A 101,711-nucleotide genomic window follows, 5' to 3' on the forward strand; every position below is an offset into this window, starting at 1 on the left:
TTCCCTTTTTTCTTTTTTTTGGGTAAGTAACCTTTGTTCCTACTTGGTCTAATAAGCACTCGAAAGTCTTGAGGCTTTTGATGTCTGAGACGAAGTAACCGAATCCTCAGTCTTAAATCCAACGGCTGCTATTGAAAAGATAGTGGATGGCCGATACATGTGGCATCGATCACCTGCTCTCCGTACAAAAAGATTGTGCTCTTACCTATATTCAGACTTCCCAACCTGCCCTTTTCGGTCACTATTTCATTTGCCGCTGTTCTCTGCAGCAAGTACGTGCTGTACCTTTCCCCAAATTCTTTCTCATTTTTCAAATATTGAAAGAAAGAGAGCTAGAGCTTGGGAAATTTATCTTCTTCTTTTTTCTTTTTGTTTTTTTTTGAGACTCAAGGATAATCGTTGCCCTCACGCACTGATAGAGAGCGTGAAAGTTGAAGGGTGCATATAAAATTTGTATTCTCTCTGAGGACACTGAAATCTGCGGCGTGGATGTGAATTCTAGAATAGACAGAAAAGAACAGATTTTCCCAGTCACGAGGAGGGGTTGGGACTCGGCGATTACTTGGTTAGAGAATGGCGATTACTTGATGGGGGGATTAGGATGTTATAATTCGATTCTCCTCTGCACCGGGGCGTGGCAGATGGAGTCACGTTTGCTGCGTGAGTCTTGTACTTCCTTTTTAAAGGCAAGTAAACATTAAATTACCAAAATAGCCCTCGTCTTCCTTACTAGCATTGCGCCAGCCGCCACCGATTCGACGGGGACTGCAGAAGGCAATAACTATATATATGGCGCGCTTACAGTGTCTAGTCTGTTTTCAACGCTATCCATTTCTTTTTTTTTTCTTTTTTTTTTCCTCTTTATGTGTGCTGTAGTAATTATTCCAGTAAAATTTACTTCATAAATTTAAATATATACATCAAGAGAGATTTTTAAATTCATGCAAATGTTCCATCCGATTTTATGAATATAATTTATCAGATCTTTTGTGACTTTCAATGTAGAATGTATATATCCTTAAAACTTGCAAGATTAATCAATTAAAATTGTTTGGTTATACTAGAAAGTTGCACGTTAATAACTGATAAAATTACTGATTTCTTTTTTCCATTAATTAATCCATATTGGCGGACCTTTTGGAAATTTTAAATGTGTTAGATCAGGTAAAAACTATAAAGAATTTGCATGCATGCTAATATCTTTTCGCCATTGGGACACGTTAATGGGCTATCTCGTATCCCTTTCCATCTCCAACCACTGTAACTATGATTTTACATTGTCTTTATGCCAACTTTTCCTTGTCCTTTTTTATCAATGTTCGCTGTCCCTTCAAAGTTCCATAATTTCATCGACATTTTCATTTCTGTTCTGCCTCTTTTGTGACTAGCCCTTGTAAATTATTTAAAATTACGACATAACAAACTCGCTGCTGGCGTCATGAACAATTTCAGACCTCATTAGTTTTACTGATTTATAAGTTTGCAAGAGAATTCATGCTGCTAGATAAATAAAAAATAAAAAAATAAAAAAAGACGTGTGTGATGTGGGATTTTGTCTCTATTGAATGGAAATGGGCCAAAGGGGAGGAGGAATTCAAATTGGGTGGGTCTTTTGAACGTAAGATCAAAATCAAATGGGCCACAGTAGCATATCATATCCAAAATCCAAAACAGTAACCAAATGGGCAAGTCTTATCATTCAAAAATTTGCAAATCTCCAATCCGATCAAAGGCATACGATACGAGTCAACAAAATCTCTATATCATCAATTTTTTGCGTCCAATCCAAGAAGCACCTTATGACTTTAGAATCAGCACTAATTATTATTCTGTAAATAATGTCAATTTTAAAGTTGTGAATATAATGTTTATCCAATTTTTGCTGGTAGGAGATATATATGATATGGCCCATCAAAATCAGACTATAATTGGCTGCGCGCTCCGTCTTCATGTCCATCTATTTGCCTTTCCGTTGAAGTATAAGCTCAGAAATGTTACATGAAGGCCATCTTTTTTGATAAAATCCAGCTTTTTTACACAAAAATTGAGGGTGCCGAATAGAATGCCTATTGATTGTTTGTTGGTCCCGCTATCACCCCTCCATTATTACATTCTTAGAAATAAGACTCCCTTTCTTATCACTATCCATCATGATAGCCAATTGACACCTAAAAAAATAATAATAATAATAATAATAAAAAAAATCCATCATGATTGCCAAAAGAAAACGTTATAATGCAATAGCTTTGCATATTTAATAGGATAATTTATAGGGACTCGGTACACTCTGTCTTTTGCACTTGCTCTGTTAGGATTTATATCATATATATATATATATTTGGTGAAAACGAATCATGTCATATTGCTCTGAGAATTACGGAAGGCAACGAAATCAAACTCAAGTTTCACATTTCCAATAAATTGAAGTTATGGTTTTTTTTTTTTTTCCGTGTGTGTTTAATAATCACTGGTTGTATAGGATTTGGCATGTGAGCTAACATAGGTGCAAAAATCAGCGAGGAACAATCCAGCGAAGTATCTGGCAGGGCAGGCGTGCACTTGAACCACAAGTCATATCATTTTGTTCCTGATTAAGACACCGAGTTGATCTTCATTTTTTATCTTTCTCTCCCTTGGTTGGACCCACGTAACCGTGCCTATTAATTGACGTTTCCTGCAATCCACTTTTTTCTTTCCGGTTTAAGCAATTCATAACAACTACTGCTGAAGATGTTAATTCATTGCCAAAACTTCCTCTCTCCCCGATTTCGCTATTTGAATAGAAATACTAGAAACTTATATAGCTACACAAAGTTAGACGATACTACCTCAGTATTATTATTATTGTTTTTGTTGTTGTTTATGGATCTGATATATGTGATCGATTCGGTTTATCTTTACCTCTCAAAGTCTAAAGAGAAAAAAACAAAAACAAAAACAAAAAAACTTTATATTCTTTATCTTTAGTTAAATATCTGTACATTGAGCGAAGGGTCACCTTTTGTTATCGGATATATCCATCACTCTTCCAAATTATCCACATAGGATCACAAGTTGTAAAAATTAATAAAAGTTGCAATATATAGCAAATTAGTAATTGTAGTCAATTGCTAGCCAGCTTAATATTAATTGATTAATATAATTCCATTAAATATCTTATAATATAGATTAATCTCATTTTTTTTCTCTTGGATTGATACAGTAGCTGATATGCTTGATATATAATTAAAACATATAGTATTGCATAAGATGATGATGATGATGATGATGATGAGAGGCCAAAGCAGCAGGCAGAGCAATGTGGAGGCAATTGAGAAGGATGGAAAATGGAAGTTATAATTATTTCAACTTTCAAGGGCACTTGCGCCGACCACCGTGGGTGATCATGTTGGCATAGCAAGGACAGGTATCATAGTTACCGGCAGTGCCCGGTGGAACGCAACCGCAACGATCGCAGCAAGTTCCACATGCCCGTTTGCATAAACGTTGCCTCGATGACAATTTGCATCTCTCTTCACACCTTCCATCACAATCTGCAGTACACAAAGCACGTGCATATATATAACGTACATATTTTTCCTAGTTATTTAGAAATTAGAATAAAAAAAGGCTTTCAAAATTAACAAAGGACTAATTAATTAGTAAAGAGTCATTGAATATACCTATGGGCTGTGGTGGTGGTGGTGGTGCGCCTCCAATGCCGGTTTCAGGAGGAGGGCTGTCAATGTTGGTTCTGCTCACCTGCTAATTAAATGGCAATGTACCCCCAAAAAATAAATAAATAAATAAATAAGGTATATATTTTGAGTTAGTAGTACTCACTTGGAGGGGTTAGATTAAAAGATTATGAAGTTGGTGAGAATTAATTACTTTACCATTTCATCAGCATCAGCAGCTAGGTAGATGAGGATAAAAGAAAGGAGAAGAGAAACAAATGGAGTTTTGGAGATATTGGGCATGGTGATTATGTTTAAGAGATTGTAGCCACAGAAAGGAAGAGTTGAGATTGGTGTTTGTAACTTTTGTATCCCAAAAGTTTGGTTCTAGACTCCAGAGATGATATATTGCTAGCTGGCTGTGTATGAAGAACAAAAATGCGTTATTTATAGGGAAAGAATATTGGAGAGCATTAGAAGAGAATATTTATTAATTGAGGGTTTGGTCGGTGTGAAGGTGGGTGTAGAGAAGTGAAAGCACCAATTATATATACGACAGAGAATTACCACATCATCATTTTCTCTTAGCATTAAATGAAAAAATGTTAAACTTTGAGTTGTAAAATAGATAATAAATTCTAATATATATATATATATATATATCACTTTCAAGTTTCAATATCAAAGTGAGAAACATCCAAACGCAAATTAATTGAGCAAGAAGTCATCAATCAATTAATATTCAATATGTGGGTAAATCTTCTAATTTTCATCCCAATTCGATCTAATTAGTAATTTATAATCTGAATATTGAAATAATACAGCTCATATATGTATATGCATTATGATTGGGAATTTGCGAATGTGATTATAATTATGTTCATCAAAATGATAAAAGTATTTAATATATATTAATGAAGATTTTTTTTTTTTGGTGGCTAGTGGTTGAATTAAGGATTGCTCTTCTTTTTGTTTTGTGTGGCATCTTTGGAAGGGGGAAAAGTATTTATCTTTTTGAAGCTGCCGAGCCAGTCAGCCAGAAAATGAAGAATTAATGAGCGTATAGCTTGTCGAGGACCTGAAGTGGATGAGCAAAATCAGTAAAAGCAAACAGCTGTGCATTTTCGCTGGATTCCTACGATTAATTGAATCCAATGGTGGAGGTGAAATCATCATGTCCACGTGACTTCTATGTTGAGGCACTTTTGACGATGGTCTTAGTTGGCGGAACAGAATCCCTTTGGTCAATTTCATGGCTCCTTAAAGCATTTAAATTGAATATATTTTCCACTTTTTAATCCCCAAAGTAACCTTTTATTACTAGAATATATATATATATATATATGTACAATATATATAGTATATGTTTCGGTTGTAGTTCTATATTCTTTGGTATATTGGCTTGACTGCATTAATTATCGCTGCAAGAAGTTTAATCTTCTATTCATATTAATTTAAATTAAAAATCTTAAGTTTAAATTCCCACGATCCTTCAGCAAGATTGATTAAATGTACGAGTTAATTTGTGGATCTTTTTAGAAGGACAATATTTATAAGGATGAGGCTTGAGATAAGCTGAAAATCGCAACCTCAAATTATTAAGGATGTGACCCGCCCTCTAGCTTCTTGTATCCTTGAAAACAAAAATCTTGGACAACAACTCGCAATCGGTTTATTAATTAAGATTCTCCTTTCACCAACACGTACAAAAACTCTTCTCTCAAGTCTTAGCTGTACACTATACATACATATATATATATATATATATGCAAATTTTTAATTTTTAATTTTCTTATTTGCGGCCTGGCCCCTAATCTTAATTAGTATGTTGATCAATAAGCGTTCTCTCAGATGTAAATAGTTCCCTCACCTTTAATATCATGAAAAGAAACAAAATAAATTTTCTTGTGTAATAAGTTAAAAGGAAAATTCATTGAGGATATTTTAATGTCCATCAACTTAATCGACATATATTTATATATATATATATATATATATATAATGCAAGTTTTAAAAATCTATATAAGAAGTGTATCCAACTGTTAATTAATGATTTGCACTAGAAGGTAATTAAGCACATGATGGTCAGTGATTAAGCTAGCTTGTAAAAGGAAATCTGCATCTTCATTAATTTTATTTGTGTAGAGACGGGATGGAAATTAGGTACGCATATACACTGCCTGCTTCTTTCTGAACCTCTCCTTATATAATTCCCTATAACCAAAAGGAAAGCTCCCAATACACGGTCGGCCCCACCAAAAATAAGTTAAACAAGAGTTCATTGAAAAAGAAAAGAAACGATTCTTTTTTGAAAAGTTCTTTTTGCAAGTCCAAACAATCTTATATACAATCTCATAAGTTTCAAACTTACCAAAGTATCCATTCATATATTTTTTTCTTCCGCCCTTTTCATTAGGATTTTGGGTTTCTTAAAAAACTGTAATTATATATATGGAGAAGCCGCCAGACCTGGTCCAAGAGTTTGTCTACCATTGCAACAGGGCACCGATGCTTCCTCCCAAAGGTGGCGGCTCCTTTTTTTCATTTTTATTTCTAACAATTTTTTAAACGTTTTTCTGGCTGCTTCGTGGTGGCAAGGTCATATTTTTTTTAATGTTTTCTTGAAGAAGGAATTTGCAAGTGACTGAACTCTAGTTCTCATCGGTTCGTTTATACAGTGTAGACTTTTTTAATGGTTTGTTCGAAACTCCATCACGGATGCAAATAAGATATTTAAGTAAAAAGAAAATTTAAAAAAAATGAATAAAAATAAATAGAAGGGTAATCTAGGAAATTTAAGATAGAGGTATAAAGTTCTTCTGTACTACAACCACAACTTCTCTTCTTTTCTATTATTTAGGTTTATATGACGATCAAAATAAATAATTACAAAGACTTTATATATATATATATATATATATACAGCGCAGTCCCCAGTAGCCAAAAGAAAAAAGAAAAAACAGGCATGCATATATTAATTTAATTAATTAGCTTTATTCGATGCGAAATTTAATCAACACAAATTTATTTTACACAACGCCTTCTTATATATATATATATATATATATATATATATAAGAGAAATTATTCGACCGACTAATTTTTCTTCATCCATGCAAAATATCCAGTGTCGCAACTATTAGCAGTTGGCCTGTATTGAAATTGATTAAGGGCACTTGCGCCTCCCACCGTGAGTGGTCAAGGCGGCATAGCAAGGACAGACCTCCTGGTTACCAGCAGTGCCCGGTGGAACACAGTTACAACGTTGACAGCAAGTCCCACATGCCCTCTTGCACAGCCGAGGCCTTGACGATTTTTGGCACCTCGCAGCGCATGCTCCACCACAATCTATAAACCACACAAAACTTATGCGAATTAATGTCCATTTTTTTGCCTTGAAATGTTTAAATCAAACGCTAATTTTATATATATAGTTTTTCTCTCATCCAGGAAATCCTAAACAAAATTTGTTCAAGTAATAGGATGCCTTTCAAAGCCTTATTACCAGTACTAGAATGTACCGTGAACAAATTTTGTATAGGACCGCGTAAGAGAGGATTATGTTTTTCATTATATACCTATTTTCCCGTCTAAAGAACTCTTCTCTATATTTCCATCATACTTCTGCATCATTCAAAAATTGAGTGCATGTTAGTAGAGTGGGGGTAAACTAATATTTTTATATGCTCTGAAAATTCTGACACGGAAAACGATGAAAATCCAAAAATTAAAATATAGATAATTATGTTGCCTTTGGTACCTTAGAAGGTGTAGAAGCTTCCACAAGATAGATAGCAAGAAGGGAAATGAGAAGTGAAAGGATCACAAGCTTGGAGATGGCCATGAGAGAAGACCGAGTACAAAAATGTAAGGTTTTCGATGGTTTCAGACCTAATTGAAACCTTGCATATTGTAAGAGAGACATAGTGTCTATTTATAGGAAGAGTCAATGAGACAGAGGTCCATGCAGGGCCGAGACATCTCAAGGTAACAAAGCCAAAATAGAGAATAAAAAATTATAAACCAATTGTATACTAACACATTAAAAAATAAAAAAGAAGAATGAGGAGGAGAAGAAAATTTTAAAATAGTGGAGTAGTGACTTGTCAAGGAATATCTGGTAGTGAAAGGCATTAAGAATAATCAATCATCTGTGAGAAGAAATGATCTGCTTCTTTTTCATTGGGCCAGTGGATTGCGTTTTTCCAGTGGGCTTCATGGTTTTTAATCATTTATTTTCATTTTTGCTTAATAATTAACAATAAAATCTGTCCAATTTTTAGTACTTTTGTAATGAAAAATTTTTTTGTAAATTTCATGAGGGTTAAAAGCGAGACACAAATTACCAGTAGAGAAGAAAAGATCTAGAAGGAAAAGATAATGTTGAGAGAGATAAAGTCAGAACTAGCCATAGACAGCTATAACGCAAACAATGGAATCGAGTGGGTGAAGTTAACCTTTTCATATGAATTGATGAAACTGATAATCAATAGTTCGCATACGACAATTTATTTCATTTTCTGGCCAGCAAGATGACTATTTGGATGATAAAACGTTTTATATGATTAAGTCATTGCATGCAGTTCTAGGATGGATCTTATTTTTGTCAATAGCTCACAACCTAATCTTTTCTTTTCGGGCCCTTGGGTCCTCCCTTTAACCGAAAAAAAAAAAAAAAAAAAAAAGTCCTCACAACCTAATATTCTAACTCTTACATTATATATACAGATATATATATATATATATGATTCGATTCCTTGGTCTACAAAACTAGTAGAAGTTCAGGGCCAATAATTATGTGGAGTTGTTAGGCATGCATTATTGGTGGCGTGGGACGAAAATGCTACGTATAATGTGAGTAGTACTATTTTAGGCCTTTTAATTTAGATTGCAAATTCTTTTCTCTTTACATTATATTTGAATTTCTTTATGATAATATGCATAGAAAGAAAGGGAAAAAAATCGTTGTCATTACATAATATAATTAGACGAAAGGAAGTTTTTTTCCTTCTTATTTTTCTCATAAAATAATGGACAAAAACTGTAAATTGGATTGTTCTTTAATCAAAGCGACAAATTCTTGATTACTATTAAACTTATATATATATATATATATATATATATATATAAATTTAATATAAAGTCACGATAATATATATGGCTAATCATATCAACCTACTAATACTACATCATTTACATATATTATGATTATTTTAAATAAAAATCAAATAAAGAAGCACCAACCTCTTAAGACCAATCAAAATTTATTATAAAAAAAATCAAATATTTTTAAAATTTTATTGATAATTATATTATTTGTCATATAAAATATTATTATTATTTGTAATTATTAGAGTAGGGAAGTAGACTAGTTAACTCGCTGACTCCGTGACTGTCCCACACGTGCATTTAGTGCAACTGTGTCGTTTTAGCAAGCAATTAGAAGTTTACAAATAACGGTGGCAGTGTCGTGGTTTGTCGGTAAGTCTTGAAACTACAAATGAGACTGAGATAAGATATTATTAGCCCACTGGCTGAAGTGTCGTTGATGCTTGAAAGCAACTTGACAGCTGGAATAATGCCACATAAAGTTGCTTCACAGCTGTACTCTGATTATTTGCGCACTTTCCTTCAATTCGTTCGCATACTTAAATCCCGTGTCCTCTTTTGATCAATTTGGAGGACTACGTGGCAAACTTTAAAAAAAATATATATATATATATATTATAAAATAATAAAAAATAAAAAAATTATGCCTGCCCCGTATGACATATAGCAGTGTATCATCATGAAGCCAAGTTCTTCTGAGAATGAGGACGTCTTGGGATCGACTTTATTTTTCTTTGCGGAACCCAAAAAAAAATAATAAAAAAATAATAAAAAAAATTCAAATCCTCAATGCTATATGACCAAATAGCTAGAAAAATAGTTTCTCTATTAGAAAATTCTTGTTCAAACTTAGATTAAAAAATAATGATTCCAACTGACTAACATCTATTAAATACTAGGATGATGCTAAAACTAGATAACGCGGACTATTCTCTCATATTTACCCAAAATTAATGCATCACAAGTTCTCGGTTCGCCTCCTTCAGCATCGTTCGCAGGCCACAACAGTAAACATGGCCCAGATACAACCTGAGAGAGCAGCTAAGTCTAGGTTTCAAATTATCTGTGAATGCAATGGGCTGATCCTGCATGTTGTTAAACTTAAACCACTCCAGAGGGTAAGCGTAGGACAAGCTGTCCGCCGACGAGGCTGCGTGACACGAGTATATATATTGTCAAGAGCTTTGTCAAAAAAACATGTAAATAGAGATGGTATATTGTGAAGCAGGAACCTAATACCCACCTTTTGACATAATAATAGCAAAAATCTGCAAGAATGAAAGTCTGGACAATTTCTGAGAGTAGTACCATAGAAGGCCACAATCCATAACCTAGAGCTGTCAGTAGGCGTCCTCGAGTATCCAAAACCTAGCCAAAATAAGCAAAACATACTATTAGTTGAACTACTCTAGTCAATCTATAGTCACTACCTAATAGCAGCAATGAGCAATTTCAATAGAGAATTGCATCTGTGAACAGTAACTGAATGAGAAATATATTATTTCCGGAATTAGTGATAACAGAATAAAAAAGCATGCAGATATGGTCAAGTGAGAAGACAGAATACCTCCAAACAAGGAAATTTTTCATAAGGTGAAATTTAAGAAAATGAAGCTCAATAGAATTGTGTATTTTATCAAACAAAATTGACTATTTGCTTCCACCAAAATTTCAAGACTGATGAATGAAAATGAAGGACAATGAAAACATACCACAAATCAACCAGAAAACTTGATTATCAGAGTATACTTGTCAATTCTATCATTATACACTATCTATATTTCAACAAGACTCTCAGACTAGCATTCCCCATCTAGGAGATAACTAGTGCATGTGTGCGTGTGAATAGTCATGCACAATTCAGACTACAGTCGACAAACCTCTCATTCTAGACTCTGAATATAATATAAATTCTTTTATGAACACTAATTCGGTTAAATTCTCCACTAGTGTGTGAATATGTGAAATACCAGTCTCAACAATTCTTAAACTTATAAATCAACCAGTGTTATAAACTTATCATTAAAAAATATAGATCACATATCCACGCAAAACAAAGGGAACGTTTCCCCTGCAAACACAAGCATCAATCCAATAATTATTAATGAAACGAACACATTGTAAGAGTAGCATTGGTTGTATCTCAGTTATGAGCTAAAGCTGATTGTCAAACCTGGAGAACCCAATGTGCACAACTCAAGAACCTTGCAACTCCAAGTGCAAATACATAATGAGCAGTGAATGGTTCAACAATCTGGAATATTAAGGGGAAAAAAATTTTAAAAATAAAATAAAATTAGGCGAAAATATGTGTATGAAGATCGCAATTTTCATTCTTATTCATAAAAGAAATAATTTTATAAAAAAAAAAAAAAAGATGGATAAGGTACTATTGATTCACTGCTATGACGATGCCATTGATAATCAATAACGCATCATTAAAATAAAATTACATATTATTACCTTTGTATTCTGCATGACCCGAAGCTGAGGTAACACTGAAACAGCTTCTAGATAAACACAGAAAGCCCAGAAAATTCTGTTCAAAATATTATGTTGTGTTGTGGGATGGACAGCCAGAGATAGAACAGCACAAGGCACAAGCTACATTAAGGTCAGAAAATAACATAAGTATGAAAACCAAGAGATAGTAAACTGTTATTAAAAAATTAAAAAATTAAAAATCTGGTAACAAGCTACATCTGCGATCTATATCAAAACATAATAATAACCATAGAAATGAAAATCTCATCTTTTAATTGACTCTCTCCCTCTCTCTTTCTATCTGGCGACATAACAAAAAGAAAGATTCCAAAATGCCTATGAGGCCTTACCACATAATAAATTGGGAAGTTGTCTTTGTCGTCCATATAACTGGACTTGAGCTGAAAACGAATCATATAAATAACCCAAAGGGTTGTCCCAAAAGTAGCCGAATCAAGTACCGTGTGTATATCATATTCCATTACAAAACTGCAATACAATCTAACCGCTAGAAAAATAGCTGTCAGTTCCTGCGATTTGAGTGAAAGTCCTGCAAATAAATAAAACACATAACCAATTTTCAAGGCGCAGAACCTGGTGTAGAGAATGGATTCTGCATGGAAAATGATTCAATGCAGGAAAATCAGAGGGTAATGAATGAGGGGGTTGAAAATGCCCTAAATCTCCCCAAATACGTTCCCTTCCCGCCCATAAACGAACTAGAGACAGTGGATAACGCAATGAAAATGTGCAATTTGCAGTGAGCGGTGCGTGCGATCCCTAGAAAAGATATCCTCCGAAAATCCAAATCTACCAGCCCTTAAATGTATTAACCCAACCCAACCCAACCCTGCCCAGCATTTTTAATTCCGAATACAACAACGTAATAGAGAATGCCAGAGAAAACTAAGGAGAAAAAATAAAAATGCAGAAAAGGCGCTTAAGGAAAAGGAGAGGAGGAATTGGGTGAAATAGTACCAGCACAAGTCTTCTCCTTCATGAGCTTGTAAATGAGGACAGAGATTCCGAGGGCGTGAATGGCCTCGGCGGCCACAAAGAGATTATCGTGGTCGTTGACAACGAGCCGGAGGAACACCAAAGCCGTCATGCCTGAAACCACGGCTAGGAAGGCCTTGATCTTCGGGGGTTGCCGACGAAGCCATGTGGACACTGCGTGGATCGGCTTCCTGGGTGCCTTCATTGCCTTCCTTCCTTTCTCTTCAAACTCTCTTGGCTGTTTGTGTTCGTGTCTGGGATAATATATATTCAATTTCAGTAGTCTTTAGTACCGAGAGACCGTTTGAAGGCCCCCCAAAAAAAACGAAACAACGACAATACGTGTGCGCATTGCGGTTAGTTTGCGTTCGTATTATTAAATATATTCTAATTTCCACATATTCTGATTAGATTGATGCCTCATGGGTTCCATTTGGGCTTGGGTTTGGGTTTGGGTTTTGAGTGGGGTTGTTGGGGTAGGTTAATATAGGTTTACGTGTTGGCGTTTGAGTGGTCCACCTAACAACTATCAGAGAGAGTGGGCTAACGAACTATCTTCCGTACAGTTCTATCCTGCTCCTGCCGATTGGCTAACACCTACCACCACCGAGATTAGACCATTAACTAAAGTCTTTTTAGTTTTTATTGTTATTATTTTTTTGGTTGGATAGGTTTGGATAGTAAATTTTTTTTTTGAAAATTAAAAGGTTGGATATTTAATCAGTAATGCTGTATTTGATTTCAAAAGTTATAGTTCAAATAATTATTGTTACCCTTTAATAAAAAAGGGACTGATTAGGATTTTCCTTTTTTGAAAAAACTAATTTGGATTTTCAAAAAAAAAGGGGATGGGGATTCACACCAGAATTGTTTCTTGATCTGCTGCTTGGTAGATGACCAAACAAAAGGAAATAAAAGCTTTTGTATTTCATTTTCATTTCAGTACCTTAGATGGATCTTGTACAATATAACCTAATTACGTCAATTCCCAAAATTCTGATGGCAATTGGCAAGGTAAGAAAAAAATGGTAATCATCGATTATAGAAATTTAAGTTTTGACTAATTGATTGGCAACTGAAACTGTTCTCTCGTGGCACAAGGAATGAAATAAAATAACAAAAAATGCACCATATTCCGATATGGCACATGAACAAGATGTAATCATCTAATATATATCTACTTCTCTACAAATCGCAGACGGCCAGACGCTACATTATGTTTGTCCACTCCTATTTTCTAAACCAACGCCGAGAGTCCAATTAAATTACAAAATCAACTACTATACTTTGACCAAAAAAGAGATTAATTACAAGATAATTTATATTAGGTGCGTTTAAAAGTCATGCTCATACTTGGAGTTTGCAGCAGCCAATAGAGCAGCTCCTATACCTGATCCATCTTTTGAATGCTCTATAACCACGTTCTTTGAGATATCTGATCCTAGAAGCTCTGTTACCGCATCTTGTAAGTATCCTCTGTACTGAGGGTAATTTTCATACAACCCTCCATCCATAGCCACCACTGTCCTCTTTCCAAAGATGAGTCCTTTTGAATCCTCTTCCATCTTTTGCAGAATCCCCACAATTCCAGCACCTGCTAGCCGCCCACCTCGTTTCACAATGGTGTCGCATACCTCCACGACAATCTTCCTTGCCCTTAAGTTTGCCTCCACCTGATGTCATGATAGGGAAATAAATTAAATTGAAGAGTAAGAAAACCATTGAGAAAGCTATAATTTATCCACATTATTCATAAAAATGTCTTAACAAAAAGTTTCTAAAAATGGTATCATTTGCATATGTAAAAAATATAATTTCATCTTTCAAGGTACATAAATTTGACTGCTAAAATTTCAAAAGAGTGGTGCAATGTTAGAAGTTCACCCCAGCTACATCATAAAGGATTGATCCAACTGCTTGAAGATCACTGGAGTTATCCTGCTGCATGGCACAAATATCCGGGGTGCTACAAAATTAAAATCCAATATGAGACTCACAAAGTAAAGATAGGCACTTTCAAGGTGAATTTCTGAATTGCTAGCACAGCCAGATTACGGCAAACAAGATGGTAATATTTGAGCTACCTGAGTACAAATGGTGTTGCCAATTTCTCTGGGAAAGATGAACCAAACAAATCACCGTCTTTGGCCATCTTCAGCAGCACTCTTCGTACAATTTCACCGAGATACATTCCTGATATTGTTTTCTCAAAAATCTGCATGATAATATCAACAGTCATTAGTTACCGACACACTTGGGGAAGGACTGAAAAGGATAATCCAAGTCTCAAATTTGTACCTGCTCACCAGGGTTGATACTGGCGTCATCCATTTCTCTATCATACACGGTTAGAGGAAGACCAGTTGAGAATGCTCCCCACTCAGTATTTATAATCTAAATCCAGGGAAATTGATTAAATGAAGAACAACATTTTAGCTCTCATCAATTGAGCATGTTTTAGGGAGAAAAGAGAACAGTAAAGGGCTTCTCACACACACCGTTTTTCCATTGGAGGAAATCTGACCCTGTAGCTTTGGAATAGCATCCAAACGTTCCACATAGCAAGCATTGGTTCCGGTACCCAAAATGACAGCAACCATGATATCATTGTCCCAATATCTTGCCCCAGCTAGTGTTCCCACAGCATCATTAACCTAAACAGCATCATTTATAGTTAATCTGCCATTCAATCTAAAAACCATTTTCAACCAGTGAGCTGGCACGGGAATCATACCAGGGCAGACACTCGCATATTTACTCCTTGCCTTTTCATAGCTTCGTTCAGACAAGCGACAACATCTCTTCCTGCCTGTGAAGAATTTAGAACGTCTCAATTTATGCTTATGCCATTTGTCAGGTTAAGCAACAAATCATTTTTAACCAAAATCCCTATGAAAAACAGATTACTATTATCCAAGCTACTTAAATATTTTTATACAATGCAGCAAAACACAAACCGTTCCAGAGACTGCAAAACCTTTGGTCCACTTTATCAGGATTCCAGAGTCGATGGAAGTCTGTTTCACAGGAAATGAAAATGTGAATCCAATCTCCCTTAATCTACCAGGTGGCAGGTGAAATTTCCCACCCTCCTTTAGAGCAAATTCGGCCAGTCCAGAAGCAATGAAATCGAAAAGTTTCTGCGAGTGGGAAGAGTACAACAAAATTAGCCAAACAAATCTGATGAGCAAACTGTTAAGAGCACGTACTCATAAATAACCAATGAAAACATCTTTTTTTTTTTTTTTTTTTTTTTTTTTGAACCAATACTTGAACCAACACACCTCAGAGGTGCCAAACATGAGATCTTGAGGGATAGATACTTGCTCGAATTCAGTGGCGATGACGCGCTCTTCTTTCCCACCTAATTGCACTCTCAGCACCCTGAAGTTTGTGCCTCCGAGATCCAATGCATAAAACAAACCTTTCTCGTTCCTTTCAAATAATTTTTTAATCAATTAATTACTAGCTCAAAGCTAAACTTGCAGAAATACTGCTTTCTTAATACAATCGTCCAACAATCATTACAAGAGAATAATAATATTGGAAAATTAATAATTTCTTTCACCGCCTAAAATAAGGTAATGATCTCTAAATAAAAAAGTTACTTAATTTGTTGCGTAGAAACTAGAAACAAACATTTTTTTTTTTAAAGAAAAATAAGTGATTAAACAATTAAAAATTTTGATTCAAGCACACACCCAAGAAGCTGTAGTCAAAATTCAGGGAAACCTAAGCTATATACAGTTAAAAAAAATAAAAAAATAAAAAAAGAGTAAGAAAAAAGTCAGCAAGAAAGGCTTAGATAGAAAAAAGTCAGCAAGAAAGGGTTAGATATAAACATACCCGCTAGGGAGACTATCAACATAGCTGAGGATCATCTTGAGGTCGCTTCCACCGTCGACGGCTAGCCCAGCTAGCATATCAGCCTCCATGGCATCGGCCACGTGGCGGAGCACTGGCAAAGGAGTGGCGCAGTCCTTCTGTAAGTTGGTCAAGATCGGAGCCACGGAAAGGGCACCAGATCGGACGGCCATTTTGAAGCGAGGCGTGCCCCTGGGGGATCGCGACAGGTAAAATGATCCAACGGCTGGACATGTGGCAGCAAGTGACATTGTTAGCAGACGGTAAGATCTATAACGAGCAAAAGCAAACAACAAGTAGAAGAAGAAGAGGAAAGAGATCGTTGAATTAAAGTAAGGTGTTGTTGACAACGAGAGCAGAGTATAGTAATCTGTAATCGTAGTTTTCTCTCTCTTTTAGTTTCAATTTTATTTTATTTTATTTTTTAAAAATTATTGAAAGAATAAGTAGAAATATATAACAAGGAAGTAAGTAAAAGGTTTTTCTGTTGACGGGTTTTTGGTTAGCTAACGACCTAACTGGTGGCCGTTACCATCCAGCTCTTGGTGTTTAATTATTATTATTATTTTTATATTATATTATTAATATATATTTTTTTGGTTGGAAATTTATTTAATTTGGGGAACAAAGCTGCTGTTGGACAGAGAAAAAGAGAGGGTGGGGACTTTGGAGTTGGAAATGGGCGGACAAGACGATAGGGACATAACGCAATAACATCGATCTCTGCTTTGTTGTTGTGCGCCCTATTTGATTCTGATGTTTTTAACTGATTTGAACATTCTAATATGCGCCATTCTTCATTTGTATTTTAAGGATTTTCACCAACACCTTGCAAATTCCTCTACTATTCGAAATGATAACACCAAAAATAAATAAATAAATGAAAGATAATTTCAAAGATGGAATATGGATAATGGATAATGGCTGTTATGTTATCTGTAATCTTTTTCATGCTGTTGAGTACTCTGGGTCCCATTGAGAATAGTTTTAACTGCAATTTTTCTCTATTAGTATGATCTTGCTGTCACATTTTTATATATTACTGATCCAATCAAGAGTACTACTACTGAGCACATCAAAGATTTGATATCATAATTACTGTCTTTATTCTTGCTGAATAAAACATTGTAACAAGTTTTTTTTTTCGTTTTTTTTTTTTTTGGGGCGCAATAAAACATTGTCATTAAAAAATACAAAGAATAAATCATCAAGAATGATGCTAGAGAAAAAAAAAAAAAAAAAAAAAAGACTTACCAGATATTGGTAGCTTGTTAATATCGATGACTATAGAGACGTTACGAGCATATTATTCGATAAATAAATATTAATATTAGTAGAGTTTTAATTGATGATTCAAAATAATAAAAAAGGGGAAAAAAGAAATATTGTAAAAAACATTTGTGACTAGTGAGTTGGGCAGTAGGCAAATAGTCCCTCTCTTATGCGGGATGGGAATGGAAGTATGGGCCACGCGGATCCAGAATACAAGTAGCCCAAAAGCAAAACCACCCACCGCCTTGATTTAGATATTAGGGAAGAAATAACAGAATTCTAGTGAAGTGGACGCGAAGAAACGAAGCTCCCTTGTCCTCCTCGTTCCACAATCCACATCATACAGCACTCTCTCTCTCTCTCTCTCTCTCTCTGTGTTCCAAACACCAACCCCACCTCTCTCTCTCTCATTCACATAGACTCATCCCCCCATCCCCCCAACTCCAAATAAGAAGGACATCATTGTTGTCTACTTTCCATAATATCTGAAATTACAAATCCCACATTTTGTCGTGTATCTGTCTGTCTCTTATAATGGACAATGGAGGAGTCCAAGTCATGGTGAAGAGGGCAGAGATCGATACAAGGGCTCCTTTCCGATCCGTCAAAGAGGCTGTCACCTTGTTTGGAGAGAAGGTTTTAGCTGGGGAGCTCTATGCCACCAAGCTCAAAGAGGTTGTTACTCCTCCATCCCTTCCTCTTCATTTGATCACCCATTGTTTTCTTTGTTTCCTAAATTTCTTTCCCTTCTGTTACATGTATGTCTATTGGTTCCAAATTTGAGTATTCTCATCTATTTACCGCTAGCTATATATAGATTTGCTATATTTATGTCAAAAGTTTTTTTTTTTTTTTTTTACTTTTTAATTGTTTTTTGGTCTCTGCCTAAATGCTTATAATTTCTTAATTTCACTTACTACTGCCATTTAGATTAGGATAATCAGAGTAAGGAGATTATAGAAACTTTTATATATGAATAACAAATTCAGTACCAAATATTGTTGAATATATAGTAACTTTTTTCTGGATTCTAGAAATTATGAAACGTTTTTGGTTGTGACTTATTACACAGTAATTAGCTAGATATTCCAGTGATTGTGAGGTGTGAGAGAATGTTGCTAGTGCTGCTGCTCTTGGTTTGCGTAATCATGAGTAAATGGAATAAAGTTACTTAATTTTGTACTATAATAGTATATTAACCATAATAAGTAACCGTTAAATATAGAACCTACATACAGTAGCTACCTTTACAAGGGAATCAATCTTCTTCCTTGGCTTTCAAATGAAGAAACTCCTCTTAATTAAAATATTTTATGTGTTTACATCCAGCATGTACGTGTATATAGAATACTTCTATATATTATAGTGAATTATTCCATATTCACTTAAAACTTATTTTCTTATCGCCGGCTGTTTTACCAATCAAATTAACGTCTTCATCACAAATGATGAGCACATATTACAGATGGGAGAAAATGAAAATGGAAATGGGCCTTCCAAATTTGGAAACGTGACAGCTGAGCTAGAAGAGACAAAACAAAGCCTCTTAAAGGCCAAAGAAGAGAGTGAGCATATGGCCAATTCTCTTTCATCTCTTAAACGAGAACTGGAAAGGACAAAGCAAGAGCTCCAACAATTGAAGGAACGCGAGTCCGAGAAACACCTAATGGAATCTGAGATTAATGAGGACCTCAAGTTTGTTGAAGATTCGGCGAGGTTTGTGATAAAAGCACAGGATACATCTGATAATGATATTAATGAAGAGGGAGGAGAAATTGAATTCCAAAAGAAAAGATATGTGACATTTGCTAATCCTCCTTCACTGGCTCAAGTTATTATCCCACAGGGTGTTGAAATCTTGGACAGACATCCTTCTCTCAAGAAGAAGAAAAAGAAGCCTTTAATCCCTCTAATTGGAGGCATCTTTTCTAAGAAGAAAACAACCTCACAAGTAGCATATCCATGACTCCAATTCCCTCTTCCAAATTACAACTTCAGTGTTTTGGATAATATATATATATATATATATATATATATATAACAACAAACTCTTTTTTTTCCTACTTAAAAATTTTCGTTTTTTTTTTTTTTTATATGTTTCTTTTCAGTTTTATGATTACGATGTAAATTTAGCCAATAAGATTTGGCTTAGGTTGAGAGGAGAGGAAGAAGTTGTAAGCACGGTTTAAGTACCCAATAAATGAGTTATCTATTAATAAATATACCTCCTAGTTTGGAATTAATGTACTTCACCATTAATCAGTCAGATTTATTTCTCTTTTGGTTTTCAAGCGTCAATCTAAAATTTTTGTCTGTTCAGCAGAATGAAATAAGAGATCGGACTAATATATTGGGTGACAGCATTTCATTTATAAAAGTAAAATTCCAAAAAAAATTGACTTATCGTTTATAAGAAACGTATATAGATGGAAAGTAGATTTTATTTTGTAAGTGCATGTATGTAAGAGATAATCCAGCAAATGGTGAAAGCTTTCTATTGACCCCTCCTAATTTCAAAATAATGGGCTAATAAATCAGTAGAACCCCACCTAGGCAACAGGGGAGGAGGCTCTTTTGTTCTCTGCATTGGAGGTGATGCCTACTCTTAAAGAGTTTGGACTTTGGAGGGACCTCTATCAGATTTTGTTAGGATTCCTGTTGGACCACTTCGTTTATAACCACAGATACAGATACATTAACCAACCAAGTATCACCATCATCATCATCATAAACAAAACAAATCAAGTCTATAGCCCCCCCTAACGAGTCACTCTAATTGACCCACCTTTAACAACTTTTACCAATTATTCTTATTTTTTTATTTTTTTTTTATTTTTTTTCATTTTTTGTATGACGATATTAAAATGGGGTTTTTCATGGGTTGGAAGCTGGAGGATTCCCACCCCGACCCGACTAAGGCCCACTATAGCCCAACAAACCGCATTTAAAACAATTCAAATTGCATGTCAATTATCGAGGTTAGTTTTTCAATTTTGGATGTGAAAAAACAAGAACAAAAAATTAATTTTTTCTCAATGTACAACAAAATGCCAACATTCAGGAGATCTTCTCTTACTTGCAAGTTGATATCATCCCTACAAAGCAAGAGAAACAATAAGAGGTAGCCAAATAACCAAAAAAAAAAAAAAAAAAAGGAAAAAGAAAATGAAGCACCAAAAAGGATCCAACTCATTAATATATAGTGCATGCGTTGCGTGGTGATAGACAAGAGATCGACAAAGAAAACCCGGAAACATTAATTTGATTGATCATACAAAACGAAAGGAATTAATATTAATATTCAATGATATCATCAAACCATAATATCCGATGACTTCCGACCATCCAAACCTCCCTCTTGGGACGACTTGTTGAAGAACTCGATGCAGTCGGCAATGGCTTCATTATAATGCGAATGAGACGAGTAATATGAACTGCATGAAGTCTTCGGTGGGTCGAAAGATCGATCGCAGTTTCTTTGCCTTGGGGTCATTCCGGGTGTCGCTGATGACGATGAAGAAGAGCAAGAACCTCGAGGTGGGAGCGAAAATATAAGGCGCATCAGAATCTTACGGAACCGGTTGAAAAGCTTCATGGCTGACAAGTTCAACTTAGTAGTAGTAGTAGTAGAGGTACCGGTGGTGGTGGGTTCAAAAGTTTGGTCGCTATAATTCGCTACTTGTATGACAAAGCTGTGGTGGTGGGTTTGAACTTGAAGGTTATAGCTGTGCATTGTATTCTCTGATTCGAGTCCTCCGGGAAGTGCAATGCTATCATGGATGTCGTTTGTTTTAGAGGTTAGATATATATTAAAAATGGGGTGGGTTTGTGAGGTTTTCCAAGCATGACTTTATTCTATTTTGGAAAACTATCAAGAGGGCTGCACATTCACAAGCCAATCTCCATGTGACCAAATCATTTGCATGGGGCTTCACTTGTCCTCTTAACCTCCTTTCTTTATTCACTCCTAATCCAAGATTCATCCAACACTAATCCAAATTTTCATTATAATTGAAAATTTGTCCACCTTTTTCAAACCGATTTAACTAGTCCACAAGAGATTAGAAATAATTAAGCAAGAGTACTAATTAAGCTTTATGATGTTTTTGTATACATATAAATTTATGGTTCGAAGAAAGTTGGATTAGAAGCGAGAGTAAATAATTAGCTAGGGGTCCCCTTTATCAAAATTAAAATCAGATCAAACTTAATGAGAAACATAATTAATAATGGGGTCTATATTTATCCGAAGCCCGAAGAAATGCCAAAGATTTACCATTCATATATATTATGGCAGGCTTGATTGATAATTAATCTACTAATTAATAAGATACAAAAGTAAAGCTGAGCTTATGATTAGCCAATTCTTAAAGACCAAAATTGAAGCAGCAGTTGAAATTTCATGGCTAAGTGGTCCAGACTTCAAATGAAGTCTATGGGCTGGCTCTCTTGGTCTGTAATTAACACAGCGTTCAAGAATAAGAAGACAAATCAATTAACGTGGAGTTTGGAAAAGAATTGAAAGAATTAATTAAATTAAACAAAGGGGCTTTGGATGGTGAACAAGAAGATCAATAGCGAATATCACCTTTAGAAGATATATATTATAGTATATTAACAAGAAAGAGGTGGAGTTCTTGATATGATGAGTATTTGCAGGACATTATAATTGTGTCGTCGTACTTTCTTCCTTAATCTAAATAAATCTGTACAATGATGAGATCACCACCTGAGTCATGAAAACCTTTTAAAACCTACTGCATTAGCTCATTACGTGTATTACAAGATTAATTTGCTTATTCTTTTATCATAATTGCGCTATTTACCATTCATGAAGTTGCTTTGTATTTTAGGCAGAATTTTTTGAAAGCCTGAACTATTTTTTGAATTTTCTTTTGTTTCTTTTTTAAGCTAAAAAATGTATATATAATATAAATACATTAAAAAAAATAATGAAATTTATAAGATTGATTGAGAAAAAAATAGTGAGGTGTATTTATTTTTGAATAACTTTGAAAGGTTCTTTGAAAAATGCAGACCAAACATGCTCACAGGGAGATTACAAAACAACAAAAACAACAACAAAAAATTAAAAGAGCACGCTCACAGGGACGCGCCATATTTATTGTGCGCATGATCATTCAACCAAACAAAAAAATAAATAAATAACTCTTAACAGTAGCAATAAAATTGGCTATTCTTGTAGTTGGGTCAGGCGGGCTTAACAACAATTTGCGGAATCGTGTCCAGACAAAAAGTTTCCCGGTTAATTTGGGCTGTGTTAAATGAATTAGATTAAATTAGACTATACTATTTGATAAATGAAAAATGGGGATTAAAAATTTCATTAAAATTTTAAACTAAATGATATATAATCTAATATAATTATTTATTACTTAATGTAAATTAACAGTTTTTTGCTATTATAGAAAGTAAAAATTAATGAAACAATGATAAATTATTAGCGATCAAAATTTTTAACGAAAATTTAACAATTAAGATTTAACAAATTATCTACTTTCTACGACTTATTTTAATATAGTTTTTAAAAGATTCATTTCAATTAACCCAGTTACAAGAAGATGAAGAAAATATAACAGCATCAAGTTTTTTTTTTTTTTTTTCCTCATAAGGGATAATTATATAAACTTATCCTTTAAGTTTGAAAGTTTTGCACAATTGTCCTTGTGTTCTCATATTTTTCAGATATTTGTCTTCTAGTTTGAAATTATTTTCAATTTATATTTTTTATCATCAAAAAAAATAATTAAACATAAATCTGATTAATGAAAAGACAAAAATACCATTCTAGAATAAATATATTGTTTCATTCAAAGATCTCAAAAGAGATTAAAAAACATGTTACCAAACACAAACCGTCTTTTATTTATTTATTTTTTTGGTACTTAATTATCTTTTAATTTATCTCTGTTTTTCAAGCCAATATTGGGACTCCAATTCCCACGCCCCTAAGAACTCAATGATTTCTATATATTATGCAAAATGTTTGATAAGAAAAATACAAAAAATAAATATATTTTGATTAAAAAAAAAAATCATACCCATAAGCAAAAATGATTTTGATTTTGAAAAAATTGTGTTAGAATTCAGAGGTTTCGTAAAGACCCATGTGAAGCCATTGAAGGAAGCTTTTGCTTTTTTGATATATAATTTAATTTTTGGGATTTTTGTAAAGATTGAGTTTGAAGGTGTCAGTGGTACCTTGTGATATCTGTAAAACTGTTTTGTTAATTGGTAATTGAAATTTTGTTAAACCACCCATTGAGATTTTAATGAGAACATGGACCTAGAATTGCTGGAGAAGGTGTGGTAGCCGTGGGATTGAATGAAACATTTGCAATATTGTTGAAAGGATCCTTGAAATTGATTCTTATGTTTAAGACATATGTATATATATATATATATATACACACACACCGACACATATACATATATATAAAAGAAGGAAAATTAGGATAATGGAGGCTGTTTGGTTTTAAGTTTGTAAATTTGAAAAGATCTTTAAAATGGTTTTTTGGCTTTTTTTTCTCTTAATTTTAGATTTTATGATCTTTTATAATAAAAATAATAATTTGAAAGAAGGAAAATTAGGATAATGGAGGCTGTTTGGCTTTAGGTTCGTAAATTTGCAAAAGATCTTTAAGATGGTGTTCTTGGTTTTTTTTTTTTTCCCTCTTAATTTTAGATTTTATGATCATTTATAATAAAAAAATAATTTGAAAAGAATATCAAATCAGAAAGTAAGCATCTGAAAAATGTAAAAGTACAAGAATAATTGTGCTAAACTTTCAAAGTTGGAGGCAATTTTGCGTAATTATCTCTTTTCTTAAATATTAGTCCCCAACTTAAAAATGTACTCTCAACTCTGTTCTTTAGAAAAAATAAAAATAAAAATAAATAGTAAAGAGGATAAGTTTCGGAGACCAACAGGCATATGCAATTTTTTCCTTTTTCTAACAAATAATAATAATAATAATCTAGCACTATCCTCTTCTCCAAGGCACGTTTCTAGTTTTTGCTTTATTCCATGGTCTCTATTATTTTGGCTTGAGGGAGGGCATCAGACTAGTTTTAGAAAATCTACAAGTTCGACAGTTTTTTTTTTTTTTTTTTTTTTTTTGTCTGCGGTATTATAAACTTTTAAATGACTAGAATCTATTCCGAATTGAAATTGGATCCGTGAACGAAACCCCAATAATTAGCGCCCTGTTTAGAGCCCATTGTACCTGTGCTCATGGACCTCACCAACTCCAACGGGCATAATCCAACAAAAACAAGGTCCACTTTCCATTATTTGCACCCGAACCTTGTATGCGTTATGGTCCTTAAGGAATAGATAATGCCTCCAAATCTCATGAATAATCAATTCCAATACCCAACGACTTATTCAAGAAAGTTGTAAAATATAAAAATTAAAAAATAAAAATAAAAGCAACTTTTTCAAGTATTTACCAAACATTTAACAAAAAAGAACAATTTAATTAACCAAAAAATTAAGAACAAATTTGTCGATGATCTTTGTACTGTCTACACCGCGGACACGAAACATCACCATAGCACTTGCGTTCCTTCTATGCATAGAAATAACTAATTAATTAACAAAAATTCAAGTTTCTAGATGTCAAAAATGAATTAGACCACTCAGTGAGAAATTCACAATAGTACCCTATGCTGCCTATCAGCCGGTACCATCTGGTTAGTTCCTGCGTTAGGCTTTAGCCAAGAATCTCAGTTATTAGCAAATGCAAACAACATATCATTATTAGTTAAGCTGTCAGAGGAAGTTTCTCCCTATGGAGTATGGACCCCCAGTAAATTATTAAATAAAATAATTAGGCGCAAGATTTTTGGTAATCTCAATGACGATTGCGTTAATTAATTATATGATTTTGTCTCGTTTAATTACTCCGTTCATAGCTCTTACTTTGTGTATTATAATGACTTTGTTTTTTTTTTTTTTTTTTTTTTTTGGGTAAAATTATAATGACTTTGTTAGTATTACTATTATATATAAACGACGTTCCCATGGCCCAAACACTATAAAGTAAAAAAGTGATACTTCGTGTATTATAATGACTTTGTTTTTTGGGTAAAATTATAATGACTTTATTAGAATTATACATAAACGACTCTCCCATGGTCCAAACACTAGAAAGTGAAAAAGCGAAAAAAAAAAAAGAAAAAAGAAAAAAAAAGCACTAGAAAGTAAAAAACAATGAATGCTCTCGTATGCAAATATTACTTGCGCATGTGTAAGCAATTATCAATCATCTGTCAAGCGCTATACCCTGTTTGCGTGCTGCGTTTATTCACAGTCAAACAAAACAAATCTCCTCACTCCAACTCTTTAATATCGCGTTGTTTCCAAGAGTTTCTCACATGGCCCTCATTGTTTTGGCTTAGAGGCTTCGATTTTTTCTTCTTCTTTTTTTTTTTTTTTTTTTTAATTTTCTCCAAGGAAACTTGTTTACAGTGAGTTAACCAAATAAGGGTTATAAATTAATAGTGATACAAGCATTTGACGCTGAGCCTCAACTGATATTCTTATTGCTTGTTTTTCTTCCTAATAATAAGAAGACAAAATTTATTGCTGGTTCTGATTTGTTGGTTTACAAATGCGTGAGGGTGAACTCTGGAGTGGTATTAATAAAAGAGTTTAGGTGGGCGATTTAGACAGTGAAGAGCGTGGAGCGTGTGAGGTGTCCAATATTTGAAGATGACAGGTCCATCAATGCAAGGCTTTTTTTTGGATTTTCTGATTAATTTGTCTGTTTATCACATGAAAAATAAAATGTTTTCAGAGTTTTCTCTTCTATTAAAATTATGGACGCTCTGATATTTTAATTAGATCTCATAGATTAATAAATAAGAAAAGGTTAACAAACACGCATGCAGCTGGGAAGTTGAGCAGTTGAGCAAAAAAACACCATTAAATAAACAAGAAAGGGATTGGCTACCATGTGAAAATAATAATAATAATAAAAAAAGAAATAAAAATCTATATACAATGAGAAACTACCACAAATGTTGATTAAGCCATCCATTCGATTCAGTGATGTTGTGAATTTGATGAGATATCAAAGCGAAAATAGACAAAATTCAAGCTCGAAACGATGACGTTTTGTATGTTCAAGACTCTAGAGCTTCGTAAATGACTACAAAACAAGGAAGGATAGCCTTTGGATTGAAAAGGATTAACTCTTCGAGATTGGAGTAGATCCCGGTGTAGCCGGCTACAGAATCGTATGAGCCAGCCGACAGGCCATCCTCCTCCGGCGGCGCGTCGTCCGCATTACGTTTAACCCTGCCAGCGATCACACGGCACACCAGCATGGCCCTGCGCCCGTCCGTACAACGCAAGGAGTCGTGGGCCCTACCGCTGCTGGCAGTGGTCCGCACTCCCTTGCTCTCACCACCTGCCTTGCCTTGGAACCCGTGCCTGACGATCGTGCACACCCCGCAGCCCGGTACGGAGCCGCACAAGCTGGACGCGCCACGTGCTCCCAGCGCGCATGATATGGTGGTGCAGTGGAACCGCAATAGCTCGTTTCCGTCGGCTGCGCATCTGGGGTTCTTTCTGGTGCTGTTGAGTGCGCGTGTTTTCACTGCGTCTCGGCAGTCCTCGAACCGTTGGATGGTCCGCTGCGTGTTGTGGACCTTTAGGATCCGTTCGATCTTGAAGATCGGGTTGTCTTTCTTGAGCCAGCTTGATTTGAAGATTATCTCCACGATGTTTCGACCCGAATCTTCAGGACCTAGCTCCGATACTGTAGGGATTCAAATAATTAATTACAATTTTACTGTTAACATTAAATTTTGTCAATGCTTAGAAATAATCATCAATAAGAACATGTAAATGTCGGTGACATCCTAATAAGGTTGGAGTAAAGGCACAAGTACATGTTTTTCCGATTTAGCGAAAAAAAAAAAAAAAAGTACATGTTTTTCCGATCAACATATTTCAACTCAATGCTGTAGTATTAATGTCATTTATTTTGGTCAGCAGCAGCCAGCTCTTGCTTTGTAGTACTTGTCCCTGTGGCCTTTACTTTTTTATTATGACTGATAAAATTGCCTTCAAGGAAACAGAAAATAAAGCTCACAGTGGGTACCATATACTGCTGCTGTTGACGCAAAGAGTCACGGCAAATCATGCAAAGTGAATCATTATCATGCAAGATTTACAGGGAAACAATTCTCATCCCAAAAAAAAAAATAAAAGAAATAAATATTTACATGGGAAACAGTTACTTATAGCTAACTAAAGAAAAGCGACTCAGTGCGCAATATCTTTCTTGTCTCTTTAATTCTTCACTTCCTTTTCCTTTTAATCTTCTGGGGCCATATATGGTTTCAAAATTCGAAAATGTTTCACCTTTAAAGGAAGAATAACTTTGAAGTTCATTAAATATAAGAACACCAAGCTAACCTTTTATTTATTTTCGTTCTAAGAAAATGTTTCTCCATGGCAAAATGAATTCAACAAAAGAAGTTGGACGTGTAAAAGGAAATAGATAAATACCAGCATGGCGAACTGCTTGGTGAAGCTCCAAACTTTCAATCTTGGGGAAGACCTCTCCGCACTGAGAACATGCACAGATGGTACTCCTTGCAACTGGGTACCTGAGTATTCATTTTGATCATTTCTCATGTAACGAGTCTCTAATAAATTTGACTTTCTTTTCATTGTTTTTCTCTTCTAGCTAATGTATAATTAATTTCTTGAAAAATATATATATGACAATTAATCCGATGATATATATATATATATATATATATATAAATATATATACCTGCTTGGGTCAACGATCATGTGACATTCATAACAGCCAGACAGCTTTCTGAATTGCATTCCTCTAGAAGACGACGTGTACGCAGTGCCACCATTAGATCTCGACAAAGATCGAGTACTCGAAGACTTGCTGGCTTCGGCTTTCCGATTAAGAAGCCTAGTTTCCTGTCCTACACTGCTACTCTCGGGCGAGTTGTCTGCTCTGTGAACCACCCTGCTGTTGCCATGAACCACGTCTCTGAAGCTACATATGGAGCTACATGAAGATCCCAGTTTAGAGTACGCGGTGGGGTTCTTTGATGGATCATGTACCCTTGACCCCTCGATCTGTTTACAGGTGAGAAGGTTCTTGATTTGGTCCCATGAAGACTGTGGTTTTCGCTGTTGCTTCGATTGCTTTCGCTGGCGTTTTGATGGTGGTGATTTCTTGGACTCTGTGGTCGCCTCTGGTACAAAAGTGAGCAGAGCCATGAAAAGAAGCAAAAACAAAGTTACAAACGAATGGAAATGAAATAGAGCAAGCTCTCTCTTTTATGTGACTAAAAGAGCTAGAGAGAGAGGTGTTAGACCGAATGCTTTTGAAAGTTTGACAATTTTTTTTTTCTTCTCAAATGTAGGGATCCAAGATGGGTAATAAGGAGGCAAAGCGGAAGGTGAATTGTGGTGGTGGGGTCGTCCCTAGTTTAATATTCGATTTATTATTTCTTTATTTCTTATAATTATCTTGTGTGGTTGTCTCATAAACGGAGCAGGTTTTCCTGTGCGCCAAAAGATGATTAACCTTTTGGTTGACTGGGTCAATCAAAAAGATGGTTTATCAAATGGTTCAGGTTCAGTATTTTTTATGATATCACTAAAAAGTGAATAGCGAGGGAAGCAGCAGCTGTACTGTATGGCTATATATACATTTCAATATCCGGATTCTAATGGAGTGCTCTGGGCCTCTCAGTCTCTCACCCAGAGTATAAGAAAGTGAAGTTGGAATATATAAATATATAATATCTTGTTACGTGTTTAGAAGGCAGATTGATGTCACACTACATATAATACTTTATATGTTTGTATGCTGTCTGAAAGAAGCTGCTAAACCCCTTCAACTTGTTTTTTAATTTGACTCTAAAACAACGGAGAAAGTTGAGTTATATGAATTGAATTTTTATCATATATATTTAAGCTACCGTAGAGAAGTTTTCTGCTATGTATCTTTTTATTATTTTTTTTTATGAGATCTAGAAGTTTCTTTTTCGTATAATTAATGGCAGTAAGATTGATTATAAATATTAGCTTGTTGTAAACGTAATTGGCAAATTTGGAATTTTGATTGTATCCAATAAGAGGGCGTCAACAAAAATAATTTCTTAAAGCTTTTAATTTTTAATTAGAAACACTAAGGCTATAACGAAAACACGTTTTTCAGCAAAGCTATGAGGGGTATTGTAGTATTTTGGATAGAACATCATACGGGGATGGGGTCCAGATTCTAAAACGAAGCAAAAGTGAAAGTGGAAGCTCCAAGGACACATCATATAAGACACGGAGATAGAATAGCACCTACTGTTCCGAAATCTGTCTTCCAATGTCTCCCACTATTTTTTTCGGTGAATGAAATTATTGATCTGTCCCTGTTTTCTTCTCCAACTTGCCCATAATACCCCAATATCAACATCCTAACCCTTTTAGTCGTGGACAGTGGGGCCGAACACGCCACAGGTTGACTGATACACATCCACTCCACTTTATATACAATCCAAGCTAAATGTAACACCATCTACAACGTCTTTTGCCACTGCTTCAGATTCCCACGAATATTAACGCCGGCCCATCGAAAACAACTTGGAATTTTCCATGCTTTTAGATAATCAAAACTAAAACTAAAATTTTCAGATTTCTATTACTTTTTTTCTTTGGTCGTAAGCAAGTACTAGAAACAGGCAGACATGATTCGTGATAGTGCTGTTAATTTGTTTATGCCCGTATATAGAATAAAATCCAATTCCCAAATAAAACGAAAAAAATAAATTAAGAAAAATTGTATAAAAGAAAAGTGGCAATGGCAGAGAGAAAAAGAAAATCCAAAAGCTTACACAAGGAAGAGACGAGACAAGGGAGACAACCATGGTGCTGAGTACAGTTAACTTGCACTGTTTCTTTTGTCTCTGCGCATGTGTTTGAGCTTGTCAAATAATTAGATGTTTAAAAAAAAAATGGGTTATTTTTTGCGAGTAGTTAGAGAAGTCAGATACAGATTTGGCCAACCATTCGTTTAAGCAAATAACATAAACGGTGTCCCAGTGTCGTCCCCAACTTAAGGGACCAGATGAATCGGACGACTCTGTATCCGATCCATCATGGAACTCCTAACTTACCAACTACCATGCAATTCTCCCTCCACATATATATAATTGTTATCCCTCCGAGTACAGTTCCAGTTATTGTATTTATTATTATAATTATTATTATGTAATTTTTTCTTTCAAAACCTAATCATTAACTTATAATTTTATCATCACCTTCCAAACCTCAATAATTTTTATTTTTTTTAATTCATTTCATTATTGCATTTTGCAAAATGTGTGATTGCAAATCATCAAGTACAGTGGCATAAGAGATACTTGAGAAATTCGATTCAAAGAAATATCATTAATTTTTATGACTTTCTATTTTCAACGAACGTATTTTCCATTGATTATCACGTTATTTTGAATTATTATTTCGAAGTGCAATAACTTGGAAGGAATTGATAGAAATTGGTGATGTGTTTTTAAGTTAAGGTAGTTTTATTTAAGCACCAAAAACCAAAAAAAAAAAAAAAAAAAAAAGTTAAGATAGTTTTATCACTTCCTATTGACCAGGCAATTATTAAAAACCAAAGGCACGTGCATTCCTTTTTTTTTTTTTTTCTTTTTAAATAAAAATTAATTATTATAATTTAGGCCTGCTGATGCTTGGCCATTCTCTTAAGCTCTGGAAGATAGGTGACAACTTTTGTTATCTAAAGTCCATGTGCCTTGATTCTTTTTTTACGGCTGTTATCTTTGGCCGACCCCATCCTAAGCCTATTCTATTCATGTTTTTCCTTTTTTTATTTTTTTAATTGTACTTTTACTCTATTTTGTTTTGGTCTATTGTAAATGGAAATGTGAATGTTATTTTCTACAATATTAGTAAAAAAATATAAAAATAATTTTGGGCCCCTTGCTAAAATAAGCCCAGCTTAATTTGTAAAAGTCACCCACTGCTTTGTCCTGACTCAAAACTGGCATCTGTACAGCTGTAAAGATCATAGGCCCAGACTTGTCAATATTTCACAGGCCCTCAAGACAACGGAATCTGTCAGATATGGGGCTATGATGGAGCCCAAAAGCGTTGGATAGACGATCGGGCTCTCCAACGTTAAACCCTGGGGAAGTTAGGGTTTTATGGCTGCAGTTTACAGTTCCCGCTGGAGTCTTGAATCATACCGGTTATCTTTGTACTTTGTTTCCAAACCCTAATTCATTCCGCCAACGCATACCGTTTTTGATTTCCTTTTTTGTTATATGTGGATATGTTTCCCCTCAATAAAGGAAATTTTGATTTTGATTTTGATTTGACTTCAGTTACAATGTTGCTTTTCTGATTTCTAATTTCCAATAAGAGCAATAAATACTGGGTAGCAAAAGAGAGAGAAATCTTTCTTCTTGCTCAGTAGTAAAGGAGAGGAAGAGAAATCTTTCCTTGCCCCAGTAATTAATTTAAAAAAAAAAGGTAGAGATATTATGTTGTAAAAAACATCGGAGATGTCAGAGAATATCCATCAAATTCAAAGCGATTGTATTCAAAATTCTAGAGTGACATGGGAAGGTTGCAGTGTCTTGCTCGATATAAACGATGGAGACCGTCTGGTGTTTGCTCGTCTCTCCGCCGGCGCGTAGGTGTTATTTTTTTGGGTCACCAAGTTGGGATTTCGTGTTTAAATTTTCAAATTCGTGAATGGGTTTTGAATGGCAGCTTGATGTAACTTACTTCCCAATTGGATTTGCAGGAAACTGAAAATTGGGAATAAGAATTGCTCTCTGCAGCCCTTGATTGGTTGCGCATTCGGCTCCGTGTTCCGTGTTGAAACTGGAACAGGAGGAGAGCCATATTTATCCATCTTTAATCCCTCTGTTAAAGGTCTGCCATTTTATTTTTATTTATTAATTTTAAGACTTGAATGATCTATGCAATATATTTCTATTTTCGCCATTTCCAAATTTTTTGACAAGGAGTTAGAGATTCTTTTGCTCTCAGTTTTTATTTTTTTTCATCTTTATTGTTTTGCAGTATTGTGTCAGTCAGTTGCATGTGCATCTGTTTAAAAAGCTTCGATCACCGTATCTTTAATTGTTATGCAGCAATGTGGTACACTTGTAACAAAATTAGTGTCTGTGGTTTGCATTCTGATCGTTTCGCTAAGTTGATGGCAATGCTGTCTATGACTATAGCCTTTTTTTTGTCACTCCATAATTTATATCTCTATTTGTTGCTCTTCTTAACGACTCAAATGATTTTGGTTTGATTGTGAGGCATTTGAAACTTATTAGCTAATCAAGAATTTGAGATTCTTTTTTTTTTAAAACTTTATCTTTCATTTTGTGATTTTTTTTTTTTTTTCTTTTTTGCATTTTCGTGCTAGGTAATAATATTCAGGACATAGGTGATTGCCAAACCGCAGATGAGTTAAGAGACAATCGAGTGTTAATTGATGATAATAAAGCTCAAAGCCTAACTGGTGAAGACATAAATGAAATGCGAAGGTGATTTTATGATAACACTCTATGTTGAGTTGGACTTCTATTTTTGTTACAATATAGATATGAAATGATGACACTCTATGTTGAGTTTGACTTCTATTTTTGTTACAATATAGATATGAAATATTGAATTCTTAACATGTTAACAAAAAGAAAATTGTGTTTTATTCTTTAGTGGCTCGATAAGTTTCTGTTCTTGCATTTGTATTGTGCTTGGCTTGTTTGAAATCTCTTAGCACCAAAAATGCATAGAACGTTATTATAAGAGTTTTTGTTTCTTGCTTACATTGTAATAAACAAGGCTTTGAGGGTGATTTTTTTGGCTAAGACTCAATTTCAAATTGTACATTATGCTAAATATCGCAGATATTTATATATAAAGAGCTTGCCTATTGGTGTTATTTTGTCACTTGATTAATGTTCTGTTACACCACTTATTGGTTTCCTTTCCTTTTCCGCTAAAAATCTTTTTACTAGGATCTGTCAACCAATGCTAACAATTTTAAGTTGCAGACAGGGTGCAACAGGTGATGAAATAGTTGAAGCTCTCATTGCCAACAGTTCAACATTTGAAAAGAAAACATTGTTCTCTCAGGTAATTCAGAGCTTGCAAAAAGCTAAATAATTATTTATTTGAAGTAAGCTAATTTCCCTAATTTCCTATGTATCTGCAGGAAAAATATAGGATTAAGAAGCAAAAGAAATATGCACCCAAAGTGCTTTTGAGGCGCCCTTTTGCGCGAAGGTGCTATATCATTCTTGAACATGGGTTTTTATCTTTAATTTTAACTTTTTGAAGATTTACAATGCTGTAGGACTGGTAGGCCTGTCTGCAAAGGATGATGTTTAAGAAACAATGGGAATTCTCTGTAGAACTTTGTAGCACAACTGAGAGGCATTTCCTGTATTGGTTTAACTATGTGTAATAAGTGTGTGGGACCATTTATGGTTAGCAGTGTTCTGGAAGGAATGAATTAGGATTTAGCCTATCCTTGTAACAATAAGAACTTAAGTTGTTTGTAACATAACATTGCTTTCAGAATGGAAGTTTTTTTTTTTTATGTATTAACTGATTCATGTTTTTGTTCTTCAGCATATGTGAGGCTTACTTCAAGAAATATCCTTCTAGAATTGGGTAATCATACCACACTTTTTGTATATTATATTGGTGTAGATTTTATTCATTTATATTTGACTTGAAAATGAGCCATTGTTGAAAATTCATATGAATAGGCTGATTACTGTTAGTCGCTTATATTTTTTGTATACGTGTTCTATTATTCAGGTTCTTGAGAGTGGATGCCTTATCACTTCTTCTATCCATGGCTAATGTTTCTGCAAATTCTGATGTCCTTCTGGTGGATATGCTTGGAGGTCTTCTTACTGGTGCTGTGGCAGAGCGTTTGGGAGGTTTGGCTATGTTTTATTTAAAAAGGTTCCTTTATGTGTGTGTTAAATTTCTGAAAAGTAAAAGATATGCTTTATGGGTGTTGTTTTAATCCATTAGTGACCACAAGGGGGAATTTTTTACCTGGGGTTGTTATTTTTCAATATTTCTGCCCTGTCACCATCTACTAAGATTTTCAGAAATGGTATATTGATTATATGGAGTAACATAATATCTTTTGCCTTTCCAATGAATGTTTTTGGCATGCACTTTCTTGGATGTTGAATGATCTTATGTGTTTTTGACAGGTGTGGGTTCTGTGTGCAATACATATCTTGGAAGTACACCTTATCCTATGGATATAGTTAGGATATTTAACTTCAATAATGAGATTTGCAAGAGGTATTTTTCCAATCAGATTCCATCATATAAAGTATGCTCTCTTTGGGGAATGTTTGAAAATCAAGGGTAGGATGAGGTGGTTAATCTTGCTTGGCTTTTATAAGTTTAGTTGGTCCTAATGATTTTAGTGTTAGTTCTCTGAGATATTTGTCAATTTAATTTGGTTCAGCATTGTGCGGTCTTCTCTTGATGATCTTTCCTCTACCCAAAATGGAAGTCAGGAACAAATTGCTGAGCATAAGGATTCTGGTAACATGAAAAGCAGCATTAGTGTAAGCAAAAAAATCCATACGTGGTCGTGAATCTTTTTTTTTTTTGCAATTTGCCAGATTTTCTCTCTCCTTAGTCTTGTAAAATTATTTCTTGCTCTTACATAGGTAACATGTGTTATCGATTTTGGCAGGACCAAATTTCTTCGCCGGTTAGCATGGAAGAAATTTCTATTGCACCTGAAAATGGTATATCTGATTTCTCCCACGCTACCATTTCTCCAGTAACGAAAAGTTGCAGATCCTTGAAAGCTGGAGAGAAAGCGCAACCTGAAGTCATTAAATTGTGGAAAGAAAACGGTTTTACTAGGTGTCTAAAGCTATTCAGCATTAGATGATTTTATTTTAGTTTATTTCATTTTTGAGAACAAGTTGATAATTAATTGAGATCCTTTGTGCAGCCTAATAATTGCTGCACCAGACCTGAACACTTGGCGTTTAGTTAAAGATCTCTTGCCGCTTTTGTCAAATTCAGCTCCTTTTGCAATTTATCACCAGCATCTTCAGGTCACTTAACTTTAAAATGTTTACCACCAAAAGTCATCCCATATTTTTGTTGCATTCCTATTTTATTTGCTTAATTCCTCTAGGAATTTTGCATTTTAACTATTTCATTGTTGCTTTGTTGGGTTGGTCGGTTGGTTGTTTGTTTGTTTTTTTTTTTTTTTTTTTTTTTTTTTTAGCCTGCAATCTCTCTCTTTCTACCTCTCTTCACTTTGATATATGTTTTGGATGGAATTTGGTGTTTTCTAATTCAATTACTATTATGTTTTAAATGCAGCCTCTTGCTATATGCATGCACAAACTACAGATCGAGAAAATGGCAATTGGATTGCAAATTTCAGAACCTTGGTTGCGAGAATATCAGGTTTGTGATCTTTGCTCTTTTGCTTTTGGCTGATAAAATGTTCTCTGCATTAGGTTAGAGGTGTTTAAGCTCAAATAACCGTAGTTAAAATTGCTGAGATCTGCTGGTTCATTATTTGGAAGAAATTAGTTACCTTAATTTGGATGCTGCTGTTTTTGCAAATGTTTTCTTGTTCACTTGGTTTACATATAATGGACGTGTCAAAGGTTAATGATTGTCTCGTCATTTAACTGCACTGGCTACGATAAGTAATGAACAATTTCATCACCATGTTTAGTGGGTTGAGTAAATTGATCTATCAAAAGGCAACTATTTGTTGTGTCTCTCTTTTTCTCTCGTGTAGTCTCTGAATCTTTCGTTCTTGAGAAGTGAGCACAATATATTACAGCGAAATAGTAAATGAAATTAATTTGTTCAAATTTGATGCAGATCCTTCCATCAAGAACCCATCCGTGCATGCAGATGAGTGCATTTGGTGGCTACATTCTCAGTGGAATCAAGATTAATAGCAGCAACTAATTTCATCTTCAAAGGCAATAAAATTTGCAGTGTGTGTCCAGTCGTCCATGTTGTTTTGTAAGCAAAATAACTGGCGTATGTATTTTATGTTTTTCATTTTCAATTTATTCAGTGAACCTTCAAGTCCTGCAACTTAAAAAAAAAAAAAAAAAAATCAATGTGGGGTTGTAATCTGGTTTCATTGTAACATATTTATTTGTGCCAAATTATTTTATCTAATAAGATAATGGTAGTTCAAGATGCTCCTTTGCAGTGGGAGTTATCTATCCCTCTCTCTCTGCGAGGTGTTGGGGGTCTCACTAGGTGTTAAGGGAAATAAATATTTTTACAACCATATTTTAACGTACGCATAGGCTTTGGAACACCATGAGATCCATAGCCTATTTTCAAATAAATGAGTATTTACACATGAATTATAATAATAAATTTAATAAAGATAATATCAAAACTACTTTTTTTTTTTAAATTATTGAAAAATTGAAGAAGTATTAGCTCTGGCACTTTTGAAAACTTGAGCATGATGCTTACAGAATGATACTGTCAAGTACTTACATTGTAACTTATACAGATAAATAACTGGTCATTGCAGATAAAAAGGACAGGTACATTTACCACAAAAAAAAAAAAAAAATTATATATATATATATACACGAAAATTTTACGGTGATCCGCATGAGAACCGCAGTATTAGTGACGATTTTATATATATATATATATATATATAAACTTTAGACCATGAAAAAGAAAATATGAAAACCCAAACTCTACACGATCCTTCCAGGGATTTTTTTTTTTTTTTGGGATAGCAAAAAAATATAAAATCGGTAGAGGTAGAGGAAACGAAAAATAAATGATGGAATTTCAAATAGATTTTTTTTTTCCTTAAATAAATGTCATGAGCTACCAGTTTTATTTTTATTTTGTATTTTTATTATTTTTTGGGGTTGAAAAAAGCTAAAGGCATAATTATCCATTTATTATTTATAATTGATTGATAGGCGGGTGGCTTTAAAGCTTAGGCTTCATACATAAGGCACACAACTTTCCCTCCAACACTCAAATACCTCAGAAGGCTCAAACCAAACCCCGCTCAAAACCGAACACTGAAACTGGTTTGATTGTTGTTTTGTGAGGTTTTGCAATTTGATTTGTTGTTCCTCTACTTTCCATGGCTATCAAAACCTCTCTCTCTTTCCCTCCTTCTGGTTCTCGTTGTCGTTGTCGTTGTCGTCGTTGTTCACCTTCTCCTCCTATTTCTTCTATTTGGAGGCCTCGGCTTAATAAATACCCTCCCCACTTTTTCACTCTTCCTTCCACCGCCTCCGGTATTCCTCAACAATCTGTCTCTCTGTTTCCTCAGCTTGATGTGAGTTTCCCTTTCTTTTTTTCTTATCTTCTTGTTTCTTAGCTCTGTCTCTCTGTCTGTTTTTTCTTTTCTTTTTTGTTGATATATTTGAATTATGTGAATGTCAGGTATTTTGATCGCTCATACTCTATATTGTCTTCTCAATTTGTATGTAATTGTTCTATGCAGTATCTCCACACTAGGTTCATTCAGTTTGTTTATCACTCTGTTTCCTGAACATGTCTGAGGATTTGAATTTCGAATTTATTTTAATTTGTATATCTACATTATTAGAAAGGCACTAAGCTTTGTTTCTCTCAGAGATTCACTTTATTTCTCATGATTGAATTTTTTATCGTTGCACTGAATGCATTTTTTGTGACTTGATTCCATCGACCTTTGTTGAGCTATGAAATTACAGGCTGCTCTTTTCCTCAAATATGATACAACTGTAAAATTGTGATAATCCCACATTTGTCATTGTGCTTTTTTTTTTCTTTTCTTTTTTAATATCATTTATAGCACACATAGTTTGTACTTTCCCCCATACCACCTCGTCACAGTATCTTTATAATATAATCTATGCAGTTGAATCAAGCAAATGAAATATATGAGAATGGGGCCCAATTCGGCGGGCAGAGCAAAGAAATTAATAATCCTGTTCTTGAACCAGAACCCTGTGGAAGTATAATGTACAATGCTAAATTAAAAATTCCAAAATCTACCAAATCTGAGATTCAAGGATCGACTGGCGACTCTCTTAAGGGCCTCAATCAAGGTGTTAGTGGCCGGTATGACAGTTCTTTAGGTAAGTTTACAGTATAACTTATGTTTTTTTGTTCCAAAGCTTAAAAGGCTTACTTATTCTAGGCATTCATTTGATATGTGTGGTTGGATAAAAGGTGGTAAAATGTTGTTCCCAGGCTTGTTAACCAAGAAATTTATCAGCTTGATTCAGGAGGCTGAGGATGGAACCCTGGATCTGAACCATTCTGCAAATGTGTTAGGGGTATATATAAAAATGCTCTGAGAAACGTAGTCCTGTGCAACAAGTCAAACTACACTCAATGGCATGTCTCAGTTCTCTTATCGTATTGTTCTTGCAGGTTCAGAAAAGGAGGATATATGATATTACAAATGTTCTTGAAGGAATACGATTGATAGAGAAGACTTCCAAGAGCCATATACGTTGGAAGTAATAATACTTATGTTTGTAATTATATGTATGTAATTTGGTGGGTTATGGTTTGATTTGACATGACTGTTAAATCTTGTAAATAGGAGATCTGAAGCGTCTGGTCTTCAGAGGGTGGACGACCGAGGTGCTATACAAGAATTGCAGGTAAAAGGTCAATGATTTTTAGTGTTAATTGATTATCATTAGCTTTATATAGGTTTCTTTGTTTCTGCATTTGTGATTGTATGAATTGATTTCCTTATAGCACAATAAGCATCTCAACTTAAATGGAAAGCCTTGTGATGCACTTATTTGTGTTAATTTCGTATCATGTTGCTTTTTTTATATAGGCCAACTTCAAAAGACTTTCAAAATAAACATGCGTATTTATGTTCCTTGCAAATAGTAACGGGTCTTATCTTATCCAATTTCAAAGATTCTAGACATTGAGCTGTAAATTGACTTTCTCTGCTGAAAAAGATTACTGGACCTGAAGTTATTCAGCAGAGCTATGCAATGTCCATGTTAACCATCTACAGGATCTTCTGGTTGGGATCTGTACTTATTTATTAACCAACACTTGACTTCGAGTTAGAAAACATATCAGATTAGGATCTCCAAAATAATCATGAAGAGCTCATTAAATAATCTAATCAAACAATGAAGAAGACTCTCTCTCTCTCTCTCTCTCTCTCTCTCACTCTCTCTCTCTCTCTCTCTCTCTCTCTCTCTCTCTCTAATTAGTTGTATTAAGTGAGGATCAAAATCAAAAGATTAACTTGTTCAGAAGTGGACTAGTTATGTGCAACAGATTAACCCAGGCATACATTTTACAAATTACAATATTTTGCTTTTGTTTCAGGCTGAAGTTGAAGGTCTATATGCTGAAGAATATAGAATGGATGAAACTATAAAGTCGGTTAACTAAGATTTGAGCGAGAATTTCTGACATTCGACCTCTCTTGTGTATTGAGCTGTCATCATTTTTTTTTTTTTTTTTTTTTTTTTTTAAAATTTCAGGGAAAAGCAAGATCTTATAAGGGCTCTGGCGGAAGATGAAAACTTCAAAAAGTAAGTTCTGAGATTCCATGAGATTTTCTCCCTGTAGATTTTTTTTTTGATCTTTTATTCGTTATCTTCATATTGCCTGCTGTACTTTAGGAAGTTATATCTGACGGCGGAAGACATTTTGACTCTCCCATGCTTCCAGGTAGTTTTCATCTGGATGTTGGAGATTTTAATTCAGCATACGCTTATTCAATGACTCATTAATCTCAATATTTCATCATCACTATTGTTGTCACAGGATGAAACAGTTATTGCAATAAAAGCTCCTCGTACTAGTTATATCGAAGTTCCTGGTCCTGACCAGGTACGTAGCATGGATAAATGTGGTCTGTGAATTTCGATAATTTTGTAGTCTCTGCATTGTTGTTTGGTTGAATGAGCAGGATAATGAATCTTCCGGGGAATATAAAATGATTGTCCGAAGTCACATGGGACCGATTGATTTGTACCTCCTGAGCTGTGTTTTTTGCTTTAGCTGCATGGATATTCACATGGTTCCCATCCTCTTTAACTTTTCCATACTTGTCACTTTTGTTTTCAAATTTTGTCAGTTTGATGGCCTTGGGATGATCATGGAACCTTTATCCTAATTTTGTCTATTTTATGCTTTTCCATGCATGTATACATTTTTGTAACATCTATACTCTTGATCATTTGTAGGAAATACCACTCGTCAGAACAACAGGGTGATCAAAATTTCTCTCTTGGGAGTCTCAACTCAACGGCCATAAAGGAATTTGGTATTCAGAAGATTGTTCCTCCGAACTACAATGTGTGTTAATCCCCAAAACCTTTGGGTTTTTATTCATTTATTTATATTTTTCGGTCGTTTAGGAAACATAACCCATCTGCATATTATATATACATGGTATATATATAGAAAAGCATAACTGATCGGTGCATATTATCCTTGAATGTGCAGGTTAATGATGATTATTGGTTTCGGTCAAATCCTGAAATCTGCATTACAGATCTGTGGGGTAAAGAGTAGTTTATCAATCCAATTCCTTCGAAACATCATTTGTCCTCATTCCTACATTTGTAATTGGTATTAGGATAGATTGAAGGCCTTTTGTTCAAGAAAATTACAATCAAAATTTTTTATTTATAGTCGTATCCTTTTTCTTTTCTTTTTTTTCCTTTTGTTTTTTTTTTTTTCTTTTTTTTGTAGAGAATTGAAATTTTATTCATTACTTCAACTTTATATTTTTTATTCTTTAAAAAAGATTTTGAACAAAAAAACCTCGACTGTATATCTCTTTTTTCTTCCTAAAATCCTGCGAATTAATAATAAGTTATGGTTTCAGTTTTTTAAGGACAGTGAAACAATAGCGTATATATATTTTTTCAAATAGGTGGCATTATGTAGTCGGATTACCATGAGATGTTTGAGAATGGAGATTCAAACCTGCAAAGTGCTCACCATGGAGCATAGGTCTGACCCAACACGCAGTCACAAAAAAGGTAATGGGTTATGAATTCTTCAACTCCTACTTTTATATTAAACTTCAGATTATTTTGTCCAACGATAATATAATAGGGCCGTATCTAGGCACCCATCTTTTATTAAATGCATTTCGTAATGTAAAAGCAGTAACATAATTTGTTTACTTAATCGCGAAATCGTTTTCTTCAAAACTCTGCAAATCATTGTAGTTTCACCCGATTTCACCTAATTTCAGTAGTCCCCAACGAAACTATACTATTTTAGGAATTAACTTGGGAACAAACTACGATGTCCAAAAAATAAAGCAAAAAATAGAATTGAAACTAGAGTATAACAAATTTACAATAATGTCTCGATCAACATTTGCATACCCATATGGCATTGTCCACCTACTTTGTGAACTAAAATTTGGCAAAGAACCATATCAACGATTTGATGCAGAACGTGTTTTCCTCAACCTTCCACGTGTAACCCGAATGGTTTCCTCCATGACTGTATCTTTTGGGGGAGGGTTGGAACTTTCAGCTTCTGAGGACGAGGGCACTGCCTCAGTCTGCATTGGTTCCGCTTCAGCAGGTGCAGATTGGCTGGATTTGTCAGCTGCAGATGTTGATTTCTGACTAGAACCTTCTGCTTGATTTGGCTTATCTGAACTTGTTTCTTTGGTGGTAGCTTTAGGATCTTGTGTAGAAGCCAACTCTTCTGCTATCTCCTTTTGGAACTGACTTGAGGATGTACTAGAAGCAGGAGAAGGTGGTTCTTCAGGTTTTGATTGTGCTGCAGGAGAAGTTGGTTGGCGATTTGAGGCAGCAGACGATTGGCGATTTGGAGGAGGAGGTTGCCGAGTTCTACCACCTCCTGGTTGTGGCTGTAATTAATAATAACAGTTTTTTAGGAGAGGAGAAATGAGTTGTACCATAAAGTAAGGCAATAAGGAAGGAAAACATATATGGTCTAAATGTCTTATGGGATAAGAGCATAGGAAAATCCAAACAAATTCCACAGCAGTCAATTCACTTTCAGAGGATGCAACATATAATAAAAACAATATAGGGAAGAAGCAGTGTAGTAATAACTACGATTACTCTGAACTGACTATCATCATTTATCCATTTGATTTTCAGCAGGCTATAGATGCAAAATATATATATATATATATATATATATAAAGATTTGAAATCAAATTCATTAACAACTACCGGAGTAGGGCGAGGCCTTGGTGTGGATTGTGAAGCAACATATTGCAGTATCTCAAATATTCTTGTCTGGCTATAGCTTGCAGCTCTTTGCCAATATAAAACCACAATATCTCCAGCCCTGGTCCTTAGTTCCAACAAATTCTGATCAATTTCATTCTCATGCTTTGCCAGGTATGGTCTAAAGAATGAATCATACACATATGTTGTTCCCTGAGACATATACATAGTTAAAACAAATCGAAAAACTTCACCAAAATTAAGGCCAACAAGCAACTAGACAAGCATTTTTATAATTCTACAAGATTGTAACCAAAGTCAGATATCATACCATCGTTCTAGGGTGCCACAGATAGACAAATAATAGCAACTTAGCTTCACTGTACATTGGAACCCTTCACAAAATATGAAAAACTATCAGATTGGAGGCATATCAAAGCAGAGATATAAGTCTCCCGACTCAAATAAGAAACCCATACCATGAAATAAAAGCATCACCAACTCTCTCACAAACTGTCAAAAATGCCACCAAAATCCTGTAAAAATAAGATAAATACAATTGCTATCAAAATCATCTGCAAAAATAGAAGCGATAGAAACAGCAACCTATGTAAAACATACCAATACTGGCACCAAAAACGAAGTTGTTCAATCTCTGGCTTGTTCTTTTCAACAGTTTTGTAGCACTCATAAGCTGGATATGCATAGCCAAGAACCATGCTGCCAACAAATTAAAAGGCAAAATAAATAAAAATTTTATAATAAAAATACCCACCTTCAAAAATAAATTGAAAGTAAGTGTTGTTTAAACTTACGCAAGTCCCCTGGTTAGAAAGGATCCTATCATCTTGTACACCTAACATGACAAAGAAATTAATCCGGTGTCAAATTCAACAACATTCCAGCAAGCCTAATAGGAACCATACTACAAAGATTCAGATTCAGAAAGAATAAGTGCAAAATAGCTTTGCATCATTTCCAGCAAACTCTACGAACAGAAACAAAGAATTAATTAATCAGCACAACTAGCATGAATAGTACAGTTCTTATATTTTCCTAATAGTGGAAGCAACCAGTATGACCAAATTATAGCAGTTTGAAATAAGTAAACACAAAGATGAGAACTAGAATTTAGATTCCTAAATCAAATCGGCCCTGGAAGCCATGAATTCTGGATATATATAAAGCTTTCAATTTATAATAATGTTAGGCTACCAAGGAAATGAAAAGCAAAAACTTAGATCATCTTTTCTGCCTCCAGACCAAACTAATGTTCAAATAAGCTTCACAATTGCATTATGCATATCCCTACTGGTTTTGCTTTTACTTGTTTTATGAACATAAAAATGCCAACCAAACAAAGCCTTACTCAGGGAAAAGCATTAGGCACGAAATCGCATTTTAGTTTTTTCCAGATTTCGGAAGCCAAAGTCCCTAAAGCCCTGAAAACTGAAATTCTTCTACCTTTTCCTCAATATTTATCCAGAGGCCAAACGCAGACTTATCGTACCAAACAATTGCAAACTCAGATTTGTCAAAAGCAAAAAGTTAAGCAGACGATCACATTGAATGGAGCTTAAAATCCCGAAAATCAGGGCAAAATAATTGCACTGATACAATTAGCTGACTAATCAACCAAGAAAGCAATTAGAAAATAAAGCTTCAAGCATATCTAAATCAGAACAGAAATAGCCAGAAACACTTCAATCCTCCGAAAGAAAATCGAAAAATGCGTTTAGATAAATATCTAATGCAAGAGCGATGTGAGTAGGAAGCTAAAATTTGCGAAGTTTTCCAGCAAAATCAAAACACGAAATGAGAAATTAAATTTAAAAGGAAAAAAAAAAGAAAGAAAGAAAGACTATTAGAAGAATAAAAAAGGATATCAGCGAGTACCTCTTGATGTTTATTTCAATTTTTTTATGTACGACTAAATAAAGAACCAGTATAAACCGAATAATGAGAGTCAAATCCAAGCACAGAGACGAAGTTGAGGGATCATTAATCACCGAGGAATTCCAGAAGATCTTCGATGTACATCCAGAATCGGCACCGCCGAAATGCCACCGAGAGCCGTTGCAAATGTCGGCGACTACAAAGACTGTGACATAATAAGGAAGAAGAAAAAGCCTCTATGCGATTGTGCCGTTTAAAATCGCTTTTCTGTTTTTCCTTTTTTTTTTTTTTCCTTCTTATTTTTTAATTTCTTTTTTGGGCGTCGGATTTGATTTGTTTTTTCTGAGAAACACGCCTATAATTCTGCATTTGGGTTCCGTATCTCGCACAGAGAAGTTCAGGATATGTGAAAGGATCACGAGAATAGTGTGGATATCAACTTAATCACCGTTAAAGTTTAAACCGACGGCTAAAATTTTATTATGATTGAAAATTCTTGACAGGTGTACTGCTTTGCAGTTCTAGACTAACTGCTCAAATAAAAATTTTCAAATTTAGTATTATTTTTTTTTTGTTACTTGCAAGTCAATTATAAGGATAATTGGCTTTATCACCTTCAAAGTTCAGACATTACGTGGAGCGGGGCGGTCGCTTTACCATTTGGCCCTTTGAAGGGACTGCAGAAAAGGAGTAATTTATTTTATTTTAGTGGTGGCTATCCTGTAAACTCACATTGCGGGTGACCAATCAAGGTCACCGCAGGCGCCGAGTGCAGGATGATAAAATTAAATTATTGCATAAAATTGGTGCGGGAATCTTTTTTTCTTTTTTAGTTTAACTGAGATAAATTGGTGCGAGATTTTTCTTTTTCTTTTTTTTAATAAAAAAAAATGAAATTAGTTGAGGATTCTGAGTGGAAAGCATATATAATGGATATGGATAAATAACAACTTAGCAAAGCAAACCCAGAAAAAAAAAAAAAAAAAAGGTTGAAAACTTGTAGACTATGGTCCAAGAAAATAACGGTAACCTCCCCTAAGGTTTTGAAAAATAGAGTTGAATCCCAGGCAGAGCGCAGAGGAAAAAAATGCTGTTGATTTGGCTTCTTTTTCTTTTCTTTATTTGTAGGTTTCCCTCTTGTCTCTATCAGTTTCTATGACTTTCCCTCATTCTCACACTCATAGTCTCTCACATGGAAATGCATGACGTAGATCATAAGAATCTTCCTATTTTTTATTTTTATTTTTATTGGGTTGGAGTGGTTGCTTGCTGCACAATTTCCATGACGTAAAAAGAAAAATGTCAACATGAAGATTTTATAGTTTACAGATTAATTTGAAAGAATGGTAGGACTATAACACATATTAGCAAGGGAGTTTTTGGTTGGTCTGGACCACTTATATCATTTATGTGTGTATAAATATATTGGTGTTAGGATAGATGGGAAATGTCTTGCTTCTTCCTTTAAGGCTGTTCTCAAAATAAGTTGCAATCCGACCTAAAGTAGGAAAGTTGAAAGAATAAGATAAAAGAGATTCCTCTGTGGTTTTCCATATAAGAGAGTAAAGGATTAGAAAATAAAGAGCCCTCATTTTATACGTTAATCCAACATTTTTGGAAGTGACTACTGCATTCTCAACTCTAGTTCCATATATAATTTTTTCTTCAAAAAAAAAAAAGAAAAAAATTGTATGGGATAAATAACATATTTCAAATAGTTGTTTTTGCTTACTATTTATTAAATTAGGTCGAGATTAAGAAAATAAATTTTAATAATTGAAGGGATTTAACCGGTTACCACCATTCACTTTTTGTGCATTGATAATTGGACTTCGGACACGTACATAGGTCATAATGCAATTTCACTTTCTGCCTTTTTTTTTTTTTTTTTAAATATAAATTTCTTAATCACCCCACTTTCTCCCTTTATTGTCGCGACCTCTTTAAAGATAGGATAGGATTAAAAGCCTATAACGTGACTGTGTTGCATGCTCATTGGTTTATTTCGAGAGTCAGCATTGGTATATGACTGCATTCTATATATTTATTTCAAAGTAGAGGAACCATATAAGCCGTTTTGATTCTTACAGTGAAAGTGATCAAATTGACGACCATGGTGATGATCAATTTTGATGGTATGGTGATAGACCTACTTAATATATATTAATTTCTCAATTCACAAATTAAAGGCCTTGTAATAATGGTAGCTTTACCCCTGAAAAGGATTTCTTGAATATTTTGATTGAATTTGATGAATGGCATTGAACATGCGTATTCTATAACCGTGTCCTAGTGTCAACTACAAGGGAGCCAAAATAAACAACATAGGGGCCATGGGAAAATAAATCATTATTGAAAAAGTAGAAAAAGCTAGAAAACAGTAAAGCTCTATCCAGAAAGCCACAAGGAACCTTAGGATGATACAGACAAAAGAATACCCAATTATTTTATTTTATTTTTTATTGTTATCATTTAAAACAAAATAAAAGAAAAAGAAATAAAGGCCATGTGGAAGTGGGGGAGGTTTCGGAGCCTTGGATTCTATGTTACTCAAAAGTCTCACATTCGTAGGAGTAATAGGAGTGGTGAACCCCAATTCCATTTCATGAAAGAAGCCAAGTGAACACTGGTAATTCCTTCATGTGCTTCTCATTATATCGATTAGTTGGGCTGTCCTTTTCAAAGCCCACTTAACGCATTTCCCATTGTGCCATGTACCCCCTCCCCATCCGTCTGACCTGACCACAATTAATCTTCAACAATTTATTTGATTTTTTTATTTATTTACTTTTTGGACAAATATTAGCTTTAGTTTGTCCTGGGTTATTGGATCAAAGGACGTTATAATTATGATAAAACTATCCGTTAATTCATGCATTTCATAATTAATTGCTCACGAAAAGGTAAGCAAACTTTGGTCATTAAAATTCATTTATTTGACCAAGCCACACTATTTTACTCCATCCCATCTCATAATTCTCTTGTTGCGGCTGCTTTTTATCATTCTTGTTTTTGCCATCCTATTGCTTCTCTTTCACCGTAACGCAAAGATAATTACGCCCAATTTTCTCCTTCAATTGGCTTCTTTTCACCATTTTTCCTATCCAAATAAAGATTTTGAGTATCAACTTCTCTCTTTATCTCCCCTCTTCTTTTGCTGGAGCGCATGTGATTTTAATTTTTATACCAGCTCAAGGTTCAGAAAAAGCTTTTTTTTTTTTTTTTTCTTTTTGCTTTTTTATTTAAAATTTTTTTCAATCGTCATTGCTAATGTATAATTTCCTCAATAATAGAAATTCAACTCATGGGCATATCTTGTCTTTTTCATTTTATAAGGCTGACATGGGCCTGCCTTGTCATGTAAAAATGTTAGCCCTATTATTACGTTTTATAAATGTTTTCTTTTTTAATTTTTAATTTTTTATTCTGTAAGCTATAAAATCACATTGAATTTTCTAAAAAGCTGAATTTTAATTCCTTAGTCGGAATAATTATTATACTACATGTAATACGTGTGGCAGTGTGAGGCATGCATAGTTTAATTTGATCAATATACATACGAATTCTTTTATAAATATATATATATATATATATATATATATATATATATATATATATATATATATATATATGTACGTTCAAAATTTTTGGTAAAGAAATATACATACGAATTATTCATCGTTCGGGAACTAATTTGAAAGCGGCGGGTCGTACAAAGTTCAACTCCAGCATGTATGACAAGGGCCTATCAACGTCTTTAATTACTGTTTTAGGTCAGTTAGCTCAAGCCTGAAGATAATTTAAAGAAAGCATTTACCAGCGTACCACCACTAATGAAGCAATTCTTTATTCCAAAAACGATAACCATTACAACTAACTGTCCAGTCTCACTCTCAAACTTCTCTTGGAAAGTCAAATTATTTTGACAAAAAGAGAATAAAAAAAAGAAGAAGCTATTTTATATTAACAACTGAATGAATATGAAAGTGTTTGGGTTCAATCATATAGCTGACGAACAAGAAAAGAAGGTTAACCAATCTAAGTTGTTGCTCTTACCCACTGACCTTCCAACAACAAATTGACAGAAATAAAAAAAATAAATAAATAATAAATAAAAAAGAACGAAAAGCTGCAGAAAATGAAAATTTTTTTATTTGAAAGTTATAGTTTTAATTTTTGGTAGTCAACCAACATATTTGTTATGGTTGGTTAAGATTCGACTAAGAATTTGGCTAAAGTATAATTTAGTCTTAGGTGGTTCTACGTATACTGTTTAAATTCACTTAGTGCACACGTAACATCGGTGCTGGCAATTTTCTTTTGTTGTGCATTAAGAAACCGTTGTTGGGATGGCATTATCGCGGTCCTTTGGACTTTGGGGATTAGGGATTGGGCTTGGTTGGTCTTGATCTTGGGCTTGGGGCAGCAAATAACACATTAAAGGGCCCAATACATGGAAGCCACGTGGAGGAACGTCTGGTTAAAGGCAAGCGAAATCGGAGGGTCAGCCTGGTGGCTGATAATTGCGTTTGAGACAACCCCACATAATCCAAATCCACCATAGACCAGTGCTTGCTTGGCTTCCAATTCCATTGTTGGTGGTCGTCTTCAGTTTTCAGTCTTCAGTATTCAGTGAAATGCTGCCTCCTCTCGTAACTTGAGGTTACGAGTTTAAGTTCATCGAGACCTGAATTGCAACACCCACACCGAAATAAGATCACAAATTAATTAGTTACTAGAAATTTGAAAATGTCAGTAGCGCCCTGGCTTCCCCGCCTGCGTTCTTCCTTCCTTTGTTGCCCTCTAAAGCATTCTACTGCGTCTTCTTCTCTCGGCGTCTCCCACAAATTTGCAAGAAATCAACGGTCACCACCATCTTATCCATGCATTAGAGCTCTGGATCTTGATCAAAACACGGTTCTTTCCTCATTATATATATATATATATATATATATCTTAATCTCTCTCTCTCTCTCTCTCTCTCTCTCTCTCTCTCTCTCTCTCTCTCTCACAAATATATTCATATATTTAATATGCGGAGGAGTAATCAGGAATCGGCTATGACAGATAGTAGCAATCTCTGTTGGGCTCGTCAGCGTTGCAGTTGGGATTGGCATTCCAGCGTTTTATGAAACCCAGATTGACAATGCTGTGAGTCTTTCTCTCTCTCTCTCTCTCTATATATATATATATATATATTAATTATGTATTAATAAAGTGGTTAATTATTGCCGTTGATTTTGAGTGCTGAAGTGTAAGATTAAGACTTGATAATTTGGCAGGCGAAGCGAGAGAATACTCAGCCATGTTTCCCATGCAGTGGATCAGGCGCTCGTAAATCCTGCAACTCTGTTTTTAATATAAGACTATTTGCAACCTTAATACTATGTTGTCTATTTTTCTTATTTTGCCTTATTAATTAGGAAGAGCAGCCAAAGCCAACTAAATGAGTCATTTGATTTTGAGGAGTGATGGTAATACCTTACACCTTTTGTTTGTTTGTGTAATGGCATTAGACAACTAGTCCCCTGGCTTAGCCTATAATAAGCATTGTGCATGTTTTTTACCTGGCAATATGTGTAAGTAACAGAGTGCAACACAAAATGCTTCAGCTTATTCTGGTTTAAATTAACAGTAATTTTGGTACAATATGCTCTGCTTTTCTTCTCAGTTCTCTTTTCACCGTTATCAAAATATTATATATAATGGGACTTTGATCATAGTTTTTTGGTTTGAAAAAGAAGATAGCGTTTTGGAAAGAATTCTGGCTCAACTCTTGGAAACTCATAATGTACATAATTACTGAGTACTTGTCAAGTGCAGGGCAGTTTTTTTTCTAATTGATTTTAGTACCAACATTCTATTTATATTTAATGATCACTGGTTTAGACAATTTATGCTGCTCTTTTTTTCTTTTTCTTTTTTCTTTTTTTTCATATATGAAAATGGATTTTCTCTTTTGCAGAGAAATGCAGATTTTGCATGGGAACTGGTTCTGTTACTGTAGAACTTGGTGGGGATGAGAAAGAAGTATCTCGATGCATCAATTGTGATGGTGTTGGTTCGTTCACTTGCACCACGTGTCAAGGTTCTGGAATTCAGCCTCGGTACCTTGATCGTAGGTATGGGTTACATATCCCCTCTAAAGTCTAAACTGAAAAATGCAAAGATTAATATCCAACTTTCCTTTGTCTGTAGTATGTTAATTAAGTTTGAGAGCTACAATTATGGTTTATATTAGGATTTAGGACAACATGTATGGAAAAAACTACAATTTCAAACGGATAGAAATTTGCAATATAGAAGTCTATGATTGTTACTCAATTTATGAGCCAATTTTAGCTATTTGAATATTTATCATATTCCCACTAGAAAGCCATCGATTTAAAATATTTAGCAATTCATAGTGGGGTTCAATTGTCAATTGAAAGAGATGAATATACAAGTTTATTTATTGGTTATGTATAGAGAGTGTGGCAGTCATGAGGATGATATATATTGATGTGTCAGCCGCTAATAGATTATTCAAAAGTGAAAGAGGGGACAAATACTTGAAAACCTAAATTCACTGCATATTGATTTAATTTCATCTTTTTCTGGTCGTCAATAAGAAGCTGAATCGCTGTATCCTTTATGGGATTTTGCTTTATTTAACAGGGAATTCAAAGACGATGACTGAAGACAGTTACTAAAAAATGGCAGTGATTCTGGATTTGCAAGGTTGGCTAGTAATTAAGAGTTGGAAGTTGAAGAAAGCAGCATCCTTTTTTTCCCTGTTATACATCTCTTCTACATTTTGTTTTTGTACATCTTCAATACAAATATAACTATTTTCTTATCATCTATGCTTGTTTCGTTTCTAGTAAAAAGTTAAAATAAGTTTCTTTCTTGTTTCTAGTAATATATGTTCAATAACATTCTTGAAGTTCAGTGCTTATTTCTTACATTGACAAATTCTTTAAGCTATCCATGTTAAATTGTTGAATCCAAACAATACATTATAGAACATTTACATAGGCACACATGTGGCAAATCAATGGTTTTCAACAGAATGTACTGCTTGAATTTGATTTAAAGCAATCATACTGTAAGCTGGAATTTTCCGAATTCCCACATCCACCATCATTTTTCTTAGAGTAGCAGCACTATCCCATTTCTCCATCCCAGCATTAATATTTGATAAAGCCACATACCTTCCACAGCGTTGTGGCTGCAACTGAAGCAGTTTCTTTCCCACTTCATTTCCCAGCTTAGTGGTTCCATAAATCTTACAAGCCCCTATAAGAGCTCCTAATACAGAAGCATCAGGTTCAAAAGGCATACTCTTAATAAACTCCGCAGCCTCCCTCAAAAGTCCTGCTCTTCCCAACAGATCAACAACACAACCATAATGCTCCATTATTGGTACAATTCGAAAGTCGAGAGACATTGACCTAAACAACTCCAAGCCTAACTCCACAAGTTTGCCACGAGCACAGGCAGTGAGTACTGCAACAAAGGTAACCTTGTTAGGCTGCAAACCTTCTTTCTTCATTGTTTCAAACAAGTCCAAAGCCTCCTTCTCCATACCATTGGATGCAAGGGCTGAAATCATTGCATTCCAAGAGCAAATTTCCTTAAATACTATTTGGTTAAAAACATTTGCAGCGCTTTTCAAACAACCGGTCTTACCATAAAGATCTATAAGTGCGGTGCCAATAAAGGCTGTCAATAAAGTTTGATTCCTAATAATATATGCATGTATTTGCTTTCCCAGATAAAGAGCACCACATCCATCAAAATTAGCACAGGAAGAAATCACACTAACATATGTAGCTTCATTCGGCTCGACCAAACAACTCTATTGCCTCATGGAAGCATCCATTTCTTCCAAACCCATTAATAACACTAGTCCACGACACCACGTCTCGCTCAGGCATGCGTTTGAAGAGTAAAAGAGCAGAACCCATATCTCCATTCTTGGTGAGAGCGTCAAGCATGGCATTGTGGGCAACAATGCACGGTTGGGTGATTTCCCCGAACATCTTACGTGCATCACAAAGTAGAGCATATTGGGCATAGAAGCATAAAAATGAAGTTTGTATAAAAGGGTCACGCAGAACACCGCGTTTGAGAGCTTGAGAATGGAGAGATGTGGCGAAAGATGGTGAGGAGGAAGAAGCAGCTTTGATGAGGGAAGGGAAGGTGTGGCTGTTGGGTGGGGCTTTGTGGGCAAGCATATGGTTGAAGAGGATAAGGGAGGGGTAGTGAGCATGTCCAAAACTCAGATAGGCTCTTATTAAAGCGTTGTAAAGAAGGGTGTTCATCCATTTTGAATTACTGCAGAGGAGGTTTCCGCAGGTGATAAGGAGGGAATGGATTTGTTTGATTTGGTTTTGGTTTGGTTTTGGGTTTTGGAGAAAGCCTTGTAGGAGTTGAAGCAAAAACTCAGGCAAGTGTGGCATAAGAACCAACTCTAATGCGTCATGCCAGTGTATTATTTAATTAACTTTGCAGAAAAGAAAAGAAAAAACAAAAAAAAATCTGGATTTGGATGATTCATCATCCATAAATAGATTTGGATGTAGGATGTAATCTGGATTCAATTCCTAGTAGTATTATTTAGCAGTGTGTAGTGGTGACAGACTGACTTGGAAGTTGAGTTTTGACTTTTGAGGGAGGTTGGAAGCCCATTTTCCTTGTTCTCTCCAACTAAGCGCCAAGTTGGACGTGAAAGGGACCCACCAAGCCTAGTTAGCATCGGGGTTTTAGAGTTGTTTTCTTTTTCTTTTAGCTCTGAATCTGAAAGGGAAAAAAAAAAAGCTAGGGTTTTGGCAGAAGAGTGGGAAAAACAGAAAATAGAGACGGGACAGAGACAGAGATAGAGATATAGATGCTGTACGTAATAGGTCTTGGATTGGGAGACGAGAGAGACATAACGCTTAGAGGCTTAGAAGCCGTGAGACGATGTGAGAAAGTGTATATAGAAGCCTATACTTCTCTCCTCTCTTTCGGTCTCTCTTCTGACGGCCTTTCCACTCTCGTACTACTCGCTCAATCTTCTTCTTTATTTGCTGCAGAAATTTCTTCAAAACTTATTTAAGTTTGATTTTTCTTTCTTCTAAAATGGGCAGGAAAAGTTGTATGGAAGGCCCATCACTCTTGCCGATAGAGAAATGGTGGAGGAGAAGGCCGATCAAATACTATCAGACGCTCGTGGATCTGAGGTGGCTTTTCTTGTTGTTGGAGATCCTTTTGGGTAAATGTGAAGCATACCCTGTTTTCCTTTTGGATTTTTCTGTGATTGTTCTAGGTGATTTCTTCTAAATCATTAATTTTGATATTGGTTTGGTCGATTGTCTTAGGTAGAAAATCATTGTGGCTCTATCCTTTATTCATTTTTGTGTTGTTCTTTCTTTTTATATACCATGTTGATTTTCAACACAGAGCTACAACTCACACTGACCTTGTTGTTCGAGCAAAGAAGTTGGGGATTGAAGTCAAAGTGATACACAATGCGTCAGTGATGAATGCCATTGGAATTTGTGGCTTACAACTTTACCGTTATGGGGAGACAGTTTCAATACCATTCTTTACGTCAACATGGAGACCTGATAGCTTCTATGAGAAAATTCAAAGAAACCGCAACCTCGGACTGCATACACTCTGCTTGTTAGGTGAAGATTCTAAATATGTCTGGCTTCCTTATGTTAGCTTTGCTTTCTGTTGGTTTACACCCTCGTAAAAAAGAATTTGGCCTTTTTTGTTACAGATATACGTGTGAAGGAACCAACTCTTGAATCTTTATGCAGGTCTGCACTCAAAAGATTCAACCCCTTCTTACCTTGGTTCTTATATGGTTTTGCACAATTTATAGACTAATATTTTGGAATTTACAGAGGAAAGAAGCAGTATGAACCACCTAGATATATGACAATAAACACTGCAATTGAGCAGCTCTTGGAGATTGAGCAAACCAAAGGCGAATCTGGTGATGATCATGGTTTCCTTATGCTTTTCTTTTTGATTTGCTAAATCTTTTTTAAGTCAAATGGAATATGTAGTCTCTAAATTACATAAAGATCATGGTTTCCTTATACTGCTGCAGCATACAGTGGAGACACGGAGTGTGTTGGGTTTGCTAGGCTTGGAAGTGAGGATCAGATGATAGTTGCTGGTACGATGAAGCAATTGCAGTTGGTAGATTTCGGAGCGCCTCTCCATTGCCTTGTGATAACAGGCCACACCCACCCAGTGGAAGAAGAAATGCTGGATTTCTACAGACTTGAAACTCAGAATCTAAAACAGGAAGATAATGGAGTATGATTGTTTGCGGAGGAGAAGATATAGCTTGTAGATTTGTTTTATTTTAATTTTGTTTTTGCTGGATGTAAAAGCAAAAATTCGAGCATTTGTTTTGTTCCATAAAAGATTACATTCAAGAATGAGGCGAATCCTTATGAAATAGCCTATAATTATATCATACCTAGATCTTGCATATGAAGGAGCTTCTAATCTTGTTGGGTAGTTTTTGCCAATTTATTTTTATTTTTCCTTTCCGCCATTTCCCGGTCCCAAATTTGAATTTTATGATAAATAAAAGGTCAGCCACAATACTTTAGAAAGCGAGCACCGCTAGAAAATGATTTTAAGAGCCAAAACCATATTATGGACAAGCTACTGTAGCAAAAACTATAGCAATATGGAGGATGTTTACATTTCCTAATTCCTAAATATCCAAATGTCATTCCCAAGCTTTAACCAGATGCATCTTTACCACATTTCCCTTGTAACCACGTCAGCCTTATCTTGTCGCCTTTTAGAGAGATAAATGTCTCTCTTAAATTAGGGTCCTCAAACAGGTCAAGTGCAGCAAAATAGAGGTGTTGATCGATATTTTCAATCTCGTCCAATGCTTTAATGCAATTAGTTATGGTATATCTATCATCACTAGTCACTGTACCAACCATCCTGTATTTTGAAGCTGCAACCATTTCCAACATGGCTTCTGCCATAGCATCACATATTTCCTGATCCCTTCGGCTATGACCCAGAGAAGGCTGTGGTGATGGACGTTTCTTTTTTCTCTCAGGTAAGACCTTAACCATCTTTTCTGCTGAAGAACCATTTATTTGCACTTGTTTGGGTGATGGAAATTTTTCAGGATGAGGATTTTCAATGTCCGGACAGGAACTCAAACCTGCATGATCAATTACAGCAGACTTCACCAATTCTTCGTAGTGACTAGACTGTGCATACTTCCCATCAACTGATGAATCTGTGAATATTGTGCATAGCTGCTCATATATGGGACAGTCCTTGACTTTAATCGTTTCAGGCCTAGGCTGTGCCTATAAGAACAATCCATGAGGAACTAACAATAAAATTGTTAAGAATGAAAAAGAGAACATGGAAGCTTTCAGAAGAAATTATATATACCTCCATGTCTTCCCACAGGTCAAAACCAATGCAACAAGAATCATCTATTGTGAAATCGTTACTTTGATCGTAAGCTGACTTCAGGTTGTAGAACCGTGTCCTTAGAACATCCAGGTGCTTCCTCAATTGATTATTGTTGAAGTTGAGGTCTGTTTGCTTGTTAAATTCATCACGAATATGATTCCAAGTTTTCTTGTCAAAAACATTGTTTGGTCTATTTCCTAGTTGAATCTGCTTCACAACCAGGTCTGCAAATATATTATCAAGGGATGCTGTCCACCTTGTCCTTGAGCGTTCATGCTTGGGTTGATGACCAGCTTCATTCTCCATTATAAGGACAAACTACAAAAATTATTCATTTAAAATCAATAACATTCCAATTAAAGTAATAGCATCAAGAATTTCAACTCTATGATATTATTGTACACCGAGTAATTGCTGCAAAAACTACTCATCATGATCACAGTTAAACATTTTGTGAAATCCATAAACAGTTCATTATAGAGGGAAACCATACAAAAGAAGTGCAAAGTTGTTATCAGTTTAATTTATGGTAATTGCTTCGTACCTCCTAGAAGCAAACATATCAAATTACATTTTCATACCAATCTTGATCGTCTCAAAGTGGGCATGATATTAACAAAACATCACTTGGTATAAATGTGAATCGAGCAAATAATTGAGCTATCTACACTTTAAACTTCTTTTAATGGAACAGCTGACTGAATATCATCTTCAATGTTAGCAGCATATGGATTGAACTGGCAAGATAATGCCAAGTGATATTAGATTAGGAACATCCTCATGTAGTTAAACAATACACGTTAAGGCTCAAAAGACAAAACAACATAAAATCTTCTCTAGAATAAGATTAAAACAAATAACAGAAAATGGTAAAATCTGAGACTTCAAATAACCCATACAAGGCTCATAATGTCACTTGCAACTTTGAGAGGGGACAAAAACAGTCAATTAGAAAGTAGAGCTCCACTCTCACACAAAAAATAAAAAAATTCAGTTCCAAAAAATTATTTGTCCTGTTTCACTTCAAAAACACTGAGTGTGCATGCGTATACATATAGGACAACATACACATAAACCGTGCCAATGCAAGTGGAAGAAGAGATCCAAACACACAACTGTCTCAAGATTCAAGAACAATAAAGTATTTCAAACATGTTCATGACTAAAACCACGTGCATTTGGTGCTTATTATATCAGTTTTTTTTTTTTTTTTGGGCTTTTGCTGCACCTCTTCCTTATAGATATTCTTTATGGGATGAAATTTGAGTTTTTTTCCCTCTATAAATTGAGCTTTCTCGTAGAATAGTGTTCTTAAAAGTTCAATCAAAAGCCGTTGTCCATTGATTTAATACAATTAATTCTTATACATACTTGAAGTTTCTAAAGTCTACTGAAGAAAAACAATACAAAACTCAAAAAACATTGCTTTCAAGACAACTCAGTTACTGACAATTTGAAAAGCAGTCAATTTTTTACAGTGAAGCAGCCCGATGAACCATAAACCTTAAGACAATAACAAATATGACAGAAAATAAATAACCAAAAAAAAAATAAAAAAATTGCAGATTTAGGCGTCCCAATCATATTTCATCTGCGTTTTGACCAAATGCAATTCAGTAAACATTTATTCCATCTCGCAGCGTGATTATACGTTTTTCTGATTTTCTATTCTTTCTGAAGCAATTGCTAGTGTTCTCCATGATAATTCCTTAGGAACCAAACACAGCCTTAGGACAAAAATAAGAGCGGGATGCTTTTTAAATTACTTGGCAGTTACGATCCACAACAATAATTTAGTTAGAAAATATTCAGAGAATACGAAAAGAGGAAAAGAAAAAAAAATGCTCCGAAATTCAAAACCCTAAAACTCTCCTGGCACCCACCCTCCCCCAACCTAAAAAAAATGAATAAATAAAAACAATTATAGAAATCGGAGAAGAAGATGATATTTATTAATATTATTATACTAAAATAAGGAGAGCGATAGCAACGGTGGAAAGTGGAGAGGATCACCTCTTTGTGATACTATTCCACCTGAAACTTGCCGGTGTCGCTCGTTCCGACGCCGAGTTTCCCAGAAAGAGCAGCCTCTGCTTCCAAAACTATCCTCCAAAATAAAAACACTAATTTTTACGTAAATAAAATAAATAATAATAAAACAATTAATTGTGTTACTATTTTGGTTTATATTTCTGTTCTGGGCCTCAAGGAATAAGGAGTAGATTAATTAACAAATAGATGCGGTCAAAGTGGAGTTACATAAATAAGATGGCACCATGCTATTGGCTCTCTTACAGCCTTTTCAGTGTTGCGCGCGTTTTTCCGGTTTTTGTTTTCGTTGCTTGTTCATTACCGTATATATATATTTTTTAGAAAAATTATTAATTAATTATCTTAATTTGTAAATGGACGTTTTCACTCTATCATTAAAACGGTGAGTTCTGATCAATTTTTCATATTTTCATTATTCACTTTCAAAATTGGACATTCTCTTTGTTGCCTTGAGATGTACCTCTAATCAAAGCTTAAAATTTTAATATCGATAGAAATATTAAAGATTCAAGATACAAAATTTTTTATAAAAATATCGAAAATATAAATTTTTTTTATGAAAATATCAAAAATATCGAATATCGATAAAAATTTATAAAAAATAATGAAAATCTATTTTAAAAATAAATTTTTTTATCGAAATTTTAGTATTAGCGTATTTAAACAATCAATTATTACATTGATTATAATAATTACAAAAATATTAGATAGATATTTTATTTTTTTTAATCAATTAGTAAGCAATAACGATAATAAATAAATTATTATTGATACAAATATGCAATATATATATATATATATATATGATAAATTGTTTATTTTACAATTACATTATAATTCATAAATATCATCTCAATACTTATAAAAATCTTATATAACTGAAATTATTAATACTCTTTTCATTTTCATTTTGACGTTTAGTATAATATATTCTATCATTTAAATATAGTTATCTTTAATATTTAGTATAATATATTTTATCATTTTTTTTATTTGCTTAATGTTATTAATTTAAATGTTATCAATATCAAGTCTACATAATATTATATTTTCATGTTATTATTTTATATTATTATTTTTCATTATTATATAATCAATTATTAACTTGTAATTATGCGATTATAATGAATCCATCTCATATAAAATGTATAGTAAGTATATATATATATATATTTAATCAATGAATAAAACTTATTAAGGTTATTAAATTCAATTCACTTTATTTTATTTATATCATTAAATATTTAAAAAACAATTAAAATGTTAAAAAAAATCATCACTAAAGTTAATTTGATAAAATAATTTACTAAACAGTAATAATATTTTTGAATTTTTTATTAAAAAATTTCATATATATTTTCAAAATTTCCATGTAACTTTTTGGAAATGTACATGAAAATTTTCAAAATTTCAATAGTATTATGGATTTTTTAACCAAATTATTAAGGTTTTGATATAGATGTTTTAAAGAAAATTTCTAAGCAAATTTCGGTGAAATTTCATAAATTTATATAAATATTATGGAAATTCTAGCAGTTTTCATTTGGAATCTAAATTTTATTTCTACTATTTAAAAAAATGAAATTTTCAAATAAATTTTGAGAAAGTATCGGATATTTTAAAGTTGACCTCTAATACACAAAAAACAATAATATATTGAAGTGCATGTTATATTAAAGAAAACATAATATATTGAGACTTTTTTTAAACGGGTAAAATATATTTAAATTTGGAATAGACAATATAGACCATCTCCAATGCATTGTATTTTCTTTATAACATGTAAAGTTAAGTATAAATTCAATATTGCATGATATGTCATTTTTTATTTTTTATTTTTTTGGTAAATCTTACATGATATGTTATTGCATTATGTGTATATATGTATATAGATATGCAACAATTATCAATTATGGTGGTATGTTACATGTAATGAACATGCAGCAATTTTTCTTTTTTTCTTTTTTATGTTTTTCACTAATAATATGTGAAGGTTGTATATTATTCCTCATTAGTTGCGAATTAAAAAAATAAAAATAAAAATTCAATGTGATAATTTAGCAGAAATAAGCTGATTGAACCATCACAAAGGTCCTGAATTATTATTATTATTTTTTTTGGTCAAATAAAACAAAGGTTCAAAAGTTATAATTCAAATTTTGATATGGCTTGTTATTGCCTTGTGATATGATACTGTCAAGTGACCTTTCTTTTTAATCAGTGAAGAGAGAGAGAAGACAAACCCAAAGAAACGCATACGTAAGAAAGAACTGGATCTTTCATTAGGACTTGTCCACGAACCCGGCAGATAAGGATGGTCCATGGTCCATGGTCCAACCGTATCCAGAGTGCTGATCTGCACCGGAGACCGGCCCACTTTAGTCGCGGGTGCTTTAAACCCAAACAACACTCGAGAGCGAATGATCACAGGGTTTAAGATCAACGGTCACTTTCCATCACCCACCTGTCGGTGGCCGGTTAAAACCATTGAAATGTGTTAGTACGTCCTGTCAGATCAACGGCAGAGAGGAGTTCCCACACCATTGACCTGGTCCACATATGCATACGTGTCGGTCGGAGATTAATCGATCGTTTGATAAGCTTTAGGGATTACAGCCTGTTACCTGAGGTGATTAAGTACTTCAAACTGAAAAAACCGAATCTGTCCCGCGCGTGATTTTACCATATTGTCGGTGTATTGTATGTCCAAGAAGGAAAGAAAGATTCACTTCCCGGTGGTGAGGGGCAAAACTCTCTGCCTCTCTGGTGGTTCAGATCTAATAGCTTCTCCGCCTCTACATTTTTATAAAAAACAAGCTTTTACCAAACCCTACAATTCTCTCTAATTTAAACACATTTTGCTTTTTAATCACTCAATACACCGTATTCTCATTCTGCCTTTTATCCAAGTTTTTTTTTTTTTTTTTAGAAGGAAAAAAAGAAAAAAAAAAAAAAAAAAAAGCAAAACCCTTTCCCTCATTCCAAACACCACATTGTGGTAATGCGTGTTGGTTTCAGCTAGATCCGAAAGCTTAACAACGGTTGGTTTTTGCTAGTCGTGATCGCCAACGTTGTGCTCTGAGAAAATGGGAGAGAAATCGAGATCCGGCGGGTGTTGCGGGTGGTTTCTGGTGTTGGTAATCTTGGCTGTGATCGTAGTCGCCATTGTACTCGTAGTGAAAAAGAGAACCGACAACAGCTCCGACCATCCAGCTCCGATTCCCGGACCTCCGGGCGCCGTTGTCCATAAATACGGCGACGCTCTCAAAGTCGCTATGCAATTTTTCGACATACAGAAATGTTAGTCTCTCTTTCTCATCTCCAATATTTTAGGCCTTTTTCTTTTTTCTTTGTAATATAAGTTTCGGTGACCGTTATCTACACCATAGAAGGATTTGCAAATTAATGCTTAAACGCCTTGTCTATTAACTTAGTAATATATATATATATATATATATATATATATATATATATATAAATGAAAGAAATAAACAAAAAGAACCAGCTGGTTTAAGTATTTTGGGCCTAATTGAGAGATGGGTTTTATTGGTTTGTTTGGTTGTAGCTGGTAAGTTGGAAGATAACAAAATACCATGGAGAGGGAACTCGGGTCTAAAAGATGGAAGTGAAGCAAAATTGGATCTGACCAAAGGAATGTACGATGCTGGTGATACTATGAAGTTTGGTTTTCCAATGGCGTTCACTGCCACTGTGTTGTCATGGTCCATTCTTGAGTATGGGGATCAAATGGATACAGTGGGTCAGTTGCAGCCTGCTCAAGATAACCTCAGGTGGATCACTGACTACCTCGTCAATGCTCATCCTTCAGAGAATGTGCTCTATATTCAGGTGCCTTTTGTCTTCAACTCTTTATTTGATTCCTCATTTCTGCTTAGCCGTGTCTGTTTATTTGCATTGTGTATGTTCTTGTATTGAAGTTTCAATTGCCTTATATTATGAAATACTCGCATCCAGAATAGAATCAGGAGCTACACCTGTTTGGGAAATTCTTGAAATGTAGGAATCCCCTTTTGAAATGGGAAACATATGTTTGGGACCTAGAATCATGTTTTGTTTGAGTCAGGAGGTAACAAAGGACAAATGTTGAATTATTTACCATTTATAGGTAAGCTTCTTGTTTTGTTTTGTTTTTCAACTTCTTAATAAACATAAACTTTGGACCAGGTAGGTGATCCTGAAAAGGACCACAAGTGTTGGGAAAGGCCTGAAGCCATGACCATGGAGAGGCCTCTCACACAGATCAACACATCCTCTCCAGGAACAGAGGTTGCAGCTGAAACAGCAGCAGCTATGGCTTCGGCCTCTCTGGTGTTTAAGACAAGCGACTCTGAATATTCAAGCAAGCTTCTTAAGCATGCAAAACAATTGTTTGGTTTTGCTGACAAGTATAGAGTTTCTTACAGTGAGAGTATCCCTGAGGTCCAGACTTATTACAATTCAACAGGGTACGGAGATGAGCTTTTATGGGCAGCGAGTTGGCTCTTTCATGCCACAGGGGACCGAACTTACCTTGATTATGTGACGGGAGAAAATGGAAAAGATTTTGCTAATTGGGGAAGTCCGACTTGGTTTAGCTGGGATAACAAGCTTGCAGGAACTCAGGTAACCAAAGTTTTTATATTTTTTGTATAACCTAAATTTGCATGTGTATTGTTCTCTCATGCCTGAGGATCAACAATTTTGAGATCCAAGTCCTGTGGGTTTAAGCTGTGATTGATGGTACACTGCAAACATGATAACCCTTCCATTTTGACAAAATTCTGCTGACAAAGCCATTGATTTTTTTCCCCTTCATAATAGTAGTACTGGATTTCCATATAAATATAATTCTGTTCTTAATATTGTTTTTTTTTTTTCAGGTTTTGTTGTCCAGGTTAAGCTTTTTTGGTGCCAAAGGTGTCTCAGATAATTCTGGTCTTCGTGGTTATAGAAAGACTGCTGAGGCTGTTATATGTGGCCTCCTACCAGGTTCTCCATCGGCTACGAAAAGCAGAACAGACGGTAATATTCTCAATTGCTTTCTCGCTTGAATAATCATGCAATATTTCATATTTCTTCCCCTTTTCTAGTAGGCGAGATTCTCCTGCACAAGTTATATTTCTCTATAAATGGACAAATAGGTAAAATTCTGAAGCTGTTCTCCAATTTTGTAACAGCTAAAAATATTCTTGAAAATTAAAGAGAGAAATTAGACTGACATGAAAACTCTAAACTCTAAGATGGTGGGTGGATTTTGAGTTGAAAGCATAGTTTTCACATTTCAAGCTATCAGATACATGCCAAGAGTTGAATTCGTGAGTTTCTATCCGGTCTAAATTAGCATTCTTTCACCCAGTAATTGAAATCATGAGTATCTATCCGGTCTAAATCAGCATACTTTCCCTATACTAATGCTACTTGGAGGTCTTGCACATTTTCTTAGTTCATCTTTTTCCTTTTACAGATCTTATGTTCTTCTTTATTTACCATCTGTTTCCATAATGCAGATGGTCTTATATGGGTCAGTCAATGGAATGCATTGCAGCATCCTGTTGCTTCTGCATTCTTGGCTGCTCTGTACAGTGACTACATGCTTACGACTCGGACAGCAAAGGTATCCTGCAGTGGAAAATCCTACACGCCAGCAGATATCAGGAAATTTGTTAAATCTCAGGTCTGTTCTCCTTTTTGTCAAATTACTTGGCCTTCAGGAAGAGCCTTGCCTTCTAAAACTGAAGTATACTGAAGACATCGTTTTTCTTTGTTATAGGCTGATTATGTCTTAGGTGACAATCCGATGAAAATGAGCTATCTTGTTGGTTATGGGGACAAATACCCACAGTATGTGCACCATAGAGGAGCTTCTATTCCAGCCGATGCAAAGACTGGCTGCACTGATGGCTTCAAGTGGCTCGAGTCGACTAAGCCCAATCCCAATGTAGCTACTGGAGCACTTGTGGGTGGGCCCTTCCTAAACGAATCGTACATTGATTCCCGGAACAACTCCATGCAAGCGGAGCCAAGCACATATAACAGTGCTGTCCTCGTTGGTCTGCTATCAAGCTTGGTCACCACTTCTTCAGCTGTTCAATCCTTATCCTAAACTGTTGATTAAATTAAATATTACACGTGTGTATTATGTGAATAGACGTATGCATGACCTGCTGTACGATGGGCTCGGTTCTTGCCTCAACTGCTCTGAGCTGTTTTTTGGTTACTTATTTGAGTAGATGGTGGCTGTAGTAGTGATTTTCTACATATGATTTGTGTGGCAATTTCTAATTGCTTTTCTTCTTCTTTTTATCTTCAAGTAATTGCAGGGGAAGAAACGTGAGGTTAGCATGTTTTTTGGGAGGTTTCAACCCCTTAGTTAAATATATAAGTACCTATCATTCTGGTGGTGTATATGAAAATAAAATTTGAAGTAAAAAAATTCTTGTTATGAATCCCATGTTCTACTCCCTTGGATCTATCTTAGTCAGAGCAACTTCATAGCCAGCACACACAACATCCCATGTGAATTATGAGACTTCTCGTTTGTCATAATTCCAACTTGTTATTACCGAAAAAAATAATAATAATAATTTCGACTTCTCGTTTGTCATAATTCCAAATTGTTATTACCAAAAAAATAAAATAATAATAATAATAATAATAATAATTTCAACACGTATTTTCCTAGAAAAAGAAAGAGGGAATACTTCAATATTATACATATATATATTGACAGGGACACTGCAACAAGTGCACAATATAGAACAAGATTGAGTCAGCCATGATCATGAAAGGGGTGTAAAGTGCAGAAAGGCATATATCATTAAGCTCCAAGCTCTGATGGGACAGAGGTACTAATTCCTCATGTTTGCACTGCTTGACTAAATAAATGGTTGGAACTGAACAACCAACCAAATGATAAGATTCAGAGACCAACGGTGGACGTGAATGGCTTGCGAACACAGGCACAATCAGACATTGATGAAATGCATGTTTGGCCAGATTTAGAATGTAAATGATAAGAAGAAAAGATTGATGTTCAGCACAGAACAATAAACAAACGACATAGAGAAAAAAGATTTGAGAGGTCGGAGGATGTGAAAGAAATAGTGGTAAGCCAAAAAGCCAAAGCCACGTGAGTGGGTTGCAACTAGTACAATGTTCTTAGTCCCTTATCTTCGATAGCCATGTAAAGGAGGCCGCACAGTTTCCGCCATTAAAATGTCCTCCTTTCCTTTATGTACAGGGTAGTTTTCGAAAAATGGTCCCAGTGGTACGGCCAAGGACAGGTGTCCTTGTGTCCTTCGATTATGTCTAAAAACAAATATCATTGCTCTTTGCTCCTCCTAGTCCCTGCCTTCACCCACCGCCCAAAGAATTTTGCTCTACCCCCACCTCCCCTTTCTTTTTCGAGGTTGCTCCGCCAAATGTAAATTAGTAACTAGCTGATATTTTTCACAACTTTTTTTATTTTAGTGAACGATATTTTTCTCAAATTAATTACTAGCTCCTTGCATTACAAAATTTTATTCAGGGTTTCTTTTATTATTATTATTTTTAAACGATTCAAAACGTATACATCACTTGGGATGAAATGTAGATGCATGCACGATGCACGAAATGTAAAAATAATTCTTGATATGCCACATCTTATTATATTTTTAGGTCGTTTGTTTTGTTATTTAATAAGTTGAAGCCCGAAGGGGGTAACATTTTCTGCACGTAATTATTTTAAAACTCATATAATAATAATGATTTAGCATTTGTTGTCGGCTTTTGAATGGTAAAAACAAAGAGGTAAACATGGATAATGTTCAAACTTGATAAAGAGAAAAGAATTATTATTTATTCAAAGTACGCATCTGTGTTAAATTTTTTTGTCTCAATCAATCGCAATCATTCTCTTTTCTTTTCTTTGTTTTTATTTTTTTCTTTTGTTTTCGGAAAGCAACTTGCAACAACCCATCAATTCATAAGAATATATTAAACAAAGAAAATAATATACAGGGTCAGTAATCAATCACCGACATGGGGAAAAACTAGTGATCAAATCAATTGGCCTCCGACCTAGACTCTAAAGGCCAAAAGATCAAATTCCAAAATTCCAAGACACAGGAATTCATTTGCAAAGCAAAAGATCCACAGCCTAAAGTAAAAGCAAAACTGTGGTGACGGGAACTGTAGGTTCTAAAGGAATCCAAATCTACATGACTTGGGTATAAATTATATTTATATATTTATATATAATTGTAATTGTTCTATGATCTAGGGTCATGAATAATCCTTCATTAGATCCATCTGATTGATGAAGTCAACGAGCAATGTCAGCCTTTGCGTTGTTGTATCCCAGTTGTTGCTCCATCTCCCAACTCAGTTTTGGGGCAACCCCAGAATGCTTTGGAGCATAGTCCTGGTCAAACACCAAGATATATAAATAAATTAATAAAAAAAATTGGACGGCTTGGATCATGCCATATTTGCATTGACTCTTAAAAAATTTGGGGCCAGAGTAGTTTTGCACGTGAGCCACGCGTACGGAAGTAGAAGAAAGAAGCATATGAAATGAATTGGAAAAAAGAAGTGAAAAAGAAAGAAATAGCAGTACCTCTAGCTTGTACATGAGTTCTTGGGCAGTTTGGGCAGAGACAATAATGTGACGGGCAGCGGGTGATATGAAACCTTCATCTACAGCTTTGTCTATAAAGGAAAGCAGTGAATTGTAGTAGCCATCCACGTTCAACAGCCCCACCTGTTACCAAGATTTTATCCATTTCCTTCATCATTTGCTTTTCACATCCACATTACCTTTACATTCCTTTTGTTTATTTGTTTTGGCTTTTAAAAATCATTCCAAATTGTTTTTTTTTTTTTTTTTTTTTTTTGTTTTGTCCAAAAACTGTTAACCTTTAGAACTTTTGATCTCTTCTGTTTTTTGTTTTTTTTTTGGTGTGTGTGTGTGTGTGTGTGGACTAAAGTTGTTTATCTTACCGGTTTGTCATGGATTCCCAACTGAGCCCAAGTAATGACTTCCAACAGTTCTTCCAAGGTACCATATCCACCTGTTTACGTGTACCAACCAAATATTAACAACCAAAATTATTTGTTCTAATAACTTACATGCATGGTGGAATTTTTATGGATTTCGTACACTTCCTATTAAATATTATATTCGCTATTACATATGTTTGATTTAGGATACGGGGTAAGTTATAATTGAAAGTAAACTAGAAAAAAACAATTATCAAAGACGAGGATATGTAGATGTATATATGTGTGTGTGTGTATATATATATATATATACATACCAGGCAAGGCAATAAATGCATCGGCTTGTCTAGACATTTCAGCTTTGCGTTGATGCATGCCAGATACAGCTCTTACTTCTCCCACCGTCTCTCCCGTGATCTGAAATCATTTACAGATGTACTATTTCTTTGTTGTTATATATTCCTATTTTTTTTTAATGTGTACACAAAACTATGACATGGCGGGAGATAAGTATTTCTTAGATACAAAACAGTCTATATATGGATTACATCTAAAATTAATATTTTTTGGATAATAACATCAGTTTTGATATGTATATTATACAATAAAACCAATGCTATTATCTTAAAAATATTAATTTTAGATATGATCCACTGCAGACCATTCGTACTATAAAAAATTTTTAAATATATATATAGTAGTATATATATAGTAGAAAATTAACAAGAAAAAAAATGAAATTACCTCTCTTGGCATGAGTGTCTTAGGAATTACTCTGTAGAAAAAGAAAATGAAATAAATAAATAAATACTAAAACCACAACTTTAATATAAAAGAATATGAATAATAGGGCAAACAGAGGGCAAGTTGTAGTAGAATTACCCCAACACGTGGCGACCACCATCATAGACAGCTTGAGAAACCAGACCCATCAAGCCTATGCTTCCTCCTCCATAAACCAAGTCAATATTCCTTTCAACCTGAAACAACCTCCTCTTATTAAACTACTGGTCTGGACGTGCTTACCAGTTAGCCTTTAGCCAAAACCCCAAAAAAATAAAATAGAATAAAACCCTGTTTCAATTACGCCATTACCAAACACTACTTTATTCTATTACCTCTACTTGAATTATTCTTCCAATCCTCAATTACTAATTACCCTTTTCTTTAATTAATCTTATTCGTCATCGGTTGATCTGAATTCTGATTTCTAAACCCAATTAAAGCAAAATAAAGGAATAAGGTTATCTCGTAGAGAATTGTCCGACTCTGACTCTGACTCTGACTCCTACCACCTTGTAATTTTCCTTGAATGGGGTTCCAATCCAATCAGTACTAGTAGTAAAATCAAGTTGGATTTGATAGAATAAACACGAAAAGAAATGGGTTCAATAACAGAGCAACAAGATGATGACTGATGAGATTGAATTTTAGGGGAAGAAAGATGTACGTGGTTTGCTGCAACGAAAAAGAAAAAGAAAAAAAAAAAGATTGAATTTTGTTTATTTTATTTTATTTTTATAATTAATAATGTTAATGGAGAATGAAACAGTTGTTATGTTTCAAATTCAGGAAGAAAAAAAGAAAGAAAGAAAACAGAGTATTACCAGTTGTTGGCCGAGTTGAATAGCAGCAAGCTGGTAACTTGGGCTCTTGCCGTGGCTGCTTCCACAGAAAACGCATATACGTTTGAATCTCGACGACTTGACGGAAGGCTGTTGCTCTTGCTCCTTTCGGTTTTCCATAATTGCAGGAAATTCTGAGCAATTCCAAATTTTGATTCTTCTTTTTTTATTGTTTGTTTTGCATCAATGGTTATGGTAGCGATATAGATATTATATATACATATATATATAGAGAGAGAGAGAGAGGGAGAGAGAGAGAGGCCTCCTTTGTTAATTAGTAAAAATAAGTGGTAACGTGAATGTGTTTGTTGTGTTGAAACAATGAAAGAAAGAGTCAGCTAAATAGCAAAAAACAAAGAAAAACAAAAAAGCCAAAGGGCAAGGGCAAAGGCAAAGGCAAAGGCAAAGGCCAATGCTGAGAGTTTGATTTGAGCTTTTGAGAGGAATGAATGAAAATCCATGTCACTGGACCTTTCTTTTTATATATATAAAGAAAAAGAATTAATGCCCCAAAGCCTTACGTCTCTCAATTTCTCATCTCGTGATATATTGCTGGGTGCCCGAAAACGAAATTCACGTTGATAGTGACATTGGCTTATTCGTTTTGGTCCTTGATTTTTGGAACCATAATTATATTTACCTTTGGCTTTCATTTCTTCTAATCCCAATGAGTTTTGCTTCTTCTTCTTCTTCTTTTTTTTTTTTTTTAATATATATATATATATATATATATATATATATATATATATATATATATATTTCCAATTCTGCATTAATACCTCAAAATTACAGTATATACCGGAGCTTTTTTAATTATAACTGAAATTGCTATATAGATATTGCTATAAAGTTGACTTGTCTATTTAAAATATATAATTAACTCAAATCATAATAAGTTGGAACTAATTCTCATATCCATTAGACACTAAAATCGAAACATTTGAAAAGTGACAATGAATGTATTTTGGAAGAAAATAAATTTGATTTCTTTATTTAAAGACAAAAATAATAATAATGATACTAATAAATAATACAAAAGTATCATATACAGTCTACTATATATCAAGTTATATATAATAATGGCTGGTTGGATGTCCAATTTTGATGATTTCGCCTTTATTAATTTACATAGTATGGATGGTTATAAGAAAGTTTGAATATAAGCAACATGTGATGTGGTTGATGAATTTGGTTTTATTTATGGTTGTATTAAAATGACATTTTGACCGACAGTAAAAGCTTCAAGAAATTGACTCCCAAGTACCCAGTGGGTTCCATACGTCTTCATGTTCTCACGTGCTAACTTTCAAGTAATGCCCAAGCAAACATTGATTTCAAATAAAGCCAAAAATCAATAAAATATGTATAAATCATATTTCCATTTTATTTTTTTTTGGGTTACCCTGTAATTACACCCACTTATTGGGTTAAATTAAAAAACTTTGCGTGCATGTTGTTTGAAATTAATCTGATGTACTTGGTATAATTAATGTTTTTATTTTGTTAAGGACGGCAAATATTACACAAATATATATTTTGTTAAATCTAAAATCTTAAATAAATTACAATTTGAGAAATAAAAAATAGTTTTTGTGTACAAGTCAATGGGTGAGGGTAGTAGTAGAATTGAAATATATATTTTCTTCTAAACTTAAAATTAAGTTAATGTAAAGAAATAGAAAGAAGGGGCAAAAAGAAATTTCATATATTTTGGGTAGTGCTATTGTGATTAATGGCATTATTGGCCCCAAGCCAGAGTATGTGTATGTTGCTACAATCCAATCCAACACTGGATGATGGATATGATTTAAATTACTAATTCCATTTCCAATACAAGGAACCAATTAGTTGCATACAGCGACTCGTGGCTGTCACGTGAAATTATGAATTCTTGCCTGGTCCACCCTTAATAATTCTCAACCAAACCATAAATATTTGAGAAATGTTGTGGCATTAATTATTCACCCTTAATAACACCGTACATATAAGAGTAAATAATTTACACATTTCCAACTTTGCCCTGTCATAATATGTTGAGTTGTGGTCCCGCGGAATTCTTTTTCTAACCATTTTGTCTATTAATATTTATAAAAAAATAAAAAAATAAAAGGAGAGGATGGTATTGAAACAAGTAGACTAACAAATAGTTAGAGAATGCAGGGGACGAATATTTGGACACATCATTTGTCCAACAACTAAGAAATAGAATATAGCAGTAGCCACTAGCCACGAGGGGCATGCTTTAGATATATATATATCATATATTACCAAAAATATAATGAATTAATTTCTTAGTTAGTCATGGTTTAAATTATTTGTTAGTAAAAAACTAGAGGTTTTCATTAAGAGTGGAATATGCCTCTCCCATCTTGTAGTGGCAAAATGTGTTAAGCCATAACTTAGATGGCAAAACATACATATATAAAATTAAGTTGAATTAAATATACAACATGTAGGTCACGGGTCCATATCCCCAGCCGGTGGGAACCCCATCATAAGCTCCCAAGATCCCTCCCTTCACTTCTTTAATTATGCATTAGAATCTCAAAAAATTAAGGAAGAGGATTATTTGATAACTAAGGTAAAGTTGGAACATATATGCTTTTATAATTAAAGAACTATATATATATATATACATCATTAATTCACAAAGATCGGTATAAGATTTATATATGAAATGCTAGAAAGCACTTAAAATGGCAGACTCATGTGCATGTTGAGCACGTCATATTACACATTCTCATCCATCCAATGGATCGCACTAGAAAGTGTAAATTGAATTTAGTTGTGTACGTGCGCAACGCGTCCAAAGAGCGTGCGTGTTGATAAGGAAATTAGATGATGGATCATAAATCTAATCTAATCTAAAATCAAGTTTGGTAAAAAGTAAGCAAACAGTTGGGAAATTCCAAGGGACAACAAGGCTAATCGAGTTTAGTCAAAATAACGGTGGTTGAAAAATACTCAGAAAAAAGGATAAAGAGCTAAAAGAGAAAACAAAAGAAGAAGCCGGCCTCATCCTGATGGGCTGGGCATAAATTTTAAAATTAAAAGAAATAAAATAAATCCCTGTGGCCAGCCGTGGAATATTTTCCGTTAAAACCGAAAGAAAAACCGTGAATCATGGAACATGTTCTCCAACTTAATTAGTCCAAAAGGCATTTCAAGAATATTCTAATAAAATCTATTTGTGAGGGACATTCATTCTTTCACACCATAAGGGAAAATAACAATAATAAATAAAATAAAAATACTCACAGGTCCAATTTTTGGTGTTGAAATTTGGAGCCATGCAATTCCATCGCTGAAACGGTTCAAAGTACAAGTTGTGTTGGAGAACAGACCGTTTACCTTTTCATGAAATTGCCAAATGAAAGATGCATATGAAATTGTAAGGCACCACAACTTTGAAGGACTGATTTAAAATGGCGTCAAATCTTTGTCAACGAACCACATTGCATGCATGATCTCATCTTCCACATCAAAAGAAAAAAAGCAAAAGGGTTTTATTATTTTATTGTTATAAGCTAGTCATATCGACTTTTCCATAGATGGATTAGTAACACGTGTAAGCTGGAACACTTTTTCCACTATGGGAAATTCCACACAAAGGCCTCCGTGCGGTGGTGTCCTACTTCTATTCACCCAGCTGGGATCACCTACCATTGCGACCTACATTAGTCTATACTCCACCCCATGCGTTTAGAAATCAATCTTCCACATGTCCTTCTGGGGATAGCTTGATCGATTTTGCGACACGATATACATATATGTGTATATATATATATATATATATATATAAGAAAGAAAATAAATGTAGAAAAAGTAGTCATATCCAATGGATAGCTCTCCCAAAAACTTATCTAATACGAGTGGTTATGGTTGGTCGGAGCCCTCGTGTTTTGTCCGTAAATCTGACTCTGACTTTGAGTATTATTTTAAGTACGTAGTCCACTCACTCTCCGCAATCAACCTCTTTGTAATAAGGTTCATTCCCAATTAACAATTCCAAAATACCATAAAATTCAACATTGTCGATTAGGAGGAAACGAGGTAGGCTTTGATTTTTTTTTGTTTAATCATAATTAAACGTAAACATTATGCAAGAAAAAAAAGGGGCATAAGATTTGTCCTTGTAAATTGGTACATGTGGGAGGGACATATATATGTTTAAGTTTAATTAATTAATTAATCCATTTCAATGTTTTTGGAAGGTGGAAGAAGAAATAACCTAATCCTCTAATCCCTACAACAATAAACAAATTAAAAGTTTTATTATTTACTTGGATTCTACTGATGAGATTATGGAAGGCAAAGGCAAAGGCAAAGACAAAGCATTTGCGTTTGGTATTTTTGTGACCTTTTTTAAGAACATACCTGTTTTAATTTTTATTAGTTGGCCAGTCAGATCTCTATACACGACCAAGTCAACAAGTACACAGTGTGTGAACGATGCCTTTAAGATTTTTCTTTTGTTTGTAGAGATTTTTTTTTGTTTTGAGTTATTTTAATATTTAATATAAATGTTGGTTCAATTGAAATCTTAGTTGTAATTTGTATAATATTTAATTAGAGATACAGCCAAATGGTGCGGTCTATATGGATGATTTAAACATGACGTACACACGTCAATTCCAAATATCGACAATACGAAAATGAACGAAACTACAGAATGTGGATGTCGTTTTCTTTATTTATTAGTATTTAGTTTTCTTACGAGCAAGAAATGTGTGTTTAATTAATTAATTAATTAATTAATGGGATCTGATTATCTGAGTTTAAATCGTTATAATTACCAAAAATGACTGATGATCCTCTAATTCCCTCCTTTTGTTGGAACTACAATATATATGTATACAGTGTATGAAGGTTTTGTGTTTCAGATTTATTTGGATTTGTAATATCAAATACAAATAGGATTCGTCTCTTGTGTATTGTGGAACACGCATGAAGTGAGTTTTAGATGATCATGGAAACCTCATTTTATTTTTCTAGATCTTAATCAAGCACCCTTAACAATAACATCTCTTGCTATAGCTAGCCTACCAGCGATTCTGTAGGCAATTCTAAATAATTTACAATAAATAATTGAACAATTTTCATGGGAATTTCCACTCTATCAGCCATGTTATCTCTGCAGGTTTCCACTCATTTTTCGCTGTGATTGTAGATGGGTTCAACCTTGGTACTTCAATCAATCATATATATCAATCATATATATATATATATATATATATATATATATTTTTTTTTTTTTTTTTGGGTTTTCGTATACACGTAAATTAGGGAGGAAAAAAAAAATGCAAAGAGAAAAATGTAAAAAAATGAATACTCTCATTTTTCGCTGTGATTGTAGATGGGTTCAACCTTGGTACTTCAATCAATCATATTGTTTTTTTTTTTTTTTTTCGGTTTTCGTATACACGTAAATGAGGGAGGAAAAAAAAATGCAAAGAGAAAAATGTAAATAAATAAATAAAGTATAAAACATGAGATTTAGTACAATAGAAAAAAGAAAAGAAAAAGAGAGAGAGAGAGAGAGACAGAGAGAGAGCAGTGGTTGATGGGTGGTAAACAGCTCGCAATGGTAGGATTTGCACGTGACAACAAAATGACAAACCTCCGTGACAGTGAGAACAAAACCCAATGGATGAACATTCCAAGAAATGAGGCAAACCAACAATAGTCACCAATTCAATCCTTTAAAAATATTCCCTTATATCTTTCATAATTCAATTAAAATTTTTCTCATAAAAAAAGAAAAAGGAAAAATGGGGCAAAGGTGGGGAAAGAGAGATTTGAAAGTGCCTAGTCTAAAAAAAGTAAAAAAAGAAAAAGGGAGCCCCATAAATTTCATACCACCACCCGACCATTACAAGCTGTGACTGCGGTGCACTCGTGCGGTTGATTTGATTGGGTCCAATCTTCCATTTCCTATTCATTCGAACGCGAAACGCCTTACGATTTATTTATTTATTTATTTTTTTTGGGGAAAGCGATAAGGTTCCGCGTTTTGGTCTCGAGAGAGATTACAGACACACAACCAAAAAATGCAACTCATATTCATTCGGTTAACCCACAAAACTAGGTAGGGCTGCTATTGAATCTCTCGTCCCAGATAGGATGGGACCGTGATCGGCAAAGATTCAAACCCACACAAACACAATGGCACATATCGGCCACCGACACCCACATTTGATATTTGTTTCTTAATGCGTGAATAATTTCCCTCTTTGGCTAAATTACTACCAAGTCATAACCAAGATTTGTTAACGAGTCTGTATGATAATAATGATGTCTCACCAGCGGAATCCTGGTATATGTAAAATTTTAAATTGAATATAAAGGAGAGAAATGTTGACGGTAATTGTTTAGTTTTCAAAATTAAATGGAAGCGATAAGTACTGAATTTAATGAGTTTTGTGTTCATAATGCAGAGGAAAAAGACCGAAAAAAAAAAAAAGAAAAAGAAAAAAGAAACAATAGTAAAATATAATTCTAATAACTTCTAAAAGCATCTTCGAACGCCACGTTCACCGAAAAAATTGAAAAATCAAGGCTTCCTCAAAATAATTCGCTTTGCACATATAATATGATGGCAATATTGGGATTGCATTTATAACTTGGTTTTAACAAATTGATAACGCGGACAGAGATGAAAAGGCCTACTCAAATAAACTTTAAAGGGGAAAAAAGAAAATGGAAAAAGAAAAATAAAAAACTGACCATACAATTTTCAGCCAATTAAGGCGTGACTATAGTACAAAAATTTCAATTAGCGGCCATAACCAGGTGGCGTGGGTCTGTTTGATCTTCTATCCAAGGCAGAGTATTGATTGCCTGAATGTTGATGAGGGCGACTATACCCCCTGCCAACACTCTGGGATTGCTGTGGAGCCCAGCCACCCCGACTACCACCCCCACGCCATTGATAACCAGCAGCTCCAGATGGTTGGTAGTTCTGATGATAGTGGTTGTTGAAATTGTAACCACCTTGATAAGGATGGTAAGCAACTCCAGGTGGAGGCACTTGTGATGTGGGTCTATGACCATGTGAGTAAATGGGCCCAACATCTTGATGAATTCCTCCCGACTGATGATACTGTACATGGTTGGGACGTTCCCCGCCACCGTGGGATGAAGCCAATTGGTCCCGGCTATTTCTTCCGTACTGTTGAGAATGAGACCTATAATTACTAGGATGCCGAGCAGCAGCGGTTGAACCCCGGTACTCATTGTACATGCTATTACTCTGACTTTGAATGCTATTATCATAATTTGATGGTCTGTGTTGTTGCCCTTGATGACGGTGAGCTGCTCTAGAAGATGCTCCCATTTGACAATCGTCGTCAAAGTAAATGTGATTATTGGCGTAAGGATCGGGTGGTGGATAAAGAGGACGCCCAGCATAAGATGGTATGACAGCATGTGTCTGATTGCCATAACCATTATAGTCTCCCTTCACCTGTAAGCTATTAACAACAAGCCGGTGTGCTGCTTCCCCAAGCTGTCGGCCAGAAATGGTTCCAGAATGGTTGTGCCTAAAAGCAAAGGAAATATTACAATCAACGAAAATAAACAAGCGTACATTTATCAAAAGGATAATGAATCATGACCTACCGTCCATTTTCCACATGCCTCCTCCCCGAGTCTTCATGCCATAAAACAGGTTCAGGTTTGAGATCGTCAAATGCCACAGTCTGACATACAACAATTTGACATTAAGTACTACAGCTATATGAAAACCACCAGACTAATAAAAGATCCCATGCATCGTCTCAAATTTAATGTGATACAAGGGGGGTGGAGAGAGAGAGAGAGAGAATCGTACCCCCTATGTTTGATGCAACAATTAATTGAGTACATATGACGATAATAAAATAGAGAAGTAAATCATACACTGAATGTTAATGTAAACAGAGCTCCAACTCTTGCACTGAAACCCAGTCACAGACTGACTACATACCTTCTTAGGGAACTTAACACCTGCAGGTGGTCGGGTAATATGCTTGTGTTTATCTGGAAGTCTGTATATAGCACATCTGAAAAAGAGACATGAAGGGGTAAAATAAATAGAAGTAGACTCATAGTAGCTTTATAATTCATACAGCATGATAAAATTGGCGTTCAAAAACTTACATGACTTGGTTGTGCATGATATCTTCCATGCCTGCAACAGGAGACCGAAAAACAGGAGGGCAGGGTTCTCCGCCACATGGAGACAGATATCCATTCATCCCTTCACTGCATGTAGACCTAAAAAAATTCAGAACTTACAATCCACACCAAAACACCATAGCTAGAACTCAGAAAACAAAGTTCATATTTGGAGGAAAATATCACAAGCGATTGCAGGAAAAATAGGCAGTAGCCAATGCTGCATATTTGCAATAAATAAAACGATTAAATTTAGAACACTACCACACAAACCTGTGGTTGGGATCAATTGGTTCCTTAACCATAGCTCGTTCTTTGTCACTCAACTGTTTACAACGATTGTCAAGAGAATATATGCATACAGAGAGAGGATGAGAAGACATCACAAACAGCAAGTCACACATCACAGTGTTTCTCCGGACTTCCTCCTCCTACAAATGAGAGCAAAATCTAGAATTTTTAGTGTTTTATATCAACTCAACCCCTAAAAGTTTTCTTTCAAGTCAAGTAGATACAGTACCGTCAGAGTATGTTCTATTTTTCCAACCTCCTCAAGAAGACGGTCTTCATCAATAAAAGGCAATTTTGCAATACCCTGTAGAAAGCAGCAAAAATGTCAGCAATCCATTAAATGGTCATATCACATGACCCATAACCGGCCAGAGAAGCAACACTAAAAAATATTACAAACTAACAAAGAAACCCACCTGCCAAGAGAACCTTTTCCCATTCATATCCACTTCAAAATCTGCCCGCACAAAAAACAGAAGCTTCAATAAGGTATATATTATTATGCAGAAAAAAGTTCCTATATAACCAATTTCAATAAAGCATACCAGTGGGGTAAAAATCAATAATTGGTGAATCTGGATCAGTCATCAATTTCCTATAATGAAGCGGAAGAGCATGGGAGCTGCAAAATAATAGTTGACATCTGAGCACATTAACCAAACAAAAAACCAGGAAAGTATTAAATAAGTAATTCAAATTACTAGCATACCTTGCAGCAGGGAAAACTCCCAACAGCTGATTGAATGGTTTGAAGGGAGAACCCAAATTAAAGCTTATGTTCAGCTCACCAAGATCCTTGAGATCGGAGGCAAATGGTGCATAGTGATAGGGATAAAACCTGAAAATAAGATTTCAATGGTTACCTCAACATTTTGAACAAAAATATCAGATGCCTAAACTAAAAAACTCATTAAGAGCATCCACACAAAGGGATATGTCTTCATGTGCGGGTACAGATAATAAAAGCCTGATCCAAGTCAATATAATGCCGGCAACAAATAATAGTTGCATGGATAATATTCACCAAAAACCCCCCTTCTATAATTCAAAATCCAAAGTCAAAACTTCCTACAAGCCCTAGCCACCTATTTGATTCATTACTAATCTCTGTTTTACAAAGAACCTTTCTGCATCATTACCAATGCTATTTGCTTTCAGTTACATCACAATCTATGCTTGTAAAGGTGTCCACATAAATCAAGTAATCAGATTATTTACATGTAAAATTAATAGTTTTGGGCGTCCAACTTGCTTGCAACAAGTACTAAACCTGAGCAGAAGAGAGTGAAGGAGGGGAAATAACAAAAAACTCACCATTGCCAAGAACAAACCCCTTCATAATAATAGTGCATGACCCAACATAGGCCTTCTGTGTATTTCAAAACCTATGCAATATATGCACCAAAAGTGTCAGACAGACAACAAATATGAATAGTTCAATATCAATAACCCTAGAGTTCATTAACTTACAACATCCCTCCGTACTGCTTCACGCTCCTCAGGAGTTTTCGCAGAAAACTTTTCTTCATAATATCTATCTTTCCACCCTGGATCCCCCAATTTAACCTGACAAAGAGAGAAATAGAGGTGATGACTCAAAACACATTATGTAACAACCAAAAAGTAATTCCAATTTTGCAGAAATTCATGCTTTTATATTCCAATAAAACAAGAAGATTACAAAGGAACAATAATAGATACAGCTTGTCCATTTCCTGTTTACAACTTAGAACCATAATGCACTAAAATAATAATCTTGTATTAATTTGCATCTAATTATTTGGCCTAAAACCACATGAGGAACATCCTTGCGTAACAGCTTCATCTTCAATTTGACACTTAATTTGGATATAGTAAAAATAACAACACAAATGTGTCTGCAGGCTGCACCTAGTCGAAGAGCATGCAAGGATGCACTAACCTATCATACATGTAAGACTTTCCCTCTAATTTTACACCTTTTAGACCTTTTCCACATTCATATGATTGATTACATTTTCAACACTTTCGTCAGCTTCAGTCAGTTTCATACTGTTCTCTTATACTTTATGATATAGAAATTTTGCACAACCATTAAAAAGGGTGTACAATCAATATGCATAGCAATTACCAATATTTACCGCATAGCAAATACATACGAACTGGATGTTAGCATACAACTAATCAGACCTTATCAATATCTGCATCTTTGGAGTTAAAAACATCAGACTTTTCACGAAGTATCTCCTTGAGCTTTGCTTTCAATTCTTCTTTATTGTCTTGCAACTGGAACCAAAAATGAAAACAATAGCCACATGAAACATCTATAAGTGGAGCAATTCATTAATAGCAAAGATAATGGAAAGTAATTGTAGGACTAGTTGCTAGCTACATCACCATCTAATCATGGGTTACGTCACAGAAATAAGATCTACATAGTATATTACGGGCCAGACCACATTAAATGCCTTTCCCGAAGCTAGAAAACGTACATCTATTTCAAGACTGTTTTCAGCTTCAACAATAGCAGCGCCAACAGTAGCACTCGAAGATAAACGTGCGACTTTACTAGCACGTTGAGTGCCATTAGACTCCCAAGATTGATTGTTCTTAATTTTCAGCTCGGATAAATCAGTTGTGGCTTGTCCAACTTGTGATTCTTTTCTAAGAGATGTGGAGCTCTTAGAACTGTAGCCAGATCCTGATTGTTGATATGGTGAAGGTCTAGGACCTGAAGCAAGACGAGACCCATCGAATCGAGAAATTGGAACCAGTAAGTCTGGTTGAGCTTGAGGCTCTGCATCATCTCCTCTTCTTGTTTGAGCCTTTTCACGCTTTATTCTCTCTGCCTGTCGCTGAAAATGAAAATACCAATTGATGTTAAGCTTCAATTCTCTGTGATAGTGAAACGGAGCATTCAGTCACACAACTCCAAGATTCGCTTGTATACTAACATTATCTAAAATAGTAATTTATTACCATTCATATTTTCATATAAAGACTTTTGAAAGGAAAAACTCTAGGAATGTCCTAAAGCACAAATGTTCCATGCAACATAAATACATTTGTCTGCTTATCAACACTAGGACATTCTACCACATTCTGCTAATATTCCTTATAATTATCATGAAGCACTTCCTTTGATACCATGTGTATCCATATACAGATATTCTAAACAAAAAAATGGTTTCTTGATGCAAATGATAAAAAGGAGTACAAGAACCCAAGATTTATGGCTGGCCGCAACAGAAGTTATGATGTCCTTTTACACATACTAGAATGTAAATGATTGTCTCAATTGATTACAAGAAAATCCAAATTCGAGTTCACCGTACAATCTGTTCATTGATACTTCAACAAGGGCACATGATGTGGCTCACAATTCTGGTATATGAAGAGAACACCTACCGTTTAAGAATAAAAACCAATTTGACAACATAACAAACCTGATGCAATCGAGCTCTTTTCTGGAAAATCTTATCTTCATAAGATCCAACTGCCTGGATGAAATGTTCCACCCGGCTCAAATTTGGCTGAGAAACCCAAAAAGAAAATAAAATAAAATAAAAATCAATAGCAATCCTCCAGCAGCAGCAACTACTTCATCCAAAAAGCAATTTTTGATTACCTTACTTGAGTCGGTCAAATACCCACCCATCACCTTTAATTCCTTTTTGTACACTGCCAAAAGCAAGTTGATTGCTCCCTGGAAATCATAAGTAATAAATTTTAAAAAGAGATCTTATTTGCCTTAAATTTTTCACAATTTTAATCCTGGTAAGGAAGTTTAGAGAAATCCTAACAAACAGGCCAACAACCTTGAAATGGAGATTTTGGAGTAATAACCAAAATTACAAATAATGTATATGAGGGATTAATTCAAACTTTGTTTACATGCAATAACCCATCAAAGCGTTCAATTAATAGGGGCAAAAAAATAAAAATAAAAATGACACAGAAATTACAAAATCCTCTGTTCCTTCATACTATTAACATATGAACTGGCAGGAGTTCAGTATAATTTCAGCAAGAGTAGTATAAAATACATTTCCAAGAAAGGAAGTGGCATACCTCACGAATCTCCAATGTTGGCATATGTGGTAAGAAATCATTGCCCACAAAGAAACATATGAATATAAAATCATCCACAATGCACTCGAAATCAATCTCAAATGGAAGGTCAGGAAGTCTCATCTCATATTCCAAATACTCTCTAAGAGTCCAAATGTTGAGAAACTGCACATAAAAGAGAAGAGGATATAGAGGAAGTTACTTTTGAAAAGGGCAAAAGAATATGTAAAAAAGCTTGCGCAAGAGATAATAAGGTGGTAATGTACATTAAAGCATGCCTAAAAAGCTCTTCCATGCATAGTGGGTCTATAAATTTTAAAATCCAAAAGATCAATCATCCGTTACATTATAATACCATTTGGAGCCGCTGACATAGAGGACCTCAAAGTTTAATCAGGCTTCGATCATTGATTGGCAGTTCAGGATTTTTGTTATTTTTAAGATACAAGGGCTTTTGCTATTGATGCCCTATTTCTGGTTTTTTTTTTTTTCAAAAATACTGTCAGAGATATATTACCTGGTATGGTTTCTTGGCCACATCACCACCTTTCTCATCAAGTTCTCCAGCCTTCCTCTTTGCCTTTCCTTCACAATCTGCAGCTAAATGACCCATCTGACCACAAAGGAAGCATTTATTTTGCTGACCTGGGGTGAATACAATCTGAAAAGTAGCAATGCCAAAAAAACATATATCAGATGAATGTCAGGAGAAGAACCAACAAGACAGCAATCATTGATAGTTACTTCCTATAAACAAAAAAACTACAAGAAAATGTGATCAAGTGACTATTTGTTTAATAAGCAACACAGCAAAATGGCAATATGACCTCTCTAAGGATTGCAAAATGAACTTCATGTGTAGCCAAAGCCAACATAATTAAATCAGCATCCTGCCATGTGATAGAGCAAATAACATTAGTCCAGACAAGTTTGGCTGATATACAATGCAAAAGCAAAAACATTTATGAGCAATATTAGAAGCACTCTTATAAAATGAAAGAAAAAATATACCAAACCATACAGACAATGGCGTGTATTTGGATCATAACCAGGAAGATTTCTTTGAAGACGAACATATGACATAATTTTGTGTTCTCCTTCGCCCGGAACATTTGCATCAGAGAGGATAACCTTCAAAAGAATATAAATTTTTTGGTAAAGGCAAAACAATTTTCATATTCTGGAGCCCACAATAAATAAGTACAAAACCTTTACTGCAAGACCAAAGAAGATATAATGAAAAGACAAGGAAGATCAACAAGGATAGTACCTTAATATTTTTCCAACCAGGATCATTGTTTAATCTATTATGAATATAGTACTGCAATGCAATTGACAAAGCAGCCATAAATTCAGTCCCAGGAGTGATAACGTTTGAATCAAAAACTTGTGACTCCTGTTTGGGAGGAAGATTTCTGCCCTCCCTTTCAAACTCCTCACGCAAACGTTCTTCTTCAGCTGCCTACATAAGAAAAGGCAATAATAAACCGGTTTAACATTCAGATTTCCTTTTCCTTTGTTCTCTCTCTCTCTCTATCTTTCATTAGGTTCATGGAAGGGAAGGCTAGAGAACACAAGTGAAAGAATACGTAAAAGAAAGCTTGAAAAACCCATTACACCAATTATGGTGTTATTCCCTTGAATGTAAACTATCTGCCAAGCAATTAAAACTTTCTACGAAACTTCTTAATGGATGAGATGCAGCTTGACTAATTAGAGAGTTAAGGACAATGATGGAATAAGTTGTTAGATCATCATCATTGGGGGGGTATTTTGTTGTTTGTTTTGGGGTGGGGGGGTGGGGGGGGAGGAGGAGGAGGAGGAGGAGAGAGGGGGGGGGGGGGGTGTTTAACATAGTGGCATAATCTAAAGAACAAGCAAAGCAATTGCTAAAGAAAATGAAACCAGCTATTAATAACAAATTTGCAACAATTTCTACTGTATACATCGAGTATGACCATTTTATATATGTGATGAGTGTCTTTGTCTATACAACTATCATTTACGATTACCCATATGCAATGCAGGCATAAGCTCTATTCATAGATAGATATAAGAAAACAAGCATAAATGAAACAAAAGAATTTCACTTGTGCCATCAAATTAAGCAGAGATTAAACATGACAGCATGTCATCAAGCAAGAAGCATTGATAGAGATCTTAATAGACAAAGGTATAAAGCCCTTCACATGCACACACATGGAGGACCCACCTAGCATCCACAAAAGCACGTACCGCATCTGCTGCATCTTTTGCTGCTCTAAAACGCCTAGACCGTTGTTGATTCATTTTTGCCCTCGGGGCAACACCATCTAGCAATTGTTACCGTATAGTTAGTACCATTTACAAAAATGTATTTAGTACATTTCGATCCCGACACTCACCAATAGCCAGAAATAGTAACTTCCGAGGCCGCACCATCCCGAAAATTCTATCAATGTAGTCAAACATACATTGAAATACCTCGTCAAAAGTTGTTGGGGAAGGCTGCATAGGTAAAATTACAAGGTTCAGAGCATTATCACACATTTTTGTAAAAGTTTATATAAGGCATGGGTATTAATCGATAAGCAATTATAATATTTAACTCTCCAATAAAGAAATATGGAGGTTATACCCATTTAAGTAAAATGCAATGCCAACTAAAAAGTCACCTGAATAAATTTATACGCAGCTATATTCCAAAAGTTGATATACATATATATATATATATATATATATATATAACATCTTGTCAAAACAAACTGAGAAAATAACTTAAAGAGTGTTTGTATCCGTTCCTCAAACCATACTTAATAAAATTGATAGACTAGCTCTTTTTTTTTTTTTTTTTTTTTAAGTCGAATTCTATATTATTTTGTAAATTGTGAATAAAAGAAACTACAGAGTGAGGCAAACCGTTCTCCAGAGGCAACTAACACCCCCAAAAGATATCATCGTAGAATGAAGCAAAGGATGGTAGTCGACTGCATTGCATTACAACTCGTTTGAAATTGGTGCTTTCCTGGCCTTATAATTAATCATAAAAACCATGCCTTTCAATTATAAAGAACGCACATACTATACTAGTTCCCACATAGCATCTTCTACCAATCAAATTTCAACACAAGAAAAATTTACTAGCAAAAACATAACCGATATCATTATTGCAGAAATCAAAAGAAGACAAGAACCAGGAGCTAAAAAATGAAATTCAGATGATAGAGGAGGCGCACCCTATCTTCGGGGTGAAAACAAGGGTGAATAATCCCGTTCATGTCGAGGTAGAGATTGTCGAATTCTAGACCGTTTGGATTTGGTTTGCTGGTATCGACGGGAATTGAAACGCCGTCTATTACGACGGGCTCTTCTTCAATCACATCGACCACCACCAACGGATACTTCTCCGCCAACCACCGATAGAAAGCTGGAACTCCCATTTCCTAATCCACTACAACCAGCTCCGCTGGCCACGCAACCTCTAACAGATCTCGTTATGAAACCGCCTTGAAACTGAAACAAAATCCGAAAACCCTAAAATCCTATCTGAAAACCCTGAGGGTTCAGAGAGTGAGAGAGAGAGAGAGATAGAGAAGAATATGCGGAATAATAAACCGCACGCCTGGCGGTTCTTGTTCGCGCTTTGCAGCTGCTGATTTCCGATGCCAAACTAGGGCTCCAAACAACCAAACCGCAGAAGGACAACAAAACGTATTCTGTTTGGAGGGGCCTTTTTGTCTTTTTAAAAGTGATTAGCAAGCATATGTTTAAATAGGAATGTTACAGTAGTCGACGTTCCTTAGTATAACGGTGGGTAGGTGGGTGACAGCCATGTATCCGTCCGATTAACACTGCATACAATCATACACATATAGACGTAGACAGCATGGCACATTATAGCAAAATTGGATATTATTAGTATATAGACATGATGGATTTACCATTAAACCAAGGCACACAGGTCGGTCAGATTTTTAACTTCTTTTTTTCTCTTTTTTTTGGGGTAAGTGTCAAGATTTTAACTCTATAGCTTCGTTCGATGCCAAAGATATTTTTGATATGAAGAGGAGGGAAAAAAAAGTGTGAATGGCTGTTAGTGTTGTGTGTCACAGACCAATCATCTTTTTTGTGAGATGGAGAGATTTTTTTTAAATTTTTTTTTTATTTTTTTGGTCAAAGAGCAGGAGGGATTTGGATTTTCAGTTTCGGCACGGCGGATAATGTGGGTCCCACTTGGTGGCTGTCTACTTTTGCTGCCTTCAGGAGCCGCAGTGGAGTGGACGACAGTGGAACCTTCTCCTCTGCAAGAAGGTCCTCTGGATTGTCAAAATTCAATGCCCGCTAAACCGCACTTGAGCCCATCCAAATAATCCACAAAACGTCACCCACCTAAGACCTAAGGCTGTAGCTGCGGCCCATTGAATGTTGATCTACTGTCCAACCCAAGTTCATCGGTACAAAACAACTTAAGGGAGCTTATAAGCCGAATACTCTATACATTCACCTTATTAATTCATCCACACAATTTTTTTTTTTTCTTTGTAAAATAGCCTTCCAGAGGGACTTCTGCTTTGTCTTCCAGCTGGCAACCTGCGTTTTTTTTTTTTTCTGTTTTCAATTTTTTTTTACCGACCAAAAAAAAAAAAAAAATGCTAGAAGAATCAAATATAGCCCTATGACTAAACCTTGGGTTAAAGCCATAATATGTGCTTTTATCCAAAACAGAAAGCCAGACGATAGAAGCAAGTTTACCAATAGTCTTGCTACCCTACATCTTCCATTTCGGAAAAAATAAAAACTTCATCAGTACAGAGCAAGAAAATTGTTTGATATTTTTGAAATAAATATTAAAAAAATGTCTTTTGAATCGCCAGTGGCAGTGGGCTGAGCCACTTATTATTTTTTTTGGCTTTTTTGTGATATTGGAGGGAGGAAAAGGAAAGAAGAGCGCAGTAAACTCCATAGAAATATGGAAAAAGAATGAATATGCTCAAAACATGGGCTTGATTCCTTTGCTATTTGTCATTTTGTTACATGAGTTGAAACTGATAAGAGGAAAACACAAAGATGATATGATTGGAAGACACTGATTCAAAATCACTAAAACTTGCACGAATGGCGCAGAACAGTGGAAGCTTTAAGTCCTTGACCAATAGAAACTCGGTCAAACATTAGCATATGCATGTTAAACACTCAAAGTGATGCCCACTAACCACATTAATTATAACACCCACCAACCTCTTCTCCACCAAAAACCAAAAAATTTCCAAAGCCAAAATGACAAAAAAAAAAAAAAAAAAAAAAAAAAGAAAAAGAAAAAGAAAAAAAGATCACCACTTTTGCCAATTTTATAGTTTTAAAAGAACAAAGATGCTGGCTCATCGCTCCTGAAAGATCTAGCAGTACAATATTCTGCAGGTGAAAATATTTTTTTTTTAACATTGGGTCAGCCAAAAAAGCATGGGCTACCCTGCCCATATCTCTCTAATGAAAACGCTGCCGTTGCTTTCTTGCAGGTTTAACACTTGGAGGCCCATAAAAGCTTCTTTTATTTCTGGTAGAGTTCTATAGGCAAAATAATATGGTCCCGAACGCATCTGTTATCATTATTATTATTATTATTATTATTATTATTATTATAGAAAAATAATAATATAGACCAGTAGCGGACTTGCATCCACAAACTTTCCAAAGCCAATTTGCAAAACGTGTGGATCTGTTTGCCAAGATGTTCGCCAAATTAAGAGGACAACAAGGACATAGTAAAGTTACCCAGATTAAGCGGATCTCAAATACCACACCGCTCCGACAACTCCATTTCCGAGAAACCAAACCAACCATCAGTCATGTCTCTGACCATTAAACTGCAACTCACCTCCCACCGCCACAACCTTAATCATCTGAACCTGGGAGCATGTCTTAAGAATACCAACTTCACAACCACCAAGTTTAGACCCAAACCCATTTACCATTCCGACCCATTAATTTCCATTGTCTTCCATACTCATAAACCCACAATGCATGCTCCAAAACGCTCTGCTCAACCCTCCTCCATCAAGAGCTCTCTCATCGATCCGGACGGTGGTGCTTTAGTGGATCTTGTGGTGCCGGAGAGTGACCGAGCTGCCAAGACCTTAGAGGCTGAGCAACTGCCTAAAGTGTGGCTAACGAAGATTGATATTGAATGGGTTCATGTAATCAGCGAGGGATGGGCCAGCCCATTGAAGGGGTTCATGAGGGAGGACCAGTACTTGCAGAGCTTGCATTTCAATTCCCTCAGAACCAAGGATGGATCTGTGGTGAACATGTCACTGCCCATTGTGCTGGCCATTGACGACGAGACTAAAGAGCGAATTGGGTCGTCAACCAATGTGGGGTTGGTAGGACCAGATGGAGATTTGATTGGTATCCTTCGAAGGTCTGTCTCTGTCGACTGTCAAAGTTGATACTTGATAGTGTGTATCTTAATTACTGACTGGTGTTTGATTTCTCTGTTTTGTTCTGTTTGCTTTTTATATTAGTTTTTTTATGAATTCTAGTTGATCTTCCAAAATGCCTTAACACTGATGCACATGGCATTTAATTAAACCTTCCTCTTTTTTTATTATTATTTATTTTTATCTTTTAAACGATCTCCCAAATTCATGCTAAGGGGATGAACCTGATTTGTTTACGGATAGTATGTCCTGATTTTAATATTAAAAAATGTTCGTTTTTAATACCAGATATCTAATACAGTTATCCTCTAGCTCAAATTTCTATAATTCAGTTTGGCATATGGCTAGATATTTGACTAAATTTAATATTATTTGAAGTAGCGGACACTGGATCTGCTCAAATATAGATCTTGAATCCTGATTGGGTAGACAATGCTTCGAGTATTTTCTACTTAAGTATGTTTATGAATTGTTTGATAGTAAATTCGATGGTCTCTGCCAGCTACATTATACATAGAACCAAACGATATCAGGCATGTTATCAATGGGCTTTAGAGAAATATTATATGTCTTTTGGCAGAAGAACCAAAAAATTTTCCATTTCACATGGTTCTTGTTCTCTCTTTTTCTCTGTTTCAAAACCTTCGTGTGCCTGTGTGCATACTGAGTTTGTGGATGTGGATCAAGTTGCATTTGGCTAATTGTTTCCTGCCTTAAAATATTTTTGCACTTTGTTGAATGACGACTACAGGTTGTCAATTTGTTGAGTGTCATTTCTTTTAACTTTCCTTCAATTTCTTTTAATTTTTTTCTGTCTGGGGTCACAGCATTGAAATATATAAGCATCACAAAGAAGAAAGAATAGCTAGAACATGGGGGACAACTGCACCGGGATTGCCTTATGTTGAGGAGGTCATTACGCCTGCTGGAAATTGGCTCATTGGTGGAGATTTGGAAGTGTTAAAGCCTATCAAATATAACGACGGGCTTGATCACTATCGTCTCTCTCCTCAACAACTCCGGAAAGAATTTGATAGGCGTCAGGCTGATGCGGTTTTTGCTTTTCAGTTGAGGAATCCTGTGCATAATGGCCATGCTTTATTGATGAATGATACACGTAAGCGACTTTTGGAAATGGGATACAAAAATCCAATCCTATTGCTTCATCCTTTGGGAGGTTTCACAAAGGCTGATGATGTGCCGTTGGATGTTCGGATGGAGCAACATAGCAAGGTTATTCCCATCAATTTCCTTCAAGTAGCAAAAACTAATGTTTTGACACATATAAAAAGTAAACATCATCCTGTTTGTTTTCTATAACCTTGAAACAAGTCTATTTACTGTTGCATAGGTCACAGCAATTTAATAATATATATATGTCTTAAAGCATTGTGGTATTTTAATGTTTCATTAAATAGTCCCATGTTTATATATCTTAATATTTCGTTATGGTACTATATTTTGACTTATTTGTTCAAGTGCTTTATTAATGCATTAAAATACTGTCGTTTTTTATTGTTTAAGGTCTTCTTTCTTTTCAGGTACTAGAAGATGGAGTTCTTGACCCTGAAACCACAATCGTGGCGATATTTCCTTCGCCTATGCATTATGCAGGTCCAACTGAGGTGCAGTGGCATGCCAAGGCGCGGATAAATGCTGGTGCAAATTTCTATATTGTGGGTCGTGATCCTGCTGGTATGGGTCACCCAACAGAGAAGAGGGATTTATATGATCCTGATCATGGGAAAAAGGTCTTAAGCATGGCTCCTGGCCTTGAGAAGCTAAACATCTTGCCATTCAGGGTAGGTGAAACTGTGCAAGTGTAGATTTTTTTATCCTGTGTTATTGTGGGTCTGTTACATCTTCTAGCTTATCTAATTTCTTCAATGCATTTATTAAGTTATGTTGATGTCTTTTTGTATGTAATTTGATGTGTTTTTTCACTCAATTTTTCTAGTTTATATTTTACTGAATTGGCTAGTAGTCATTACAAATAAACATGGGTTTTTCACCTTGGAAGTAATTATGAAATCTACGGTGTTATAGTATCGCCTGATAGGTCTGTGAATGCCACATCTTTGCTCTTGAAATTTTGTAGCGTTATCGTTAGTGATTGATGGTATATAGAGTATGTGATGTGCAGGTAAAGAATTGTTTTCTTTTCCTTTCCTTTTTGGGGTTTCGATGTTGATAGTATTTAGAGTTTGAGAAATGAAGGAAGACATGGTGCCTTTTTATTTTCCATATTTGGTGTCAACTAATCTTCTTTCACCTGTTGACTTCAGGTGGCTGCATATGACACCGTACAAAAGAAGATGGCATTTTTTGATCCATCTCGTGCTAAAGATTTCCTCTTCATCTCCGGAACCAAGGTTAGAACGGTATTTCATTTCCCATTGTCAATGGTATATTTGAAGTCTATAAAACCACAAAAGAATTTCTAACTCATCAATATGTTCTAAAGGGATGTTCTTATTACTGAGTAGAAACATAAGCTAAAAGCTTAAACACAATGAATTTGTGGTGTGAGAACAAGGGTGGAACCATTGTCAACAGGAGAAAATTTTAATTTGTGTTATAATAAGAAGAGATTCAGAAAACAAGAAAGTTAAGAAAATAGTTGAGATAGAAACTTGGGATGAATTTTGAAATAATATGTGGATGTGAACACGGTAAACTGTGTTGTTTCAGATGCGGACTTATGCTAGGAGCGGTGAGAACCCTCCAGATGGTTTTATGTGTCCAGGAGGATGGAAGGTCCTCGTCCAGTATTACGAGAGCTTGCAATCAGAAGAGGCTTCACAGCAGACGGCTGTTTTATCTACTTAGCTCTATTAAAATGAAAACCAGAGTAAGTTTTTTGGCTGCATAAAAATTCCATTAGGAGAAGACTTGCAATAGAAATGATTGAAGCACCCTGCAGATTTTGCACAAGCCACTTTGTAATGGAGCTAGTGCAAGAGGATATTAAGCTTCTCTCTTTGAAACCATATCATATCTTTTTGTTTTCTAATGCTTGTAACATATTTGAATGTTTTTATTATTCATTTTTTCTAAGATCCGATTAATTTTTTATCCAATTAAAATAATATATATTAGTCCTGGCCCTTTCCGGTGCTACTTCTGACCGCTGAGAGCGTTAGCTTGGATTGGAACAAGCGTAGATCCAGTTCTCCACACAAGTTGACCAGTGTTTGCCCACTGGACTCGTGATTACTTATCTCGAGAAGCCTGGGGCCTGGGTATTTGGGCCTCCTTTGTGTCTAATATTTGGGCTCTGTAATCCACATTTGTTTAGCCCATTTGCATACCCAATGAATATATTTTATTAGTTTAATGTAATTTTAATTTTACCTTTGTTCAAAGAATTTTAATAAACTCGAATGTATGGAATTCATTCAACGATTTTTAAATCCGGTAAATAATTATGGAAGCGTTAATTAATAGCCATCAATTTTTGACTAGGATTAGAGGGGTGTATCGAACACAACAGAGGGAGTGGGCTTTTTCTGACAATATGCAAATGAACCTGAATTAGATAGACACGTAATTTTTTTAATCTAAGTAATAAAATTTGTTGAAAATTTAGATGGTTAAGAGAATAAACCACCGGAGGAGAAAACACTACAAAAGTAGTACAAAAACACTATTTATCACAGTAATTAAAAATAATTATAATAGAATCTAGATTTTAATGAAAATTTAAATAGTTGTTATTAAAAATTTTAATATAAAAATAATAAAATAAATATTTTCAATTTAAATTTACAATATAAATTAATGATCATTACAAATAATAATAAATATAAATAGTAACAATAATAATAATAATAAACAGTAATATACAAAGAAACATAGGGCTTCTAGACTTAGCATAGAGGGATTGCTTCTGTAAACTTACCAGAAATAAGAGGGAAAAAAAAAAAAAAATTTCTATGCTACTTTTTTTTTGGTAATAAATTCTATGCTACTTGGTATAATACTACTCCCTCTTTTATTATAATAGTACTTCCGTGGAATCAGAAGTGGAATCCTTTCTGGCTAAAGGCTAAACAATTTTCAATGTTTTAAAATGATCGCACTGAGTTATCAAACTAGGGAAAAAAAAAAAAAAAAAAAAACCGTACAAGTAGGCCCCTAAACACCGCCAACCTTGGCTAGTCATGAGGGCATGAGTAGTGGCTGTGGTTTCACTTTTATAGATTAGGCCAGTTGTAGTCGTTATGTTTGCAAAGATAGATACTCAACAGCAGCAAGTAGGACACATAACATAGGCCATCAACAAAGTCATGCGCACTTTTTACAAGGATTGGAATTTTCTATGTTTCAACTTTCTTTTCCTACTTTTCTCCCTTATTAATAGGGTTGTTGACATCTCTCTTTAAACCAAATTTATACGGTTTTAGCAACCCCAAAAAAAAAAAAAAAAAAAATCCAAATTTATACGGTTGCCTGTTTGTTTCCAAAACCAAAATGCAAATGTTCCGCCAGCTACAATATTGCTCGACTTTTATTGCTTCACTCTTTTATTTCTTTTATTCTTTATCTATTTTATAATATAAATATACAGTGTGTGTATATATATATATATACATATTTTCTCATTATATTTTCGCATCTCATACTCGTATGGTTGGGGTGTGGAGGGTGGCATGACTCATGGATTAAGCAAATCAGCCAACCTGGCACGGACCCCTCAATAGAACCATGTTCCCCAATGTGGGTCAGCTTTGTTAATAGACTAAACTTAAATTTGACAATTAAAACCCCCATCTCTTAAACAGTACATGTGCTTCTACCAATGGTCGAGGTACATCCGTATGAATCCTTTTATTGCTTTCAGCTTTCTGATCTTTCAAGGGGTGAGCTGTGCTGGGTCCATTCTACTTCCATTCACCTTTTTTTTTTTTTTGCCTTTCCATCTTTGAATTCCTCTAAATTTTGCAATATTGGGTTCACGAGTAGTTTGAAAAATGTTATAATTTTAGGCTATGCATCCCCACCAATCTTCGATTCATTGACACAGTTTGGGTTTTTATTTATTTATATATATATATATATATATATTTTTTTAAGGCCGCGGGGAAGAGAGGAGGGGGGGGGGGGGTTGAGGAATTTTTCCATGAAAATTTGTTCTGTGTGGTCAGTTTTCCAGCTTTTCTCACCAGTCTGAAACATGTTTATCTTTGTCTAATTGATATCCCCCTGATCGATCATTTTCTATTGGAAATCTGCGTCCGTGTGTTTATGTCTATTTATGTTACATTGCCATAAAAGTGATCAAAAATTATTATGGTGTAAACGTGGGTTTATTTATTTATTATTATAATAAATTTGTAGGTATGGAAGGTGACCTCAAAATTGAAAATGCTGTAGCACCCATTACCATTTATGATCCTACCAAGAAAAATATATTGAAAGTGTGAGGTGGAAAGGGTCATAATTAAAAGTGGCAGTTACATGTTTAGGCCAACTTCATCTTTAGATTCACGGAGCCATGTTTGGGCAAGATTGCTAATTGTAGTTGGAGATGACATTCAAAGGCTGTGTTGTGAAGACGCAATTGGAGTAGGGAGGCAAGAGTAACATGGTGTTCATGTGCTGTTTTTAACAGTTGGGTCATTTTCTACCTTACAATATGGAAAATGAAAAATGAAAAATTGGAAAATTAGCCATGGGGTACGGCTAGTAGTGAGTGGTTTTCGGTGAGAATAGGGGGTCCATGTCCTTATTTTCCTCTGTTTTTATCCTCCTTTCACAGACCAATCCCAGCCACAGAACATGGGGGTAGCTTCTTTTGAAGACTGTGACCACTTGACTCTCTTCTTCACTTTCACTTCATCTTCAACTCTCCATTTCCGGTTTATTATCAAGCATCTTCTACAGTTCCCCTAACTTTTTTCTTCTTTTTTATTATTATTATTATTATTTTTTTTTACTGAAAATAAAAAAAAACAAAATATAAATGAATTATTTTGCTCTTCAATCATAATACTCATGTTAGTTTCCAATTTAACAATATCACCAGACAATATTGGCACAAAATCTTTGAATATGAGTTTTTAAATCGTTAACCACGTGGTAACTTTTTCTTATGCTTCTCAGATTTTTAGGAGTGTAAATTTATCATGTTCCCGAAAATGGTGAGGATAGATAGCACCAATAAATGTCGTAGGATTAAATATCATGCTAGAGTAGCTGATCAGGTAGGTGAATCCAATTCCAAGTCAAAAATTCACGCGGCCAATTTTATTGATTTTTTTTTTTTTTCCAAGCTAACTAGCAGCAAAATAGCATTCAATCAACTGTACTATATCTAAACTTTTAAAGGCCATGTTACAACGTTTAAACTCTTTTCTCTACCCAAAAATAAAATAATATTTCAAAACGTAGCCTGACCAAAGCTAAACAAGGAGGACACTGTTATAAGGTTTAGGTGTGACCATTGAGGGCAAGTATATAGAAATTTAAACTAATATCGTCCATTCCAATGTGGTCCAGCATCTTAAAAAGGATTTAATAATATCAGCAAAACGGATCACTAATTTGATATAAAACATGGCATGCAATAGCTTCTATCAAAGTGGGAAGACTGGGGTCCCAATGACTTGTTTGATGTCACAGAGCCTTTGCTTTGAGTATTTATATATATTTTTAGATATAAGTGTAGAAAAACATTATTACGAAATATATATATATATATATTTTTTATAAAAATATATATAAGCATAGTTGTAGAAAAGCAATGTGGATGTACTGTATATTGTTCCAATGAGTAGGATTAGATGAATGTGAAAGCAAGGAAGAAAGAAGACAAGGAGGACGTAGGGGTATGATTATGAAGGTGCTCAAATGGGCGTTCTTTTGGTAGAAAACCACAGGCTTTTTTTTTTTCTGGGACTTGGAACATGGGGAGGTTAATGACTTCTGCGTCAGAGCAAGCCAGGCCAATGACAATGTCAATTGCAGTGGGTTTCTCATTTAACTTGGAATTTATTTCTGATTACGACTATGCTGCTCCCATTTGGTGTACTACAACCAGAAGGAGGACCACGTGCCTCGAATTCTTTTTCATTTGCCCAACATCTTTTTATATTTTGTATATATTGCAAATATATATAGGTAGTAGAGGAAATCTCCATGAAAAGGACTTGGTAATCGCCTTATTTCCTAACTATTATCTTCTCTTTTTCTATGTTTTTGTTCCAAAATCTAATATCGAACATTATTCCTTATCTGCTTCTCTTTATATACACATAATTACCTTTTCTTCTGCATAATTGGAAAAACATACCTGAAACAAAAGCAGAGCAATAACAATTAATCGACTCTGTTTTTAAGCAAAAATTTTCATATCAATTTTGATCTAAGAAATGATATTTGATGGGTATACCAAAACCTTAAAAGGGATAATCCTTTCCTTAGCAAGAACAAAGCCAGAGATAAATATTTGAAAGAGCTACGTTGGGTCATATCCATGGTGAGACTTGAAAGAGAGAGCTTTGCAGGAAGCTACAAAGGTAAGGCAGATGAGAGAGCATGTGAAAAAACTGTAACATTATCTGCTACTTTTAATTGGCTTCGCAGTGGCAGAACCGCTTCCCCTGTATTCCCTAAGCAGCAAGTTGTCGTACCCGTACCCTTTCAGTACATTTACTGTGCATTCATTTGAATTATGAAACACATCCTATAGGCCTGAGACTGAAAAGAAAATGGGGCTAACAATAATAAGCCTAGCAAAGGATTATTTTAATCTGGGTGCCGTTCTATATTTTTCAGCTTCTTTATTTATTTACCTTTTTTACTTGATAATTCTGATTTATTCACTAATATTTCACTGTAAAGGAAAGTTTATTTTTTCAGGTAAGGGATTCCATAACTAAAAGAAGTTTTCCAAAACTCTATAGCTTAAGAACTAGAAAATCAACGTTCCAAACAGGCTAAAACAGAAGCATATTGGTCATAAGAGGTGTTTGAAATTAAAGTACACTTATTAGAGAAATGGTTCACCACCAAAATGTAATTTCAAATCAATGAATACAAAAATAGGATATATTAATATAAAAGTAAATAAGTAAAAAAGGAAAAAAAATTTAAAAAAAAAGAAACATAGGAAATTGGTAGGACGTTTCTCAACCAAAAATATGACATGGAAGTTGAAGCTACATACACATGTATACATATACACATGAAAGGGAAAGAGAAAGAGAGAGGGACCAAGTGTCCATTGGAAGGGCAACAAGGGTTGGTAAACCCAATGGGATTGGCTCCCAAATGTCCTTAATGTCACACAGACTCCCAAAAACAACCATGGTCTGTCTTATGTGGTGGGACCCACCCATAACCCCACATGCGCTCACTGTGTTCTCTAGCCCTCCTCCTACGTCTTCACCATATATACCACACCTTGCCCCATTCATACCACCTTACGAACTTCCTTTTATCTTTCTAATTCTCTCTCATTTTTCTTCTTCCTCTTTTACCCTCCACTAGTAATTACTCTCTTTCAGTTCCTTGGAATTATGGCTATCAGAAAATCAAACAAACAGACGGCTGTGCTGAAGCAAATCCTCAAGAGGTGCTCGAGTTTGGGGAAGAAACAGCAACACTATGATGAACAAGGTCTTCCATTGGACGTGCCAAAGGGACATTTTGTGGTATATGTTGGAGAAAACAGGAGCAGATACATTGTGCCGATCTCTTTCTTGACACGCCCTGAGTTCCAAATCTTGCTTCAACAAGCAGAGGAAGAATTCGGCTTTGATCATGATATGGGTCTCACTATTCCTTGTGAGGAAGATGTCTTTCAATCTCTGACATCCATGCTCAGATGAGAGTCAACAGCCATTTTATTTTAATTCACTCGGCATCTTGGTCTTGGTTTGGTTCTTAATTATTTTTATTTTTGCGGGGGGAAAGAAAATGGTTCTGATGAAGATGAAGCTGCTTTACTGCTTCTCTGTTTTTATTTTCTCCACCATTTTACTTTATTTTTTTTTCTTTTATTTTTTGGGTGGTTCTTTTACAGTGACTCTGACCCAAAAAAAGAGATAGAAACCCATTGTAAGATTATATCTGGGTTTTGGATCGATGTATAAATTTAAATATTTGATAAGCTTGAAATTTTCCTCACGGTGGTGTTAGGGGTTGTGTACCATTTGTAACCCTGTGAGAGAACTAATTAATAGTTATGATATTTGGGCCTTGTCCCCCCTTTCGGATTTTTTTGCTCTTCCTCTTTTCTCTCTTTTCTCTGTCTCTTTCCCAACAGCTGTTCTCTCTCACACGCTGAAAACTTGCTCTTCTTTTCATGGTTTTGTCTGATTTCCCTCATCTTATGCTGGTTTGTCTCCTATTTACTCTTAACATAGATTACCGTTTAAACTGTTAAAAACAAATAAATAAATAAATAAAATGATTCCATATGCATAGCTAAATAGAATGTTTTCTCTCTGATCAATTTATACAAACTCCGATACTTGGTGGAAATTTATCGTCGTTTTGACCTTATATTTTAAACTAACATATGGACAGGTATATGTTCTCGTCGAGTTGCTCAAATGCTTTTTCCAGATTTCTTCAAAACATTTACTGGGAAAGATCAAGAAAATGCTGCAGAGATGTTTCTTTGTCTGATAGGGCTAATAAGACGAACCTATTAGAGCTACTAAAATAACCAAAATCCCAGACTCAGCTTTTTCGATAATACTGTATGGTTACACGCAAAAGTCCAATATCTCTGCATGTTTAAATAGTTATTAAGTGCTGGCTTTACTACATGTACGTTATCATTTAAACTGTTTACTCACATGACTTGTTATAGTTTATTACGGCTTTTTTTTTTTTTTTAATAATCCAAATAAGTTTTAGATCGAATAGATCATATTAAGATTATCATATTATTTAATTGATAATATTTATATATTAACCAGTTAGCTATGTATGGATCAGAATCCATCGATCTGCCAGGAGGACGGGGCGAATGGCAAAGTGTACGTACTGATTAAATTTTCAACGATCTTGAGGATTGGGCTTGATATTTGCATGAATGCAATATCAATTGGTGGCCCACAATTTCATGGTTCAGATTTCTGAACCACATTTTATTATACAATCAACATTTGAATTTATATCTTACCCAAAAAAAAAGAGAAAAAAAATTTTCATTTTGTATCACTGTTGGGAGTTTGGACCAGGAATTATATATATACAGAAGATGGTTCTGAATTCTGATATATACTTATCATCATCATGATCGTAAGCTTAGTGTCATTTGATTTTATCCCCTACTCTCTCAGTGGTTCATCATCCATACAGATTCTATACTTCTATCTATGTGGACCGCAATCATGGTAGCTCTTTACTGTTGGATATGTTGACTTCTATTATCTAGAGTGTCTTTTAAAGGCTTTGCTCTTGGCCCCGTAAAAAGGGTTAAAATAGAAAGAATAATTCTATTAGTGATTAAATACCAAATAAGTTTCCACCTACTAAATAAAATAATTACGCTTTGAAATTTTAAGAAAAGGTTTAAGAATTGAATTTTTCGTACATGGTCAAACAAATTTACAATAAGTATCTAAGGCGGTGATAATGAAACGATGTGACACATTCCTTTTTTTTTTTTTTTTTTAAATTCTCTTTCAAAAATAATGATTTTAGTTTGAATATGAAGAAAGTTTAAGTGAAAGGGATGAAATAATAATAATAAAAACTCCTTGTCAAAGTTATGTAATAATTTAAGGGTAATGACAAATATTTTATTGTCTTATGTCAGATAAAATAATCATGAACATTTGTGTTGATTGAAACTAATTATTATTCCTTTTAAAATAGATTCTAATTCCGGAGCCCATCCACAGATTTATTTTTTCCGCTTCAACATCAGCAGATTTACTTGGATCTTCAATTCCTTATGCTGCTTTAACTAATTTGTTTTTACCCACTATTTTAAACTTGAAATTTCAAGGGTGAGAAAATGAGTGAAGGAGAACATGGCTATATATGCAATAGCCTAGCCTATAGTACAGTGCTTTTGATTAGTGATGTTAATAGCTAGGATTGAAAAAAGATAACGTAAGAAAATCTTTCCCATGATTTTGTTCGTTGAATAAGGCAATTAATCGTTTTTCTTAATATATATATATATATATATATATATATTCAATCGTGGAAAGTGGAAACAAAACGCAATACTTCCTTTAACTGCGGCTTAAATTACAGTTCATCTTTCCCAGGCAATGTTGGCATAGTCCCGAAGTCAGAAAGTAAGGATAATAAAATGCAAGAAAAAGAAAACATTAAAATAACAAGGCGAGCAAGAAACAAATAGAGAAAAAAGAGAATAACCCTGCAAAGGTTCATTGTACGTACGGCTGCTTTTCTCACTCCCAAGCGGACAAGCTTTTACAACGACGTATAATATGGTGGAATTTTAATTTAATTAGTTAAGGTCTCTCAAGTATAAACAAGGTTTGGTACTTTGGTTATACTTACATGCATCTTTTTGTTGCAAGAAAATTTGGTTGAAAAGACTCGAGGAGCAAGGAAAGGACGGATCAGAGATCTCTGCGAATGAGATAAAATGGAGACAAGGTTCACATGTAGAATAGGGAAGTGAAAGGGTTAGATTTAAATAACTTGAACAGTCAATTAAATTTTTTTTTTTGTACATCTTTTTTTTTACCCAATTACAAGTCTTTTCAGTGCTTGTTTCCTGCAAATTCATGTCTTCACTTTTCTATTCCATCTCTTCTTCAAAGTCTGACTGTGTTCCAATAAAATCATATATGCTTACTCATTCAACAGAGATCAGATGGAATTTGTCGCCAACAATATCCAAAAACTTGCTACAGTTTATCACACTAATTATTCACCCAGTTTTCAAATTTTATTAAATCAACTTCAGAAAAGGTGTCGACTATAATAAATATGTATATATAATATGAAACTCTTTGGATTTAATTTGTCATAAATATGTTACATATACACAAATTAATAGCATGTTGTCTGCATCAAAAACCAGCTAAGTATATATAATCTAATAATTATAAATATAATGCAACTTTATAATAGAGTAATAATAGAAGGCAAGGCATTAATTGGATTATTGTCAGTAGAAGTAAGCATGTGATGAGTATCAAATCAAAGTAGTTCCACTGTCATATTATGCTGAGAAGCATGCATACCATGTCTTGGTTCATAATTAAGTGGAAAACACTTTTTACCCAAACAAACAAAAAGTCTTTATCATATATATATTTCACCATTCATTCTCTTCTACGATAGAGCTCAGGATATAATATCTAACCATATTCTTATTCTTCTACATGTTGTATTGTAAGATATGTAAAATCAAAATTAATGTCCTACCGTATGCTGTAAGATATAATATCAAATAATATATCATGAACTTTATTTGGGGAACATTTTTCTACATTAATATATACATATATATATATATTCATAATTCTGCGTTTTGGTTGATAGAAGTTCAAACTATATGTACCTCTAGACTAGTTCTGGTTAGGATATTTTAATTCACTATATTGTACAATTAAGTTGTTTACATTTTGAGTACTGTAGTTGAATGCATATGCCTACGAGTAAAGATATTTTTTGAAAAATAAAAATGAAAAGGGAAGGGTGGGGGAGGACTGTTATCGGACCAAAAGACAATTTTTCCTTTTACCACTTTCGAGAATGAAAATATCCAAAAGGAATATAGAATATAAAATATAGAATGAAAACAAGTTTCTGGCTTCAATATCTGCATGCATTCACGACATTATTCATTTGTGCCACCCTCATTCATTTGGGTCATTTGATATTTTGTTGTTTTGAGGTCTCTATAAAATTTAGTTGTCCATTTCCATTGCTTTTTCAATATTTATTATAATTATTCCAAATTAAAGTTAAGGACTCAGAGAGTTGAGTGTTGGACAGAGCCGGAGAGCCATCTATGTTGGGAGGTGAGCATTATTGTAGGGCATACATGTTTGTTTCTTCGACCAATTATGTGGCAACTGAGAATTAAGCCTTGGATGCCTATGACCAACTGTGGGCTACCAGCTTTGTTTATCCCGTTTGATTGAATTCATTTGCAGGCACAGAGCTGTGCAGCTCAGAATTCAGAAACCCAGACTAAAATTAATCTTCAACGATGAAAAGCAGTAGCTAGGAATTAATCCATTAATTAGTTTGTTTCTGATAGTTAGGGACTCTTCCTCAAATTCTTTATTGTTGCTTAGCAGCTTATCTGCGAGCTCGTTTCGTCATTGAATTCTTATAATATTGTTGTCCAAGATTTCTTTCTTCTATGAAAAATAAAAGTATAGGCAATAGTATCTTGATGAATTAATTACTTACAAACTAATGGGGAAAAGGAAAAATCATCCATTTTATCACATGAAAATGAAACAATATTATAATTGATGAACATGGACTAATAATAAATTTTAAGTTTGCACATTGGAAGTGATGTTTGACCATAGATACATGATTGAAGAGTGGATTTAGGTGTGAAATAGTGTGCTCCAAATCTTGCTAGCTCGTGCAACTTGACCTTCAATTGTACTCCAAGAAGGTCAGCTGCCAAGTTCAAAGTTTCTTATGCATCTATATAAATAAAATATTTGAGATGAAACTATCCAATCCTCCTAACAACCGAAATTGTGGTTAATTGCTTTGTTTTTTATATAGATGAACAACACACTAACTAACAACTTGAAATTCTCTTTAAATAAAAGATTCAAGTTATCTTCTCAGAATTAAATTAATCTTCTTTTGGAGCTTAGAGTGTCCAATTCCCATGTGAGAGGAGTGGCGGCCGAGAGACAGTGTGGCCCAATTTTCCCTCTCGATGACTCTTCAACCAAGAGACACATTGGCCTAATTTCCAACACTACCAGAATTTGGGGTTTTTGCCTTATCTTTGAATTACTTTACAATTTGAGAAATTGCGCCCGATTTTCTTCTTTATTCATTCTCAACATTTCAAGATTTTGTCTTAACACATGAATTCGTTGACTTTTGCGTTAAATTTAGAAATCTTATTAAATCCAGTTTGCTTTTGAATCACTGTTGTGGTTAGTTAAAAAAGGCTTTAATTAATGTTTAGTTAAATCCAGTTTGCTTTTGAATCGCGCGCGCCT

The 101,711-nt window shown here is 34.7% G+C and overlaps 19 protein-coding genes across 30 annotated transcripts; 8 read left to right on the plus strand and 11 right to left on the minus strand.

Annotated features, from left to right (window-relative positions):
* Positions 1-3,119: 3,119 nt before the first annotated feature.
* LOC107435839 (gibberellin-regulated protein 11) lies at positions 3,120-4,176 on the minus strand. 2 transcript variants are annotated; one of them, XM_016047471.4, is made up of 3 exons: positions 3,876-4,176; positions 3,663-3,741; positions 3,120-3,533 (listed from the first exon to the last, which is right to left on the minus strand). In XM_016047471.4, the coding sequence occupies exons 1-3, from the start codon at positions 3,957-3,959 to the stop codon at positions 3,352-3,354; spliced, it is 345 nt and encodes a 114-aa protein (XP_015902957.1). In that variant the 5' UTR covers positions 3,960-4,176; the 3' UTR covers positions 3,120-3,351. The 2 variants fall into 2 exon arrangements, with proteins under 2 accessions (XP_015902957.1, XP_015902956.1); XM_016047470.4 differs by having other exon boundaries at positions 3,663-3,744.
* Positions 4,177-6,628: 2,452 nt separating this feature from the next.
* Positions 6,629-7,613, minus strand: LOC107435835 (gibberellin-regulated protein 1). Its single transcript, XM_016047464.4, has 3 exons — positions 7,417-7,613; positions 7,235-7,280; positions 6,629-7,004 (listed from the first exon to the last, which is right to left on the minus strand). Exons 1-3 carry the CDS (start codon positions 7,579-7,581, stop codon positions 6,823-6,825), a joined length of 393 nt encoding a protein of 130 aa, XP_015902950.1. The 5' UTR covers positions 7,582-7,613; the 3' UTR covers positions 6,629-6,822.
* A 1,957-nt stretch (positions 7,614-9,570) lies between these two features.
* LOC107407853 (uncharacterized) lies at positions 9,571-12,592 on the minus strand. 2 transcript variants are annotated; one of them, XM_025069894.3, is made up of 6 exons: positions 12,228-12,592; positions 11,600-11,862; positions 11,229-11,369; positions 10,939-11,019; positions 10,009-10,133; positions 9,571-9,915 (listed from the first exon to the last, which is right to left on the minus strand). In XM_025069894.3, the coding sequence occupies exons 1-6, from the start codon at positions 12,448-12,450 to the stop codon at positions 9,867-9,869; spliced, it is 882 nt and encodes a 293-aa protein (XP_024925662.1). In that variant the 5' UTR covers positions 12,451-12,592; the 3' UTR covers positions 9,571-9,866. The 2 variants fall into 2 exon arrangements, with proteins under 2 accessions (XP_024925662.1, XP_015870663.1); XM_016015177.4 differs by having other exon boundaries at positions 11,600-11,799; positions 12,228-12,586.
* A 691-nt stretch (positions 12,593-13,283) lies between these two features.
* On the minus strand, positions 13,284-16,648 carry LOC107435837 (hexokinase-2, chloroplastic). Its single transcript, XM_048475015.2, has 9 exons — positions 16,092-16,648; positions 15,530-15,680; positions 15,203-15,385; positions 14,980-15,054; positions 14,744-14,899; positions 14,544-14,639; positions 14,330-14,460; positions 14,130-14,211; positions 13,284-13,918 (listed from the first exon to the last, which is right to left on the minus strand). Exons 1-9 carry the CDS (start codon positions 16,358-16,360, stop codon positions 13,580-13,582), a joined length of 1,482 nt encoding a protein of 493 aa, XP_048330972.2. The 5' UTR covers positions 16,361-16,648; the 3' UTR covers positions 13,284-13,579.
* A 1,019-nt stretch (positions 16,649-17,667) lies between these two features.
* LOC107435824 (WEB family protein At1g75720) lies at positions 17,668-19,601 on the plus strand. Its single transcript, XM_016047448.4, has 2 exons — positions 17,668-18,056; positions 18,847-19,601. The coding sequence occupies exons 1-2, from the start codon at positions 17,916-17,918 to the stop codon at positions 19,345-19,347; spliced, it is 642 nt and encodes a 213-aa protein (XP_015902934.2). The 5' UTR covers positions 17,668-17,915; the 3' UTR covers positions 19,348-19,601.
* A 1,093-nt stretch (positions 19,602-20,694) lies between these two features.
* LOC107408298 (uncharacterized) lies at positions 20,695-21,133 on the minus strand. Its single transcript, XM_025069971.3, has one exon. It carries the CDS (start codon positions 21,112-21,114, stop codon positions 20,695-20,697), a length of 420 nt encoding a protein of 139 aa, XP_024925739.2. The 5' UTR covers positions 21,115-21,133.
* Positions 21,134-26,363: 5,230 nt separating this feature from the next.
* LOC107408289 (uncharacterized) lies at positions 26,364-29,221 on the minus strand. The gene is made up of 3 exons (XM_016015670.4): positions 28,196-29,221; positions 27,925-28,025; positions 26,364-27,169 (listed from the first exon to the last, which is right to left on the minus strand). Exons 1-3 carry the CDS (start codon positions 28,663-28,665, stop codon positions 26,532-26,534), a joined length of 1,209 nt encoding a protein of 402 aa, XP_015871156.1. The 5' UTR covers positions 28,666-29,221; the 3' UTR covers positions 26,364-26,531.
* Positions 29,222-31,537: 2,316 nt separating this feature from the next.
* LOC107408411 (uncharacterized) lies at positions 31,538-36,654 on the plus strand. Of its 4 annotated transcripts, none has more exons than XM_048476434.2 (13): positions 31,540-32,108; positions 32,219-32,349; positions 32,852-32,972; positions 33,483-33,564; positions 33,644-33,714; positions 34,063-34,104; positions 34,255-34,379; positions 34,665-34,824; positions 34,928-35,030; positions 35,162-35,337; positions 35,429-35,534; positions 35,809-35,895; positions 36,325-36,654. In XM_048476434.2, the coding sequence occupies exons 1-13, from the start codon at positions 32,065-32,067 to the stop codon at positions 36,412-36,414; spliced, it is 1,338 nt and encodes a 445-aa protein (XP_048332391.2). In that variant the 5' UTR covers positions 31,540-32,064; the 3' UTR covers positions 36,415-36,654. The 4 variants fall into 4 exon arrangements, with proteins under 4 accessions (XP_048332392.1, XP_048332391.2, XP_048332389.2 ...); XM_048476432.2 differs by having other exon boundaries at positions 31,543-32,104; XM_048476433.2 differs by having other exon boundaries at positions 31,545-32,104; positions 34,665-34,758.
* Positions 36,655-37,335: 681 nt separating this feature from the next.
* On the plus strand, positions 37,336-41,381 carry LOC107435822 (transcription factor E2FC). 3 transcript variants are annotated; one of them, XM_048475071.2, is made up of 12 exons: positions 37,354-37,780; positions 38,348-38,567; positions 38,683-38,768; positions 38,866-38,954; positions 39,041-39,101; positions 39,799-39,851; positions 39,957-40,007; positions 40,098-40,146; positions 40,243-40,308; positions 40,388-40,498; positions 40,665-40,776; positions 40,927-41,282. In XM_048475071.2, the coding sequence occupies exons 1-11, from the start codon at positions 37,583-37,585 to the stop codon at positions 40,692-40,694; spliced, it is 1,014 nt and encodes a 337-aa protein (XP_048331028.2). In that variant the 5' UTR covers positions 37,354-37,582; the 3' UTR covers positions 40,695-40,776; positions 40,927-41,282. The 3 variants fall into 3 exon arrangements, with proteins under 3 accessions (XP_048331027.2, XP_048331029.2, XP_048331028.2); XM_048475070.2 differs by having other exon boundaries at positions 37,336-37,780; positions 40,388-40,776; positions 40,927-41,381; XM_048475072.2 differs by lacking the exon at positions 40,388-40,498 and having other exon boundaries at positions 37,339-37,780; positions 40,927-41,293.
* Positions 41,382-41,740: 359 nt separating this feature from the next.
* LOC107435831 (HVA22-like protein i) lies at positions 41,741-44,915 on the minus strand. The gene is given in 7 exon segments (XM_048475073.2): positions 41,741-42,319; positions 42,651-42,860; positions 42,979-43,042; positions 43,127-43,198; positions 43,200-43,367; positions 43,463-43,503; positions 44,657-44,915. Coding segments are annotated over 6 exon segments (990 nt in total). The 5' UTR covers positions 43,495-43,503; positions 44,657-44,915; the 3' UTR covers positions 41,741-41,875.
* A 4,141-nt stretch (positions 44,916-49,056) lies between these two features.
* Positions 49,057-51,487, plus strand: LOC107435850 (protein SPA, chloroplastic). The gene is made up of 5 exons (XM_016047486.4): positions 49,057-49,460; positions 49,611-49,694; positions 49,826-49,877; positions 50,509-50,665; positions 51,201-51,487. The coding sequence occupies exons 1-5, from the start codon at positions 49,293-49,295 to the stop codon at positions 51,220-51,222; spliced, it is 483 nt and encodes a 160-aa protein (XP_015902972.3). The 5' UTR covers positions 49,057-49,292; the 3' UTR covers positions 51,223-51,487.
* An 84-nt stretch (positions 51,488-51,571) lies between these two features.
* On the minus strand, positions 51,572-52,992 carry LOC107435847 (putative pentatricopeptide repeat-containing protein At1g10330). The gene is given in 2 exon segments (XM_016047481.4): positions 51,572-52,369; positions 52,371-52,992. Coding segments are annotated over 2 exon segments (1,410 nt in total). The 5' UTR covers positions 52,988-52,992; the 3' UTR covers positions 51,572-51,576.
* Positions 52,993-53,410: 418 nt separating this feature from the next.
* Positions 53,411-55,005, plus strand: LOC107408931 (probable diphthine methyl ester synthase). Its single transcript, XM_016016366.4, has 6 exons — positions 53,411-53,565; positions 53,657-53,781; positions 53,970-54,199; positions 54,295-54,334; positions 54,422-54,513; positions 54,631-55,005. The coding sequence occupies exons 1-6, from the start codon at positions 53,416-53,418 to the stop codon at positions 54,846-54,848; spliced, it is 855 nt and encodes a 284-aa protein (XP_015871852.3). The 5' UTR covers positions 53,411-53,415; the 3' UTR covers positions 54,849-55,005.
* Positions 55,006-55,203: 198 nt separating this feature from the next.
* LOC107435848 (L10-interacting MYB domain-containing protein) lies at positions 55,204-58,196 on the minus strand. 3 transcript variants are annotated; one of them, XM_025068090.3, is made up of 4 exons: positions 57,999-58,196; positions 56,567-56,722; positions 55,962-56,303; positions 55,204-55,873 (listed from the first exon to the last, which is right to left on the minus strand). In XM_025068090.3, the coding sequence occupies exons 2-4, from the start codon at positions 56,591-56,593 to the stop codon at positions 55,280-55,282; spliced, it is 963 nt and encodes a 320-aa protein (XP_024923858.3). In that variant the 5' UTR covers positions 56,594-56,722; positions 57,999-58,196; the 3' UTR covers positions 55,204-55,279. The 3 variants fall into 3 exon arrangements, with proteins under 3 accessions (XP_024923858.3, XP_048331032.2, XP_015902968.3); XM_048475075.2 differs by having other exon boundaries at positions 56,530-56,722; positions 57,999-58,195; XM_016047482.4 differs by lacking the exon at positions 56,567-56,722 and having other exon boundaries at positions 57,999-58,194.
* A 2,513-nt stretch (positions 58,197-60,709) lies between these two features.
* LOC107409250 (endoglucanase 10) lies at positions 60,710-64,332 on the plus strand. Its single transcript, XM_048475925.2, has 6 exons — positions 60,710-61,337; positions 61,603-61,886; positions 62,223-62,660; positions 62,918-63,059; positions 63,545-63,711; positions 63,808-64,332. Exons 1-6 carry the CDS (start codon positions 61,124-61,126, stop codon positions 64,138-64,140), a joined length of 1,578 nt encoding a protein of 525 aa, XP_048331882.1. The 5' UTR covers positions 60,710-61,123; the 3' UTR covers positions 64,141-64,332.
* Positions 64,333-65,983: 1,651 nt separating this feature from the next.
* Positions 65,984-69,092, minus strand: LOC107408015 (cytokinin riboside 5'-monophosphate phosphoribohydrolase LOG3). Its single transcript, XM_016015363.4, has 7 exons — positions 68,627-69,092; positions 67,902-67,999; positions 67,764-67,794; positions 67,337-67,436; positions 67,020-67,090; positions 66,637-66,780; positions 65,984-66,441 (listed from the first exon to the last, which is right to left on the minus strand). Exons 1-7 carry the CDS (start codon positions 68,762-68,764, stop codon positions 66,343-66,345), a joined length of 681 nt encoding a protein of 226 aa, XP_015870849.3. The 5' UTR covers positions 68,765-69,092; the 3' UTR covers positions 65,984-66,342.
* Positions 69,093-75,237: 6,145 nt separating this feature from the next.
* LOC107435844 (5'-3' exoribonuclease 3) lies at positions 75,238-84,878 on the minus strand. 3 transcript variants are annotated; one of them, XM_016047477.4, is made up of 23 exons: positions 84,358-84,878; positions 83,527-83,629; positions 83,378-83,454; positions 82,413-82,604; positions 82,154-82,273; positions 81,970-82,032; positions 81,660-81,803; positions 81,143-81,307; positions 80,700-80,777; positions 80,518-80,604; positions 79,564-79,926; positions 79,262-79,357; positions 78,563-78,658; positions 78,407-78,477; positions 77,802-77,930; positions 77,638-77,714; positions 77,509-77,549; positions 77,322-77,396; positions 77,075-77,232; positions 76,784-76,888; positions 76,611-76,686; positions 76,265-76,344; positions 75,238-76,185 (listed from the first exon to the last, which is right to left on the minus strand). In XM_016047477.4, exons 1-23 carry the CDS (start codon positions 84,559-84,561, stop codon positions 75,420-75,422), a joined length of 3,366 nt encoding a protein of 1,121 aa, XP_015902963.3. In that variant the 5' UTR covers positions 84,562-84,878; the 3' UTR covers positions 75,238-75,419. The 3 variants fall into 3 exon arrangements, with proteins under 3 accessions (XP_015902963.3, XP_015902962.3, XP_048331477.2); XM_016047476.4 differs by having other exon boundaries at positions 76,784-76,900; XM_048475520.2 differs by lacking the exon at positions 84,358-84,878 and having other exon boundaries at positions 76,784-76,900; positions 83,355-83,454; positions 83,527-83,544.
* Positions 84,879-86,383: 1,505 nt separating this feature from the next.
* On the plus strand, positions 86,384-90,687 carry LOC107408837 (ATP sulfurylase 2). Its single transcript, XM_016016261.4, has 6 exons — positions 86,384-86,539; positions 86,638-87,539; positions 88,386-88,791; positions 89,100-89,360; positions 89,844-89,930; positions 90,250-90,687. Exons 2-6 carry the CDS (start codon positions 86,968-86,970, stop codon positions 90,385-90,387), a joined length of 1,464 nt encoding a protein of 487 aa, XP_015871747.3. The 5' UTR covers positions 86,384-86,539; positions 86,638-86,967; the 3' UTR covers positions 90,388-90,687.
* Positions 90,688-95,965: 5,278 nt separating this feature from the next.
* Positions 95,966-96,782, plus strand: LOC107435840 (protein SMALL AUXIN UP-REGULATED RNA 51). Its single transcript, XM_016047472.4, has one exon. It carries the CDS (start codon positions 96,081-96,083, stop codon positions 96,390-96,392), a length of 312 nt encoding a protein of 103 aa, XP_015902958.1. The 5' UTR covers positions 95,966-96,080; the 3' UTR covers positions 96,393-96,782.
* The last annotated feature ends 4,929 nt before the right edge of the window (positions 96,783-101,711 follow it).

Source organism: Ziziphus jujuba, chromosome 5, assembly GCF_031755915.1.
Source record: "Ziziphus jujuba cultivar Dongzao chromosome 5, ASM3175591v1".
NCBI lineage: Eukaryota > Viridiplantae > Streptophyta > Magnoliopsida > Rosales > Rhamnaceae > Ziziphus > Ziziphus jujuba.

What these genes read in the sequence shown, in the direction of transcription:
- LOC107435839 (XM_016047470.4), bottom strand. Translation starts at nt 3,959, where the DNA reads ATGCCCAATATCTCCAAAACTCCATTTGTTTCTCTTCTCCTTTCTTTT. An exon ending in CTGCTGATGCTGATGAAATG is followed by an intron (nt 3,745 to 3,875) that starts GTAAAGTAATTA and finishes CCATTTAATTAG; the next exon opens with CAGGTGAGCAGAACCAACAT. An exon ending in ACCACCACCACAGCCCATAG is followed by an intron (nt 3,534 to 3,662) that starts GTATATTCAATG and finishes TGTGTACTGCAG; the next exon opens with ATTGTGATGGAAGGTGTGAA.
- LOC107435835 (XM_016047464.4), bottom strand. Translation starts at nt 7,581, where the DNA reads ATGTCTCTCTTACAATATGCAAGGTTTCAATTAGGTCTGAAACCATCG. An exon ending in AAGCTTCTACACCTTCTAAG is followed by an intron (nt 7,281 to 7,416) that starts GTACCAAAGGCA and finishes TGAATGATGCAG; the next exon opens with AAGTATGATGGAAATATAGA. An exon ending in TTCTTTAGACGGGAAAATAG is followed by an intron (nt 7,005 to 7,234) that starts GTATATAATGAA and finishes TGTGGTTTATAG; the next exon opens with ATTGTGGTGGAGCATGCGCT.
- LOC107407853 (XM_025069894.3), bottom strand. Translation starts at nt 12,450, where the DNA reads ATGAAGGCACCCAGGAAGCCGATCCACGCAGTGTCCACATGGCTTCGT. An exon ending in GAAGGAGAAGACTTGTGCTG is followed by an intron (nt 11,863 to 12,227) that starts GTACTATTTCAC and finishes TTTTCCATGCAG; the next exon opens with AATCCATTCTCTACACCAGG. An exon ending in TGCTATTATTATGTCAAAAG is followed by an intron (nt 9,916 to 10,008) that starts GTGGGTATTAGG and finishes CGTGTCACGCAG; the next exon opens with CCTCGTCGGCGGACAGCTTG.
- LOC107435837 (XM_048475015.2), bottom strand. Translation starts at nt 16,360, where the DNA reads ATGTCACTTGCTGCCACATGTCCAGCCGTTGGATCATTTTACCTGTCG. An exon ending in ATATGCGAGTGTCTGCCCTG is followed by an intron (nt 14,900 to 14,979) that starts GTATGATTCCCG and finishes GATGCTGTTTAG; the next exon opens with GTTAATGATGCTGTGGGAAC. An exon ending in TTTCCTCCAATGGAAAAACG is followed by an intron (nt 14,640 to 14,743) that starts GTGTGTGTGAGA and finishes CCCTGGATTTAG; the next exon opens with ATTATAAATACTGAGTGGGG.
- LOC107435824 (XM_016047448.4), top strand. Translation starts at nt 17,916, where the DNA reads ATGGACAATGGAGGAGTCCAAGTCATGGTGAAGAGGGCAGAGATCGAT. An exon ending in ATGCCACCAAGCTCAAAGAG is followed by an intron (nt 18,057 to 18,846) that starts GTTGTTACTCCT and finishes CACATATTACAG; the next exon opens with ATGGGAGAAAATGAAAATGG.
- LOC107408298 (XM_025069971.3), bottom strand. Translation starts at nt 21,114, where the DNA reads ATGCACAGCTATAACCTTCAAGTTCAAACCCACCACCACAGCTTTGTC.
- LOC107408289 (XM_016015670.4), bottom strand. Translation starts at nt 28,665, where the DNA reads ATGGCTCTGCTCACTTTTGTACCAGAGGCGACCACAGAGTCCAAGAAA. An exon ending in ATGATCGTTGACCCAAGCAG is followed by an intron (nt 28,026 to 28,195) that starts GTATATATATTT and finishes ATGAATACTCAG; the next exon opens with GTACCCAGTTGCAAGGAGTA. An exon ending in CCAAGCAGTTCGCCATGCTG is followed by an intron (nt 27,170 to 27,924) that starts GTATTTATCTAT and finishes GAATCCCTACAG; the next exon opens with TATCGGAGCTAGGTCCTGAA.
- LOC107408411 (XM_048476432.2), top strand. Translation starts at nt 31,974, where the DNA reads ATGTCAGAGAATATCCATCAAATTCAAAGCGATTGTATTCAAAATTCT. An exon ending in AGAAAACATTGTTCTCTCAG is followed by an intron (nt 33,565 to 33,643) that starts GTAATTCAGAGC and finishes ATGTATCTGCAG; the next exon opens with GAAAAATATAGGATTAAGAA. An exon ending in AGGCGCCCTTTTGCGCGAAG is followed by an intron (nt 33,715 to 34,062) that starts GTGCTATATCAT and finishes TTTGTTCTTCAG; the next exon opens with CATATGTGAGGCTTACTTCA.
- LOC107435822 (XM_048475070.2), top strand. Translation starts at nt 37,583, where the DNA reads ATGGCTATCAAAACCTCTCTCTCTTTCCCTCCTTCTGGTTCTCGTTGT. An exon ending in AAGAGCCATATACGTTGGAA is followed by an intron (nt 38,955 to 39,040) that starts GTAATAATACTT and finishes TCTTGTAAATAG; the next exon opens with GAGATCTGAAGCGTCTGGTC. An exon ending in GTGCTATACAAGAATTGCAG is followed by an intron (nt 39,102 to 39,798) that starts GTAAAAGGTCAA and finishes CTTTTGTTTCAG; the next exon opens with GCTGAAGTTGAAGGTCTATA.
- LOC107435850 (XM_016047486.4), top strand. Translation starts at nt 49,293, where the DNA reads ATGTCAGTAGCGCCCTGGCTTCCCCGCCTGCGTTCTTCCTTCCTTTGT. An exon ending in TGGATCTTGATCAAAACACG is followed by an intron (nt 49,461 to 49,610) that starts GTTCTTTCCTCA and finishes CGGCTATGACAG; the next exon opens with ATAGTAGCAATCTCTGTTGG. An exon ending in CCTCGGTACCTTGATCGTAG is followed by an intron (nt 50,666 to 51,200) that starts GTATGGGTTACA and finishes TTTATTTAACAG; the next exon opens with GGAATTCAAAGACGATGACT.
- LOC107408931 (XM_016016366.4), top strand. Translation starts at nt 53,416, where the DNA reads ATGCTGTACGTAATAGGTCTTGGATTGGGAGACGAGAGAGACATAACG. An exon ending in GTTGTTGGAGATCCTTTTGG is followed by an intron (nt 53,782 to 53,969) that starts GTAAATGTGAAG and finishes TTTTCAACACAG; the next exon opens with AGCTACAACTCACACTGACC. An exon ending in GCATACACTCTGCTTGTTAG is followed by an intron (nt 54,200 to 54,294) that starts GTGAAGATTCTA and finishes TTTTTGTTACAG; the next exon opens with ATATACGTGTGAAGGAACCA.
- LOC107435848 (XM_025068090.3), bottom strand. Translation starts at nt 56,593, where the DNA reads ATGCCCACTTTGAGACGATCAAGATTG. An exon ending in CTTTGAGACGATCAAGATTG is followed by an intron (nt 56,304 to 56,566) that starts GTATGAAAATGT and finishes TAATTTTTGTAG; the next exon opens with TTTGTCCTTATAATGGAGAA. An exon ending in ACCTGTGGGAAGACATGGAG is followed by an intron (nt 55,874 to 55,961) that starts GTATATATAATT and finishes TTGTTCTTATAG; the next exon opens with GCACAGCCTAGGCCTGAAAC.
- LOC107409250 (XM_048475925.2), top strand. Translation starts at nt 61,124, where the DNA reads ATGGGAGAGAAATCGAGATCCGGCGGGTGTTGCGGGTGGTTTCTGGTG. An exon ending in TACGAAAAGCAGAACAGACG is followed by an intron (nt 63,060 to 63,544) that starts GTAATATTCTCA and finishes TCCATAATGCAG; the next exon opens with ATGGTCTTATATGGGTCAGT. An exon ending in GGAAATTTGTTAAATCTCAG is followed by an intron (nt 63,712 to 63,807) that starts GTCTGTTCTCCT and finishes TCTTTGTTATAG; the next exon opens with GCTGATTATGTCTTAGGTGA.
- LOC107408015 (XM_016015363.4), bottom strand. Translation starts at nt 68,764, where the DNA reads ATGGAAAACCGAAAGGAGCAAGAGCAACAGCCTTCCGTCAAGTCGTCG. An exon ending in AGACACTCATGCCAAGAGAG is followed by an intron (nt 67,437 to 67,763) that starts GTAATTTCATTT and finishes AAATGATTTCAG; the next exon opens with ATCACGGGAGAGACGGTGGG. An exon ending in TGCATTTATTGCCTTGCCTG is followed by an intron (nt 67,091 to 67,336) that starts GTATGTATATAT and finishes ACACGTAAACAG; the next exon opens with GTGGATATGGTACCTTGGAA.
- LOC107435844 (XM_016047476.4), bottom strand. Translation starts at nt 84,561, where the DNA reads ATGGGAGTTCCAGCTTTCTATCGGTGGTTGGCGGAGAAGTATCCGTTG. An exon ending in ATTTTGCAATCCTTAGAGAG is followed by an intron (nt 81,804 to 81,969) that starts GTCATATTGCCA and finishes GCTACTTTTCAG; the next exon opens with ATTGTATTCACCCCAGGTCA. An exon ending in AGGCATGTGGAAAATGGACG is followed by an intron (nt 76,186 to 76,264) that starts GTAGGTCATGAT and finishes CTTTGCTTTTAG; the next exon opens with GCACAACCATTCTGGAACCA.
- LOC107408837 (XM_016016261.4), top strand. Translation starts at nt 86,968, where the DNA reads ATGTCTCTGACCATTAAACTGCAACTCACCTCCCACCGCCACAACCTT. An exon ending in TAAACATCTTGCCATTCAGG is followed by an intron (nt 89,361 to 89,843) that starts GTAGGTGAAACT and finishes TGTTGACTTCAG; the next exon opens with GTGGCTGCATATGACACCGT. An exon ending in TCTTCATCTCCGGAACCAAG is followed by an intron (nt 89,931 to 90,249) that starts GTTAGAACGGTA and finishes GTGTTGTTTCAG; the next exon opens with ATGCGGACTTATGCTAGGAG.
- LOC107435840 (XM_016047472.4), top strand. Translation starts at nt 96,081, where the DNA reads ATGGCTATCAGAAAATCAAACAAACAGACGGCTGTGCTGAAGCAAATC.